Here is a 143,567-nt window from a genome sequence, read left to right on the forward strand (position 1 = left end):
GAAGTTTGAAAATAAGACAAATAACCAACCTTTTACGATCCAATCAGGTAAAACACGTTATCAAAATTTTTTATGAATTTTTCTTTACATCTCCTATTTTTCTGGAGTCTAAATATAAACTAACACAAGTCATTTAACAATTCTCTGATTGGCATGTGTCATTTACAGTTTCTAAAAAAAATAACCTTTTGTTTTCACAATAATTAATTAAATACATTCAGAATTTTCAGCAATTGGGTAAACCTAAAAAACAAATAAAACAACCTCAAAATCCCTTGCATACTTTTTGAAACTGCAAAATCTAAATCCCTGAATTTTCCACGTCCAAAAGTGAAGATATCATCATAACTTCTATATCATGGCACGTTTCGAACTGTTTATTCTTATGTATATATAACTTTCAGTCAACTAATTTGTTTCTATTCGCTCTTTTTTTTCAACAGTTTCATCTTCCTCCTCGAATTGTTTTTTTCTTTTGGGTTTTGAATGTAGCAAAAGAAAACAGATACATGTTTATATTTTTCCTAAAAAAAATCCAGATTTAATGTTATCTTCTTTTTTTTTTTGGTAATCGATTCAATGTTATCTTCTTCTTAACTTAATGCTCTCTTCTTCTTTTTTGCATGATTCACAATAAAGATACCAATGGAGTTTTCTCCTGATTCAGAGCTTAGTTCTTCCAGAAAAATGGGAAATCAAAATCATTGTCAAGGTAATAGTAAGTATATATGACTATATTATATAATGTATATTGGATGTAGATTACTTCTTTCTCTTTCTTTGACAAAAAGGATTTGACTATTTACAAATATGTGTTTCTATTTCATTGGTTTATGCTTAAGAAGACCAAGGGGCAACAGATTTAGATGTGTATACAGAGATTCCAAACACCAGACCTTAACTCGATTTGAAATACTAACGTGAGTATTTGACAATTTTTTCAGCTTACCAGAATTTGTTTTGGTGTTTTAATGCTTCCTCTCGAAAAAATTAGGTTTATAATGGTTATAGAGAAAAAGAAAACCTGGACCATAATACCACTGAGGAACGTGAAAATAGTTTTTGGGGCTGCGGTGGGAACTACCTAACATGATTAAGGTCAATTGTTCAAGTAAGTTTATGGATAATGAAAGTTGTTATATTTTCCTTGGTACATATAATTTATGGCTTTTAGTAGAAGAAGTAAGTTTATAAAAGTGTGGATGATAAAGCTAATTAGTTCTGTAACATGTACATAGAAAACAAAAACGGAACAAATGTCATGTGATTTAAATTTGCATATCACCAAGTTCTGAAATTAATCCCTTTTATTTTATTTTGACAAACAAATTTATTATATCCTTTATAAATACAAAGAAATTGCATATTTTATGTTTTATAGTTTGTCACTATCTAAATAAAAATTTCACTATCTTTTATGGATTTGTTATGATATATTAATAAGAAGTTAAATTTCTTTTTTTCAAAAAAAAAAAGAGTTAAATTTCTTTTTGATAACCTATGGAAAGCTAAAACATAAATATATCTAAACTTATTTTCATTCAGAACTATTTATATTTATCTTCAGATTTAATACTCTAACTTAAATTTGACTCAAAATAGTGTTTTCGAATTTAGAATGTAATACTAGTAAACATTATATGAAGACGAAGAAACAACAAGGTCGCACAAATAGAGTTAAGAAATGAATGTGTAGAAATACTAAAGTAATTGTTTTACCACTTTTATTTCGGTTGTTTCATTGTTATTGTTTTTTCATATATTTATAGTCATGTGGCAAAAGAAAGACAGTTTATGTTTCCGTTAAGAAACGTGAAGATGATATATCGGTGGTGGTGCTGGGACGCAATTGAGGTAATTGTTATAATTTTCTCGATATATTATCCATAATTTATGTTTTATGCAAATATAAATTAACACTCTTCGGTATCTCTTGACACCCAATAAAAGTGGTATGACAATATACGTGGAGTTAATATCTTTTTAACCCAAAGTGTATTGTCAATACACGTTCAAAATATATGTTGAATTTATAAAAAAAAATAAGATTGTTTCCCGTACGTAGTACGGGATCAACACACTAGTATATATATATTTCACTTATAATATTTTTGTTCTCCGTAAAAAACCAGTATACGAGCATGAGCGTGTAATCTCAACTATATTAAGCTACAAAACTGTTATCTTGCGGTTGAAACTCTAACTCTAATATCTCCATTGATAAAAAAAACGTGAAAGGATTAGTTGACTAACCTGAAGAATATTTTCTGAGCTTTATGTGTTCCTCCATGGTTGTTCCGCTGAAACTGACTTGGTTGTTCTTTTATATATTTTTAATACAAAAAATGGTCTAAATAGAAATAGGTGTTATAAAATTTGCACTTACATACACATACATATGCATATTTACATTTACATTTACATTTACGTAAGCACCTATAACTAAGGGCCTGACTGGTTTCCCAGCTACAATCCGCAAACACAGCTTTTGCGGTTGCTAGCGGTTGACAGCGTTTCAAAACAATCATACAAACCGCTACAAATCGCTTCAAACCGCTTCGAACCTCTTAAAATCAAAAGCTGGTTCCACCTAGCGTTTGCGGTTGCGGGAGGATAAAAAATTTTTCTTTTTTTTTCCAAAAACCATATAAATACAAAAATATAAATATTCAATAAAAAATTTAAATTAGAATTATAAAAATACTAAAATATATCTATTGTATTTTAATTAATATTATTAAATTTTAAAATAAAAATATTTTCTATAATATTAAAAATTTAAAACTATAACTTTCTAAATATAATTTTCATATTTATTATAATATTATGATTTTTGATATTTTTTATAATTATATAAAATGTAAATATTGTTAATTTATTATTTAACCGCTGCTGTATTTGGTAGTTAACCAGTCATAAGTATCCCGCAAACGCACCAATTTCTAACTGCAAAACCAGTCGTACAAATCTCTTAAAACCGTTAGAAACCGCAACCACCCGCATCTGCAAACTCCCGCAACCGCAACCGCTGTGTTTGAACCAGTCAGGCCCTAAGTATTCACCGCAAAAAAAAAGTATTAAAGTTGATAATACTGAACGGATGTTATTTTTAAGAATCCGAGGTATATGGATATGGTTTGGTATCTAGACCGAGCAAACCGAATACACAGAATAAACCGATTAACTAATATATAGTTGCATATTTATATGTCAATTATATAGCATAATTAATATTATATATGTAGTTTATTTTTATTGATATGATTTTCATACTTAAAATGTTGATTTTAGTAATTTAATATTTTTGTTTTAAGTTTAAATTTGTTTTTTTCATATTCATCAAATTAAACAAAACATAACTTTATTTTTTCGTTGACAAATACATGTACAATAGATTGTCAACAGGTGACTGTATGAGAACTTGGGAACAGGTGCAAGGATGTCTGTTTTGTGGAGAGCCAAACGAGACAAGGGACCATATGTTCTTTGCCTGTCCATATACCTACACTCTATGGACTGAAGTTGTGGGCACGCTACTGGGAAGACCTCCTGATCCTGATTGGGTAAGCACGCTTGAACACTTAACAACACATAGTTTCAGCTATCTTGGCTACATTCTATTCAGGTTAGTGTTTCAAGGTACAATATATATGATATGGAGAGAAAGGAATGATAGAAGACATCTCAAGAAACCTAGACAACACCACCAATTGGCGAAGATTATTGATAAAACTGTACGCAATCGGCTTTTAGCTACCAGATATCGAGAGAAGCAACACATGAGGGAGCTTATGCAAGAGTGGTACAGAACACATACATAGATCATAGAGTTCTTGTTCACTTTCAGCCTTTAGTCCTTTGAACATAACTATTTTTTTCATTGATGATCAATAAATTTAAAATTTCATCAAAAAAAAAAAATACATGTACTAATAATTTTTGTTATTTAATAATATTATGGATTCCTAATTCATCTTATTTTTATTTTATTAAAATTATTATTATTATTATTAATTTAATATATTTACTAATTATTTTAAATAGTAAAAAATGGTCTATTTAAAAACTGAAATTTCATAATGTTTTATTAAAACCGATATCTAATTGTATATATATTATTTGTTGTTAGGTTAACGTCGTTGATAATTACCATAAACTAGTAAATTAATACGAAAACCAATTATTATAAAAAAAATTTAACTCCCCCAAAATATATTATCAATTCTTGGCTTGGTTTCAAAGTTTTTCCATCTTAAATATAAATTTTCTATATTTACCTCATACCGAATTGTGTATCAAGCCAATTATATTTGATATTTAAGCATAAGAGTATTAAGTTAATAACATATAATTGGGGTGTGCAAAAAAGAAATAACATTTAATTGTTTGATCTAATAAGGAAAACACGTAACTAAATTACTTTTCTTCGAAGTGTGTATACTGGTTTGCGAAGATTAATATGTTATACCGACCAAAATTTTCTTTGAATGTTGTTTGGTTCAATTAAAAGATAACTTCCACAGAAAACCAACATCAACAATACAAAATTGGATACCTTCTTCTATTTTCCAACACTAAATATACAGAACATTAATCCCCTATATGATTATATAGGATTATCAAAGACTTAAAAACTCACAGATTATATCACCGTTTATATATGATTATATAGGATTATCAAATATTCCATATTTACATCATCGTTTATATATGATTCCATAATGGAAAAGCGTGATTATATATGTTAGGCTACCGAGGTTTTATGTTGAAACTTTAGTATACTATTTTGTATTTGTATTGGACGACGTATGAATATACTTAAACACGTTTTGTGTCTTTCATCATAAATGAATGACATTTTTTTTTTTTTTTAATTTTATGCTAGAGTTTGGTTTACCACTTTGCTTAGCTTATCGTATACCATAAATCATATGCCTAAAATACACGCTTGTTATAATATAAGGTTTCCTTGTTTTTTCTAACACTTGGTATTCAATCAAAAGTATCCTTACAATCCTGGACCAAACATGCCAGTAACAAAAACTCAAAGTAAAAGACACCAGTATGCATCTATAGACTAATAATCCCATACACATGTGGGTGGAAAGTAAATTCAAAAACCCAAAAAAGTCATGAGATTGTGAGAGTGAAAGAGATGGAGTCCAACTCACAAAGCACGAACATAGATGCTTGTAACCACTCCAACACAAAGAACCCATGGCTTCCCAAACCAGAAAGTTAAAGACCTATTGATCTTCATAAAACTTCCGAATGCGGCGAAGTCGGATAACACATGACCCAACCAATAAACGCCAGCGAACTACAACGAGTTACAAAAGCAAAGCAATCTTAAGAATGAGCACCATGCTTACAAACAAGAACTCAAACCAACTACCAACAACAAGGTCTGAACATTGGTGAATGGAAACAAAGAACCTAAGCCGCCACACATGAAAAGGCCATAATGATTCCGTTGCCAAAGAACTAAGTCAGTAAGGTCAGAGACGTAGCTCCACCAACACCACCAAAACCATCCCGTAAGGAGATTCTAAGGGAGACCCGTGGATTTCCATTTTCACTATCTCAACACTGAAGGTCAAACTTCAAAGATCCAAGAGAACCACGGTCCACAGAGACCACCACCAACTGGACACTGCAGAGGAATACAAAACTCAAAACTAGATCTGGAAACAACCAGAGACTTCTCTTTATAGACTCCAAGTACACTCCACAGATCTGGCCGGACAATCACCAGCGAGAATGGAGCAAACTGAAGACTTAACCGAAAAAGGAGCCAAACACACCTTCCTTGCTCTAGCCTCCACAAAGAACACCGGAAACTGAATCACCGAAACTGTCAACGCCACAAACAGAGGACACTGCAAAGAGAGAAGAGGTGAAAAAGACGTCGCTAAAGAGGAGAGAACAAGACACCACATGACACGGAAGGGAAAGAGGAGAAAGAGCATCCCCCGTCGGTGGCGGAAGCCAAACCACCGGGGAGGCAGTGGCAGATCTGAAAATGAGGGTCTTAGCGGCGGAGAACTCTTCGAGAGAGAAAATTAGGGTATCAACCTCGATATAAGGTTTCCTAGCAATTGGATTTTGGACTTACAAATTATTCAATTGATTTTATGGACATCCTAATTAAGTGACACGTCATCATGTCACTTTTTTAATTAGTACAAAATATAGGTTACAACTTTTTTAAATGATATTCAATTAATATATAGGAGATTGTGATTTATTTTTAATTAAAGATAATCAAAAAAAAATTTTGAAATAGCCTTCATATTAAAAAAGAAAGTACAAAAATACACAAGAAAGAGAAACAAACAATACAACTTTTAAAAGACAAGAGATGGAAGGATAAAGCACACTGAATCATCTTCAATGGAGTGATTGCAGAAGCAAAAGAGTGGAGTTAGACCACAGACCAGAAAGGAAGAAGCTCACTTCCCAAATTCCTTCCTGAATTCTTCAGAGCAATATCCTTGGACCTTGCTATACAAATAGCAACTTCAGAGATTTTTAATGGTGGGGTTGTTGTTCCCCGATGGAAATGTGAATTCCGCTCCTTCCAAATTTCATACAAGCAAGCTTGCCATATATGTAGAATAACCAGTTTGTGTAGTCTATCCCTGGGAAAGACAGACTACCAGTCAATAACATTTTGTGCGTTGGAAACGCCTAAGTGAACCAAACATTTTCTCCAAACCTCTGCAGAGTAAACACATTCGAAAAACAAATGATCTCTTGATTCTTGATGTAAACCACAGAGCAGGCAAATACCTTCAACGTCTAAATTATAACAAATGATAAATATGTTTTTTCTTTGTTTATAAGTTTTAAGTTATTTTGTAATTTATATGTATAATGAAAATATATTATGTATCATTATGTTCTCATCTTAAAGATATGTGATTTCACATATAATAATTTGTATATTTCAAATATTTACTTTTAGTATGTTGAATTACATCTATTATTTTAAATTAAATAGCAATTCTTTTATTATGTTAAGATTGGAATATCCTTTTATATTTGTAAATATATTTGTATAAATTGGTATATATTTTTTAGAAAAAAGTAGGAAACCGAAATATTGAATCAGAATGGCATTGTGGCTGGTCTAAAGAGTCTCTACCATGTCTAGTTTATTTAATCAGAAGTTATGTTATTTGTTTTATTTTGTTTTTTTGTCAACAGTTTTATCATTAATTGAGTTAAAACACAAAATTTACAAGCAGTTACAATCCATCCCATACATACTTTAAACCCAGTCGAAGTCCAAATAAACAAAGATAAGGATACAATAAAACACATGTTTCTTGGTAATAAACTTTGACGAATAAACGACACGTGTACCCTTATGTGGAAGTTGAGGATACAAAGAGAGTGCTGTTGGTTTCGCCGGAAAGTCTACCGGACCGAGAACAATCGATATTTTTCTTCGCCTAATTGAACCGCTTGACCGCTCCTCCTTTCCGTGTTCGCTGACAGTTGTGTAAGATTCCACATTTTCACGTTAGAGATGAAGTCTGGTAAGAAGCTTCAAGGAGATAGACACAAAACTTCGCTAGAATGCTTTCAACAAAAAAACTCCGGCTAATCTGAGTCTGCACCAACTCTCCTCCACTTAACCAATCATCTCGATCTCATATCCTCAAGGATTTCCGCCTTAATATCCTGAAGCAAAGATTGATATCTTTTCCGAGTAAGAAACTCAACTTAACTATCGAGAAGACGAGAACCTCCATAAACTGATCGGAATAGTGATTTGTCAAAGAAAAAAAAAGATATCGGATTTAAGATTAACACTCAGGAAAAAAATGAAAAATAGTCATTGATCATTAAACTAGTACAGTAAAATATTACTTTTGCAACACATATATTCAACTTCGAAATGTAAAGAATCCTCAAAATCGGAAGACATTCGGTGAAAGTACATTCACACACGTTCTTAGTAACTAGCTACCTTTAAACTTTAGAATTATGCATATAGATTAATAAAATATTTGTTTTAAATATTTTTAAAAATATTATTAATTATTAATGTAAACATAATTCAACCAATAGTAAAATAGACTACATAATACAAGTGACTCTATAACATAAAAAATAATAACTTTTACACTAAAACTGAAAATATTATTTAATTTTAAATATTTTTATCTCTAAAATATCATGTATTAAAAATTCTAGAGAGTATGTTATTTTTTTTACACATAATTAGAAGAAGAGAATTTCCCTGTCCACTTTAGATGTCAGTTTCCTTCCTGCCCATAGATGGTTAGAGTCAATAATGTTTTTTATAATTGATTTATCATAAGCAAAAAGAGACCAATAATAAAGAGAGAAAGACAATTATATTCCCTTAATTATTAGGTTTGCTAAATTTACGACTGTAACGGTATATATAGATGTCGAATTAAGACAGTACTTTTTGTAATTTAGACAGTATCTAAAAACAAAAAAAAAAAAAAACAATTTAGACCAGAAAATAATCTCTAGTAATCTTTTATTATGTTTTCCGTATAAATCTACCGCTAATAAAAACTAAAATAGTTATGTTTTTTATAAGTGCGTTTTTAAATAGATGTTGAATTTAGTCAGTACTTTTGTCAGCATTTAGACATCATCTAAAACAAAACAAAAAGTTATTTAGACAATAAAATATACAGTAGTAATCTTTCCTTAGTTTTCCGTAAAAAATATACCACTAATAAAAAATTAATTTTTTTTAAACAAACTTTTAAAAAAGAAAAGAGAGAATTGCAAATTTTAAGTCTAAAAAACTAAACCAAACTGTTGTTTATCAAAAAATGAAAAATAAAAAATGTACAAAAATGCAAACTTTCCTATTGAAAAAAACATATTTGTTTAACAAATATCTTAATTTTTTCTACAACAAATATATTACCCAAAGTAAGCTTAGTTACAATATTTGTTTTTAAAAGTAATAAAGAAGAAAATTATTTCTTATCATTAGATGTTTTTTTAACAACAAATGTTTATATTAAACTAAGGTCGGCCCGGGCTACGCCCGAGTTTTTTGTTTAAACTATAATTTTGATTATATATTTAGTATGTTTATTTTAATTTATAAATTTTATAATCTATTATAAAAATATAAGAAGCTATAGACAAATATAATCTAATTTTAAATTATTAAACGTTTTTTTTTACGCGATTCAAAAATTTTTGTATCCATTTTTTTGTTATTGAAAATTATATATAAGATGAAGAGCATAATGAATAAAAATTAATTAAATTTTTTAATTGGTTGAATTGTTTACATGTTTTGGTTCACTTAAAACTATTTATAACGTTTGTTTCCAATTAGTCTCTAAGTAATTCAATGGACTCTTTCCTTTAAATTTAATGTGCGGAATATAACTTACGTATGATTATATAACAATATTATTGTGTATTTTTTGTGTGTGTTTATGTTAGCATCTGCAAGAAAAATGTATAAAAACTTTATAGTTGTTAAGAATCTTTAGGCGTAGAGGGATTATGTAGATTAAATTTATTACATTTTACTTTAATGTTTGTACATATTAAGAAGTTGCTGTGTATGTTAGCTTTACGTGGTCTTCTGATTGTATTTTTCATAATATTGAATCTATAAGTGGTTGGTTTAATGTATTTTGCTATATTTTAGACTCTTAAGAATGAATATGTGGTTTTAGTGATTATCATTTGTCTGAATGGATTGCCCTCTGGATGATTGCATTTTGTAACGGTTTATATTAGACAAATATGACATTGAAGAAGAGAATAAATAATAAAATATAACGTAAAATAGGTAAATGCTATTGAAACTAACCAAGAATTCTGATAGATGTGTAACTTCATCAAAGTTGTTTGCGTTATATGAAAGTTTTATATGAGTATTGTTGCAGTGTGACTAAAACATATGTAACTAACCCAGAATTCTGATAGATGTGTAACTTCATCAAAGTTGTTTGCGTTATATGAAAGTTTTATATGAGTATGTTGCAGTGTGACTAAAACATATTTATAATAATTTTCTGTTTATGTATGAATATATAAGACTATAGAATTTATTCACTTACAATAATTAAGTAACTGATTTAAATTACTTAAGTAATTAATTACAGAAGATCCTAACATAGTTTCTAATATATTTGGGTTATATGCTATTAAATTATTTTATCAGTTATTTAAATTTATTAATATTATGAATAGTTTTGCATAACATTAAAAAAATAAATCGTACAACGACTTAAAAATAAATAGAGGGACACAACTTTGAAGTTTTCCTTGACTCTGAAACAAACCAAAGAAAAAACTTGAAGCAAAGAAGATGATGCAGAATCCTCCTCCTTCCACCAACGCATGTCATGGCGAAAAGAATTATTACCTGATAACTTCGTCAAAGTCGTTAGCGGTCTTCCTAAGTGACAAACGTTAGATTCTTGACTTCATTGGCCTACCTCCATCAGTTACAAATTAAAATCATTCAGAAGTGTGCCAAAAGAAGGAAGGTGTCAGCCATCCAAATTAACTTATTACCAAAATCTATCAAGTCATATACGTTCATGATCATACTTCAACTCACATCTTTTAACTGCCTGGTTTGGAGAAAACATATGATCATGAGACTCAAACACAAATACTTAAATGAAATATGATGAGAATAAACATAAAAACAGAGGACCTTAGAGCTCCGCGCTGCTGATGGACCGGCGCCACCCAGTGGCTGTGGGTCAAAGCCTTACATGTGAACCTGTGCGTGCAGTAGTGGAGTATGTGCTTTAGCACAAAAGAAAAGAAAATTTATTAAAGAACAAAACTTTGAGATCAGGTTTAGAGGAAAAATTGCAAAGATCCAGTTGCAATATTTATTCCAAACTACTCAAGAGTAAGAAATGAAACCTTGATTGTTTCTTTAATGAACATACATGTCTCTTTGAGTCCTGTGCATGACCTCCTTTGCAGAAGACTGCTTATTCCATTCAGTCAATTGACACCCAGACAAAGCCATCTGAATGAGAAACATCAATTTCTGGAAACGAAGATACCAAAGATATAAACAGGATATGAAGTTTGAAGACCTAATACTTTAAGCAAATGAAAGTTTCCATCTCAGTCTAAGTTGGCGTATGGCATAAAAACGATGTCGTGAAATCGTAGTTTAATCGCGATCGCGAGGTAGCAACCAGCATCACAACTTCAAGTGCAGAGTAAAACGAATGCTACAACAAAACAATATCTACAAAATTTGTGTGGTTGATTTGTTTGATCTGATTAAAGTCTCCATTCTAGAATGAAAAATGTGTAAAGAAAATATGAAGAACAGATGGCTGAAATCACAATAACCAAAAAAAATCTATGCTTCAAAGTTTTACTTATACTGCTTAGAGAGCAAAGTAACATGTCCCACAAAGAGAGATAAAATCCCAGACGCATATTATTCATGAAGTTTAGACTAACCTGTGATCCAATTCTTTCTTCTAGAAAGCTTGACTTCAAACTTATCAATTTCTCCTCCAGAATCTTCTTCCCCTTCCGCAAACACGTAATATTTTTTAAAGACCCTTCATATCCAGCGCTCAAACTCCCTTATTTACAGTTTTACTGATAAAATTAAGAGACAAATTAATCGCTGCAAATAAATACAAGTGGTAGTCGTAAGTCTGAAATCCATAAGCGAGATTGATATCAATTCCTTAAAAACTTGAAGCCGTAGGAAAGACTCTGCTATTGTAATACAACATGATATGATAAATTACACAACTAACACTCACATAACCAAAAAAAAGAGATCAGGCAAGAAGAATTGAAAACAAAAAACTGGAATCGTTGAATGCTCCATTATTAGGATTGTGAGAATGATGTTCACATGATGAAAGCTAACCTTTTTATAGCTGTAGATTCACCTCCTTGTACAAAGGAAAGATGCAATGAATGAGGAAACGTGCTTGGAGTGGCCGAATGAGTTAAGACGGTCATTAATGAAGATGAATCAAAGCATCCCGTAACGGTTTGTAGGAAAGAATGTCTAGCTGATTGAAGAGACACACGGAGATCCTCCATTGTTGGTGTGGTGAGCGCATATGAACATCGTCGTTGTTGGAGATCGAAGAAGATTGCGAACCCTAAAATTTGGTTTGGAGACGATAGCCTAACTTGCTATCGGGATCGAAGACTTGATAAAACATGAAGCCCAACGAAGCCCATAAAATGACCAAACCAAATATACGCTTAACGATATATAAGCCCATCCGATTTCCAAGTAAAGTAAATGAAACAATGAGCTTCATACTTCTCGGACACGTGTCAGCGCGAGGGAGCTCGACTTTCTGACCTGGAATCTGATGTGGAGCCCTCAGGAGTGAGTAAACTTATCTTTATGAAATAAATTTACAATTCATTTATTTTTTCAGTGAAGAAAATATGTTCAAAAAATATGAAATTGAAAAATATGTTTGAAAGAAAATGAGATTTTTTCGATCCATTTGATAGTGATTAGCTACTGTAGTGTATTGCTTTGTTTCGAAGTTGCTTAGTGCACAGTGGAATAGCATAAATGGTTGTGACTAATCGATTCAATAAAAGTAGAATAAAAAGAAGATAGTCGTAACAAAGTTATTATAGTTTGAATTCAAACATAAAGTAAAGTTGATGTTTTATTTAAAAAACATACTTATACTGTTAAGTACCATGTGGACAGTATATAGAAGGAACGACATTTAAAATTTTATTTTAGAGAGTAATCTGAATTTAAACGTGTGTAACTTCTTATTTGATTTTTGGTATGAAACTAATTCTGGTAATGGAAAATATATATTGGGAAATGTGGTAAAACATTTATATTTTTTGTTTGAAAATTAAAACGAAAAATAAAAAACAGTATATAAATGAAACTGAAAATTGGAACATAAGAAACTCCTTTATAAATTGTAATAACGCTGAATCATAGTGACTTTCCCTACATATGGGATAACTTATGTTTGTACGAAGCTATTGATCAATGCAACGGAAATGTAAACTATGGCCGCAAGTAAAAAGCATAGATAGGTTCCATTTGTGTAATTTTCAAAGCATACCGTGCTGTATCGTTTTCTTCTTCTATAGTTGGAGGCCTGTTAATTCCCTGAAGATCGGTGATGATAAGGTTAACGTCAAATCTTGCAGTCGTATTTTGGTTGTAGTCTGTGATGGTAAGAGTCAAGTCTTACAGTCGTATTTTGGTTGTAGTCTGTGATGGTAAGAGTAACCTGAAGATCATCAGTTATGTTATTGTCTTCGGCTGTTAGTAATTTGATCACATATTGGGTTGTCTTTGAATAAGCAGGATTAAGTCGGGGTGTTCTATTTCATGGTATGTTAACATGAATTACATGCCCTCACTTGTTGAGATTAAAATTACTTTGATGGTCGGTGATAGATGGTAGCTGAAAATCAATGATAGATTGTTGTATGTTGGGCCTGTGAACGTTGATATGGAATGTGCGCCGGGGAGTTTCTTCTAAACGTCTTGTTTGGTGTGAGAACTCATAATAGAAAAGTGGTTTGTTATTCGAGTTCAACGATGTAAGCAGCGTAAACTGATATAGCTAGAGGTGAGTTCAACGTAGCGCGGGAAGCTGTCCATTATTAGTAAATTCATAGTAAACTAATTTTATTGTACATAAAATTTCAGGGGGTATTTTTTCCTTTACAAAGATTTGATTTTGTTAAATAAAGATTTATCGTTAAGAAAGTTCTTTTGTTTGACAAATTTTGACAAAGGCAAATTTTACCATATGAGGAAAAACAATAAAATATATTGTTTTCATGTTTTGACCGATGCTCATCATTGTTTATATATTATGCTATTTTAAAGATTTCGGAGAAATTATTAAAGTCCAAAGAATGTATGGTCAGCGACCACCAGTCGTCCTGGGATGTTCAGCATGAAGGAAAGAGCCAAGTGGGACGCTTGGAAGGCCGTTGAAGGGAAATCAACGGACAAAGCCATGAGTGACCACATCACTAAGGTGAAGCAACTCCTTGAAGCAGAGGCTTCCTCCGCTTCAGCTTGATAGTGATTTATTAAGTGCACGTCTGCAGTAATTCTATCTAAGCTTCAAATAACTTTTAGCATAAGACTTGTTCTTTGCTTCTTTTGTGTTTTCTATCTTATGAATCTATTTATGTCCTATTGACCTTGGTCCTGATTTAAAATCCTGATGCTTGATATTTGTCTAAATGAAATATCTTGATGCAAAAACAGAAAAGAATGTATGGTCACCACTCACCGATGTATTTTTTTTCTTTATCAAAAGTATTTAATATATAGGTGTGACATTTCATTGGTACCTGTTTCAGAAAAATATATAACTTGGAAAGCACGTAAGTTCATAAAAGTGCAAATGTGTTAAAATAAAAACAAAGCCTTGTTATAATAAAACTTGCAGAAATAGTTCAAACAGCCACAACGACATTAATGTAAAAATAAAATAGTGTTTTTCTTAGTAAGTATAGTAAGTGGGGATATTGCTTCGACAACTGTAGCTATGCCATGCAAGACTTCTTTTTTCGATTCTTGTATGGGTCAGTATGGGAATGGTAGATGCAGAGCAAACTAATCCTGCAACAACAGATGAGGATGGCTGATGGTTCGCACTTGTAGGTTCACCACCTTCTGCTCCCACACCACTTGCTACCACTACCAAAGTGTTAACAGAACCAACAGAAGCCATTAGATACTACCGGTTTCTCCACAGGCACATCATCATTAGGGTCCTGTCCATCTCCCTGGTGATATCAAAGTGATTAACATGATATATAATTCAAAGAGATGTAGAAAAAAACTCAGTATTAGGTACCAACATGTATAAAAAAGTCTGGGAGTGGTGGACGCTGCTTCTCAGTGATGATACGGGGTATGGTGAAGGTCTGGTGCTTAGATGTGAAATTGAACTTGCCTAACTTGAGCTGGAATATGTAATTTTTTTCCCACAGTATCAGAGAAACTGGGGGATCTCGTTGTATACATGATAATTCACACTTGTACCCTGAACTCAGTGATAAGTGAAAACATAATTTAATCATTGATATAATATAAATATTAAGGTGGGTTTCATTGCTATACACAGAAGTAAGAGAATTAGTTAAAATTAAATGCTTGAAAGAAGGAACCTATACCAAAATCTGCGCAGCTTCAGATGCTCGAATGCTTGTAAACGTTACAATTTCCATATCAAAGGCCACAAAAACAGCATCATCCTTCAGATCTGATACAGACAGCTCCACGCGGTACCTGTAGTGAGTAACAGACATATAGTGAATTGTAGAGTGAGGAAATATTTGGAAGGGAGCTATAATATCATGGATAGCAGAGCTTAAGTATTTGCAGATATTTTGACAAAAGCTTTGTTACATGAGGGCAGCCGCCACAGCGTTGGTTTTATCACAGAAAAGACATGTGAAAGAAGAAATCTCTCGCTGTAGTTTTGTTGAACATTTCGAGCATCCAATATAACACCATCCTTTATCTGTCTGAGTACCAAAAACTCAATAATCTTTTATAAGTCAGAGACAGTTACAATTAGAAGTGACAAATGCGAGAGTAACATGAGAGTGTTGTAAATTTGACCTGAGGCTCAGATGTGATAACATATTGGTTTAGCTTAGATATGGTGAGTGGTTCTATTTTCTGGGCGTGAGGTAACTTTGATGAAGAGGGTGTCTGGTCTGAGCCATCCCCAATCAATCTAAAGAGGTTTAATGTGGTAGCTTAGTAAACGTGAGGAAAAATCATATGGTAAGATATTTAATGAACCACCCACTATGTAATCTGTTATTAAAATTAGAGATACTTACTTTTCATAGTTTTCTATTCCGGTAGCTGCTCAGTGTCAAAGTAGAGATGGGTTCCAGATGTCCCGTTGACGAATAACCGGCCTTCATAATAGGGTGTTTGATTATTTAAAAAAAGGTTAATATGAGAACACAATATATACAATGCAGCCGAGAATATTGTAGAGATTAATGCATGAAAGATTATAAATATTCAGATTTCTCACCTCCTACAAGCTGAGGGTTTATGCTAGTAAACACCAAAACTTTTGGCTCAGAGCCGTAGCTGTCCAATTTGCTATGAAATGCGAAAGCTAAGCCATCAAACAGACTAACACACACATTCACTGGAGTTGTAAGAGATGAAGTCACTGGAGTTGACTGTTTACCAATGGAATATGGAAAAATTAAACTATCTAAATGGAAATATTAGTAATAATCGTGAACTAAAGACACGGTGGTGGTTCGGCGTTGTTACCTTCTCGTCAACCAGGAGGAAATCGGCGCCCATGAGTTGGCCACCTTTCTTCACATTCTTAGCCTCCCAAAACTTGAGAAAACGGACCTCGGCGGTTTTTGAATAGCGGGGTAAACGAATTCGCCATAGATGTGGTTGATGCTTGACAGAGAGTGAACTTTGCGATTTTGTGGTTGTGGGACTGTACATCGAAGGCGGCGAACCCATTTATAGGAGGAGCTCAAGTAGGTTACAGTAGAGGATGGTAGTGACGATTGAATGTCAGAGAGTGGGAGGAGTTGAGAAAAAAGACATAAACGCTTTGATTAATCTGGCCTAAAGGCGATGATCTAAGACGTTATCCAGAGGAAACTGGGAATATCCAAAAACCTCACTGATTTTTCTCTGAAGTTTCAACAGATGTGATGACCGAAACGGCTAAACCCTAATACCAAATGGGCCGAGTAGACAAATGTTCAGAAAGCCCATAATATTTCAGACTAAAACAATCTATTACAAAAAGAACCACTCACGGAGAAAACATCTTAAGTTGGTTTCTGAATGGACACGTGTCCGAAAATGCTCAACCCTCCTTGCTGACGTGAGCACCCGTGGAGAGAGGTAAGTCTGTAATAGATTATTATCATTCAATGTATTGTATACTACCTGATCTTTTTGGCAATTTTCCACTACCTTATTTGGGCTAAATTGTCAATTTTCTAACGGATAAAATAATTTCTTATTTAAAAAAGAATAAAAATAAGATTAATTATTGTTTAATTTTTTTTTGGGCAAAATTAATTATTGTTTAATATTTTTGGCCTTTTGTTGCCAAATAGCAAATACGTCTCCTTAAAACAAACAAGCCATTCTTTTCTTCCGTCTTTCATTATCCGCCTCTCATTCATCGGTTCCTAAACCCATTTCGCTTTCTTAGATTATTTTTTCTCAGATCTCTTCTCTCTCCCAAACCATCCTCTATTTCTTTTCTCTGGGGGTGTTTCTCTGGAGGAAGAAATATTTTCTTCTAGCGATCTCGTCGATCTTTTTTCTGGGTATATTTTTTGTCTTTGCATGGCTTAGTGGATGATTGGTAACGTCTGATTTCTTAAATTTATTGACTTTTCTGGGTTTCATGATATTGTAGAAAATGTTGGGTCATTTATCAAGACATTCTCAAGTATTGGTTTGGTAGCAGAGTTTAACTTTTGGTGCAAACATATGAGATCATTTATTCTTGTTGCATTTGATGTATCAATTGGTTTTTGATGAATATAATTTTATATTTCATTAAAAAAATATTGGGTCAATGATATAGTGTAGGACGAGTCGGCTTTTCAGGGTTTTACTTTTTTAATTGTCTTTGTTGAATTATTGGCCTTTTCCATTTTAAATTCAGTTTCCTCGTTTTTTATTTTAACTCAATTTCAACGCTATTGTTGCAGAGGATTTCAGCTTGTGGAATTTGTTATTTATGAAAAAGTAAAAGATTTTTTTAATTAAAAAATAGATGATTAAAATTTGCATGTCAGAAGAACTGTGAACTCGAGGTTGGTGTAATAGTTTTTCTCACAAAATTAAATTCAGCTTCTCTGCACAATAGTATTGTTTTACCTCTTTTCTTTTGAACTTTGCTATTGCTTACTTTCATGTATCCTTTGTTAAAACATAAACTACCTAATTTGATGATGATGAAAACTTTGTTTAGTTTTGAAAAGTATATGTCAGAGAATCTGATCGAACTTAGCTTTTACTTTCAGTTGTTTGTGTCTGAGATTGTTATAAAAGAAAGAAAATGGAAACACCAAACGAGATAAAAGCTTCACCGGGAAACAACCTCAGAAACAGAGGAGCTGTTGGGAACGACAGCAAGAAAGACATGATTTTCCGAGCTGACAGGATCGATCTGAAGAATTTGGACATTCAGCTGGAGAAACATCTGAGTAGGGTTTGGTCAAGAAACATCGAGAAGAATCCAAAGCCTAAGGAAGAGTGGGAAATCGAATTGGCCAAACTGGAGATGAGTAATGTTATTGCTCGTGGTGCTTATGGTATTGTCTACAAAGGCATCTATGATGGTCAAGACGTTGCAGGTCTAACAACATGTGACCAAAATATACTGTTTCATTTTGAATATATAGTCTATGCTTCTGTTTAACTGTTTAGTGTTTTGGTTCAGTGAAAGTGCTTGATTGGGGAGAAGATGGTTACGCGACAACGGCTGAGACTTCAGCTCTTCGTGCTTCGTTCCGACAAGAAGTTGGGGTTTGGCACAAACTTAACCATCCAAATGTCACCAAGGTAATGATAATCTCTTTACCCTGTTATTAATGTTTTTCTTTTCCAAATGAATGATTAGGACTCTGGACGGTAGGGGACAATGTTAAATTAATTCTCCTTATTAATGATCTCTCTTTTGTGTGTATGTATGAATGTTTGGATTTAAAAAAAAAAACAGTTTGTTGGAGCATCAATGGGGACAACAAATCTGAAGATACCTTCATCAGCTGAGATGGAGAACTCGTTGCCTCAGAGAGCTTGTTGTGTGGTTGTGGAGTATCTTCCTGGAGGAACTCTTAAGCAATATTTGTTCCGTAACAGGCGAAGGAAACTCGCTATTAGAGTTGTGGTTCAACTCGCTCTCGATCTCTCCCGAGGGTAAGCTATACCATTATTTATGTCTTCAAGAATGAAAGAAATAAATTTTTTTTTGTGATATACAATGATGACTTGCAGGCTAAGTTATTTGCATTCAGAGAGAATCGTTCATCGCGATGTGAAAACAGAGAACATGCTATTGGATTATCAGAGGAATCTAAAGATTGCTGATTTTGGAGTGGCTAGAGTTGAAGCTCAGAATCCAAAGGACATGACTGGAGAAACTGGTACTCTTGGATACATGGCTCCAGAGGTAGCAAAATATAACTTTTACGCTCAAGATTGCTTATTATTATGGTTTCTAAGTATGATTTATTGTGCAATAATGAAACATGTGTGGTTAGGTTCTTGATGGTAAGCCATACAACAGAAGATGCGATGTTTACAGCTTCGGGATATGCTTGTGGGAGATTTATTGTTGTGCTATGCCTTATCCTGATCTCAGCTTTGCTGATGTTTCTTCTGCTGTTGTTCGTCAGGTTAGTCAAACTTACTAAACCCATTTGTAAATGTTGATTTGTGTTGGGGTTTTGGCATTGGAGTTGGATTTCAGTCGGTTTAGTTAGAAAATAGCGTTAAAATCACATGAATAAATACAAAATAGTTTAGTTAACATTATATTCATGTATTATGATTATTAGATTCAGTTTAGAGTAGTTGTAATTGTAGTACTATAGTATCAGTTTGGGTGTTTTAGATTTTAAAAATGAGAAATCCAATTGGTTGAAAAACAAATATCGGTTTGTTTTTTGCTAGCTTTGTTTATGCCAATACGTCAATGGGAATCGAGACTATTTGTTTTGTTTTTTTTCTGTTCAACCATTTGTTTTTTTTTTTATTAACGGTTTAATACAGAATCTGAGACCAGACATACCGAGATGTTGTCCGACATCATTATCGAACATAATGAAGAGATGTTGGGATGCGAATCCGGTGAAACGGCCAGAGATGGAGGAAGTCGTGAAGATGCTTGAAGGAGTCGACACTTCCAAAGGTGGCGGAATGATCCCGGAAGATCAGAGACCTGGCTGTTTCTGCTTTGTCTCCGGTCGTGGTCCTTGAATTTTCATTTTTTTTACCCCTCTTTGGCCATCTTATTATTATTATTATTCTTACATTTCTACATTGCATTGTGGAGCATTATATTTCTTTGTTTTATTTTTCTCTCTAATCTGTTCAGATAAAAAGTTTTCGCTATAAGAGAAGAATATATATTATATAATTTATGAATATTGACGTTTGCTTTCAGTATACAGCTGAAATTAGGCCCGAGACGGATTGGGTATCCGGACAATTTTAAGGTATCCGGATCCGGATCCTTATCCGGCGGATCCATAATTTTACTATCTTTATCCGGATCCGGGGTTCTCAGATATCCGGGTGTCGGATATCTTTCTAAAAATTGTAATATCCGGCGGATATCCGGATCCGAATTTGGATCCTTAAAATAAATAAAAAATAATATTAATATATATATAAAATATTAACAATAATTTAAAAATAAAAAAATATATAATGTCATTAATTATTTCTATGTATAATATTACAAAATTTACATAAAATTTATATATACTATTATAAAAATGAAAATATATTAAATAAAATTAATTTTTATATATAGATATTACTATTTTTGAAATATTTATTAATAAAACTTACGGATTCAGATATCCGGACTTAAAAATTAAGATATTCGGATCCAACATTTTACTATCCGGATCCGGATTCGGCCCCTCCGGATATCCGAATTTTTGGATCGGATCCGGGTCGAATCTCGGATCGAATCCGGATCTCGGATAAAAGTCCGAGGCCTAGCTGAAATGTCAAAAACTAACTTTTTTTTTTATAAAACAGGTGATAACTTTTCCTTTGCTGTAATGTGCATATATACATTAGATTAATAAAAGAGGAATATAAGATTAAAAAGTCGATGCTTAATTATTTGCTTTATTTAGTGAAGAATTATTTAGCTACGTACTTTAAATTTGAACAAAACTTAAGCTAACCCCCTATGATTAAATTCACCTCTCTTTCTACGACTAATCAAAGTGCCACGTAAATAATTAATTAAAAATATTAAATTTATTTAAAAATAACTAAAAAAAGAATAATTTTAATGACGATGACGCCGTTACCTAAACCGTAAACCCTAAATCCAAACTTTATAGCGTCTAGGGTTTGGGTTTAGAGTTTACGGTTTGGGTTTTAAGTCTAAGATTTGGATTTAGGGTATACAATTTGGGTTTAGGGTGTAGGATTTGGTTTAGGGTATAAGGTTTCGATTTAAGGTTTACAGTTTGGGTTTAGGGTCTAGAATTTGGGTTTAGAGTATACGGTTTGAGTTTAGGGTCTAGGATTTGGGTTTAGGGTATAGGGTTTGGGTTTAAGATTTACGGTTTAGGGTTGAGAATTTAAGATTTCAGGTTTACGGTTTAGCTGGCGGCGTCAGCGTTGTTACAATTAGCATTATTCTTTTTTTAGTTATTTTTAAACAAATTTAATATTTTTAATTAATTATCTGCGTGACACTTTAATTGTTGTTGGAAAAAGAGATGAATTTAAAAATTCACCGTAAGGGGTGAACCTAAGTTTTATTTTTTAAATCTATCTATATTATATAATAATGCAGTTTCGAGACTCCTAAAGCTATCCACGCAGGCAAGTGTGTGGGACCCACTGGAAAAATGTTTTACGTTTAGAACTCAGCGTATATTGATTTATGACATGTTGTGTTTTGCTTTTTGGGTATTGATTTATGGAGTGGGCTGGGTTATTAACTTTTATGTTTGTTTACGTACAAAACCTGTGGCCCAACAAGATTAAGAATAGATATTTACAACCAAGGCCTCTTCTCTTCGTTATCTTTCTGTTCTATGGAGCAGTGAATCTTCTGCTACCTCTTCATCTCCCATTCTTAATTCTGTGGATCATTAATGCTTCTAATCCTAACACTTCAGTTATTCCTTTCTATACATAACCTCATCATAAGAACGGAAACATTTCATCTCAAATCCAGTAATCACCGTCAGAGATTTAGAGCAAGCTTCTCTCTCTCTCTCTCAGAAGAAGATGCCGATTAATTAATTTGTGTGATCTTCTTCATCCTGAAAAGACGAACTTCTTAGTCGATTAGACAGGGACGGCTATTTCCACTTCGATTGGCGGAATAGCATACCTGACTCGAGCCAAAAAGTTCTGGAGGCGGATCATCGGAATCATCACCTCTTGATTCAGAAGCAAGCCCACATGCAAATCTGAAAACCCATTATCCAGGTTCCTCATTGGCTTCTCTTTTTCCATCACCTCCGTCTCTACTATATAAATATACATCTTAATATCGGGGTTTCCTTCATTTGTGTTTCATCTGATTGTTTGGAACTCAAACATATCAAAATACTCACTTTAAGAGTTACAAAAAATACTGACTTTTTAATTTTTTTTTCTTCAACAGAGAACTTAGGAGAGGCTGGTGTCAACTTTTACGCTCTGTGAGTCACAGACTGTGACGTTGGTAATAGCCCTGTTCGTTTGTCAGTCGCTAGCGGCAGCGGCTATTCTCTTGTTCGTTTACCTATCGCTGTACGAGCGATCAAACGCTGCGGCTAATCGCTAGCGGCAGCGACAAAAAATTTCAGTCGCTATTTTTTCCAGGGTTTGTTTTATTTTTTTAATAATGAACCCATTAAATGACAATGTTACCCTTGGTTTTTAAATGAAACTACTAATGAACCTAAACCTAAACGTAATATTTTTTATAATTCTCTTGTCGCCGTCAAGCTGTAACGATTCTCAATCCTCCACTTTGATTCTCTCTCGTGGCCAAGCTTGTTGGGTTTCTCAGTACTCCACTCGATTCTCTCTCGCGGCCAAGGAGCTTCGAGCCGCGGCCAAGCTTGTCGGTTTTCTCTCTTACGGTAGCTCTTTCGTTTTGCTCTTTTTGGTGCTTATGGATCTGTTGTATTCTTGGCTATTTGTGATTTCAATTTGGTTGGTGGTCATGGGTCTGTTTCAAGTTTAGTTTACCTCATACTTGTTGTGTCTGTTTGTGATATTATGGTTCTGAATTCATATATGAGTATGTTTGTGCTAGTGTTGAGTTTCTGTGAATGAATACATAACGCATTGTTTTTGATGTTTATTGTTGCTCCTTCTTGTATCCTTTCCAGGTTTTAGGAGGAATCACTCTTAAACAAGGATGTCAAAGTTGACTAATGACGTAAGTCTTTTTTTTGTTAATTATTCTTTGGCTGAATTTGTGCTGCTTGGTTTGGTTGGTTTTTTATTTCATGGCTGAATTTGTCTTGATAGGTTTGGTTGGTCTTATGATTTCATGGCTGATTTATTAAATTAGAACTGGACCGATGAGGAATGTCGTTTCTTTTTTCAACTGTTCTTGGAAGAGAAAAAAAAGGGAAACAAAACGGTGATAATGTTGACGGTGATACCTCTCATGGTGATGGTGATGATGATGAAGATGAATCACCTGATGATAGTAGTGATGATGATGATCATGCTCATGGTGGATATACTCCTTATGAACCAACAGGTGATAGAGCTATGGAAGGTGTACGTGACTACATTACAAATGAGATGGGTAGAGCAGGTCGTTTGCCATACTAGAAAATCTTTTGTAATGCTTTATTTAAGTTTTATATTTACTTTAGACTTTGTCTTTATGAAACTATAATATTTCATTTGAGGTTGCATTTATATTTTTATGTCATTTATAAGTTTAAAGTAATTTTATTTAACGTTCAGTCATAGAGATAGCATAACAAACAACTTAGCAGCAGATCAGTCGCTAGCGGCAGCGATTACTAACCGAACAATCGAGCGACTATCGCAGCGACTATCGCTATGTCAGCGATACTAAAACGAACAACAACAGCGATATTTAATCACTGCAGCTAGTCGCTGCCGCTGATCGCTGCCGCTAGCGACTGACAAACGAACAGGGCCAATGTTTCTCAGCTATCTACTCCTTATGGTTCTGAACACAAGAAAGTTATCTAATTTACGGATCAAAGGTGTTTTTTTTTTTGTTATTTTGTGATTGTTTTGTTAAGACTACAAGATGTACCATTTTTTTTAACTTATTGGTAGTAGGTCAGATAAAATGAGCAAATGGATGACGTGTTAGCTACACCAGCGTTGAAGATCTGAAGAAAGTTTCCATGGCCGCCACCGCTTCTATCATATATGACTCAGTGAACTTCTCCATCTTACCTGTTACACTTGGAAAACCTTCTACCTTATTGCTTCGTCTCCTTGAAGATCGTTTCATCATCGTAGTTGCTTACTGAACGCAACAGCGACAACTTCCGTAATTTAATTTCCAGTGGCAAGAAAGTGACATAGAGGTTTGAGAAGGAGACATTACAAGAGCACGAAGGAGAGAAGAGGATATTCCCAAAGGCAAGAAAATGATTCTAAAAAAGAAGAGAAAGTCTGTTCTTCAGTCGTCTACATGATGATTTTTGCCTTTAGCTGCGAGCAAATAATAAAGGTATGATTATGTACTCAATAGTCAAAAGGTTGGACTTATCCACTCTTCTTACATGCGCTTTTAAATTGCATCTGAATATGATTTGTTGTTTTAGCTACATCTGAATATGGTTTGATTGCTTTGTATTTTCTTTTTTCCGTTTCTAATTAATAATTTTGGGTTATCTGTATCATTCTTGAATCATACTGATTTGCATATTAGTTATATCCGATTTCTTTTTTTTTTTCCTTCTATTTCTATCCTTTTTATTTCTATCCTCATATTGATTTGCTTTGTTAGGTGGGGCACTAGGTTTGCGTGTGAGAAGATCAAAAAAAGCAACTCCAGAGTTTGAGAAGATAAAAAATAAGGTCACCGCATTATTTTCCCAATATAAATTTTACTTTTTAACTTAGTCTAGGAAACACTTTTGCTTCTGCAGGAAACCTATATCTGAACTCCACACCAGCAACAAATTTTACTTTGACACTGCCATCAAAAAGTTCACAAGCAGGTAACATCTCAAACTGTCTTGGCTTGAACTTAAATTTAAATATCTGTTAATATTTGGCAAAGATATGTTTTTGTGCAGTGCAGCAGGAGAGGTTTTCACGCATGTTGATACCATGAAAGGGATAAAAAAAAGAACTTGTGTCAGTTAGAGAACTCAACACGTTCATCTCCAGCTCTAATGAGCAGGTAACACTCACGCTTTGAACACATTTTGTTAGTCCTATGTGGCTGTAAAATAGCAACAGCAAATGGTAAGTACTGTATGTTGTTTCTGTTTAGACACATGAAGCTGATTTTATTTGTATAGCTCGGATAGTTGGGGTCCTCCAACAAAATGGATAGTGATGCAGCAGGAAGTTGGACAAATCCGACGCTTACCTTCGGTGCAACAGATGTGTTTCTCCCAATGTGACTGGGGTTATCAGGTTCGAAGTGTATATCCTTACAAGTATCTAAAAGTAAAGCCAAATTTACATATATGCTCACATTTATCGCCCTCTTTATCCAGGTTCCATGTTGATCTACCGGTTATGACGGCAACGATAGTGCCATGTTTGTGGTCTTTGATAGGGAGATGATTAAACTCACCAAGAAAGATGTGTCTGCAATGGCTACCAAGATGCCTTGAAGAGCTAGCTGGCAAAGGATACGTTTTCCAAATTCTTTTCACTCCATAAAATTTCACCCCCAACCAGTAACTTCACCATCTCTACAATCAGCGATGATAGCTTCTTTAGCACTCATGCGAAGGTGGAGTAATATAAGTTTTGCAACAGTTTCTCTTCTTGCTAATTTAAAATAAAACATGTTCAACTACATCTGAGAGTAGTAGCAGCAACCAAGCTACAGTCTGGTGAAGGTTGACAAGCAACATCATCTTCTAGAAATACGGTTGTAGCGGCGAAGATAGCAACATGAGTTGACGCACCAAATCCACCAGGCTTTGAAGACAGAGAAAAACGAAAAACGCCCCCGTGAGTGATAGTTTCAAGTCTATCAAACCGTCAGCGCTCACTTAGCTTTCGTGTCTTTTATTATTGCTAATTTCCCTTTTTTTTCATTTTGAACTTTGGTAGCGTCTCGCATTTTCTGCAAACTCTCTCTCCCCCGAGACAAGTAACTTTATTTGTAAATAATAATGGCAGTCTTGACGAATCCAAGCATATTGAAAATAATAATATGGTCATGTCACTCCTACCATTACAATATAATACTCTGCAATAAATATCAGATATTACACTTTTCAGACCTATTACGGTCCATCAAAACTTTAAACTACCCGTATCATCGTTGGAACTTGGGAGTATGCAAAGTTACCGTATCATTGTTGGGACTTGGGGGTATGCAAAGTTATCCCAAATAAGTATCAGCAAAAAAACAATCCATTTCAATCGCTCTTTCCAACACCAAACTTCCAACAACAACACAATAAAACTCGCAGTTCAAAACACCTCATAAAACTTCATTTTCTTCAAATCTCAGTAAAACAACTTCACAAACATCGGTTTCCCTTGCAGAGTTAGAGACAACACAACAACGTACACATCGTGCCCCTAGTTTGTATTCAAGATTTAGAAAAGAAATCAGAATATATCAAGTGCTTGAGAAAAAACTCAATATATAGCATCCATATAGAAAGCTATGATCGGTAGTTGTTTCGTATTCTTGTAGATTTTACTTGCTTGGTTCAAACGTCGAATCATCTCACGTTCCACTTAACCATTCGTACATGTCTTTTGTAAAATTTTCTGTGTCAGCGTTTTGTGAAGCTTCGGTTTCACTCGCTAGCTTTACTTTAATATAACTGTTTAGATTTGGTTTAGAATGATCCATACTTCGAGGACTTAGGCCAGTTCATCACCAAACTCTGGGTTCAATTCTCATAATGAAAAAGAATGTATTTGTTGGCTCACAGAAAGCTCCTTATAAAAGTTATATTTACGAAACAAGAAACGCAATAATAAAATTACCAATGATTTTTACAGAGAAATGCGTTTATCTAATTTACATTTACGCAAAATACATAGAGTCAGACTGGGAGAAATTAATTATTACATAAATTAATTATAGGCATAAGTAGTAACGTGGGTGGCTCAGAAAAAGACGTACAACGTGGTCCATGGGTTGGGTGGGTGATTTCCCACACGGCAGGCAAACGAGTCTGCTGGCTGTCTGATCATACAGTTTTGTTCATAAATATCCACTTTCTTTTTTTGTTAACACAACTATCCACTTTTAGTTAATACTGTACTACTTAACCTCTATTCATAGTTATTTCGCTCGTTTTCCTCATTACAAAACTCATAAGTCGGTCCTCAACAATATACCAACACTACTTAAAAGGGTGTATATGTCATTTTAAAGTTCCCATAACTCGGGCCGCCTATAAAAGGCTCATGCATCTCATCTCAGGATCAAACATCAAATCTCATCTTCATATCTAGTTCGTCTTGATCTGGTTCATTTAACCTAAATAGAGCTATATGGGATCATTAGTGAAAGAGGGAACGTCATCTTCGTCGATGACCGAGTTCTTAGAGAAGTGCGGCGGTTATGCGGTGGTGGATGGAGGGTTTGCGACAGAGCTAGAACGGCACGGAGCTGACATAAAGGATCCACTTTGGAGTGCCAAGTGCCTCATTACTTCTCCTCACCTCGTCACAAAGGTTATACATTTACTATCTTAGTGGAAGTTTACTAACTCGTAATTGAAAGATGTTTTAGTAGTTGAAATTATATTTATAACTTCTGGTTTTAAATTGAATATTTCTGATTCCGTATCTCTTATAATATTAACTAGGGAAAGTCTATAGACACTAGATAACATTAGCTATATTTCTCATGAATTGAGTAAATGACCTTGGCTTTTTATCAAGAGTCAAATGAGTTGATTTGATAAAAAAGAATTAAATCATCAACTTATTTCTCCAAATATATTTGTCATGTTTATTCTTGATTTTAACTTTATAAACATGTCTCTCAATTCGTCTGCAAACGAGTCTTTTAAGGCAAAAGTAACAATGGTAGACACTATATTGGATTTGAATCCAAAAACAATATAAATCTGACACCATTAAGCGTTATTAGAATACATTTCTTATACAAGATCATAACCTCTACATTTTAAATGAGCCGCACAGAAAAAAAATTAAGCTAATTAAAAAAAAAGTAATCATCTAATTCATTCTAGTGAAAGTGTAGATAACAAGTAAACAGTAAACCGCCATGTAAGGCCGTGCTGCTACGTGCCTTTTTCATCGCATTCCATTCCAACTATTGTCTCCCTCACCCCACGCCGTTTACTAGACTGGGATTCCATAGTCTCTGATCAGTTCTCTATACTTATTTGTATTACAGCTCAAGATAAAACGCCACAAAAATATTGTGTAGTGTCGTATATAATATTAATTTAGTTATATAATATTAGTTTCGTGTAATAGGTGCACTTGGATTACCTAGAGTCTGGAGCAAACATCATCATAACCGCATCATACCAGGTAATTAACGGGTCCTATATTTTCAAGAAACATGGAAGAAAACTTGATAATGTTCATTTAGCTGTACGTGATTTAAGTATGTGTGATAACTTTCAAACTCTTATGTTTATTACAAATCAATTTATATATACAGGCGACTATCCAAGGATTTGTAGCTAAGGGTTTATCGGTGGGAGAAGCGGAGAGTTTGCTGCGGAGGAGCGGAGAACTCTCGTGTGAGGCACGTGAGATTTTCTACAACAGATGCAACAAGGGTTCTTGGGATTTTGACCACGCCGGAAAAGCTTCCCGGCGACCGGTTCTTGTAGCAGCTTCCGTAGGTAGCTATGGAGCTTATCTCGCCGATGGCTCTGAATACAGGTTATATTTTTTTTTAAGGTAAAAGTATTGGTTCCTTTGTAAATATAATATAAACTTTTTCATCCTTCATAATGCCTTTGCAGCGGAGTATATGGAGATTCTGTGAGCAAGGAGTCATTGAAGGACTTCCATAGAAGAAGAGTCCAAATCCTAGCAAAATCGGGAGCCGATCTAATTGCGTTTGAGACCATTCCAAATAAGCTCGAAGCTGAGGTAGATAAAGTTCTGTTAAATTTTGACTATTTTTTGGGGGTTACGAACCATTATACGAGTCTTCCTAGTGGTGGGCCATTCTTCACATAGCTTACATATTAGTTAAGCGTTAGTAGTGGCTGTTTTGGCCGTTGTGATTATATTCTATAAGTATAGTTGTTACACGATTTGGTTTAGATTTCTACATACTGTATATAAATATATTATTTTCAATGAAACATAGGCTTACGTGGATCTTCTTGAAGAGGAAGGCATAGACATTCCAGCATGGTTCGCGTTCACTTCCAAGGATGGAGTCACTGTGCCAAGTGGAGAGTCTATTAAAGAATGCGCGGAAGTGGCAGATTCTTGCAAGAAAGTGGTGGCCATTGGAATCAATTGTACTGCACCAAGATACATTAGTGATTTGATTATCTCCTTACGCCAGGTAATTAACATATATAGTACATAGACGCAATCAAGGGATTAGGGTTTTCCCACTGTTTTATGCCTTGCGGCTGAAGCAACTATCTTTTTATTCCAGGTGACTCACAAACCGATCATTGTCTACCCAAATAGTGGAGAAGTCTATGACGGTCTGAACAAGAAATGGATTGTGAGAGTTTCTATAAAGAAACCTAGTAATTATAAAACAAAGTTACAAATCTGACTTTTGGGGGATTTATTTTATGGCAGAAGTCAGAGGAAGAATCTGAGGAGGATTTTGTGTCGTACGTAAGTAGATGGAGAGAAGAAGGAGCATCTCTGTTTGGAGGGTGTTGTCGGACTACTCCAAACACCATCAAAGCCATTGCTAAAGTTCTCTCCTGCGAGTCTTCGGTACCATCCAAACTCAAATTCTGGTAGAAGACTTGTCAAAGATGGAGTTTCTGCGCCTGTGGTGTCAGGTAGGAGTATGGAATATACATATAGGCGCATATGATCTTATGGACTAATACGTTTCTTTCTTTGTTACTAGATAATTTATATATATCCTTGTCTTTTGTCGCAGCTAAAAAAGAATGTCAACTATGTTCGTAGGTTATAATGCCGGATATGATAATAAGAGTATTGTCTCATCGCGGGGTATAAGTGATGGTTTAATGTTGATGTAAAAGAAGCATATTTCTATATGTGCTGTAAAACGGGATGTAATGGAATAAACTTCTACTTGTCTTCTGTGTATATTTCATTCCTCAATAAATCTATAAAAGAGGGATTCAGAACAATGCTTAATGTGGGTGAACCCGAGATTTGCGTTTAGAATAAATTTGTGAGGAACTTAAATTCTTCGTAAATTTTCAAAAAGTTTAATTCCTACGTTTTCTTACGAGAATATTTGGGATTTTTTGTTCGTGAATAAACGATTTGCGAAGAAATAATTTTCTTTACAAATCATGATGTTTCTTATAGTGTATAATATATATTTTATTTTTTTGGTCAAAATAGTGTATAATATTAATATACTTTTATTATATAATTAAAATTTAAAGTTAAAAGTTCAGACCATTTATATAATCTCTCTCACATTTTTTGTTAGGTTCCTCATACGAGATCTCACTTTATATGTTCTTTCAGATACTTCTTAATTTTTAGTTAGACTGTTTATTGGTGTGTTACAAAAAAAATTTTAGACTGTTTATTGAAAGATTTTGAGCTCACCGCTAGAAATATGTTTAAATATCAAGTTTTTTCTCATTGTTGATGAAAAAGAGTTGATACACGTTCATCATTTTTTTGTTGGAAAATTGCATTGTATAGCGTAAAAAAAATTATAATTCATTCTATAACTAATTACCTTTAACTTATCGATATATCATGTGACTTTTATATAATATTGTCATTTTGTCCTTCTATCCTACCGGCAAAATCTGCAAACAAAAAGTAATTTGTGGTTCTCCAACATTCACACACCTTTTGCAAATTATTTTTTATTTGGTAAATCCATAATAGCTTTGTGAAGGAAAAGACCGTTTGCAAAGGCTTTGACGGTGATGGACGGGAAGCATCGGAGATTCGAAAATCTACATATGCGATGAGTCATTCTAGGTGCGGCGCCGATATGACTGAACTCTTGCCGATTCTACTTCACATGTACGTTTTGCGGAAGATACTTTTAAATACTATAAGTCACGGTTGCAATACTGTTTCATTCCATCTGACGATTTTATTATGTTTCATTCCATTTGACAATACTATTTTAGTATGTTCCATTCCACTTGACGATTACTAAAGAGTATTCTGTTTTGATTAGAAATATAGTTTGTAATTTTCTTAAGTTGATATTTGGGTCTAGGGTTTATATGTGGGTTTAGGGTTTAGTGGTAAGAGTTTAGGGTTTAGTATTTAGAAGGTGAGAGGGTATAGTTGGGGTCAACATTAACTTATTCCATAGAATCATAGACATTTCATAATTTCATTAATACATACTATGCTATTTATTTTGTTCTATTCTATTTGGGTTTAGGGTTTATTTATGGGTTTATGGTTTATATTTGGATTTATGATTTATATCTGGGTTTATGGTTTATATTTGGATTTATGATTTATTGATTAGGGTTTAGGGTTTAGGGTTTAGTATTTAGGGGTTGGGGTGAGGTTGAGATAAAGTTTAGTATATAGGGGTTAGATTCATATACTACTTGAGTGATATAAAATAGATTTTTTATTTAAAAAGTTTCTATTTATACGAGGTAAAGAAGTGTTTGACGTAACTAATTTACGTGAACTGAAAATAATAGTGCTTCACTCCTTTCCATAATGACGACGTCATGCACTCTCTCTTTCTTTCACCGGAGACTTGCTAATTACTTAATAACTTCAAAATCAATGCTATTTTCTTAATTTCCATTCAAAATTTGGCTACCGGACAAATTCTCTCTTTGTTGTTTCGTCCGCGCAGCACCCACTTAATAAAAAAACTGAATTTGTTTTAAGTTTAGGTATACTCTATCGCAACCTAAAATTTTGAGGAATGTAATTAACCAAAAAATAACTTGGAAAAATCTTCTCTCAAGAACAGTTCCTTTAACGATCATGGTGGCTCTTGCCGCCGGTTACCGTGCTTTTCTTTTGTCTTCTGGCTGTAAATACCTTCGTCTTTTTTTGTCGATTGTATTATTAAGCTTTCTAGGCAAAGAATTCTAAACAATAAGAACTAGCAACAGAAATATAGAAAATGGATACACCAATAGGGATCCAAAGTAAACTAACACACATCTATCTTGCGTATGAATGATTAAAAAATTTTCATATAAAAGCTCAATATTTGCTTCTGTAATAATTGAATCACAAGGGAGATAATCGTCGTATTAATCCAAAAACATCATGCTTCAAACTGAATTAAGAACGATTGCCACTCTCTTTTCAATACTCCAGTAGGAGTCACCGAGACAAGACAACACTTTATATTGCTCTATTCAACTCTATAGTTGAATCTTAAGGGAGATAATCTTTCGATCTATATTGATTTTGTTTCACTACGGCGATTTTCCTTTCGTGTTGCTGATTTTGTAGTGATAATTTCAACCAATTTCAGAGCTGATTATCAATCCTATATTTCTCTGATTTGGTTGAACATAAATAAAGTCCAAGAAAGTTTAGCCTTTCGCAGTTGTTCATTTTAATCCCGTCAATTATTTGTTCGGAAGCTTTGCTCACCGTTTCAAAACCTTTGTCTAAGAGAATCATACTTTACTGTTCTTGTAGCCCTAGTGTTGGCGTTCAAAGTAAAGCTTCTCTGATGATAGGAGGTCAAGTTTTGATGGGAGTTCTTGGTCTTTTTGAAGTAGATTCAATAGAGTTAGCGTTTTCCACAATGGTCCAGCAAAGAGTCTTCCTTCGATCTGACCCAAGCTTCCTATGTTCTTACCAACGGTGAATCAAGGTATATCCGGTCAAGTAGTTTCGGTTAGAGCGGAAGATTTCAAAATCAGTGAGTACAAGATTAGTTAATGAATGCATTGCGGTGGTTTCCGATGAGACAGTTTCACCGGCGGTTTCATCTCGATGGAGTCAAAGCGATGGAGCCAAGAACGATGATACTAAGGGTCCGATTGGTGTTAGGGTTCTGAAGGCTTCGAGAGATTAGAAAGTCTCTAAAACTTCTTTTTTACCAATGAAACTTTTTTGAAAATCATTCTAAAGTTTCTCAAGTCACTATAAGTTTCTCTCTCCTCTTTTGTGTTGTTTTTTCTAAAGCCAACAATACGTGATTTTTGCAATTTCTTTTTCTTTTTTTTTTTATTTTTTCACTAAAAATATTTTCTTTTCTTTTTGCCTTTGTAATTAAATCACTTATCTGAGTTTGTAACAATTTTGTTAAAATTTAAGATTAATAAATTAATCATTGAATATTTTTTCTTGTTCATTTGAGATCCATATTGTACTACTTTTACAATCATATATATTTAAAATTTTAATAGTAGTATAATTTTAATTTTTAAATAAAATATTTTATATATTATTCCAAACTTCTATAATTTTAACTACCAATTTTATTTTAATAAACTAAGAGGTTGATTGTTTCTAGTTTTTCAACTAGTTTTTGTTTTCTGTTTTTCCAAAAACTACTTTTTAGCCAATCAAGATTTTTGAGAAATTGATTTCCTATAAGTTAGGGAAACTAGTTTTTAAACTAACTACCCTATTCTAAATAAAAACCAAAATCTAAGTTTTTCTAGCTTTTCAAAATAAAAGAACTGGTAGTTGATTCACGTTTGATTGTTTTTCATATTACTACCAATATTTTATTTAATAATAATGAACCTTCTAGTTTTCTAGTATTGTGACAATGTCTACTATTCACAGAATGTCTAGGTAAAATATATTTGAAATTTAGTTAATTTAAAATAAAATAGATATATGTTTATATAAATTTCAAACTAAGATTAAATTTACAAAAGCTAGTACAGTATGTGAATCATAATTTACCTAACAATAAATGGATCTTTATAATTATTTTTGCTTTACTATAGTGAACTACAAAATAACTCATAAGAGTTTATTTTTATATATAAAAAAATTATTATTTAAAAATTAACTATTAAATAATATGTATATATTGATGTTGATAAATTTTGGTATTAGTTAGGAAATTTTTTTTCATGACTATAAACTACAAGACCGAACCACAATACCTTTTTAACTATTTTTAAATAATGATTTTATTATTAATATTTTTATTAGTTAAAAAACAAAATATAAAATAACCATCCAATCAATTTTTTTAAAAATGATTTCGTTAAAAAAATATAGGCAATAATGTTAAGTAAAAATAATGTTTTACATATATAATATGAAAATATTATGTAAGAACATTTTTAAAAAAATTTGTCAGTTAAATAAAATTAATTATTTAAAATTATTTTATGTAAATTTTACATATTTGTTAAGAGATCTATTGGTATTATTTATTAAAAAATATATTTATTTTAGTAATTTTATGTTTGTTTTAAAATAAATTAACTTATAAGTGAAGTTCTTAAAAATAATAAAATTAAATAAATTATTTATCAAACTTTATAGAATCCAAAATATTCAAAAAATTTAAAAAAATTTAAAAATCAAAAACCAAAAACCAAAAGACATAATCTAGAATCACCAATCAAGTTTTTTGAAAAACTAAAATCTACAGCAAAATCAAAAACCAAAATCTAAAATCTAAAAACTAAAATCCAAAAACCAAAATCCAAAAACCAAAAATTAGAATCTAAAAACCATGCAAACAATCATCACCTAAAACTAACAGCCAAATTGTCTACAACCAGAATTCTAAAGCGCAAACCTAAAGCGAAAGTCTTTACCAATCAGACCCTAAGACACATATTTCATCATGCGTACTAGGAAGAAGCCACGTTGCAGCAGTTTGGGCTTACACATGCTTTGTTTGGGCTTTATATTTTCTTAGTGTTATTCCGCATTGTCAAAACAATTATATTTAAAAAGATTATTTAATAATAATTTGTAATTATAATTGTTAATCAATATAAATTATTATTTTAATTAAAGATTATATAAATATAGATATGAATGGCCTATGAGGTGGTTGCATTCAAACTAAAAAGTTGGAAATATTTCTTGATCTTTTTTAAGTAGATATATAGATATAAATATTTCTTGATTTTTTTCTATATTTGATTCATTAATTCGTTTTCTTTGATTTGTCTTCTAAATAAATCTTCCATATAAATTTGTATTTTGGATTTTAAACAATAAAATGATTATAAACTATGAAAAAATGGTATTAAAAGAAGCTATAAACCCAATAGAAAATGATTTTATGAAAAAAGAATATCCGTATTTTGTTTTACGAAAAAACACATTTGAGATTTTTCTTCACATTTTTTTCAAACACGTTCATCATCTTCTAAACTTCAAAACCCTTATATATTTTTGATGACTATATCTTTTTTCTTGGGAAAATTGGAAAGAAGAGACACTTTCAACTTTTATTTGTTCCAATAGGACTTTTGATATTTTTGGTCATTTTGGACAGATTTTTTTACCCTTATGTGATGGGAAAAATAGTAAATTAAAATTTAAAAATATTAAAAAATAAGAAAAACATCGGAAACATAAGTATGACTATTTATATGTTTAAAATTCTTTTAAAAAATAGTGGAATCATATTTTATTTTGTGTCCTACCTAAGGATAGAATACTCATTCTTGTCATCTACTTAGTCTAAAAATTGGATATTAAGTATTATACTTAGATCTATCATGGGTATATAACACAAACAAAACTTTCTTGTATATTTTATCTTAGCTAGAATTCGTTAGGTTATATTCTAGCAAGATTTCTTTAGTCTACCTATAACTTTATTACAACTTATAGCCACAATTCTATGAATTACATTTTCTTGTTTATGTGTCATAAACTGTTCTTCTTTTTACCTTATATTACGCCTAGGGAAGAATAACTCCTCACCCTCTCTACAATGTTCTGCACAACGTGGAATACATATTATAGCCAAATAACAAAAATATGGAAACTTCCATATTTCGGTTAATATCTTTTCTTAAATCTACACTAAATATACAGTAAAATTTCGCACAATGTCTTCTCTCCCACGGTTTTTTCTCCCACAATCTTTGAATAAATTAAATTTCGAGCAAAGGTAAAAAAAACGTAGATTTGTCGTTCGAACACACCACCCGTAACAACTTCACAAGGTATATAACAACTAGGACACAAAGACTCTTGGTACCACTCACACGCTAGACTTAAAATAATAATAGGCAAAGGTTTGTCATAAAGTATCAAGAAGGATAAGCGTCAAGGTTGATCCATCATCCTTACCTCAATAGTTTGATTCCTGAAGGATAAAGAAAGGACCACGATTCAAGCGCTTCTCATGTATGTATAAACAAAAAATTATTTACCAAAGACAATTAGGTTTCAAGTGTGATATAAGCATAACACATGAGCATACAATTAGGAGATGCTCATGTGTTCTTGCTACTCGTTTTTGTCTCTCTCTTGTTATTACAACAAGTCTTTTACGCCTCTCCCAATACTATGTACTTTCAAGTGTCTTATGAGCTTCTTTTGGGGACAAATTTGATAAATACATAGGATTATGATTACATGTTAGACTTAAGATATGATAACTTACAACAATGTTACTCCTGTATACTTTTAACACATTATGCTCTGGTTCAAAAAATCATTACACTTAGCACATCAACGTTTTTTTGCAAGCTAAGTAATATGTAGGTGAGCTACTCTCGTTCTGGAATGTTCATTTATCTCTCATCTTCAAGAGTAAATCCGGCTGGTCTATCTCAGTATCCATATCCTGCAATAAGACAAAGAGATGAAGAAACATGAGTTCTACTGTTATTGTCCAAGCTTCCATCAATGGGATCAGAGTATTAGGATTAACCTGAATTGTCCATTGGGTTACCAGCAGGAATCAGTTTTGGCTCCTTAGTCTCAACAACCACACAGTCAAACATCCAGAACGTTTTTGCAACAGAGGCCGCATGTTCCAAGCAACATCTCTAATCTTTGCAACTGGTATGACTGAGAGATGACGAATCTCTAGACTTATGAACTACGCAGGTTACTCAAAGATGAATTCAGTGATAACGAACCTCTAAACAAGGCAACATCACATATAGAAATCAACAACTCAGAAACTAACTATGCTTAATGAAATAGAGACTAATCGTGCATATAAACTTCAGCATAGAACAAGCAATAAAATTAAACCTGGAACTAACGTGAATATAAACACCGCTAAAGAATCTAAGAAAACCTATGAATCCGATGTAGAAACTGACGAGCATGGTCACTCACACGTTCTTCAATCAATGAAGCTCCGAATCGAATTTGTTTCCTGTGTGGGAAGAAATTAGGGTTCAGGAAGATATTAGGGTTCATGAGTATCATAAACCCGTAGAGGAAGAACAAATCTCAAATTCGTTGATTCGTGTCATACCGATGATTTTTTATAAAAATCAATTACGAAATATTAAGATTTTTTTTGTCAAACCGATGATTTTTTATGGAAATTAATCAGAATCTGGTACAAGAGAACCAAGTCTCTGTTTAGCTAAACCATCCTCAAAAGAAACAGAGTTGCGATTGCAAGACCTAAAAGATACAAACTCCATGGATCTTGCCAAAAGGGTGATATCAGCTACAATTCCATGAATCTCCGAGTAGCAGAATCCTTCTGCAATAGCTGCCACCAGGAGTTCGATTCGAAGTTCACACTGTTGTAACCCAGAGACAAAGCGTGTTGCATTATATTGCCTCCCTCATCGCTAGACCCTCAGCCACGAGGGACGAATTCACGAATGAGATTGATTTGCTGTGAGATGTGATCATCTCTCCATCGGGGTTATACAATCCCCAAGCAAGCCCCGCTGCCAAGATTCCCGGCTTCCAAGCAGCATTCGATTTGCAAGTGATTCCATTGAATGAAATATTAAGATTAATTTGGTTACTTGAAGGGTATAATGGTATTAAAGGAAATATAAATTCTACTTAACTAAATAATCTTCTACAAGTCCTATTGGGACAAATCCAAATCGAGAGTGTCTCCTTTTTTCAATTTTCTCTTTTATCTTTCATTTCTGTTTTGTTTCTTATTAATGGCTAAAATATTTTGTTTTAAAAATGTTTTCTCCATCTGTAACTATTAGTGAAATAGGTAACAAAGTTTTCCTAAAGATAAGTCATAAAACAGATATGCAAACATTTTATAGAGAAAAGAAGTTGAGAAATACTTTGTTACCTTATTTGTTGAATTTTTTGTTTCCAATTATTTCATAACTTTAGACACCAGAGTATACTTGGTATTTAGGCTCTCGTAGGCCTAGTATGGTGAAGTGAAACAGTGAGAATAAGAAGAAATGCATTAAAAATATATTTGAAACTTTGTATAGAGAAAAATGAAGAATAATATGGTGGAGCTTGATGATGATTGCGGATTATGGATCCGATTGGTAAGGGTTTTCGTTTAGGCTTTGACTACAGAAATACGGTTGTAGAGAATTTGGCTTTAAAAGTTGTGGCTGTTTTTAAAAAAACTTGATTGACATCAAAAGCTTTAGAAGATGTAACTGTTATAAATATATATTTCACATTCATTTCCAAAATGTATTACTTTTTTTTTCTATCTACTTTTTATTTATCAATAGCAACAAATATATTTAATTTATTTATTCTAACGATTTTTCTTTATTAATTTAAATAAGATTACAATTTATTAAAAAAATTATTAAAATCTAACGAATCCTAACCCATATGTTGTTTGCAATCTCATCTCGAACACCTTCCATGTATTGTCTTGAATCGTATTTGGAAGTTCTTCCTCATGTGTTTGATGAAATGAGTTTTCTTCTTGTATTTATACTGAAAAAATATTCTTAAAATAGTATTTAATTTTTTTTTTTTTTTTTTTGGTTTTGAATCAATTGTAAGTGTTTTCAATTACCTTTATAATAATATCTATGTTTTAATAAACTAATGTCTAATAATAGTAGGTTATAACTTTTTCTTGATGTTAAAAACCTAAATAATTAATAATAATTAATTAACTAATTATTATACTTATTGTTTTCTTTATTTTGGTCAAAAATGAACAAAATACAAAAAAAAATAGTCATCCATATTTTTTACAAAAAAATGAAGAAAAAATGGCTTTAAAGCCTTAAAAAGGGGCTGTTGAAAACAGTGAACAAAAAACAGTTTTCTAAAACCTAAAAAACTGATTGGCAATTTTTTGCCTTTCAAAGCTTTACACAACCACAAAGCCCCAATAGTCCAAACAACAAAAAGCAGTTTAATAATGGAAAAGTTGATCAAAACGTGGGATCTAAATTCTGAAAAAAAAATAGGAATAGATAGTTTGAATTGCAAAAAATAGGGGATGAATAAAATTTTCGAACAATTATATTTTTTAGTTTTTGTAAATCAAATCTATGTATGAGAATTTTATTTGCTAGATGACCTGTGATTTAGTACATAAGCGATGTTGTACTTATCTTTGTGTTGGGCTGGTTACTCTATAACTATCTTTGTACTCATGTTTCAAAACCCTGAAAGGCTTAATGTAATGAAAGTCGACAAATAAAAAAACAAAGACGATATGTTTCTAAGTTGAGAAACTAATCAACCATTTTTCCATAAAACGTCTACTATTACGTTCATTTTATGATAATTTATCTATTTTATGTTGTGAACGTGTACGATGATAATCTATATTATTAAAAGAGAAGTAACCATTTGAAAATGTTCTTACTTCATTAATTAAACTCATTTTTTTTTTTGCTTGTCTTTTTCAGTTGCATTTATGAAATATCCTAAAACAAATAAAACTGCCTAATTTATTACTTGTATTTTCAGTTACATTAATGAAATATGCTTAAATGAATTTAAACTTCTTATTTTATTGTTTGTCTTTTTCAGTTACATTAATGAAATATCCTTAAATAAATTTGGACATAATGTCATTTAATCAACCAAAAAAACTCATGAGTTATCCTTACGTGCATAATTTTAATAATGGAGATTTTTAAAAACGTGCATCATTAAAATGTTACCTAAAACATGCAGCACTAATATATAACATGCATCAATAAAACCAGAATTTGACTCACACAATTGTACGGATATTATTTTCAGTTGATTAAATTTAAAAATAATTATTTATTCAAAAAATATTTAAGAATGGCTATGTTTTTAAAAATTATATGGTATTATTTGCTCATAACTCATTTGTCATTTGATAAATTGTTAGAAAGAAAATTTTAGCATAATATAACTCAGTTGTCATTTACTAAATTTATGGTTTTTATTTATATTTTTTATTATTTAATTATAATATTTTCATTTTATATTTGAAAGATAAATGAATTTTCTTTCAAACAATATTTTTGTAAATGTATTTTTGAAAAAAATAATCAATTAAAATTGTTATTATCATTGAATATCATTATTTTTGACATAATTTGAGTTTTCGTTTACATCAAAACTTATCATATTTTAGGATAATTTTAATTTAAATTGTAATTTTCATATTTTTAAAACAAATTCTAAAAATATTTTTTAAATATTTTGTTATAATTGTTAAAAAAATATTGAGTTGCATTTCAAATAAAAAGGTAAAGATATTAAAAATATTCTAATTAAAATGTGTAAAATTTAGTTTAAGGGAAATGGTCAAAATAAAAAAAATTACACATAAAATAATCATGATTTTTGTTAACTACGCGGATCATTATTTATATGATATCACACACGAAAAAAAAATTTATGTTTTTAAAATTATCTAATTAACTCTATACTCATTTTTTTATATGATATCACACATTCGTAAAAAAATAGATAGTTTAAGATGCAAAAAAAAAATATTTACTTAATGAATATAATATGAACGTATATTACAAATACATCATTTAATAAAATAAATAATTAAAAACTGAAAATTCATATCCGCGCGCGGATCAGGGTCTAGTTTTATTTTATTCCATGTTACCGGTCTTGAAAGCATCCCATACGAAACATTCGAGTAGACCGACTTTGTGGGTTTCCAGTTCTCAAAAATACATTTACTCATATACATAGATATTTAAATAATTTTTTTTAATATTTATTTTTACTAGATTACTTCTCCGCGCTACGCGTAGATAGTATCTTATAAATTTTAATTTTTTTTTAATATTTAAAGTTTAATTTACATTATTTTATACCAAAAATCACAAATATGGCTAAAAATTGGTTGATTTTATTTGTGATTTTTTTTGACAATATTAAATTGATTGATTTATTGCTCATAGTTAACATATTTGTTTGATTGGTTTTCAGTTCATAGTAATGTATAGTATTATATTTGATAAGTGTATATATGTTGTGTTGTTCCTGTTGTGTTGTTCCAATATTTGAGTTTTCATGTTAAAACAATACTATTCAAATTCATGACTTTTAACGATTAAATGTATGTTTTGTTGTTTTCTCTTGTATACGTACAAATTTTATTATTTTTTACTGAAAGTTTTGTTTATTGATCATAGGCATATTAATATAAATTTTTTTATCTCTAAATTTTACAGCATTTGTTTTTGTATGCTGACATTTTTTCATATTTTCAGTACCTAGTTATACAAATAATACGTACGTGTGTTTTTTAGAAGAAGTTTTGATCCCGCAAACTTGAGCAAAACTCTTCATCATGTCAGCTCATCCATGTTTTCCTATAACCTTAGATTCATTAGAAGCCGCGTTAGAACCCTTTACATATCCACAGATGGTTTTTCCTATTAATTATATAAAAAAGATTACATTGGACTGAAAATGGTGACTGATAATAAACCAGCTAACATATATGTTTATTTGTGTACATGCAAATCTTACCTAAAAAGTAAGGTGCAATTTTATTGGTTGTATACAAAATATGTCTTGAAATCGTAACAGTACTATCTTATCTATTAAAATCAAAACAAAAGAGTAACGCTTCAATTCTTCAATACACACAACCTAATTACATATCTGATTGATGCCTTGAGCTGGACTCATACGAAGAAACACCATGTCATAAATCTGCGTAGAAGCTTGATTTGCTTTGACGGGGATTTGTCAGTGAACATAAGTCCAAGTGTAATTACTTGCTTAATTTTCCCCAACGTTCTCTCTTCAATCTTCATATTCTCATCAACCACTCTCTCTCTCTAAGTTATCCGACCATAAACTCTTATTTACTCAACATACCTCCTTTCTGGATCTTCTTGTTCCTCACCAGGTTTTAGATTTGTAATCATTTCCAAGATAAACAATCCAAAGTTAAATATATCTGTAGATGATAACACAAACAAAAACACACGTAACTTGAAATTTTTGTATTTTATATTTTCGAAGAAAGAGCCAAGTAGGTTTCAACTCCAATCTTGAATTGAGAAATGAATGGTTCTTGATCATCATCGATAACAAAACACTACTTGCATTCAGATCAAATATAATCTCAGGCCATTGTTCGAATAGATAAGATAAAACATACCTTCTACAACTCCTATAACCACTCCTAATCTTCTTCTCCATGACGAAGCCAATGAAGAATTGAGCGTAAGTCTCTAATATTTTCTCCACCGGTCGATTCTGTAACCAAAGCGATCAAGTTACTGCTAAAAATCTTACCAAATTCTTGTGTCTTAGCTTAAAAACACACGACTTTTCTCTTTCGAAACCATCTTTATATAAACCTAACATGTCCCGTTTCTTAACATTCCTCTGTAGTCTGTAGATATCCGCTCCATTGCTCTTCCTCACAATTTTCTGTTCCCAGAACTCATTTGACACTGCATCGAGCACAAGCGGATGTTAATTTGAGGCTTCTCCGGCATGTTCATGGTAAGCAACCATTTCTTTTTGAGAGATAACCATCCTAAGCAACAGCAAAACGTAGATGTCATAAGAAGATTAGAAACTTTCGAACCTTTGATTCCTATCAGTTTTAGAGACTCCATCTATCTTTAAATCAAGCTTAAGTAGGTGTCTTTATCTATTTAAGAAATGAGAATCTGAACGTAGAGTTAATCATGGTTTAAATGAAGGAAAAAAATAAGTGAGTACCTACTACACGTTTCACTGAATTTTCGGTAGAACTCGCCAGCAGGGAACTCTAAGAATGTAGTGGGAAAAGGGAACATGAGAGAGCCGATGTGGATGATGATCATTAAACAAATCGACTGCCACGTACTTGGTTCTGATAAGGATGTCTCCTTTGGAATTATTGCAAGCTTCCCAGAAATGGATTAGCCTAAACATCAACTTGGAATCTCCTGGTCCTGCTGAAACAAAAGTGGAGAATGGCTTGTATTGCACGGTGGCGACTGCCGTTTGATTTGCCATAGTGCTGGGATGTGTTTGCTGAGGAAGAGATTGTTGGGTTGGGATATATATAGTCTCAATAGGGAAAGGAGAGAGATGGGATGCGTTTCATTTAAGTGATTAATTAAGGGATCTTCAAGAGGCATTGATATCATTGAGTAAGAGGAGGGATGTGGAGAGTTACACGCCGATTTGTCTAGAGGATAGCTTTGATTCATCATTGTTGCCGTCGCGGGCGTTATACAAAGGAGATGGGAAGACGATGAGTTTTGGAGGGTTTGTAGATGCCGTGACAACTTAGGTTAGAGGAAGAGGAAAGTAAAACAAACTGGTCATTAAAATTAATGGGCCTATTACGTAGGACAGATTCGTGGCCCAATAGCTTAACATCTTTGATGACATGGACAAATGATGGGTTATGAATATTTTTTCCTATGTGGCACACCTAGAATTGCTTCAATTTAGTTCCTTTTATATAGTATAGATTTATCATCCCTAAATCGAGCATTCAATTTCGATTACAAGCTCATTTTCACCAAAATGGTTTAAGTCAAAATACACCGACTAGCTTCGCTCAACCACCACACCGGCGCGTTCCGCTAGCCGGTTTCTTAATTCCTAAACTATCCAACCCCGTTCTCAACCATCGATGTAATCCGCAAGAGGGTGGCGTTCACCTCGTTTCCTCGGTTACTGGAACTCCTACGACACCTCCGGAGTAGCTGGAGTTAGACGGTTTCTTCGAGCTTGAGCTCTCCATTGATCGTTAAGCACAAACCGGATAGATATAGGGAAGAAGAAGCATACCCAATACAAGAACTGCATCCACGAAGATCTATCCGTAGGATTGAACAACGCGAAGGGAGTAACCACCTAACGTCGAACAACCCAACCCGAGAAAAGCAGGCTGCGGCGAAGCATCATCAAGAACCAAATCTCCATGTCCTGCAAAAGAATCGAAACATCAATCTGCTCAAAAGACCAAATGGCCGACTGAGCACTGAGATGGCTAATATCCCACTAGGTCTCCTCGCCGGGAGAGTCTTAACTGACCAAATTGAAGCCCTGAACCGACGCCCTAGCCCAAGCAAGAGAACCCAACCTGGTCTTCTTAGCGCTGAGCCGCTACGCCGCGTTGGAGAGACGAGACAAAGACGGCTGAGCAAACACGGAAATATCGAGGCACCGCGACTGACTCGACCACTTTGACCTTGCGAAAGAGAGAAGCCAGACAAACAGAGAAAAGCCTCCGAAAACCTGGCTGAAACTGCCATAGACGACAGAACAGCCGACGACTCATAAGCTCCATACGCCGAGACCTCAGACGAACCGCAGCCACACGACCACCAGGCTGACTGAGCACGCACCAACAGACCAAACTGCTGCCTCCATTTAAGCCGGCTAAACCGAAGGACGAGACAAGACACCAAGGATCGCCCAATGGAGATCCGACAAACCACTCCACAACACAACAACATACGCAATAGTACATGAAGAACATAGGAGAGAGTCCAACAAGAGCCCTCACGTGCCACAAACCGCCGAGACATTAGCCAGATCTACAAAGAGAAAATGAGATCTAGCCAAGCCTCACCTTAAAAGCCGACTCCTTTTGCAACCCACCCCTCGCCGCCTCGTCGAGACACCAGAGACCAACCCCTCCTGCCAGATCTATCACTCCCTGGGAAGCTTTAGGATTCCAGAAGCGAGGCAGAAATCAGGGCCTGCAACAAGCCGACGGACGAAGAGATGAGAGGAAGAGAAGAAAAACGAAAACTGAGACAAAGGGGAAAGAGAGCCTCCGACGCCGGAGCTAACGCGAACCCAGACCGGAGTCAGGACCTCCGGACGCCGGAGCAGTGACGAAAATTAGGGTTACGGCAGCTAGAGATGGAAGAGAGGAAAAGATAGGAGAGATAAGGATTGTAAACATAGATATTTATATAATTATATAAAATGTAAGAGATAAAACAAAAAAACAAGAAGATAAAAGGTTATTATGTATAAATTTTATATAAACAGATTTTGTGTTATTATGATGAATAAATATAATAAGAAAATAAAAAATATTAAGTTCACAATGTATTGAAAAATAAATATGTATTTATTTATTTTTTAAAAAAGTTAATTAATAATTTAACTGAGATTTTTGTTAAAATAAAATATATAATTTTTGAATAGTGCCCCTGATCCTGTGCTTAGTGTCTGAAGAGCTTTGATTATAAAAGTGGATAAAATTTTGAATTTTGACCCACGCTGAATCTACTAGAGCCAACAATGGCGATACTGGGTACTGTTCTCCATCTCTCTCCTATGGTCTTCGCCACTTCAACTTCAAGACCATTTCTCCCAAACCAGACCCACCGCAACAAACCCACCACGAATAGCCTCTCATCACCAATCATCTCGTTGAAGAACTGCAAAACCATCGACGAACTCAAGCTCTTCCACCACTCCCTCGCGAAGCAAGGCCTTGACAACGACGTCTCCGCCATAACCAAGCTCGTAGCTCGAAGCTGCGAATTGGGCACTCGCGAAAGCCTAACCTTTGCGAGAAAGCTGTTTGATGTCTCCTACGGGTCTCGTTACATGTACAACTCTTTGATCCGTGGGTACGCGTCCTCTGGGCTATGTGAAGAAGCGTTACTGCTCTTTCTCCGAATGATGATCGACGGAATCTCTCCGGACAAGTACACGTTCCCCTTTGGATTGAGCGCGTGTGCGAAAAGTAGAACGATTCGTGACGGGGCTCAGATTCATGGGTTGGTCGTTAGGATGGATTATGCTAAGGATCTGTTCGTGCAGAACTCGTTGGTTCATTTCTACGCGGAGTGTGGAGATCTTGTTTGTGCGCGGAATGTGTTCGATGAAATGCCTCAGAGAAACGTAGTTTCTTGGACGAGTATGATTTGCGGTTACGCGAGGCGTGGTTTTGCTAAAGAAGCTGTTGATTTGTTTTTCGAGATGATGAGAAGTGAAGATGTGAGGCCTAACTCGGTCACGATGGTGTGTGTGATCTCCGCTTGTGCTAAGCTTGAGGATCTTGAAACATGTGAAAAGGTTCATGCTTTTATCAGCAGTTCTGGCGTTGAAGTGAATGATGTTATGGTTAGTGCTCTGGTCGATATGTATATGAAATGTAATGATAATGATACAGCAAAACAGCTTTTTGAGCAATACGGTGCGAGGAATTTGGATTTGTCCAACGCCATGGCCTCGAATTACGTACGCCAGGGGTTAACGAAGGAGGCTTTAGATGTCTTGAGTCTAATGATGGACTCTGGTGTTAGACCTGATAGGATTTCAATGTTGAGTGCTATTTCATCTTGTTCACAACTGAAGAACATTCTGCTGGGAAAGAGTTGTCATGGATATGTTATGAGGAATGGGTTTGAAAGTTGGGATAACATATGTAACGCCCTGATTGATATGTACATGAAGTGTCGGAAGCAAGATACTGCGGTTAAGATGTTTGATCGGATGTTGAACAAGACAGTGGTCACGTGGAACTCAATAATCGCTGGATATATTGAGAATGGTGATGTGGATGCAGCTTGGGAAACATTCAACACCATGCCTGAGAAGAACATTGTTTCTTGGAACACGATCATTGGCGGTTTGGTTCAAGAAGGCATGTTCGAGGAAGCGATTGAAGTTTTCCGGTCTATGCAAGGCCAAGAGGGTGTTGATGCGGATGGAGTGACAATGATGAGCATTGCATCTGCTTGTGGGCACTTGGGAGCTCTTGATCTTGCAAAGTGGATATATTACTACATTGAGAAGAACGGGACTCAGCTTGATGTCAGACTTAGTACCAGTTTAGTGGATATGTTTTCCAGGTGTGGGGATCCGGAAACAGCAATGTCAATATTCAATGGTTTAGCTAACAGAGATGTCTCGGCTTGGACAGTTGCTATAAGAGCAATGGCTATGTCGGGAAACGCTGAGCGGGCCATAGAGCTTTTCGATGAGATGATTGAACAAGGTTTGAAACCAGATGGGGTAGTGTTTGTTGGAGCATTGACAGCATGTAGCCATGGTGGATTGGTCCAACAAGGTAAGGAGATCTTCGAGTCAATGAAGAAACTTCACGGAGTTTCTCCAGAAGACGTGCACTATGGATGCATGGTTGATCTGCTTAGTCGAGCAGGATTGTTAGAGGAAGCTATGCAACTCATAAAGTCCATGCCTTTGGAGCCAAACGATGTGATTTGGAACTCTCTTTTAGCCGCTTGTCGTGTTCACGGCAATGTGGAGATGGCTGCTTATGCAGCTGCAAAGATACAAGTCTTGGCTCCAGAGAGAACTGGGAGTTATGTGCTTTTGTCAAATGTTTACGCATCAGCTGGAAGATGGAACGATGTGGCAAAAGTGAGGCTGAGTATGAAGGAGAAAGGGTTACGCAAACCACCAGGAACTAGTCTAATAGAGATTCGAGGCAAGACTCATGAGTTCACATCAGGGGATGAGTCACACCCGGAGATGCGGAAAATAGAAGCAATGCTCGATGAAGTTAGCCGTGAGCTAGGCCATGTACCTGATCTCAGCAGTGTTCTGATGGATGTAGATGAGCAAGAGAAGAGATTCATGCTTAGCCGACACAGCGAGAAACTTGCAATGGCCTTTGGTCTCATTAGCTCAAACAAAGGCACAAGAATAAGAATAGTCAAAAACCTGAGAGTATGTTCTGATTGTCACTCATTCGCAAAGTTAGCATCCAAAGCGTATGACAGAGAAATCGTTCTAAGAGACAATAACAGGTTTCATTTCATAAGTCAAGGCAAGTGTTCTTGTAATGACTTCTGGTGATTACAGAGATGAAAGAAAAAAGCATTCACATTACATTGTCTAAAATTAAAATAGAGAATGACTTAGATACAAAAAAGGTGTTTATGATTGTGATAACTTGGGAATGATTGGATCAATCAACATGTGATACGTAGGATCAGAACCCCAAAGCTCAGCAATCTGAGGATGAGAAGAAGTGAGCCGATGAATCTCCTCGACGAGCCAGATGGTAGCTTCAGCTTTAGAAGGATGAATGATCAAATCCAAGCTCTGATCTTCAGAATCACTACCCAGTCTCGCTTGATCCCAACGCTGTAACAAAGCGTTCGTGAGGTAATGCAAAGGCTGACCATAAAGCTCCTTGATCGACATGGCTAACCCGACCCAGCTCGTGAACGGGATCAAAGAACCGCGGCTAGTCGGAAGAGGAAGCTCCTTCATGTAGCCTTGATACGTCTCTGCTCTTATCAGCAGCGAAACTGATGCAAAAGATTGAAACTTTTTGGGTCAGGAACGGTGGAAAAGGAGAGAGACAATGAATCACATTACCTTCGTCTTCGGCGACCGTATGAGGTCTATCGGTCGGCAAAAAGCCATCGCCGTCGCTGATCTCAGCTTCGACATCAGAGGAGCTAGAGTCGTCTGATGCTCGTGGATTCATAGTCACGTCACTCTGCATGGTCCCAAACGAGCAGTGAGATTATCTGAGAACGTACGACGGCACCACGAGGCCCCTTAACGCTAGGGCTTTTAAGGGAAGAAGACGAAGAGGGATAACTTGTACACGTGTCAGTTAAAACGTCACTTGTTGTTGTCAGTTGTGTTGTGTGAGGTAACCAAAAATCCAAAATTGAAATTGAATTAAAGTAAACCGATAAACCGGATTTAACCCGGCGTAAACCAGCAAGCTTTAATCGTATTTGATACAAGCTTAACCCTTTTCAACTTGTTTCTTCTTCTTCTTCCTCTCGCGCCGTCGTTCATTCTCTCTAAAACACTTCTCAAGCAAAGTTGTTCAATCTTCTTCGTTTCGTTGTTAACTGTAAGCTTTCTTCTTCTCCTTGAATGGTTTATTTCAATCTCAGAGCATTATCGTCTTAGTAATAGACTGTAATAGACGTAACCTAGGTTAATAAAGCTATAATATTTCGTCCTTAGATTGTGATATTGAAGGTCACAGAACCAGTTAGATACAAACCCTAATTCAAAGATTGGTCCTTTATTGAGTTTTCAGCTTCTACCAGTTGGTTAAGAGTCTGAATGTCAAAACCCTAGTTCAAAGATTGAACCTTTATTGATTAAGAGTCTGAATATGTGGAGTAGCTTGACTTTGATTGATTTATTGTTGTTGTTATGTTCCTGTCTTGATTCTGAACCTGATTGTTTTTAATCAAATTTGGAGCAGATGTCGTTTGAAGATGATTTTGTGGAAGACGATGAGATGAACATGATTGATGAAGACGTAGCATCTGACTCCGAAGCAGAGTCTTTGTCAGATTCCGATTCAGAAAACGCGATCACTGAGAAGCTACCTGAGCCGACAAAGACTGCTGTCTACAACAGAGATGGGCTTCTTGATAAGCTTCAAGACATAAGCTGGCCAGAAGATGCTGATTGGACTCATAAGCTCACCGTCGAGATTGAGCAAGGACAAGCCGTTGATGTAAACGACGACCTCGCTAGAGAGATGGCCTTCTACACTCAAGCACTCGAAGGGACGAGGCAGGCTTTCGAGAAGCTCCAGGAGATGGGACTGCCTTTCCTAAGGCCGGCGGATTACTACGCGGAGATGGTGAAATCAGATACGCACATGGAGAAGGTGAAGTCTAAGCTTCTGTACGAGAAGAAACAGATGGAGGAGTCTGAGGAGAGGAGGAAAGCGAGGGATAACAAGAAGATGGCTAAGGAAGTACAGTCTCAGAAGATGAAGGAGCGCGCTAAGCAGAAGAAGGATGAGATTGAGTCTGTCAAGAAGTGGAGGAAACAGAGGCAGCAGAGCGGGTTTAGTGAGAAAGGAGCAGGAGAGCTTGATCTTGAGTTTGGAAATGGGAAGAGTTTCCAGAGAGGAGGTGGGAAGAAGAGGCCGGGTGTGTCTCCTGGTGATCGATCGGGAGGTAAAGGGAAGCCTACTTCGAGGATGAACAATAAGAAGAGGGAGTTTAGGGACTCCAAGTTTGGTCATGGTGGAAGGAAAGGGTTGAGCAAGCAGAACACTGCAGAGACGACGAATGATTTCAAAGGAGGGTTTCGTGGAGGCAAAGCTGGTGGAAACAAGAGACAGAAGAGATAAACAAGGTTTGGTTATCTAAACTCATCTACAGTTTCATCACTACAAACTATTTTGTCATCTTGGATTATGTTTTGAGAGAATGTTTCTTTGAATTTTTGTAAGGGTCTTCGGACCAATATATTTTAGTTAAGAGTGTTGTACTAAATGATTACTTGAATCAACAAAGCTCAACGTGTTTTCAAAGAAGCTAGAGGTGGCAAGTTGTTTCTTCTTCCAAAATTCATCATTGAAGAAATATGATTTTAACTAATTAAAAGATGATGATTATTGAAGTTTTAGGCCGTGGATTTAAAGTCAAACTCGAGCCCTCTCTCTCTTTTTTTTAGAAGAATCCACCAATATAGATTCTGTTTTTGCTTTTCCTTCGCCTCCTGTGCGGCCCGACTCCCTCTTCCTCTTGCTTACTATTTGTATGAATCTTGGGAAGTTTTATGCCTCCTGTGCACTTTTTCAAGATGATGTGAAAAATGAAAAATCAGTTTTCATATAGTTTTATGGACCAAGCTGGTGTATTGTTATCATTTTGGTTGAGTTTAGAGTTTATTTAGTGAGGATTGATCTCCATGGAATTCATAATAACGTTGCTTAATCTATAAAGGTAACAAATCAATTCAGTCCCCTATCTAATTCGTCAGAACAAGTCCATATATACAGTTTGTCAGTTTCACTACAATGGCTTATTACTATATGTTGTATAGCACCAAAGATAATAAATTTGTGATCTGGAGTCCTGTTGTTCAGGTGAAATAAGGTAAGATTAAGCATAGAAAAGGGTACAAAATTCGATTTCTCATGCAACCAGTACAAAATCTTGAGTGTGGCCACATGCTTTTTTTTTCATGTTAAAAAAAGTATAGTAATATATTTGTGGGCTAAGGCCGGAAATAAAGAGATTGATGGGCCAAATAATGAAAGCCTATAGAGGAATTTAGTAAATCACTTCACCCTTCTTCGAGACGCCGGAGAAAAGCAAAATAGGAATCGAACCTGAGCTAAACAGATCTTTAAGCATAGAAGAAGATGGAGTGCGTATTCGGTCTGGTTGGGAAAGGATTCGCCATCGTGGCGGCGGATACATCGGCGGTGCACAGTATCCTTCTCCACAAAAACAACGAGGACAAGATCATGGTCCTTGACTCCCACAAGCTCGTCGCTGCCAGCGGCGAGCCTGGTGATCGGTAAAATCCCTTTTCCCTCTCTCTCTCTCTCTCGATTTAGAACTTATTAGTATAATGATTTCGGAAATTGGGAGGTTGATATGATAGGGTTCAGTTCACGGAGTACGTTCAGAAGAACGTGTCGCTGTACAAGTTCCGCAACGGGATCCCTTTGACTACCGCCGCCGCTGCCAACTTCACTCGCGGAGAGCTCGCCACCGCCTTGAGGAAGGTCAGCTATTTACATCGAATACTTCTTTGGATCCTTTGCCGTGATGTGCTTGTGTTAATGTTAAGGTTGATGATTAGCCAATGTATCTTTGTTTCTTAAGCTCAACTGTCTGTCTCTCTTGCCTCTTGGATTTTGATTCCCTTGTTCTGTGTGTCGAGTTTTGTTGTTTGATTCAACTGATTATAAGATTACTGTAAGTTTGAGGAAGGTGAGTTCTGCTATTTGAATATTATGTTAGTCTTAGTTTGATTCAATTTTTGAGTGAAGAGTTCTTTGGATCCTCTGCAATGCTTTGCTTATAATAATAATAATAATAATAATAATAATAATGTTAAGGTTGCTTATAGCCAATCTGTCTTCGTTTCTTGAGCTTAATCGTCTCTCTCTCGGGTGTTTTCGATTCCTTGTTCTATATGGTAGTGTTGTGTTTTTGTTGTGATTCAACTGGTTCTGAAGTCACTCTAAGTTTGAACTGTTTTAGTTAGGTTTGATTCATTATTAGATGTTTCTGCTGTTTGAAACTTTTTACCCTGTTCTCGCCTATTGCCAATTTATTACTACAAGACTCTTAGTAAAACACAGCTTTCATACGACTAAAGTCATCTTTAGCCAAAGGTGATTTAGATGCACGCGGTTCTCTTGTAGTGATCAGTTGGTAATAGGCCACCATCTACCTTGCTTTTTATGATATCCAAGAGTTGCAGAAGCTTATTCCTTGTATTGTTAACAAGTTTAAGAGACAGACCCATATGGCCTTTTGTTCTGTATTTCCTTGTTTTATTTTGATTTGGCCTCTAATCATTGATCTTAACAAGTTTAAGATAACTCATTTGTTTGTGTTATTGTTTTGCTCAGAACCCGTATTCTGTGAATATCCTGATGGCTGGCTACGACGAAGAGAGCGGTGCATCCCTTTACTACATCGACTACATTGCAACCCTTCACAAAGTTGACAAGGGAGCGTTTGGTTATGGATCTTACTTCTCCCTCTCCACCATGGACAGGCATTACCGCGAGGATATGTCTGTCGAAGAAGCCATTGAACTGGTGGACAAGTGCATACTTGAGATCCGGTCAAGACTGGTCGTTGCGCCACCAAACTTTGTGATCAAGATTGTTGACAAAGATGGAGCTCGTGATTACGCTTGGCGTCAGTCCGTACAGGACGTCACAACTGCGGCTGTCTGAGTTGTTGTGTTTGGTTCCAGAATTTTAAGTTTCTTCAGCTGTGACATTTGCTTTTGTTGGGATATTTGTGTTTTTGACATTTTTTATTTAGTTTGAGAATCAACATTAATCATCAAGCAAACGAGAACAAATATAAACTTATAATTCTACAACGCATTAATCAAATCACATAGAAAAAGCAAAATCAATAGAATTTGAGAACTACGAGGCTGATGCCAAAGAAGAGAAGCGATGGTGAGAGGGCGTAGGCGGATGAAGAAGTGAGAGAAGGTCGACTGGTGCTTCCTCCGTCGCCAGCCGTAGGACCCGCAGTGTCCACGGTTGGTGTAAAAGGCTGAGTTGCATCGGACTGTGGTGTCTGAGCTGCTGGGGTCGGTTCTGGGACAATTGGAGTTGTTGCTGGACCTGGAGACATCGCCGGTCCAAATGTACCAGCAGGTCCTGTCCCAAACAATACAGACTCTCATAATTAGTTGTTACAAACTGATTTTATGTGATTAGCTGAGATAAGGATATAATTAATTGCTTAATTACCAGGAGCAGCAGCTGGAGCAATATTGGCTGTTCAAAAAGAAGACCAAACATAAAATTAGATACTGACTGATTCAATCAGGCACATAAAAATGTAAAGTAGGGAGGGGAATTATAGTATTCATTTGCCTTTGCATTGAAGAGGGACTCTAGGCATGTTACAAGCACGGGGAAGAGAGACGGCGGTTGTACGGTTAATAGGAATATTAAAAGGAACACTTCCGGTTACAATAAGACAGAGACATCCCATTCCTCCGGTTGTTAAAGACCTCAGCGAGTTACAACAATCAGACGACGGTGAAGTTCCGTTGCTGGTGCTGTTGGTTAAGAAGCTCATACAAGGACCAACTGTAGTCACCATAGACGGAGTACATTGGCTAAGCGGCGGTTGTTGGCTGCTAACCGGAAAAGCTAGCACTGCGAGTAAAGCCAGGGCGATTATAACCTTAATTTTCGACATTGTTGATCGATCAAGCTTTGCTTCTATTGTTTTAAAGTAAGAAAGTGTGTGGGTTCTTTTGTTTAAATTGTCTTGTATTTTGTGGTAAGCAAGTGCGTTTTATAGGTAGACAAAAGTGGAGGGAACGAAGGAAGTGTGTATAGGTTAACTACTAATAAGTAGTTATGTTATTTTCCGTTAATATAGGGTCGTTGGTGGTTAATGAAATTGGCCAATGGGATGCGTTCACTTGTACAAACTACAGAGGAGCGTGGTACATAGCTCGTCTTGGATTGTATTAGTTGAACTACTCTTCGATGGTTGTTCTGTTTTGGTAACTAAGCAAGAAATTCCATCTTAGCTTCATCCCATTAATAAAACGACTTACGCAAGTAACACAATTTCACATGTTGTCAACAATGAAAAAGGTTTGGGATGCGTTAGATAAATCATAAAATGATAGTAGCCTAAGTAACGTCTTGTAGGAGACAATACAATTTTATAGATATTCAACAAACAAAAAAATACTTCATAATGAATAAAACAAAATCAACGTAGGATTATATGTTACCATCCATTCCTATATGACCACAACATGTCATCGTAGGATTAGATGTTATATTATCCATCCCGGTATAGACAAACACCATGTCACTAACGCAGGGACGGTGATTCGCGGCTACTAATTTTCTTAGTTTCTTGTATGTGTATATATTGTCATTTTTAACGGTAGATAGTTTGAGCTTTCCTTTAGTGTTTCAAAAAAAAAAAAAAAAAGTGTTTCAAAAAAAAAAAAAAAAAAAGTTTGAGCTTTCCTTTAGTTTAAAAACACGGCAACCATGTGATTAACATGGCTCACCATTGGATGTAAAGCAAGCTTTGAAACATATTTTCAGTCTAGAACGTCACAGGACTTGTGATGAAAAACGATATCCTAACTGATATTATTCGACGCCTGTTGGTTCAAACAAAAGGGTGAATCCAAAGAAAAAAAATAACAAACAATAACCAATAAGTAGTTCAACAACCCACTAGTCACTAATGACTAAACCGTCACAAAACAAACAAATGTAAACAGTTCTGTTCACAAGACAACAACAACACTCTGTGTCCAAAACGCCCAAAAGACGCAAATACTTCACAGAAACTGTTAGAGAAGTAGGAGAAAGTTGGTCACCGGTATTAAGCCACCTTTTGTCACTTTTCTACTCCCTCAATTCCTTATTTATATCCTTCATTTAATCTCCAAAGACTTCACAAATCAAACAAACAAACACAAAACAAAACTCAAAAAGGATTCTAAACACATCTCAAGAAAGCATGAAAATGGGAATGGGTTTAGTGTTTCTTACTGTTTTTATGGCTGTGATGTCTTCTACAAGAGTCCTTGCTCAGTCGACTTGCACATCCGCTTTGATCAGCATGTCGCCGTGTCTCAACTACATAACCGGAAACACTACCTCTCCTTCTCAGCAATGCTGCAGTCAGCTGGGTAACGTAGTCCGGTCTTCTCCTGATTGTTTGTGTCAAGTCCTCAACGGTGGTGGCTCTCAGCTCGGGATCAACGTTAACCAAACACAGGCTCTTGCTTTGCCAAGAGCTTGTAATGTTCAGACTCCTCCTGTCAGTCGCTGTAACAACGGTAAGAGCTTTCAAGATTAAGCACTTTATTAAGAGAGTACCAAAAACCATGTAAATCTTATGCATATATTGTTCAATTTTTGCAGGTGGTGGTTCTACTGCTGACTCTCCTGCAGATTCTCCAAACTCTTCAGGTAAAATGACATTAAGCAGATGAACGTAACATACACCAATCTCAATATATATATGCTCAGTTATCTAATGCATCCATGTTTGGTTTTTTCTTTGGTTAGGACCAGGAAATGGATCGAAAACTGTACCGGTAGGAGAAGGAGAAGGGGAAGGACCATCGTCAGACGGAAGCTCTATCAAGTTCTCATATCCTCTTCTTGCCTTCCTTTCCGCGGCTTCCTACATGGCAATCTTCTTGAAATATTGAGTTTCCCCATCCACAGTTCTCCTGAAACCTATGAAGCTTTTATACCACTCAGATTGCATTCTTTATTTTTCCCTACTTGTTCACATTTCCTTGTGACTTCGTGTGATGTATTTATTCTGTGCTCCGTGAGTCCCTACTCTCCGGGTGATATTGGATCTCTTTACCTTTTTATAATAAACACTACTTTTCAGAACACAGTTTGAAGAACAGACCATTAGCTTCATGACATACTGGTAGCAATCTAAATGTTCTAAATTCAAACTCAAGGTCCAGAAATGGCATATACAAAAATAGATATCCTAAACGGAACAAAAACTGTGTCAGGTTCACATGAAAGAGAACATCCTATAGAAAACGACAGACTTTAATAAACAGCAGAAGATAATAAGTATCTAGATAGGAGACCTGTCTGTATACATACCGTTACATATCACTGGAGTAGATTGTCTTCACAGCTCAAGCTAGCAGAAGGTAGAAACTTCCTCACCCATTCAATGGCTAATCTTCTTGAAACATAGAACTTCAACCTGTAACAAACAAGATGAGGATGAGGGCTTGCGTTACCCCCACATTTATTAACAAGAAAGTTTCAAGTCTCTAAATCTTGTGAATGTTATAAAATCCTTTTGCATTGCAGGCTCTAGAAATATGATATAATAATACATCAAAATGTATTAATGGATATCAACCTTTAGAAGAGACCTAGACACTTTAAACAAAGCTGATGAACAATTTAACTCACCATTAATAGAAAACAATCACAACATGTTCACTGTGTTTATTTTGCTAATGTTACAGAAAGTAATAAAGATAATCAGTAACAAGAATGAAAGATGATACATAAAGTGACTTTCTACAGCTGCTAGATGCTAAGAATGTGACCGAGACCGAACAAACTCCTCAAGTTTTTCCCAGACTTCTAATGCTGCAGCCCGGTCTTGATGCCTCTTATTCTTACTAATCTGAAAACACACGGAAGAAGTTCCTCGATTCAGTAATCCGATCTCAATACCAGTATCAACATAACAGCAGATAAAAGAAGGTGTTTTAAATTACTCACCGAGATAATCTTCACATTCCACTGCTTCACCGTCTTGGCTGATTCAATACTATCATCTTCAAACCGCAAGAAGAACCCAATTACTGCAAACAAAAGAAACAATTATCAAAACATCAACTCATTCAAATGTCAATCCCAAGAAAACCAAAAAAAGAATTGAACTTTAGCATTCATCTTCACTTACTCTTATTGAAAATCTCAACATGGTCCTTGAAAGGCCAATCCTTGAACTGCCAATCCTTGCCCAACACGAAAACCGCAACAACACGGTCCCAGTCATCAGGCTTCAAAGCAGAAGGCTTATCCCTAACCTCATAAGCAGTCACAACCCTCTCCCTATCTCTACTAAACTTCTTCTGAACCGTAATACAATCAGGCTTCACCCCTTTCATCTCCTTAGCCTTAACATCATTCGGTATATAAACTCCATCCTCAAGAAACTCCTTCACATTGTATATAGTAATCAGCGTCTGAAACGCACTCGGGACAAGAATGATCGGCACACCTTCCCCAATCTTCCTAAGCTTAGACTTAGGGTTAGCATCATAACCAGAATCATCACCTCCGCCGCCGGTGAAGCCTACAATGCCTCTCTCTTCAGCACCCATCAACCTACTCTTGGCGACCAAGCCGTCTTTCCTCTGGTGAGACTCGATCCTCTGCCTCTCCTCTTCCCTTTTGGTCGAATTCACCAACACGCTGTGGAAATCTCTGTTCTTGCACTCGAGGATCGCGTCTCGGCTCTTCAACGGCCTCTCGTTGGACCGAATCAGCATAATGTAATCAACGTCCTCTCCGCCGTAACCGTCAACCTCTTCGACGGCGTTTTCTCGGGAGACGAAAGCAGAGTTGTCTTGATCGGGTCTGTACTCTTCGTTCTGCTTCTGGCTCTGGGCGTTCTGCTGCTGGAGCAGGAGGTAGTCGATCGAATCGGAGGAGGCTACTCTCCCGGTGAGGTAATCGAGGAGAGGTTTCCGATCCGGTAGCGTAACGGCGGGGACGGAGTTTTTGACGGTGGATTGCATGTACTCTCCGAGCTTGAGGTGGTGGTTCTTCACGTAGTGGACTAAGGCTTCTAGAGTGTAGAGGCTTCCGCCTTTGGATCTGTACGCCGTCTCTGTCGCGCAGGGGAAGGAGTATCCGGATCCGAATCGGTAATTGGCTCCGACCCGTTCGATTTTATCCAGGTCTCCGCGCGTCGTGAAGTCCTTCAGCACCGATAACGGATCCATTGCTAGAGAGAGAGAGAGATTCTGATTTCGATCTTAGTAGGGTTAATCTTCGTGAGGAGTAAATTAGTAATTTTGAGAGGTGGATCCGGGAATATAGGATATATATATATAGAGAGAGAGAGAGAGAGAGAGGCTGAGTTCGATCTTAGGGTTTATGCTAAGAAGAAACTCGCAGAGATTCGTGAGGAAAAAAGGGAAAAGATAGAAGAGGAACACGGTCAACTAGTGATTTTGGAGTTATAGGCCCATAATATAATGGGCTTTTACGCTCATTAGAGAAAAGTGTAAGGAAGTAAATTAGTTGGCCCACAGTAAGCCCGATAACATTCTTTTCGGGTTTATGCTACGAACTCCGAAGCTTCCTGAGAAAAATCTATACTATATAAAAGTTGAGGCTATAAGCCATCGAGAGCGTCCACGTAGAATGTTAAACGACCAATCTTAGTATGACAAATCATTATTTCAGTTTACTATTTTTAAAAATGTTAATATTACAAAAAAACAATCATTTATTTCAAACTAAAATATAAATCAATATCGAATAAGGTAAATTTATAAAAATATAAATACTATATTAAGTTAACAAAATGTTTAATTATTTTTCGAAAATTAAAAAAATAAATAACCAAAAGAATAATTAATAAGTTTGCTATTTTCGAAAATGCCAATATTTCCTAAAATCGTTTATGACAAATCATTTTTAAAAATATGTTAATGTTTCCAAAAAAATAAGGTAAATTTATAAAAATATAAATACTATATTAAGTTAACAAAATGTTTAATTATTTTTCGAAAATTAAAAAAATAAATAACCAAAAGAATAATTAATAAGTTTGCTATTTTCGAAAATGCCAATATTTCCTAAAATCGTTTATGACAAATCATTTTTAAAAATATGTTAATGTTTCCAAAAAAATATTTTATTAAAAAAAATAAATATTATCTAATAAAGTAGGCTAATAAAATATATGATTTCCAAATTTATGATTTTTTTGTCAGCTTTTGTTTGGCCAGCTTTCCAAATTTATGTATATTGACATAAAATAGAAGTTTTAATATTTAAAGTCGAAATATAATTATTAGATTTACAAATAAAAAATTTTAAAAGTCAAAATATATCCTTAAATACTATATTACCTTTATATATTTTAAAAATGTCATGATTTCAAAATTTATGAATTTTTTTGGTCAGCTTTTTTTTGGGACAACTTTCAAATTTATGTATATTTTACATAAATAGACATTTAAATATTAAATGACGATATATAATTATTAGATTTAAAAATCAAAATTTAAAAAGTCAAAACATATCGTTAAATAACATATTACCTTTACATATTTTAAAAATGTGATGATTTCCAAATTTATGTATTTTTAATCAGCTTTTTTTTGTCAGTTTCCAAAATTATGTATATTAACATAAAATATAAGTTTTAATAAAAGGGAAGTTCACTTAATACATAAAATAAGAAAGTTTCTAATATATGAAGTATTGGGTGACTATAAATAATCATCTAAAGTTCTAAAAGTTTTCAAGATTTTACTTTGAGAAAGAGAGAGATATTGAAAAGAGAATAGAGATATGGTCGCTTCAGCTACTTCTTTGGTTTTCGATGATCTTAAAAAAGGTTTTAATAAGAATGAAGTTCTTGCTAGAGTGGTTCACTTTTGGGAAGCGCGTAGCATCAACAAGGGTGGTTTGCTTATGGGCTTCGAATTATTTCTTATTGACCAAAAGGTATAAAATAAATTATTTACACATTCTCAATTCAAAATTTAATAAGCATGATATTGTTTGATTGGCACAATTTTTTTCCAGGGAACAACAATTCATGCCTTCATACCAGCTAATCGAATAGCATGCTATGAAGAGGATTTAAAGGCTGGTGTAATCTATAAGATTAAGAAGTTCTTGGTCATCGACAACAAAACAAGTTACAAAGTGACATCTCACAAGTTCTTAATTCAATTCACTCAACAAACAGTTCTTGCACCCACAGATCATGCTGGCCATGATATTGAGAGGCAAAACTTTAGGATTCGTTCTTATGCTGAGTTCAATGAAGCGGTCAACAAGAACGAAGATCTATATGGTAAAAACTTTACTACTATCTATATAAAAATATATATGATTTTATAATCAAGTTCTTATGACATAACAATTTTATATATATAGATGCCCTTGGAAAGCCGGTTCTCATCAACGATGAGAACTTCAACAATGGTGTGACTAATAAGAGAATAGACATTCACATGCAATTAAAAGAGTGCGCATGTTTTTCCATGAGTTCATATTCTTCTAATCTCAAATACAATGTTTACTCACCATCTTTTTTGTGTTTTCTACTCAGTGGGCCTATTGTTCGTGTAACACTTTGGGGTAACGTTGCTGACAATTTTCAAAAGAAACTGATGGAAAGTGTTGACAAACCTATGGTGCTTCTCGCTACAACAATGAACCCAAAAACATTTAGAGGTTTGTAATCTCACACATAATTATTGTTGCTTATTTGACCTTTAAAGTAATATAATTTATTAACCATATCACCTTTTAAATTGCATTGTGTAGACGTATTTTGTTTGTCCTCCACTTCTTCCACAAGGATTTTTTTCGACAATGATATTGAACCAACTACTAACTACTTGACATGGTAAGTACGCTCACATGAATATACTTCGCCATATTTAGTTGTGTTATTTATGTTACATATGTTTGATTTCAAAGGCTGAGAGAAAACGGGAAAGACTCCGAAGTTACAACATCAGAGGTCACAAAGCCAGAAACTGTTACACTTTCTGAGCTTCATCAATTCCTCCAAAATGACACTCCACCGGTATTAAAAACGATTCTTTTTCCTTTAAATCAGTTACAGAAATATGTTTCTTACAGTAATATTATTGTTACAGACAGGCACCTTTTGTTGTTTTGCTACTATCGTGGACATTTTGCCTCAATATGGCTGGTACTTCATTGCATGCACTAGGTGTAAATGTAAACTAAGGCAAGCAGACACATCCTTAGTTTGCAACACATGCAATCACACAAATACAGTTGGTCTTATCAAGTACGTTATTGTTTCATACTAATATTTTATTAGATAAAACAATTAAGCATTATAGATACCACTTAACATATATCATTAATTTTTCTAAAACAGGTATCGTGTTGAGCTAACTGTTTGTGACAAAGAAAATGTCGCCACTTTTGTAATCTTTGACAAGGACACTGCTAAACTAGCTGGTAGGAAAGCTGCAGAAATTTTGGAAGATGCACAGGTACAGTCTCTGTCCAACAAATTATGAAATATATAAGATTTTGCACTTAGTAATAATTGTTTGCTTGACAGGATGGTGAGAATGGTGTTATTGACATTCATAATTCAATACCAGGATGTTTGGAAGAAATTGTAGGCCGTACTTACAAATTTGAACTCAAATTTACACCATTTAATTTTACTACTCCTACCCGTCAGACATTTACTGTTACACAAATCCTGGAAGAAGAAAACAATGAAGTGGATAACGAAACAGATCCTCTAGATGATGTCGAAGGATGCAAAGAAGACCATGACGAAGACGACAGTGAAGCTCTTGACATCCAACATAAAGACAAACGTCTTCGCCATGAATGAGTTGGATACACATAAGAGGATTCATCAAATTATCATATTTATAATTTTCGTTTTAGCAATACATTATTAGTTATAATTCTGTTATTTTAGTTTCCAAGATTCTTGCTTCTGAGATTTTATATAATTATTATTATTTAGCTTTTTATAATTTAATAATAATAATAGAATTTTAAGTTTCTTAGTGATCGTTTCTTTTTTTTGGTAAACCTCAATGTTCAAATAATTACTCTGTTTCTAGATAGTAATTGTATTCGTACGGAAGAAAAGTTGAGCCTCAAAGTTAACACGTGGATGTGAAACTATATAAACATTGATAATGGTTATTACTATGTTTTATATAAAATTCCACAAAGCCAATTAGATCAGTCTGTATTTTTGGCTTCTCTTCGCATAACTGGTATATTTTATCAAATAAAGTGACATAAAAAGAATATTAACACGTTATTTCGTTGTTGGGTATTTCGTTTACAAAAAACAACGATGAAGATCAATAAAGTGAAAAAATAAGTTGATCATCTAATAAATAAGCTATATTTTAAATCAGAGGAAGAAGTGTCGAAGTAAGTCGAAGTGTATATAATAGGGGACTCCTGAAGCGTGGCATACTTGCATCAAATTAATTAATTTTATGTATTTCTCAATAAAAAAACTCAATTTTATTTATAAATAAAATTCTAAGTTGGCTGTATTTTCTTGAAACTGACAATACATGATTCTCTTGGACACATACAAAACAAATAAATTCTATGTTTAGCTATATTCCATAAAATGCGTATGACAGAATTATGATTAGTTTATTTAAGGGAAATGTCAATATTAAAAATCAAATGTGAATTTAATAAAAAGGTAAATACTAAAAAAATTATATCTTAAGATATGTTACATTTTTGATATGGAATCAAATGTGAATTTAACATAATTTAACTAACAAAAAGGTTTAGAAAATAAAAGAAACTAACAAAAAGGTAAATACTTAAAAAAATATATCTTAAGATAAGTTACGTTTTGATATGGTAGGGTAAAGGCACTTTTTCCTTAATGAAATTTCCTTTTTAAAAAAAGAAATTAACGTAAAATATTAATATTAAAATAGTAAACATCCAAAAATGGTATAATCCTTTAAAAGGAAAATAGCCAACATTGTCACATAATTTTTTTTAATATAAGGCGATTCAAGCTATTCCCAATTTCTCATTACAACTTAAGTAATAAAAAAGTTGTCAAGTCTTTCATTGAAAAAACTTAAGAAAACCCAGAAAATTTTAAATAACTCAATACCATAATCTGTGCGATGGTTTCTCAACGTGGAAAGAAGAAAAACACTACTAGTGTTGTTTGGGACAAAATCATCTATTACAATTGTAAGTTTTCAACACCATAATTTTATGCTAAAATTGTCCTTCACTATTACAAACTGCATACACTAAACAACTCTTCTCATTCCATGTGACATAGGTGGATGTGGTATCTGTTTCAAACATGGTAAAAAATCAGAATACTAAATTGTCAACTCAATTTTAGACACTATATGTTAAATCTAATTTTTTAATACACAGTTGAACAGAAAAAGGCACGTGGAATGCGCATAGCCATTATATTATCTAAAAGAGAATCTGCAAAAAACATTGGTATGTTCGTACAAATTCATATTCAGTGATTAACTTCACAAATAATTTAAAAAACAAAAGTCTCACGTACTAATTTATCTTCTAAACAGGAAATCAACATGCATCGGTGCCAACGTCACACCCTAAAAGAACAAGAAGAAGTAAGAAAATTAACAAAGACTTACTTATGTTTAAACCTTATTTTCAGTCATTACATAATTCTGATAGGATCTGACACTTTTATATGCAAAACAATTTCGATGGAATCGCAGAGCCCGAGGATATTCTCCACTGTCCTTACTGCGATGCTTTAGTCTGGCACTCGGAAAATTGCGGTAGAGATCCACAAACTGGGAATCCATTGTACACAATCTGCTGTCAACAGGGCCGTGTAAAATTACCGCCAGTAAGACAACCACCACCAGTTCTAGAGAAACTTCAAGATGAGAGTTCTTTTCGGAATAACATACGAGTATACAACTCTATTTTGGCATTCACGTCAATTGGAGCAAAAATAGATCACACTGTCACATCCGGATCGGGGCCTCCTACCTTTAGGATACAAGGTCAAAATTATCATCGCATTGGTTCTCTCATTCCTACTTCAGGCAATCCACCAAAATTTCTTCAATTATACATTGTCGACACATCAAATGAAGTCTCAAACCGTATCCAGTCTTTACAGCGAACTCCGTCATCAGGGCCTCTTCAAGAAGGCATTGTCAAGCAGTTGATTGATATGTTAGATTCAAGTAACCATCTTTGCCAAATATTTCGTAAAGCTCGAGATCAATACGAGACAGCTGGTGCCAAAGAGTTTACTATAAGACTGGTAGCAAATCAAGGGAAAGGTAGACAATATGATATGCCTAACACCAATGAGGTTGCTGGTTTGATAGTCGGTGATTTGTCAACTACTACTGGTTACAAAGATGTCATATTACAATATCAGTCAAACCATTTGCAAGAAATACGAGATGATCATCCTTTGTATATGTCTTTACAGTATCCACTGCTATTTCCTTACGGCGAATATGGATTCCACACTGAAATACCTTATGTGGTAGCTGAAGGTAGACAAAGAAAAAAATCATTCATAAGCATAAGAGAGTATTATGCTTATCAGATACAAACTCGGCAGAAAGAAGGGAAGACAATGATAAAATCAGGACGTTTATTACATCAATATGTAGTTGATGCATACACAGCTATCGAAGCGGAAAGACTAAGGTGGAACAAAAACAATCAAGAGCAGCTAAGAGCGGATTTGTACAACAATGTGTGTGATGCAGTTTGTAAAGGTGATACTGATGCAAGAGTACATGGGAAAAGAGTGATCCTACCTTCAAGTTTTACTGAAAACCCTAGATACATGATCGAAAAGTATCATGACGCAATGGCAATATGTCGAACATACGGAAATCCAGATTTGTTCATTACTATGACAGCCAATCCAAACTGGAAAGAGATAAATGACCATCTGGAAGCATGTGGTGGTGGATCCGGAAATGATAGACCTGATATTGAGTGTCGAGTTTTCAAAATGAAACTAGAACAAATGCTTGAAGATTTTAAGAAGGGAACATTCTTCAAGCCATATATAGCAGATATGAAAAAAATTATTTAATATAATATTTATTAGTGCTAAGAAAAATATTAGGTTTAGGATATGTGAATTTAATATCGCCAAAATATAAACACGTAGACATGACAATCATAATAGCATATACACGTTAGTTGCATTACACCGTCATTACATGCAATATTTGCATGGTGTTTTGGGTGTAACGGGTAAAGAAAACTAAATGATATAATTGAGCAGAAAAACTAACCCAATGAGTTAAGTCTATATATTATGATCACGAAAGTTGCTTATACATTATTTTAATTATAATTGAACTCCTTACATGTTTTTTTTTACAGTGCTGCACACCATCGAATTTCAAAAACGTGGATTGCCACATGCACATATGCTCATTTGGTTGGATGGTGCATCAAGAATTCCAACAACAAATGAAGTTGACGCAATAATCTCTGCCGAACTACCGCATAAAGAGAATGACCAACAAGGGTTTGAGCTTGTGGAGAAACACATGATGCACGGTCCATGTGGATTGGATCGACCAAAATCTCCTTGCATGAGAAATAAAGAATGTTCAAAAAGATACCCAAGGCAATATACTGATCAAACCTCAATCGACAAATCTGGCTATATAATTTACCGGCGACGGCAAGATGAAGGTAACTTTGTGATCAAAGGAAAAACAAAGTTGGATAATCGCTATGTTGTTCCACACAATTTAGCTATTTTAAAAAAATATCAAGCTCATATAAACGTGGAGTGGTGCAACAGAACAAATGCTGTCAAGTATCTTTTCAAATACATTACAAAAGGAGTCGACAAAGCTACCATTGTGATAGAAAAAGGTCCCGAGGCTTCAAAACACACACAAGATAGTGTATCAACGAAAAGACCAAGAGATGAGATACAAGAGTACCTTGAATGCCGATATGTATCTGCTTGTGAAGCCACGTGGAGGACTTTTTCCTTCCACATTCATCAACGTAAGCCTGCAGTTCAAAAACTTATAATCCATCTTCCTGGACAACACCACATAAGATACAGAGCTAAAGATGATCTCAGAAAAGTTCTATCAAAAGAAGATATTGAGAGAACAATGTTTACAGCATGGATGGAGAAAAATATAGAATCTGAAGAGGCTCGCCAACTAACTTATTTGGAATTTCCAACAAAATTTACATGGAACAGCGAGAGTAAAATCTGGAGTGAGAGACAACAAGGAGGAATGATAGGAAGAATAATCAACATTCATCCATCTTCAGGACAATTATATTATTTAAGGATACTCATCAACAAATTAAGAGGACCACGAAGTTTTGAGGAAATCCTAACATTTGAGGGAAAAATATATCCAGATTACAAATCAGCATGCTATGCTAGAGGTCTATTAGATTCTGACATTGAATGGCATGATGCTATGAATGAAGCTATTCGATGGGGTACACCTTATCAGCTACGGCAACTATTTGTTTTACTGCTGATATATTGTGAAGTAGGCAGTCCTCTTAGTTTATGGAATCGATGTTGGAAATCACTAGGTGAAGACATGCTTAACAGAAAACGCAAAACTTTTGGCTTTCCAAAACTACAGCTAAATGAATATGAGATCAAGCAATATACTTTGATGGAGATAGAGAAGGTGATGCACCAGCATGAAAGGTCACTAGATGAGTTCAAAGATATGCCAAAACCTGATCAAACAGTTCTGAAAGAACTAGGTAACACGCTGCTAACCCAAGAGTTACAATACAATGTACATCAGGAAAAAGAGGAACATAGCAAGCGATTCAGCAGTCTAAATGTGCAGCAAAGAAAAGTTTATGATGCAGTTATGGAGTCAGTTGAAAATGGTTTGGGTAAACTATTTTTTCTATACGGTCCTGGTGGAACAGGGAAGACATACCTTTACAACACCATTATTTCTAAGTTGCGATCAGAAAAAAAAATGTGCTCCCAGTTGCTTCCTCTGGCATCGCAGCATTGCTTTTACCTGCAGGAAGGACAGCACATTCCCGCTTTAAGATACCCATGAATCTCAATGAAGATTCAGTATGTCATATATTTCCAGGAACAATGCTTTCTGAACTAATTGAAAAGACTGATCTAATTATATGGGACGAGGCACCTATGACAAATCGGCATGCATTTGAAGCCCTTGACAGAACACTGCGAGATTTGATGTCCATTAAAGATCCAAAAGTTAAAGACCAACCTTTTGGAGGCAAAACTGTACTATTAGGTGGAGACTTCAGGCAAACGCTACCGATAATTCCACAAGGTTCTAGAGCTGATGCAGTTTTAGCATCAATAAAACAGTCACACTTGTGGGACTTCTGCAACGTCTTCGATCTCAAACAGAACATGAGACTTGATGAATCACAAGAAAGCTTTGCGGAATGGCTGCTAAGTGTAGGAGATGGAGCTGAACCTACAAACGAAGAAAGAGCAGCCAACGAAGACGATGGTCAAATGGTCGAGTTTAATCCCAAATTCTTAATGCAATCATCTGGAAATCATTTGCAGGATATATTCGAAGCCACCAGCAGAGAAAATATTCTATCAGCAAGTACAAAAGCAAGTATTACCGAGAGAGCTATTCTAACTCCACGAAATGAGACGGTTGATGAGATTAACTTATACATGTTGGAAAAAAAGCAAGGAATATCAAAAGAATATTTGAGCTCAGACAGCATAGGCAAGGCTGACACAATACCTACAAATCACGAGTCTCTATATACGGTTGAATACTTAAACTCTTTGGAGTTTTCAGGACTACCAAAACATATATTGTCTTTGAAAGTAGGAGTTCCAATAATGCTGCTTCGCAACATTAATCAAAAGGAAGGTCTGTGCAATGGTACAAGATTTATTATAACTCGACTGGGAAATAGATTGATAGAGGCCGAAATAGTAACAGGCACACATGCTGGGAAAAAAGTTATTCTACCAAGGATAATTTTATCACCACTTGATTCAAAGCATCCTTTCACACTAAGAAGACGTCAATTTCCAATAAGAGTATGCTATGCAATGACAATCAATAAAAGCCAGGGACAGAGTTTAAAATCGGTGATGCTCTATCTACCTCAACCAGTTTTTAGCCACGGTCAACTGTATGTAGCGCTTTCACGTGTAACATCTCCGGAAGGTCTTACTATACTAAAACCCGACAACGATGCAGACATGACAGTCAAAAATATTGTCTACAAGGAAATATACAATGGATTACCGACATAGTAAGGTCATATCTTAATCTAGACCAAAAAAAAAAAAAATATATATATATATATATATATACAGAGAAAATATCCAGAAATCTAATATGCTTACTTGATTTTCCTTGCAGACAATTGATAATTTCAAAAGCAAACAGAGTTACTGCATCACAGAAGAAACAAACAGGATAGAAGACTACATGTATTTAGCTCATTGTAAGCCTATACTTTTCAAAACCAACTGTTTATGAATCACTTTAAGAATACGCACAGAATAAACAAACAAACAATATTTACTTTATCGTAAATCAATTATTGAGCTCATGTTCTTAAACGCAAGGAAAAAAACAATACCTTATATTAGCAGTGTTCAAGGATTGATCAATCATACCAAACCGAAACATCAAAGACAAGCTTTCCCTGTAGAACAATTACAAAACTATGATTTGATTAAGCAATAGGGATAACAAGCAAACTAAAAATCAACGGGCTGAATTGTAGAACCTGGAAAATTACTCAGGCCTAGACAATCAGAAGCAATGCAAGGTGACAAAGAGTGGAAAGATCGTCGCAAGACTTCCGCTATGCAACATTAACTCAATCCGATGTAGTTGTCTGTTGGATAGGTTTATTTTCGGTTTCCCCATCAAAATCGTTTGTCCTCTCAAGCCAGATAGATAGAAACAGAAATCTCAGATGAAACCCGATCTCGAAATCATCAGGACTCGAATCTAATAACCCAACCACGGCCGAGAGGATCAAAGTGGATCTGTTATGAAAAGAACGATAAAATGAGAGGATTAGGTTTCCTATTTTCTGTGATTTTCTCACCTTACTTTGAAGTGATTAGGTTTATCTTTAGATTATGTTTCTGTCGTAAACAAAATAAGTTTCTAAACCAAAACTATACCATTCCACAAACCAAGAGTAAACCACATATGAGAAAATCAGGTTTAAAATAGTTTTGATACGAGTCAAAAAATTAATATTTTTGATAAATCAGGTATAACAATTTATATAGTTGAAATATTTAAATTAGTAAATTTCATACAGCAAACATCAAACTCATAGAAAAATATTTTATACAATATATATAATTATATCCATTAAACCAATTTAGAAACTTTCATATCTTTTTTGCATCACTTTTGATATCTACTTATAAGATTTATATTCTTTAAATTAGCTATTAGAAAACACACAATCATAATCGAAATATATATTATATAAAATAAATAATTATAAATTAAAAAAATATTTACTGCTCTGATTATTTATAAGACTGAGAAAAAAAATAATCTGTATAACCTAACCACACTCAATCTGAAAAGCAATATCAAATCTGAATCGAATCTATTAAAATATGAATGAGACCAAAACTTTTATATGTAGAGAATCAAAATTAAGCCTGACTCGGACAAAAATATTTCAAATATGCGAAATATCCAAATTAGATTTATTTGTATATATATTAGTTATCTGTAGATTTAATATCAACAAATCTAAATATATAATATATTTTGAAATTTCCCAAAACACATGAAAATATGTACAAATAATCAAAAGTATATAGCAAAAGTAGGTAAACAACACTCAAAATTCCAAAATATTTGAAATATCTTAATTTTCCATCCAATAATCAACTCAAACCAATTTTATGTTAAGTTTAAGTATTTTGGCATACATTATTCAAATTTATATGTTATATATTGTTTTCATTTTTGGATTTTGATAAATTAAATGTACATTTATGAATTTAAATTATTTTTAATATAATTTAAACGGGTTGTAATCTGAATTAAACAACAAAAATTCGAACCAAATTCAAACTAAAATTTACAAATACTCGAATAAAGCTTAAATATTTAATCTCAAAAACTGTAAAACCGAATAGACCTGTGAACCGAATTAGAACATCAACCCCTAATTTTAACGAAAGAACTTAGAATTAAAAATTATTTTAAAAATAAGTGTAAATGGTAAAAAATATGCTTATATATACAGAAATAAAAATAAACGGGGAAATTACCACAAATACCACATTCATAATATCACTTTTCATATTTACAATAATCATATATACACTTTTAATGAAGGGTAAAAGACGCTTATATCCCTATGATCAATTATCTAGACTTAGAGTTTATAGTTGAGGGATGGAATATGGTTTTTAGAATAAAAAAATTAGGATTCTAATAAATATATCAATAAATACTTAAAAATATAAAACAAAATTGAAAAAATAATTTCAAACATAATTTCAAATTTTCAAAAAGAAATTTTGGGGAAAAAATTATAAAAATAAAAAATAAAAATTTTGAAAACATAAAAAAAATGTTTTTTGTTATTTATTTATTTAAATAATTATTTAATATATATATATATAGGAAACAAGTGTATAAGAATATTTTGCCACTTAATAAACAATGTATTTTTGAAAATATTTATTTAGTTGTGGTGAAGATGAATAATGGTACCATGAAAGTGGTAAACATTAAATTCTTTCAAATAAAAACAACAAATTCTTTTGATATATTTTCATAAAGATAAAAAATTTGTAAATCAACTGTATTTTGATATTTAAAAAGGAATAAAGATGTTATTAATACAAACAAGCGCGTAGCGCGAGTGAAAAATCTAGTCTATATTATAATAGATCAGTTTTTGCTCACTCCTCAGCGCGCCACGTCATCGTTTTGTGGGTCCCACTTTTAAAAAGTGTAAAAAAGTGTCAAGTCCATGGCTCGAACCCGAGTTATTAAGATATAAACACCAACATTTATACCACTAAGCTAACTGATACCTTTGTACATTGATGGCCGAACCTAATATATATTTATGAAGGTCGGAAGCCCTTGCTTCTTCAGCTTCCTCTGAGGGTCGGACTTACAAGTGTGTTATGGGTTCCATTTTTAAATGGGATTCATCACGTTATATGAAAAAAGCTTAAGGTTGCAACAATTATGGTTTTCCTATATTGTAAACTGTTGTAGTTTAATATGGGTTATTTTCATCATTGTCTCAAACAAGTCTGAGTTACAGAGTTGCGCCGTGTGTATGTTCGTAATCTATTTTTTCACCGGTGAACTCTTCATGTCCCCATCTTAAATCGCTTGATCATATATGTTCCTGATTTGTAGCCCCTCTGTAAACCATATATATATGATTGATGAACCCAATCTGCATCTCCACAAAACTCATTGATTCCTCTTAGCTTTAACCATCTTCTAGAAAATGTTTCTCTCTGCCTCCCCAGTTCGTCAAACCGGCGTCCCGGCGTCCGTCACTCAACCTTCGAGTCTCTCCGTCTTGGTCTTAGTAGTCAGAGCATAGCCTCTGGCTTCCTCCGCTTCTGGGATTCCCTGAACTTCAAGAAAGACAGGGAGTTTGTGGGAATCACGGTTTTCTTCCTCGATGAAAAGGTAAGTTAATCTTTGATCTATCACCCTTATTTAACATAATTGTTTTAATTTATTTCCTGATTCTTTGTTGGATAATACTATTTGCAGATTCCGTGATTCATGGGTTTACTCCCGTCGGACGTGCTAATCATTACATGCCATCTTTGAAAGCAGATTCCATTGTGAAAGTCGATCGTTTTGAGGTTGCTAGGTGCTCCAAGTGATTGCAAACACAAACCTAGAAATTGGTAAACATAGCATATTTGGCAGCTCCAAGCAAGATTACAATCAGGCAAATTCAAGTGGAATGACATACCAACAACTGAAACTGATAATTAGTCAACAACTTATCCCATATTTTCCTTATCTGAAAAAATCTATTGTGTTTCTGTTCTATTTTTTCATCTACGTAACTTTAGCCTCTGTCATGGATAGCTCTCTCCCAAGAATTGCATTGACTATGGTTTCTGGGAAGAAACAGATCTTGCTCCTGAAAAAAGACTGTGACAACCCTGTTGTAAAATTTTAGTTTGTGCAGAACAAAAAACCTTGATTTATTTTCTATTTAGTATAGTGATAGTTGTTGACAATCATTAGTTATTTGCCAATATGTTTTTTATGCGGCATTTCAGAACTCTCTATTCCAAGCGGAACAGCAGATGGAAGCTAATTTTTCTGGAAGCTCCTCGACTTCAAGACAGAATCAGAAGATAGATGTTGGTGGGAGGTTAATCAAGGGAATACTTCAGAGAAGTGAGACGGCCTAGCCAGACTTCATCTTTTGTACAGTCTGAGCAAAGAGTGGAACCCACAAAACAAGAGAGAAGAAAAAACAAAACACGAAATTAACATATTCAGATCTTCTCTCTTGCATGTCTAACATCTGGCGCCGACGAAACTCAACACCCATGGCAGACGAAGCTGATGCAAGTAAACCTCTCATCAATCATGCTTAAAATCAATCTACGCTTTTCAATCTCACAAACTAAGAAACAATTTTACCTACATGAATCGGGAAATTAGTGCCCACATTCCCGACATAGAGAAAAAAAAGAGTTGAAGTCCTAACAGTTTTTTCAGTATTAGACTAAACCACAGATTCAAGGCCCAGTTATTTTGAAACCCTAACATTTTAAATCCAAATTTATTATCTTTTTCCATGCACTATTTGATTTATATACAAACAACTACCTAAGTAAACACTAACAAGTTCCATCACCCTCAACTTTGAACATATAAGATATAAAAATATCAACATATGACTTCGTCGTCCATTCTTATATCAAACTCATCAACCTATGTAATATCCAAAGTCCCATCAATCACATTATAGACAAAAAAAACAATAAAATCCCGTAAACAAAACTATATAATACACCTATAATGTAGTCGACCCCGCGCTTGCGCGGGGACTATGCACCTAGTAATAAGAATGTTACAGATTGTGGATGGGCTCATACCTCTATGTTATGAATAAAGATAGACTTTTCCATTACTTTTATAACACGTTATCAGTACGATTGATCTCTAAAACCCTAAGCTAAAACCAAATCGAAAAACCCTAAAAACCCTAATCCTAGCCGGCAATCCGACGAACCCTAAACCCCGATCGCGTCTCTTGTTCCCGCATCTGTTCCAGCTCACGTCCCCGATCAACTTCAGCCCAAGGCGTTCCTGATCCTAGCTCAGACGTTCGCAACTCGAGAGCAGCAGCTCCAGCACACGACTTCTTCCTCGTTCGCGACAGCATCAGACAGCTCGCATCCGACGATCAAGGCGTTCCCAATCAAGCAACAAAGGACGTCTGCGACTCGATCCATTCCAGCTCGTGTCCCATTCGTGTCCAGCTCGCGGCTCAACTCCTTTGGTGGTCCGATTCAACAATCATCTAAGGTTAAAAGGTAATTCAAAACCTAAGAACCCATAATCGAACATGAATTGATTGATAAAGAATGAAACCCTAAAACCCTAATCTTTATGAATCAAAACCATAGGGTAATAGATCAAAAATCCTAATTGAGTAAATCGAAGCTCTAAAAGTTCGATACCCCAAACCCTAAATCATGTTCCTACATGATTAAAACCCCGAATCGGTTTTTACAAGTTAAAATCCGATAAACTCTAACCCTATATCTATAAACCCTAAATAATATAAGTATCAGAATTAATTATACTATAATTATAAAATCACCTATTAAAACCCTAATCGAATATTTTGAAATAAAAACTGTTTTCGGTTTTGATCATTGAGGTTTTAAATCTGATTGAATCTGATGCTATGTTGCTAGAATTGTTTGACCGTTAAATTGATAGATTTATTTTCTCATCCTGCTTGGTTAATTGTTCATCTGATTTAAAATTGTTTAAACCGATCAGCCTGTTAAAACATTGATTGAATCCGATAGGTTGCTAGCTTGCTTTGCTTATATAATCCGATAGGTTGATAGATTGATTGAGGTTTACTTGTTTAAAATCCGAATGATCTGATTGCATGATTCTTGAGGTTTAATATCATCTGCTAGGATTGATAGTTTTGTAATCTGATCTGTTTTAAATAGAAACCCTAAATAATCCGTATGATAGGTTATATTGATACGATTTGGATGTCTTTGAGAATTGAGAATCCGTATGCTAGGTTGATAGATTCATGATAAATAATGTCTTGAGGTTTAAGATTGTATGCTAAGTTCGATTAAATTGATTGATCTGATTATATGTTTTTTAAGTTTAATAAATTCAGATACTAGATAAATTATTTACACATGGTTTATGCTAAATACCAATTAGCCTTGAAACTGATTCATTGAAATTCATGCTTGAAATCTATATTCTAGTATTGCTAAAATCAGCCTTGAAACTGATTCATTGAAATTCATACTTGAAATCTATATTCTAGTATTGCTAAAATCAGCCTTGAAACTGATTGAGTTATTAATACATCTTTTTACTAGTCTTGCTAAAATCCATTGATTGTTAAACCCTAATTGCATGATTAATTGAATCCGTTTTTGCTAGTCTTGATAAACCATAATATTATGAGCACATAGAAATAGTATTGCTGAGACTTGCTAGAAATTGACTGATTGATTAAATGCCTTTAAGATTGATAGTCTCATTGTCCTCACAAGATTGAAATCCGAATTGATTGTTTTTAAGAGTAAGACGACATGAAAATTATACCTAAATATTGAGTGATATATGATTTGAGATGTCGAAAATCAACCTGGATTTTGCTGCCCTAAATCTCTCTGGAGATAATTATTTACGGTGGGCATTGGATACAAAGATTATCCTAAAGTCAAAAAGACTTGGTGAATGTATCATAGAAGGCAATAATGCCAATGAGAAAGATTGATACATGGCAATATTAATTATTAGCCATCATCTTATTAAGAGTCTCAAAGATCAGTATCTGACTATAGAGAATCCTCTAGACCTTTGGACAGAGTTAAAAATCGAGATATGATCACCAAAGAACGGTGTTATTACCAAAGGCCCTATTTGATTGGAGGAATCCCAGAATCCAGAACTATAAGTCTGTGGATGAGTCTATTGCTAGCTGGACAAAATAATGGATTACTGATGAGAAACAGTGAATTGAGACCTCCTGGATTAACCCCATTACCTGATACCAATAAGGCCGCAGAAGAAAAAAAAAAGGTAACCACGTCCAGAATGATAGACCACACGGTCATGGCCGTGGAGGGTGGAAAGGACGTGGCCATGGCCACTATAACACATTTGGCCGTGGGAATCACTATGGCAGAGGCCGTGGGTATCAACCCAATTTGAGCCATGGTCAAGGCAGTGGCCGTGGTATATCCTTTAAACCACAAAGCTCGACCAAATCAGTGTGCCATAGATGTGGAATGGGGAACCATTGGGCTAAGATATGAAGGACTCCCAAACATTTTTGTGACCTCTATCAAAGAGAGTCTGAAAGGGAAGAATCCTGAAACCCACTTGGTCTATAAAGATGGTGAAAATAATTTCGAACATGATCAAGATGATCTTATGGAATATGAGACTTATGATTGCCTAAAAGAATCAAGTTGATAATCTGATTTCGACATCAAACTTGTGTGATTGCTTTGCTTTTATGCTTTCTCTAATTTTTATCTCCTTGAATTTATTTCTATTACATTGTCTGCTTAGATTAAATGAATGAATGATTTTTCTATATGAGTACACTGAAAAACGCCAATATAAGTACTAAAGCAGGTATCGCCAGTCTGAAAGAAGACTATGGCTAGGCTAATATATTATTGCCTAAGGGTATGCATCTAGAAATCAGTGATACCTATTCACTCAGCTCTAAGAGCAAGAGCATCCTATTGAGTTTTCAAAATATAAGAATGAATGGTTTCCATATTGAAACAATGGGCGAAGGAAACAAAGAGTTCCTTCAGATATATGTATAAAATCGCCCAAGGCCATAATAAGTCCTAAATACTATACATGCATTCTCTATCGGCCTAGACTATGCATAGATCAGTATGATAGAGGCTAAAAGCCTGCGAAAATATACACTTTATGGCACGACCGGATTGGCCATCCTGGTCCAAACATGATGCAAAAATTGATATTCAAAAGGCACACATTAAAAGATAAGAAGAGTTATTCCAAAGAATCTCACGTGTGTAGCATGTACACAAGGGAAACTCATTAGGCCATCACCAGTAAAACGGCTACGAGCCCCTTTTTCATAAATAAAGACTATATGTCTAGATAATACTGGTGAATACATGTCCCAAGCGTTTAAATGATTATGGTATGTCCATGGGGGTAAGTGTGGACAATTCTGTGATACATGTCCATACCAAGAACGGCTTGGCCGAAATCTTTTAAAACGCAAATAGCTGATTGATAGACCATAACTTATGAGGTCAAAACTCCCATTCACAGCTTGGGCCACACGAAATTTACATGCACATAAGTTAATACGCATCAGGCCATTTAGTGAGCATAGATATCCCCTATCACAATTATTAACGGGTCAAGAGCCATACATACCCCATCATAAGACATTTGGATGTGCTGTCTATGTACTAATTGCTCCACCACAGAGAACTAAGATGGGACCTCAAAAGGAGGATGGGGATATATGTTGGATATGATTCTCCCACAATAATAAAGTACTTTGAGCCAACTATGGGTGATTATATTTGAGGCCAGGTACACGGATTATTTTAAGACCATGAAGAGAAAAAAATAATAAAGCTGGTAAAAAATGGTAAAAGAAAAAGAATGGAATCAACCATCAATGTCTTGGCAAGATCCTCGGACTAAAGAATGTGAAATAGACGTCCAAAGATTATACATTTACAAAGCTAGCTAATCAAATGCCAGACACATTTGCTGACCCGAAAAAGAATGACTAAGTCATATATAAACCAGCTTGTAAAGCACCAACGAATTTGATGTCCAAGAAGAGACACAGTCAAGTTGCTACAGAGTCTAGACAACGTATGAAACATGGTAGACCAAATAGGTTCCAGAAGATAAGAATCCTCGGAAACAAAAGAAAGGTGCAGAGAATGATAATCAAAATCCAAATCCGAGGTTACTAAGGAAACCATCCCAGACATGGAGATAAGGCCGGCCGGCTCTAAGGTACAGGTACCAAACAATGTAGCTTGGGACGCCAAGCTGCAAAGTATTAAAGGTCCTGATAATAATGAATCTCAATCGATTATATCATGTCTGGAACATAATGGAACCAATAAGGAATGTCGACATAAGATGATTTATTTGCATACAAGGTAGCACTTGAATTTATGAATATAAGCGAGGATCATGAACCCACGTCAATATAAGAGTGCGCACTCGTAGAACAGATTGGATTGAATGGAAACGTGGGGTTAAATAGTTTAAGGAAGAAAGGCGTATTTGGCCATATGATTAAGACGCCATATGATGTTAAAACCAGTGGATATAAATGGGTCTTGTGAGGAATAGAAATCGTGAGATATAAAGCTGATGTTGCACAAGGATTCTCACAAAGACCAGTAATAGATTATGAGGAGACATACTCCCATGTGGTGGATGCAACTACTTTTAGATTTCTCATAAGTCTGGCTATATAAGAGAGAAAATTAGACTTGCAGCAAGTTGATGTAGTGACTGCATATTTATATGGTCCACTGGATAATGAAAGTACTAGAGGGTATTGAGCTGAAAGTACAACAAGTTCTCGAGAACAATATTGATAATCATCAAAGTATATGATCTGAATATCCTAGGAACCTCTGGATACAATTTCCCAAACAGTTGAATATCTCAAGAAAGAGTTTGAGATGAAAGATCTTGGAAAACAAAGTTTTGTTTGGGATTACAGCTTGAGTACATTAACAATGAAATCCTTGTGCATCAAATAGTATATACAGAAAAGGGTACTCAAGAGATTTAATATGGACCAGTCTCACCCATTATCTAGTACATGGGCGTGAGATCACTTGTTTTGGACACTGATCCATTCAGTCCAAAGGTGGACGATAAAGAAGTCCATTTAGTCCTGAGATGGACGATGCAGAAGTCTTGTTTTAGACACTGATCTGATTGGTCCATAAGAAGGACGATGAAGAAGCCTTTGATTTTGGTTTATTTTATACTAACCAGCCCAAAGAGGGGTTATTTGGTTTTGTTGATTTGTTTTTCAGACATGTTATGTTTTACACATGGTGGTACACGCATATCACAGTAACATCATCCAAGATTTCGTGTGTGTGTATTTGAGGTCGATGACTCAATATGTTCGATCAGATTGTGGCATGGCCGATGGTAAAGAAGAACCTACTATCATGTTCGAGGATGAAGCATATTCTGCCCAAGATCTTCATCACCCACGGATTGCAGAAAATTGGAGAGGTCCAAGGGACCTTCAGTAATGTCCAAATCATGGGGAGTAATGTGTGTTGTACTCTTTTTCTTTCACCATGGTTTTGTCTCAATTGGATTTTCCTGGTAAGGTTTTAATGAGGCAACATTAAAGCACATTATAAGCTCTAAATGGTTATGACATCCAAAGGGGAGTGTTATGAACTAGATTTTGGATGACTCATAACCAAGAGATTATGATTTGTAATCTTTCCATTTATCTATGACGGTGTAATCTCATATATAAGGAACCTCTATGTTATGAATAAAGATAGATTTTTCAATTACTTTTATAAGAAAGAACTAGAGCTTGACCTGCGCCCGCGCAGGTATTAGTTTTTACGTATTTATACATTGATATTTTCTTTTATGATTAGTGCTATTTATTTTAGATATGTCTCCATATAACTAATTGTATTCAAAAGATCCGGATCGAACCGGATAATATGATTATTTTTGGTTCAAATATCCAAATCATTTTTAAATACATTCGTTATTTGAATATTTTTAGTTTTCTGTACATCAGAACCAAATTCATACAGACCCGGGAGATCCAACTTGAAATTCACACATAAATTTATATCCAAACACTGCCTAATTTCAAAACCTAAAAAATCTATACCCGAAAAAAAGACCCGTACCTAAATGGGTACCCGAATGTCTATGCCTAACAGATTCCGTAAACAAATAAATAAATAAATATATATTTATTTATTTATTTGTTTGGCTAAATTAAGTGAAATAGAAAAAAAATTATTTAGTAATATTTTTACAATATTAATAATGATCAATATATGAATATCAATTTGTTTAGATAAGTTTTGGAATTGTAATTAATTAATTTAAATTGATTTTAAATGCCGTGGTAGAATCTGTAAATAAAAATAAATACAAAAAGGAAGTACCTAAAAGGAAATTTCAATACCCAAAAAATCTATACCCGAAAGAAACAACCCGTACTTAAATGGGTACCTGAATGTCTATGCCTAACTGATTCCGTAAACAAAAAAAAATTATTTTAATGTGTTTGGCTAAATTAAATGAAACAGAAATTTTTTTATTTAGTAATATTTGTACAATATTAATAATGATCTATATATGAATATCAATTTGTTTAGATAATTTTTGGAATTGTAATTAATTAATTTAATTTGATTTTAAATGTAGTGGTAGAATCTGTAAATAAAAATAAATACAAAAAGAAATACCTAATTTATTATAAATGCAATGACTAAATGTGTAAATAAAAGAAAATACATATACCGCTATCCAAGTTTCCAAACAATTCTCATTTAATATTTTTATCCATGTTTCCAAACAAACCTCCTTTTTAAACTGCAATTTATGTTTCCAAACAAACCTAATTTGTACTTCAATTTTAATAATATAGATTGATTTTAAATGTAGTGGTAGAATCTGTAAATAGAAAAAAATACGAAAAGAAGTACCTAATTTATTATAAATGCAATGACTAAATGTGTAAATAAAAGAAAATACATATACTAGTATCCAAGTTTCCAAATAATTCTCATTTAATATTATCATCCATGTTTCCAAACAAACCTCTTTTTTAAACTGCAATTCATGTTTCCAAACAAACCTAATTTGTACTTCAGTTTTAATAATATATTAATTAATTTAATTTGATTTTAAATGTAGTAGTAGAATCTGTAAATAAAAATAAATACAAAAAAAAATACCTAATTTATTATAAATGCAATGACTAAATGTGTAAATAAAAGAAAATACATATACCGCTATCCAAGTTTCCAAACATTTCTCATTTAATATTTTTATCCATGTTTCCAAACAAACCTCTTTTTTAAACTGCAATTTATGTTTCCAAACAAACCTAATTTGTACTTCAATTTTAATAATATAGATTGATTTTAAATGTAGTGGTAGAATCTGTAAATAGAAAAAAAATACAAAAAGAAGTACCTAATTTATTATAAATGCAATGACTAAATGTATAAATAAAAGAAAATACATATACTGGTATCCAAGTTTCCAAATAATTCTCACTTAATATTGTCATCCATGTTTCCAAACAAACCTCTTTTTTAAACTGCAATTTATGTTTCCAAACAAACCTAATTTGTACTTGAGTTTTAATAATATATATAGATGTAAATTAGTAATTTCGATGGTAAATATGAAAATATAGGCCCAAACTGTTAATGGGCATTTAAACCCAATATAATTATTTCTGTAGATTTTCTGGTAGAGATCGTTGTAGAGTATTTAATTGCAATACAAGTTACACAGCTTTTATAACCTTAACCATGGAAACGCCACCAAGTATCTTCCTCCGTCCGTTTGATCTCTCAGACGCCGAAGACGTTCTTAAATGGGCCGGTGATGATGACGTCACACGTTACCTTCGATGGACCTCCGTTAAAACCGTGGAAGAAGCCCGACAACACATCCTTCAAACGGCCATACCACACCCGTGGCGCCGTTCCATTTGTCTTCTCAAAGACGGTCGTTCGATAGGTTGCGTCTCCGTCAGGCCTCATACTGGCGATGGTAGGTGCCGAGCTGACCTTGGATACGCCGTCTCTAGACAGTTTTGGGGACGGGGGATAGCCACGGCAGCGGTGAGGATGGCCGTGGAACAAGCTTTTGAGATTTTTCCGGAGGTGGTGAGGCTACAAGCGGTGGTTGAGGTGGAGAATAAAGAAAGTTTTGGAGAAAGCTGGGTTTGAAAAGGAGGGTTTGCTTAAAAAGTATGGTTTTTGCAAAGGAGGTATTAGAGATATGTTTTTGTATAGTTTTGTTAAGGGTCCATAAGGAGGAAATGGGAGAAATAGGGAAGTAATGTTATAATATCAGTCTCTTGCCGAAATGGTAGAGAAGAAACAAATGTTTTGAAAAAATGTTTACGGTAACGAGTGATGGTGGTCTCCATCTTCTTAAGTTTTTTTTTTTTGTAAAGTGGTGCCATATGAATTATGGATCTATCAAGTACTGTTATCTCTGCTAAAAAGTTACTATAAATAGTTTAGAGATTATAAGACTTGGTGATGTTTATAATACAACTAATATTACATATTATATTGTGATTTTCGTGCTTCTTCGGTCGAAGATCCTAGATATCGCGATATGTCCTCGGAATAACGGTATTCCGAGGACATACCGACGAGAATGTCGTCGGAAATTTCTCGTCGGAAAGTAAAATTTTCTCGGAATTTTCTGAGAAAATTCCGAGGGAATACCGAGAATTAAAGATTCCGAGGACATTCCGAAGAAACATTTCCTAGTACTGTTCGTCGGTATCTCCTCGGATATTTCCAATGGAACGGTCCTCGGAAACATTCCGAGAGAAAAGAGGTATCGGAATATTCCGACGAACCTCGGCCGTCGGAATATTCCGAGAAACCTTTGCCGTCGGAATATTCCGAGGAAGTGTATCCGTCGGGATATTCCGAGGAGTTATGCCCTCGGAATATTCCGAGGAAGTTGTCGTCGGAATATCCCGAGGGATACACTTCTTCGGAATATTCCAAAAAATAATTTTTTAAAAAAAAATTAAATTTTTTTTTAATTGAAATTCGAAAATATAAAATTAAAATTGAAATAGAAAACATATTAGATAATATTCAAAGTTGTACATACCAAAATAAAACATTCAGAGTTTTTTAAAAAAAAAAAAAAGAAACTACGGGAACTGCTCGTTCGGGTACATCCTCTTCATCATCTCCATCATTTGCTCGTTCTGCTTCCTCGTTGCCTCCCATCCCGCCTCCTGATCCGCCATCTTTTGCTCCAACGCAGCTATGCGGTCATCTTTGTCCTTCAACTGGTCTAGCACTTCTGGATCAACATAGGGCTGTGGTGCAGAAGGAGGAACCGACCGGGCTCGACGACCCAAACCAACCAAACGTCCCTTCTTCCTTGGAACCGACTGAAATAGAAAATAAACAAATTTAAATAATAGAAAAGATGATAAAATGAAAATAAAGAAATAAATGAATTGAACTTTTTTATAAAGAACATACCGATTCAACGATTTCGTTGATTCGAATCCGGGACAAGTTGGTCGAAGCCGTCGAAGTGGCGTCCAGGTCGGTTTGAAGCTGAGATAGACGGGTCTCTTCGTCTTCCTTCTGAGTTTCGATCAGGCTGAGCACATCCCTCACAACACCATCATCAATCTCCCCGGTGTGCTTGTTGGTATGCGCCGTCTTCATTAGGACGAAATCATCAACCGGCTCGCCATCATTTTCATCTGCCTTGAAAAAAACAAAAGTTAAACAAACATTAGAAATTAGAAGAAATGCATAAAAATAAAATAAAATACTTAAATAATTATAAAAAAAGATTGAACTTACCAAGCGATCCCCCAGAGTGGCAATAGTCTGGGCACCCAAATTGTGCTTGTACATGCCCTTCCTGCCACGATCGCTCTTGCGGTTGGCGGAGTTGGTCACAGAGGTAGCTTTCGTCTCGTCCTTATCCCAATGCACACACAACTCCTCCCAGACCGTGCTGTTGATCGACTTCGGGACCTTTTAATAAAAAAAATATAAAATAGTTTAATAAATCCAAAAATAGTTTAGTAAATTCAAAAAATTGTTTAATAAATTGAAAAAAACCTGGTTGATGAGCCACTTATGCTTCCACTCGTAGATCTGCTTCCCATAGTTGTCCATAACTTTATGGACGAAGGCGTCACAGATAAAGTTCGTGTGATCGGGATTCCAGGTGAACTCTTGCTGAAAAAAAAACACAATTTGTAGAAATTTTATATTAAAGATTAAAAATATAAGTTAAAAAATTAGAATACTTATCGCAAACTGACGAAACCACATCTCCTGGTCCTCAGGAGGGAAGTGAGTGGAAGTCGGATATCCCTTGCTCAGGTTCGAGTACATCATATTGTTGATCCATGCGCTGATCCCGTTCCCGGATCGGTTAAACCTAATATAAGAAACAAATTATTAATAATGAATCAAATTTTAATGAAAGGAAAAAAAAAGACTTTTAATTACCATGTTTGACGTCGTCCCTTTGGACACGAAGTGAGATAGGGAAGATGCTCACGACCGGAGCGGGAAATGAAGAATCCCGACAGTGGCTGCTCGACCCCCGAGAGTGGCTGGACGAACCCTGAGAGTGGCTCCCCGTACCACTACGACCTCGTGGTGAGGCACGACGAGATCGAGACTGGGTCTGATCACCAGTAGACCTGTAAATTAATAAAAACATAAATTTAAAATAGTTTTAATAAATATTAATTGAAAAATATTTAAAATTAGTTATAATAAATATATAAATTAAAAAAAAACATATTTAAAAATAGTTTTAATAAATATTAATTGAAAAACATATTTAAAAATAGTTTTTATGAATAAAAAAAATAATAAAATTGTGTTTATAAATCAAAAAAAAATGTTTTATAAATACAAAATTAGTTTTAATAAATATAAATATTTTTATAAATATGAAATCATCTTTTATAAATCCAAAAATCGAATTTATATACAAAAAACGTTTTGTAAAATACAAAAATCGAATTTATATACAAAAATCGATTTTATAAATACCAAAATAATAAAAAAATTATAAAAAAAATTCTAAATCAATTCAACACAACAAATTATCCAACCAAATCACAATTCTAAACCTATTACACAACCAAATCACAATCCTAACCAATCACCCTAACAAAAATCTATCAAAAAACTTCTAAAATCATCAAATCTACACAAAAACCTAACAAAAAGAACCTAAGAGAGTGGGATAGGGTCCTTACATGATTTGTGTAGGTTTAGAGAGGATTCGCCGGAGAGATCGTCGCGAGAGAAGGGGGAGATCGCCGGAGAGAAGAGAAGCAAGCCGGAGAGGAAGAAGAGAGAAATGGGGAAGAAGAAGTGTTTCGTCTTTATAAAACCTAGGGTCCGACGGAAACTATCCGTCGGAATTTCTTCGGTATTTTCAATTTCAATTTTCGCGAAATATTTGGCGGCTGGTTTACCCGGTTAAATGAAAATATTCCGAAGAAATTCCGACGGACACTTAAATATCCGTCGGAATTTCCTCAGATATTTCATTAATTCGAGGAAAAAGAATATCTTATGCATCTATTTCTACTGGTTTATATTGTTCCTCAGAATTTCCTCGGAATATTCCGAGAAAATTCCGAGGAACACATGTTTGGGGTTTCAAAACATCAAATTTTTTTGCCCTATACCATTTCTTATACAAATGCAATGCATACCATTGAGGAATCTTTGTATAGATGATCATAAACTATGAAATAACAAAATTTCAAAACGAATTGTAAGTATTCTTTTTACCGTTCATTAATGTGTATAAGTGTTTCTCTTATGTTGTGGGGATTTCGTTCATACAATCGGAAAAGTGTTTATTATAGGGTAAGGAACAAATTTTTGACTTCATAATCAGTCTAAGACACTTAATAAGGGTTGTATAAGTGTTATTCAAACCGGAAAACGTTATTTTCGGTTTAAAAACCCTACTTCCTCGGAAAAGCCTCGGAATATTCCGAGGAAATTCCGAGGAACACTTGGATTTCCTCGGAATATTCCGAGGCTTTTCCGAGGAAACAAAAACCCTAAAAAAAAAGCCCTAAATCGTCGGAACAGTCTCGGACAATTCCGAGGAAATTCCGACGAAATCCCTAAATCCTATTATCCCTCGGAATTTCCTCGGTATTCTTATATTAAAAAAAAAAGGCGATGCTACTCTGTTTCCGAGTCATCATCACCAGATGAATCTGAATCTGGATCTTGGTGAAACTCTCCAATCTCTGGTTCATCCTCTACGTGAACGACGGCTTCCTCTCCAAAGTCGGTTAAATCGACTACAAGGCCAACTGCAGCTAAATCTTCTGCTGCACTTAAGTTACCGAATGTGCTTGGTTGTAGTGGGTCTTCCAGCTCAGAACTTCCCTGAACTCGGCCTCTCGGGTTGAGTGATGTAACAGTGACCCATGGATCATCTATGTTCCTAACCCGGGGGTACTTGATATAACAAACATGTAACATTTAAAAAAATATTTAATTTGTAAATAAGTGTTATTAAAACACATGATGATGAATCATTATGAATAATTGATATATGTATATTTAATTACCTGATCGGCCTGAGAAGCAAGAATGAAAGGATCATAATATTGCAACTTTCGCCTTGAATGTACTGATGTAACACCAAATGCATCTGTTCTCACACCTCAATCTGGAGTGTTGTCGTACCAATCACAATAGAAAACAGTACATCGCAATCCAACCATGCCCAGATACTTGATTTCCATAATCTCCCGTATGTTTCCGTAGTATACATCATCTACAGATGCAGAACAAACGCCAGCATCATAAGTCGTACTCGAACGTCTCGTCTTTTGATTTGTGAATGCATATCCTCGAGTACAAAATCTCGGATATGACTTCACAACATACTCTGCTCCACGCACCATCTCGCGTATCCAATCGTCAAATGTTTCACCTCTAGTCATACCAGCAGACACCTATTAATAGCACATATATATGTTATATCAATATATGTGAATTAGTATAAATATGTGATAAATAATATTTTAATTTGTTTAAAGCACTCACATAAGTAAGCATCCATCCAGAAAATTCTCTCTGCTTCAGTTCTTCAAGTTCCTCCTCTGTGGCGTATCTATATTCGAACCGCTTTTCTGCCATGAAAATCCTGTACATATGTTGACAATAATATAATAAATTAAGATTTAAATTTCAACTTGTTAACATAAAAATTTGTAAGCTAATTTATTTACCTCTCATATTAAAGAACATCTTCGCAGTTGGTGAGCAAATATATTTGCAAATGACTGCGCTCCTGCTCAGTAAGTCGACGGTCCTTTGGTTTTCCGCTAAGTCGTCCAACATCTGTGAAGATGTCTGGAACCGTAACATGATATGTTGCCCGTTCGCCTCTATCATCATGCCGAGCAGGTCTTCTTTTTTTGGTCTGCACTTCTGCTGGAAAGTAGAACTCGACAAAGTTTGAAGTTTCTGAATTTATCATCTGTGCGATTATAGAACCTTCCACCCTACTATAATTTTCACCATCTTCTTCAAATGGTACATATACCGCTCATACAAATACATCCATCTACACTGCACATGACCACCAAGTTCCAGTTCTCTTGCCAGGTGAATAACAAGATGCTCCATAACATCAAAAAATGATGGAGGAAATATCTTCTCAAGGTTGCACTGAATCACGGCTATGTTAGTCTTCAAATTTTCAATACCTTCAAGAGTCACTGATCTCGTGCATAAATCGCGGAAGAAAGCACTAATCCCTGCAATTGCTTCATGAACATTTCGTGGTAATAGTTCCTTGAAGGCAAATGGAAGGAGGCGCTGCATCATTACATGGCAATCGTGACTCTTCAAGCCGATAAACTTTCCTTCCTTTCTGTCGACACAGTTACGCAAATTAGATGCGTAACCGTCTGAAAATTCCACATCGTTTGAAATCCAATCAAAGAACGCATCTTTTCCCTCTGCATCAAGTCGGTATATGGGAAAAGGAGCTCTACCATTCTCATCAACATGAAGTTCTGAACGAGCACATATATCGACTAAATCCAGTCTTGACTTCAAATTATCCTTTGTTTTACCTTGAACGTTAAGGATTGTGTTCATGAGATTTTCAAAAACGTTCTTCTCAATATGCATGACATCTAAATTATGCCTCAGCAGATGATCCTTCCAGTATGGCAGATCCCAGAAAATACTCTTTTTGTGTCAGTTATGTAGCTCTCCAACCGCACTGACTCGAAAGTTTTCATGTCCACCTACATCTGGCGTCCTTTCTGCATCAAAATACCTAAACTGCTTCAACAAATCTTTCCCACTAACTTCCTCAGGTGGACCATCAAACACCTGCTTGTTCTTCATGAACGAAGTCTTACTCCTGCGGTATGGATGATCAGGTGGTAGAAATCGTCTGTGACAGTCAAACCAACACGTTTTCCTTCCGTTCTTTAGTTGGAAAGCATATGTGTCATCTTGAAAATATGGACATGATAGCCTTCCATGCGTTGTCCATCCGGATAACATACCATATGCTGGAAAATCACTTATTGTCCACATAAATATTGCCCGCATTTGAAAGTTTTCTTTATATGAAACATCGTATGTTTCAGCACCTTGAGCCCATAGTTGTTGCAACTCATATATTAGTGGCTGAATAAACACATCAAGTGATCTGTTAGGATGCTCTGGTCCGGGAACGTGAATGGAGAGAAACAAAAACTCTCTTCGCAAGCACAAGTTTGGCGGTAGGTTGTATGGTGTAAGAATGACTGGCCATAGAGAATACTGTCTTCCACTCTTGCCAAACGGGCTGAAACCATCAGTACATAATCCAAGGTAGACATTTCTTCTCTCATACGTAAAGTCAGGATATTTTGATTGGAAATGCTTCCACGCTTTTGCATCTGAAGGATGTCTAATCTCACCATTTGTTGAATGCTCCACATGCCATCTCATTGGTTGCGCTGTACGTTCAGACTGATACAACCTCTGCAACCTTTCCGTCAAAGGCAAATACCACATCCTTTTAAATGGCACTGGAACTCTTCCACTCGTATCTTTATAACGAGCCTTTCCACAAAATTTGCATGTAACCCGCTGTTCATCCGCCCTCCAATAAATCATGCAGTTATAGCTGCATACATCTATTACCTGATACGATAAACCAAGACCAGCTACCAGTTTCTGAACCTCGTAGTATGAACCAGGGGCTACATTATCCTCAGGTAGAATACCTTTTACAAAATCAGCAATCGCATCCACACAGTCTTCAGCCAAATTATAATCTGTTTTAATGCCCATCAGTCTTGTTGCAGATGATAAAGCTGAATGACCATCTCTGCAACCTTCGTACAAGGGTTTCTTTCCAGCATCCAACATATCATAAAATCTCATAGCTTCTGCATTGGGTAAATCTTCCCCTCTAAAATGATCATTTACCATCTGCTCAGTACCTACACCATAATCTACATCCATTCTAATTGGTTCTTCTAACCTAACCGCAGGCTGAGGTTCGCTAGTACTACCATATTCATAATCAGTTTCTCCATGATGATACCAAATTTTGTAACTTCGTGTAAACCCATTCAAATATAGATGAGTCCAAACATCCCACTCTTTAATAATCTTTCTATTTTTACAATTAGAGCAAGGACATCTTAACATACCCGTTTCTGCTTCCGGTTGTCGTTGAACTAACCCCATGAATTCAGTTATACCTCGTTGGTATTCTTCCGTAAGCAATCTCGTGTTCGGAACCAAATGAGGTCGATCGATCCAAGAACGATAATAATTTGAAGAAGACATGCTTTTTTCAATCAAATTCGTGTGTAAATATAGTATGTGAGAGGATGAAGAAATGAAGTGAATGAAGAGGTTGGGGGTGCAGGTATTTATAGATGAAATGCTGCCGACAGTACCGAAGAAATTCCGACGGAATACCGACGGCAACGGCTCTTTCCTCGGAATTTCCTCGGAATTTTTAAAATCCCCGACGGCTCTCCAACGGCTATAATATATCCTCGGATATTCGTCGGTGTTTTCCGAGGAATATGCCTTCCTCGGTATTTCATCGGTATATTCCGAGGAAATTCCGAGGAAACCCAAATTTTGGGTTTTCTCGGAATTTCCTCGGAAATTCGTCGGAATATTCCGAGGATCTCATTTTCCGTCAGAATGTCCGTCAGAAATACGATGTTTTCTTGTAGTTAGCAAAGAAAAAAGATCCTAGATATCCAAGAAAAAAATGAATTAAGGATCTGTTGTTGGTGACTTTTTGTTTCTTCCTCATTGTCTTTCTTGTTCAATTGCCTCCACGAAAAGACTGAAAGAACAATAGTAGTTTCAACGTCATTAGAAGTATTATCCGAAAACATTATAGTTCATACAATAGATAGTCACTAACTTATAACACCATATAAGTTTGTGTCACTATTATTTTTAGAGAGAAAAAGATAGCCGTAGAAAAAATGAAAGCCCTAAAAGACAGAAATCGAACGAATGTTGATACAAAAGATCCAACTAAACTCAATGTAATGCTAAATGCAGTAAAAAGTTACAAAAACAATAATTTAGATGCAGCCTTATAGAACACAAATTAAAAAAAAAAGGATATTGCATCCTTACGGAAACGGTTGCGATAATGTTCAAAATAAAGCTTATAACAATAAAAATAAGCGAACTTGACAGAAATAATCTGGTATATACTTTTAAATTCGAAATATTTACTAGGTTTTTTTTTTGGGTAAAATGTTAAGATTTATACCATTTACTGATTTTAAATGTTGTGACAACTTATTAAGAAAGAAAAGACAACCCAACTCAAGAACATAAGAGAGAACAAGAGAGAAACAAGAGAGAAACTTAGGGGAGAGCTCTTCAAGGTGGCCGGTAGATGGAGAAGTAGAATTCCAAGTCTGAAACTGCGGGTGGAGGCCTTGAGGGGGAGTGAGAGTAGGCGATCGCAGATCAGTCTGTCGAGTGCTAGATGAATGGTATGCGATGGAGATGAGATGTTGGTGAAGATACGTGCATTCCTCTCCTTCCATAGAAGGTAGATTGATGATTGGAAAATAAGCTTGATTAAAGCATTAGCGTTAGCATTGGAAGGGCTCCGTTGCTGCACAATCCATGCTGCCACTGAATGCAAATCAAGAGGCGGCTGTTCCCATATTTGAGAGGCGAAACTATTTCATATTGAGTGAGAGTATTCATATTCAAAGTAGAGGTGATGATGAGACTCTAACCCATTGGAACAGAGCACACATGCAGCAGGTACATTCATGCCCCATCGCCGAAGTCTGTCTCTGGTGGGAAGTCTCCGCAGAAGGGCTAACCAAGCCATAAAGGAGTTTCGTGGGATGGGTTCCTTAAACCAAATGACCTTGTGCCAGAAAACAGTGGGTGATGGGTCTCGTAGAGATTCCCATTTAGCCTTGGAAGAGAAAGAAGATCCAAACGATCCATATGCTCTACACCATTGGAACACATCTCTCTCATCTAAAGGAAGTGGTGGCCGGAAGTTTGTAATCTCCACCTGAACTGCATGGAGCGCATCAGATCGCACCGGGGGCAAGAACCAAGAGCCTTGTCTCGTAGCATCTCTCACTTTGGCTCCCTTGTTTAGACGCATTGCTCTAGGACCACCTTGCCCTGCAACATCAATCAAAGGGCCAATACTGGTCAAAGAATCAAATCAGAAGGTAACAGTCTCTCCATTACCGACAACACAATGCATAAAATATTTTAAAATGGGTCGGAGTTCCAGCATACTGCAAATTGTCGCAGAGAAATGAGTTGAGTCCTTAGTTAACCAAAACCCAAGGCGTCTGAAATGATGATTCTTCAGCCATGCCACCCACAGAGACTCTGAGACAGTGAAGAAATTCCAGATTGTTTTGAGCTTGAAAACCGCTTCAAAGTCTTCAAGTAATCTGATTCCCAGGCCCCTTTCACTCTTGGGCTTACAAATGTCTGACCAAGCAACTCGAGAACCTCTTGCCGGCGTAGTGTCATTCTTCCAAAGAAACCCAACGCATATAGAATCAATTTTTGCGTAGAAAGCTTTAGGCAACACAAATACATCACTCAAAAAATTTACCATGCCGTATATCACCGATGATATCAGTGTGATCTTACCCACAAAAGATAAATACTTAACAGTCAACGAGTGCAATTTACTTGTTATTTTGTCGATCAGCAGTTGGAGAGAAGCCAAAGAGAGGTGTTTACCAGGTTTAAGCGGTAAGCCAAGGTATCTAGTGGGAAAGGTCCCGAGCTTGAAACCTGAGATGTCACTGAGCACAGCCGCCTCAATTTCCTCATAGCCGCCGAAGAAGATTTCAGATTTAGTTGGATTCATTTCCAGCCCACAAACATCTTTGAATTATGTCATTACCGAAGAGATACCAGAGAGTGAATGACGAGAACCATCTGAGAAGATTAGCAAATCATCTGCAAATAGTAGATGGGTTATTTGAGGGTCTTCACACTGCGGATGCAACCTGACCTTTCCTTCCCCCACAACATTTTTCAGGAATTTTGAGAGAGCTTCCATCACCATAATGAACAAATAGGGGGATATACAGTCTCCATGTCGTAGCCACTTTTCTCCCTTGAAGAATCCAGTGAGTTCTCCATTTATAGACATAGAGTATCTTGGTGAAGTAATGCATTCCTTTAGCCATGTTCTAAACAGTGGGGGAAAAATCATGTGCCTCAAGCATCTTCAGCACGAAGTCCCAACAAACTGTGTCAAAAGCCTTCCTGATGTCGACCTTTAGCATCGAGCTCTTCAAGCAAGAAGCTTTGGTGTAATCCCTTATCAGTTCAGAAGAGAGAAGAACGTTTTCCCCAAGGGAACGACCCTTTAAGAAAGCTGCTTGATTGTGCTAACACAGAGCTGAAGGATAGGCTTAAGGCGATTAGCAATGATTTTCCCAATGACCTTATAGATGATGTTGCAGCAACTGATGGGACAAAACTCTCCAAGGTGGCAGGCCTAAGAATTTTTTGGAATAAGAGCAATAGCTGTATTGTTGAGGTCCTTTAAGAGCCTACCATTCCTGAAAAATTCCTGCAATCCAGCAATAATATCCTTCCCAATAACAGACCAAGAAGACCTCAAGAATTCAACTAAGTATCCGTCAGGTCCTGGACATTTGCTAAGAGGGAGGGCGAAGACTGTTTTAGTTATCTCCTCCGGAGAGACATCCTTCTGTAGCTCATGCCCTTACGTTTCAGAGCAGCGAAAAAGCATTAATTTTTTCAGTTGCTCCACCGAGATTGGAGAAATCTGTAATTCAGTGCTCCCCAAAATATCAGTGAAATAATCAACCACATGAGCCTTAATCCCATCAGCAGTTCCAATCATCTGATTTGTGGCATCTCTAAGAAAGTGTATGTGATTCTTTGGTGCTCTCTGAACCACATACATGTGGTAAAAGATGGTGTCTCTATCACCAAGCTTATACCATTGTACCCGAGATTTTTGACGGTAGAACTTTGTCTCTGCTTTAAACAGCATTTGCCATTTCCCTCTTTCAAAATGTTCAAGAGCAGCAGTATCAGCATCATGATTAGTGAGAAGTTGACGTTGAAGAGAAGCCGCAGTAGCCGCTTGGTCCTTGACCCTGAGAGAAATACCACTGTAATGCCTAGTATTTAACCTCCTGATAGACCCCTTAAGCAATTTCAGAGATCTTGCAAACTTGAATTGCAGTGATCCTTGGATATTATCGCAATTCCATCCTGCTCGAACTGTCTCCAAGTACTCCGGGTGATCCATTGTATGATGAAAGAACTTGAACGGTTTGGTCACCCTTCTCTGCAGTGACGGCATATTGAACAAGCAGGGTGCATGATCCGACTGTTCCGGCTCCAAGAACTCACAAAAAGCATCTGGAAATTGTTTTGCCCAATGATGATTAATCAGCACATGATCAATCTTCTTCGAGACAGGACTAGCATCTTGATTATTCCACCATGAGTAGGTTAAGCCATTTGCTTGAGCCTCAAATAATTCAGCATCCTGGATTGCCAGATTGAAGTCCTCCATACTGGTTACATCCACCTCAGTTTGCAGATGATTCGAGTGCTGATCAACCCGCAAAATTTGATTGAAATTTCCTAGGACATCCCACGGACATCTTGAAACCGGCGTTGTAGCATTGAGCAGGGACAGCTCCTCCCATAATGCTTGTCTCTCTTCCGGTTGATTGAAACCATACACAAAGCTGACGGTGAAGTTTATGTTTTCAGCCTGAATAAAGATCCCACAAGTAACAGCCTGAGGGGATGTCTTGTATATGGTAACTATAACACTCGGGTGCCATACCACGATGATTCTAGCCGAGTGATTATGTTCCGAGTTCGCAAAAAACTTTCAGTCTACTGGAAGAGCTCCCAAAATCCTTCTTGAGTTATTGTCTGTATCCGAGTTTCTAGATAAGCTCCAAAAAGAGGTATATGTACATTTATCCACTCTTTTACTAGTTGTAAGGTTTATGCTACGATTAGTGCAAATGCACAGTATCTTTCTTTGTCTGGAATATTTTTTTTTTAAATAAAGATTCTAGTAGAGAGAATTTTTATTTGAGTGTCAATAACTTATCTAAGACAGGCTCACAAACAAAGAAAAAAGAGAGAAAGAGTAAGAGAGTGTACGAGAGCTATAGAAGAGACAAAAATTCCGGAAGTGGCAATAACATAAACAGGAAATTTTATAGATTGCAAGGACGTGGATCCAACAAGATCAGCCAAAATAACTAATGGGCCTTCTAAGCTTATTTTGAGGATTTTTCTTGCGGTGGTGGAATGAAGATACAAAACAACTCAAAAGGTTTTGGAGAAAGCATGATTTGAACGAGAGAGTTTCTTTATGCATAGGAGGGCTTAAAATATATATGTTTTGTATAGTTTTGTTAAGGATGATTGTTTATCTGATAATCTATATTATAATGATTGAGTTTTTGCTCTCTTCTTATCCACATCAGCATTTCATTTATTTTTGTGGATCTCATCTTTATGCTTTTGTTTTAATATATTATCTATTCGTAAAAACTTACAATAAATATCACTTAGTGCAGTAGTTTACACATCTTTAAAAAGGCAAACAACCCAGGTTCGAATAGAAACCATGGGTGTTTTGCATATTTTTATGATTAAGTTTAATTAAAAGCAATTATGACTTTTACAATCTTTCTCTTTCGACTTAGGTTTTCTACAATATTGATTCCGACGGCTCATAATTTTTCACGAGCTATACATCAATTTCTTCGTTTTTTTGTCATTTTCATGAAACATCATGAATCTTTATATATACTACTCGATTATAGGATAAAACGAGTAAAAACTCATTTTTTAAGAATCCTGATTTTCAGACCGAATCAGTCTAAATCATCACCGTTGGTGTCTGAGTTACGTTTTTCGGCGATTTTACGGCCCTCGGCGGTGAGTTTTCGAACAAGGCTGTGTAATGAATTAATGGTTGTTAAGTCATTTTAATTAACTCGCGGCCTATCGCACCCTGTTTCTACATAAGCCTTAAAAGGTAAAAGGCTGATGCGTCAGACAGACCCAAAGAAGCCTCCTAATCGTCTATTCTTTTTCACCGTCTCTAAGCTAGGGCCTAGGATTCTCCCACTTCATCGCTTAACTCTCACCTCCAGTGATAAACCATTACACTCTAAACCGCTCTATTCAGTGTCGCGTATCATTGAAACTCTTTAAATTGATATAATTTCATAGTCCTATTGAAAACTTGATTAATGTAACTTTTCTTTGTTGTTTGGTCTACTTCCCGAAGTTGTCCACTAAGGCATGTACGCCATGGAGGGATTCACTAATTTCCCAGACTTTAAATCCGAATTAGAGCACATTGGTAGTTTCAAGGAGGAGGTGAACAAAATCGTTTACACAACCGACAACTACATGAACAACCAATGAAAAAGAAACACATCTTCTTGGACGGAGAGTTCGCATATACCTGAGAGGAGCTCATGGAGATTCATTTTTTATTTCTGTTAAAAGATCTCGCCTTGACCATATTTATAGGGTTATGTATATTCTCTTCCTTTACGTCTAATAAAAGGTTTCACTATTGTTTGGGGTTTCTAAACTGTGGTAGATAATTATTTTCTTATACTTGCACAGCTTGCGGATTTACTGGATAGCTAATGAGGATGACAATTAGTCAGCGTATCAGATGTTGAATATCAGCGGATATGTGGGTCTCTGTCCGACATATTCATGGAAAAAATGTTGGTAGATGTCGAATTCATGAAGATAAATCAGAAACTCTTTTAGACGTCTACAGATAAGATATGAAATATCAACACATAAAAAATCACCGGTATTCTCATATCAACCTAATCAATCTATTATAATATAGATTATATACAACACGGAAAAACAAAAGTTAAAAAAAAAAAAAACAAAATCTCATACATAAGACTACACAATGCATCAATAATGTACTCGGCTCCGCGCTTGCGCGGGCTATGCCACTAGTTAATAGAATAATATAGAAGTATCTTGAAAGCCAGTTGAAAAACAAAAAAAAGGAAGTATCTTAATAAGGTTTAATTGTTCCGGAAAAACTTAATACGATATGCTCTTTGGTTTGCAAAGAAAAAGATGTTTACGGCAACGAGTGATGGCCCCCTTTTGTCTCCATGTTATCATAATGTCATAAGGTGTTCACATCGTGCCATATGAATTATGATCTATTGCGACTTTCTCTTAGTCTTAGTGTTTTCTTGTTCGTTTGCATGAAAAGGATGAAGTAACTATATAAATGAAGTTATGATCTTAGCGTCATTAATTCAGGAAAAAGTTTTGCCTATGGGTTTGCTATAATCCACTATGTGCGGTTCAATTTTGGTGGTAAATTTAATAGACCAATCAAAACCAATGTGCTTACACAGAAAAGTTCTATTTCTGCCGAGCAAGAACACATGTTATAAACCAAATGATGATCGACCATTGACCAGTCCGTACTGCAGACCCAATCCGGGACATGATAAAGACAACCAGAGACTATGTGTTTATCTAGTATATATTCCATGTATATCTGTAACATAGTGTTTATCCTTATCCTTATCTTGTTAGGATAAACATGACCTTATGACGGTCTAATACCTTGTATATATATATGGACCTTCTGGTCGACAGTAAGAATAACAGAAGTATTTCCCCAACACTTCATTTACAACACGTTATCAGCACGACGCTGCTCTCATAAACCCTAACCCTAAAAACCAGAAATAAATCCGAGCAGTAAAATACTTTATTCCCGACAAACTTCAAACAGCTCTATCCCTCAACTCCGGTGGATCCAGGCAACGAGCCAGATACCAAATTAAAGCTCTTGACGAGACGAAGCCAACGCCGCTAACCCCGCATCAATCGGAGTTCGGACGCGCCCTCACGCTCAACTACAATACAGACGGAAAATTTGTTCCAGAAACCAAAATCTCTCTCAACCATATACCAGTCTTCTATTCCAACAAGCAGCAACAAAAACAATAATTCCGAGCAATCCATCAGCTAACCAGGAAGATCTCTAACTGATAGACCGATCAACCCATCAAAAGTTTTCAGGTATCATCGAAAACTCATCTAAAACCCATAAAAGTATTAAATACCCCCATCCGCAGCCATGTAGCTATATTTAGCAACATGTCTCTGCAAATAAAATAAAACCATAAACCATAAACTCTTTAAAATCTCGAACCTGAACTTGTTTTGAACCTGTTCTTAATCTGAAACTGATTTTAAAATTGTTTAAAATTTTTCCTGATGATAGTTTCACATTAGAACTGTTTAGGATTGAAAGTTAAACAATTTTTTTTAAATCTGACTGCTATATGTTGAAAGAAACCGACTGTTACTTGCTTAAACTTATCATTATTGTTCTGCTTAATGTTCTTATCTGATCTGAATCAACTAGAACTGTTAAGGACTGCATGTTACATAATTTTTTTTGAAAATCTGATCATGGTTTCATAAATTAATCCGAGGTTTTACCTCCTATTCTTGTCTGAGAAATTTGTTTTCCTGATGATTGATAACGACTAGAACTTGATTAGGATTGAAAAAAATATTTTTTTTTAATATTTAAAATCGAAATATCAGAGATATATCTGAGAAAATATATTTATTTTTAAATCGAAAAGTATATAATAAATTGCTTGAATAAATCAAATCTTCCTGATTTATTTTCACAATAATTTATGATTTGATTATTTTCCGAAAAAAAAAAATATATATATATATATATATATATGGTATATTTTTCGAAAACCCTAACCTGATTTCATGATTGAATTGGTTTGCTTGATTGCATATTGTTTGCATACTAATATTGCATACTGAACATGAAATCTCGACTGTTAGGGATATAGATCATTCATAGTTTTCAAGAAATCTGATCTGAACTGAAAAAAAAATCATTATACTAAATGATCCGATCCAATGGGATGAAGAAAATATGGAACATTTTCCTAATCATCTAAGATAGAATCCCTAAAGGCCTTGAAACCTTGTGTTTGAAATAAGAAGACCTTAAATCTGAAAAATACATTGATCCACACCTTAAACCGTATGGTTTTAAGAAAATGCATCATTTAGAAAAAAATTTTCTTTTGGTCCGTGTGTGGCATTGATATGAAGCATGAAAAATTTCAAAAAGATTACTTGATTAAGACCTGTTTTGAATAATGATTTCAGATGTCGAGTTTCATACCCTCAGATTACAAAGCCCTTGATCTCTCTGGAGATAATTATCTTGATTGGGCTATAAACACTTCAGCCGTCTTGAAGTCTAGAGGACTTGGGAAGTGCATCAAGTATGGCAATGACACCCTTGCGTGTGAAAGACACAGAGCCATAATGATTATGCGACACCATCTCTGTGAGGACCTAAGAGACGAGTTTGGATATGTTAATGATCCTCATAATCTCTGGTCATTTTTGAATTCTAGATTCTGTGAGCCATTGTTGCACGAATCCAAGAAAAAATGGGAAGCTCTAAGGTTCCAGGATTATGAATCCGTGGACAATTATCACTCTGATCTTATGAGAATCACCTATAGTCTTAGACTATGTGGTGAATTGGTAACAAACGAGGATTTGTTAAACAAAACTCGTGACACATTCCATTCAGAGGAAGTGTTGTTATCACATCAGGCCAAAGGTTTCACCACCTATTATGACCTGTTCTCATATTTATTAGACATTGAGCAAAAGAAGCAGAAAAGGATGGATAACATCAGACGGTTTAATGACATCATGGAGATATATTATGAAGTACTAGACAGTGAGATGAAAATCCCTGAAGCTAATAAAGCCACATTTGATAAGAAGAGATCTGAGGAGGATTCCGAGTGGACACTCATGGACCATGAGGTCGGATTATACATTGAATAATTTTCCGACATTCTGATTTTATGTTTTCATATCTGATTTGATTTATTTGTTATTCATTTATGTTATTGAAATAATAAAAACGATTTTTTTTTTATATATATTATCTTGCTTGGTCTTGCTTGATGATTCTTGATTAAATAACAAATAAAACCTTAATAAAAGGATAATCAGTCCACTGATAGTTGATTTCATGCATGGTTTAACTTTACCTTGATTGTATAGGTTTAACTTTACCTTCCTGCAATCACATAAAATCAATTGTTGGGTGTAGACTAATGAGTCAGTTCACTGATAGATTGATTTCTCGCATAGATTTAACTTCATCTTGATTGTATAGGTTCAACTTTACCTTCCTACAATCACTTGAAATCAATTAATTGGTACTGACAATGGCAAAAGACACGACATTATTCAGACCCATTGAGTTATAAAGAAAAAAAATTTCAATGTTTTCTACATTGAACCAGTGAGCAAAGAAAATACGATTCCTTTCAGATTTTTGAAAAATCGCCTAAAAGCATTATGAATGCCTATACCCATATTTTCTACTGATTTATTCTATGCTAAGGATCAGTATGAAAGAGGCATAAAGCCATGGTAACCAGTATGGTTCACCACGAAATAAACACTTATGGCATGACCAGATTAGCCATCTTGATCCAAAACATGATGAAAAATTAATTAAGGCACAAAAGTGATCCCATAAAATCTCACAATGTGTTATAAGTACACAAAAGGAAAAATCACTAAAATAATTAAGGCTCCACTGTCCTAAGCACTACGAAATTATGAGTATGTTCATGAGGGGGAGAGAGGACTAAAACCCACAGTCCATGATCATATCATAAATTCGGATTCCATGGTTTACAACCATAATATACACGGCTGGAAAGCTTTAAAGCTCTCACTAATGGTACATCACCCACGTCCAGCCTAAAGCTTAAGGACATTATGTATATAAATATTGATTTACATCAGGCCATACATGTAAGCATAGACATTCCCACCTCTGAATGATTAAGGGTCATAAACCAGACATATACACAAACCATCTTAAGAAAATACGAATATTCCACCACATATATGTGTGCCATTTAAGATGGAACCTCAGATGAGGATTGGGAATATATATTAGATAAATAAGACTTCCTCCACGAAACTATAATGTATCTTGTGCCAAACATGGATGATTTAATCAAGTGGCCAAGAACACAGATTACAAAAGATAGTAATCTGATTATCCAACTTTGAAAGGAGAAAGTTATCAGGCTGATAAAGAGTAAAGAGTAAAAGAGAAATATAATGGTATCAACCATAGTTGTCTTGGCAAGATCCTCAGACCAAAGATTATGATCTAGACGTTCTAAAAGAATATGATCAAAAGATATAAAAGCTAGCAGAAATATATGCCAGACACACTGACCCGAAAAGAAAAAATGACTATGTCATACCAGCTTAAGCACCACGAATTTGATGTCTAAGAGACACAATCAAGTTGCTACAATGTCTATTAGAGATAGACAAATAAGTTCCAAATAATAAGGAACCTCGGAAAGTAATGAAAGGTGCTCAGAATCGTACAAATCCGAGTTCATAAGAGAAACCAGTTCAGACAGAGAAATAAGGTTGCGCAACCACACATCTAAGGTACCAGACCATGTAGTTTGGGACGCCAAACTGCAAGGTATAAAGGTCTTGGATAATAAGATCTCAAAATCTAATTAGATCATGTCTGGAACAGTATGAAACTAAAGATAAAGAGTGTTAACACCAAAGATGTATTTACATACATAAGAGCTCATAAAAGATTGTAGTACTTGGGATTTGAAGGATATAACCTGAGGATCATGAACCCACATAGAGTACTCATAAAACCTATATAGGGACGTGGGGTGTTCAAAGAATTCAAAGTAATTATAAGACAGATGGGCGTAGTAACCATGTACATACAGAAAAGCCATCTAAGAAAGAAACCAGTGAATGGATCTTGTGAGATAAGAAATTTCGTGAGATTAAAGGACATGACCACATGGTATAGTGTGTCCATGTTCCTTCTAAATAACGTTCAAGTATAGCTTGATTACACAAGGATACTCACAAGGACCAAGAAACAATTTATAAAGAGATATGCTCCTATATGGTGGATGCTACTACAGAAAATCAAGTTTAATCTTGTCTGGATATTTACTAAAGAAATAATGGTGTAGTAAGCAGCAAATGGATCACTGGATAAAGGTATCAACGTACCATAGAAATATGAGAAAGAAATTCTCATAGAACAAGCTTTGTTCCTAAGTTGTTTATGGATTGTAATACACAGCAGCTGTAAGTAATATGAAAGACTAAGTATTTACTTAGTACAGTCAGTCCATACAGAAAATATTATAATTCCTTGTGATCATAATAAAGACCAACTGAGAGAAAAAAGTTTAATGGTTCAAAGGTTCAATGATACAAGTTATCGATTGATTAAACAAGCTATGTTTTACATATGGAAAATCTGTAGAAAAATCATAGTCGTGTGTGTGTGTGTCAGCACGCCTAAGTGAGAACCATAAACCAGGATAGTGACCAGAAGGATGTCTGGTTGTGGCTTAATGTTTATAAGCATTGCTAAAGCAAGAAAAGATCGATAACCATGTACAAAGGACATGAGTGTATGACTGCGAATTCATTGTGTGATGAGTTTCATTGCAGCAAATAATTATTGATGGTATGACCTTAGACACTCATGATTATGAACGAATATAGACAAGGTCTATAGCTCAACATGGATCGACAAAAGAAAATAAAGAATGATTGGTTACAATGGATAAAGCCATTGGCACATACGAAGAGATATAAGTCCGAATGAACGAAAGATATGAAGTAAAGTTGTTCGTATGTGTTCTGGCTCTATGACTCAATATATATTGAATGTCCACGTTTTGGGAAAGCCATATAACCAAAGAGAATCCGTGGGACATGAAAAAGGAGCTGCAAGTAAAGTTTTATTGCAGATTATAAAGTCCATCCGAGCACCGTTTGAAGCACCATCAGTTCATCTAAGACTTACAAGTTCATTCAAGGAGAATCCAGCTGATCATCTTCACCAAGTCAAAGGCAACTTCAGCGTTCAAGAAGACTCGGATACCAGATGGGAATGCGTCTACTACAGTGATGCATTCATTTGGGGAGTTCATGTGTTGTACTCTTTTTCATGTCCTTGGTTTCCCATTTTGCCACATTGGTTTTAGGGTTTTTCAGGAGAGGTTTTAATGAGGCAACATTAAGCATGCAACGAACATGTACCGGATGTGTCGATCAAGGGGGAGTGTTATAAACCAAATGATGATCGACCATGGACCAGCCCGTACTGCAGGCCCAATCCGGGACATGATAAAGACAACCAGAGACTATGTGTTTATCTAGTATATATTCCATGTATATCTGTAACATAGTGTTTATCCTTATCCTTATCTTGTTAGGATAAACATGACCTTATGACGGTCTAATACCTTGTATATATATATGGACCTTCTGGTCGACAGTAAGAATAACAGAAGTATTTCCCCAACAACATAAGAATTATTCATTTTTACGATATATGTTGTTCCTACTTCTTAGGGCATGATTATAGGGGGGCTTTAGTGGGGTTTTAGTGGGTTTTTAAGGGGGGAGGGGTCCACAGGGAGGGAAAAACCGATGCCAGAAAGTCCAGAATAAGGATCCCTGTTAGCTGGATTTTTCAACTGTTCGCGGACCCCACTGACACGTGGCGACCCGCGATTGATTGGTTTTTAATTTTTTTTTTATTCAGACAAAAAAAAAATTAAAATTAAAAACCCATTTCCGGTTCAGCGTTAATCGTGGTCTTATTGCTTTTCAACCGATTAATATTTCTTAATAGTGTAAATGACCAAAAAATATATTTTTAATTTTAATCGTTTCCTTCTCTGGATTTACACACAAATATTAATACGTCACTAACATGGCAGCATCTAAACACCATAAATAGTGAAATTTGTATTAAATATTAAATATTTGGCATTATACATTTATGATGGATCATATATTGAAAATTATAATATTTGAAACGTCATAGTTGGTTACATATATTTAAATCTTCATGAAAATTTGCAAGAAAAAAAGATAGTGAAAAGTCTTTGAGAAGTATCATCAAGGTAGGTCTGGGACGGATCGGGTATCCGGGTAATTTTAAGGTATCCGGATCCGAATCCTTATCCGGCGGATACATAATTTTACTATCATTATCCGGATCCGGGGTTCTCGGATATCCGGGTGGCGAATATCCTTCTAAAAATTGTAATATCCGGCGGATATCCGGATCCGGATTTGGATCCTTAAAATAAATAAATAAATAATATAAAAATATATAAAAATATTAAAAATAATTTAAAAATAAAAAATATATAATGTTTTTAATGATTTCAACGTATAATATTACAAAATTTACATAAAAATTTACTTATACTATTATAAAAATGAAAATATATTAAAAAGTTAGTTTTTATATATAAATATTACTATTTCTAAAATAGTTATTAATAAAACTTACGGATTCGGATATCCGGACTAAAAAATCAAGATATCCGGATCCGGCTTTGACGGATCCAACATTTTACTATCCGGATCCGGATTCGGCCCCTCCGGATATCCGGATTTTCGGATCGGATCCGGATCGAATCTCGGATCGAATCCGGATCTCGGATAAAAGTTCCAGGCCTACATCAAGGCGCACGCATGCATCTTGAACAGAAGTCATGCATGGTGTCGTCAATATGATGTTTTACATTTCTTCTCCTATCAATATTTAATATTGTGTCAAAATCATATTCAGATACTTACATTTATACTTATTTTATACAGATTCCATCTGTATATTATATATATATCCTTAAACTATGCATAAATTATAATTGTCTACAAAAAATGTATGCGTTTGCTAAAATTTGTTGACACGAGACTTGTATTAAGCCATCTACTATATTTTACTAATGATTCAGGTTGAATGAGAAATGAAAGTAGAAGCTGTAACTTAACGACACCAGAGTTCTTTATTCCTCCAACCAAGTTTGACTATAAAAACACCAACTTGCAAGTAATATATACATAATACATGATCCCTGCGTTTATATAACCGCATGATATAACCACGGTTGTGGCAGCCCAGTTGGTTTAAGCGCAGGCGTTGGTGTTGTTGCGCTTCTGGGTTCGATCCACCGTGGGAGGAGTGTCCAGGACCTTAACCGGTACAGACGCAGACTGGCTCCGGACCTAGGGGGAGGGAGTAGGGCCGAAGGCCCGAACCCACCACCTGGTTAAACAAAAAAAAAAAAAAGATGTAAAGGATACAAGAACTTCACTGGAAATGACATGTCATTATATATATTGGTCACCACGTTTTGTTTATTATTTAAAAAAAAATCCATCTATTTTACTTGATTTTGTGTTTGTCATTTCAAAACAGACTCCAATGTTCATTATTATCAACCAGAAGACTGATACTGAATTGATGATAGACATTTTTTAACTCCAAATAAAGAAGAAATAACCGGTGATAGTCACACAAACACATCATATTGGGCCTATAAATTGGCGTAATTCTATACATCCAAATAATTAACCGAGTAAGTTCAAAATCTTAATTGCAAATTGTGTTTGTCGTGTGGTTACGCTTCTTCCATAACAGAAGTAGGGCTAGACGCGTCGGAGGAACCCCTTCTGCTCGAGCTCGCCTTAGAATGGATTCCTCGTCAAGTCTGTTTGGGGGGGGGGGGGGGGGTGGTGGTGTGGACACACTTAACTATTCGTATTTGGTTCATTCCATCGGTATGCTTCCAGGTACCTGTAATTGTAATCTGTTTGCCAAAACCAAGGGGTCTTTCTTTGGAAATCTTCACGAACAATCGTCGTTTTTTTATGGTTTTTCCGCTTCTCACAAAAATCGGAACAAACCAATTACCAAATTCATCTATCATCGCCGGCATATCCATAAAAAAATCATTAAAAAGCATGAGCTATTATTAAAACATTATAAAGTGAGACTAGATTTCCTTAAAAATAAAAACTTGCTTCACTCCCTTCGCACTCGTTTGTTTACCGCTTGCTCTTCTTATTCATGATTATACTGTTCGCAGGCATTCCTGGTCAAACTGGCTGGTTTGGGGCCTGGGAGATCATTGAGCCGGTCACCGGTGGCTTCCTCACTTGTGATGTGAAGCTGCTTTTCATTTCTCGTTTTTGAGGATATTGAGATTCTTTCGGCAAATACAGTTCTTTTGATAATTTCTTCGCATGTACCCGCAGTAGCATTCAAATAATGCCCTTTGATTTCACATGTTTCAGTCTGTGATTTATAAAATATTACCTCTTTTATTTTTCCAATTTACTTTCTGTGTAGCAAGATAGATGATGCGACATGAAGCAGTGAATGTTGATGTAAGCTCACGTGGCCCCCATTTAATCTAAGTAGAACCGACGCTTAGTGCTTTAATAGGGTTATTATTGGGACTCATCTGTGATTCTTAAAAGAGTGGGCTCCTTTTTCTGACAGTAACAAAGAGAATAGATTCTGCTCTCACGGACAGATGGATTGTGTTGATGAGCCATGACACGACTCGTGATGCTTCGTTAGAGAACCTCCAATGGGGTTCAACCCATTGGAGTTCTAAACTTGTCATATATGTATATGTATATATTGTATATGTATATGTATATATTGTATATATGCAAGTTTAGAACTTCAATGGGTAGAACCCCCATTGGAGGTGTTCGAGTTCTAAACTTGTCATATATGTATATGTATATATTGTATATGTATATGTATATATTGTATATATGCAAGTTTAGAACTTCAATGGGTAGAACCCCCATTGGAGGTGCTCTTAGGCCATCATTATCCCTGGAACACTTTTTGGGTTTCTTAATTTTAATTTTTGTTTTTTCTGCTGATTTAAAAAAAAAAAAAAAAAATTAAAAAAGAAACCAATTGCGGGCCGCCACGTTTCAGCGGGGCCCGCAAACAGTTTAAGGAACACACCAAGATCGGTCACTAATCCATTACTCTTGTGACCGGTTTTTTGTTTTTTTGTGGGGTCCACATTATATTTTATTTTTATTTTTGTTAAGGACTCTTGTTATACTCCCCCGATAATTGTGGTCTTAGTTCTCTACTGTGCATTCACACTATTATAGTTAAATTGATGATTATCAAGCTTTGCAAAGAAACACTTAAAGCCATTCATGATTTCTTGTCCCTAATCTATGATTGGTAATTCAATTAGATTGTTAATTGGTTACATCAAATTATCTAGTGGAAAACACTGTAACTAAATCCATACAAATAGTATAGAGTTTTAGGTGGATGTGCAGTGTATATATTTTACACGGTTAAGTCCCCTCTATAGTGGTTTCAAAAAGTTGATGGAGTCAATGTGTTTTTAATTCACCATTTCTCAATCTCATTCCAACACAAATCGGAATTCAAAATATATATATTCAAACGGATCAAAAATGTAGGTTATTATACATTATAACTCTCATATTCCAAGAGTGAGACATATGGAATTACAAAGGCCAATAATCGTCACTCAATATGGGACATATTACCTTTGGAGTCATAATGCTAGAGCTTCTCTCTGGCAAGGAGATGTTGATGAAATACAATTGCGAAAAAATCATCAGAAATTTCAAATGTTTTCAAACGTTGTTGGTGATAAAAACGCCAAAGCGGTTAAGGAGTTAGATGCACTGGAGATTAGAGGATCGTTTATAGTCACTGTGATGGAAATTAATTCGGCTGGTGTTGGAATGCATGTAGAAATATCTGGTGGAATTATAAAAAACCAAGGGAATATGAAAATAATAAAAGAGATAAAATGAACGATGAAAATAAAATGAAAATTAGCTATTCAGAAAAGTTAAGTAACCAAAACCGAAAATGTAATTCTGGTTGGAATAGTTGTCAGGTAATTGACTTAGTTTTTCAATCTTTTATCACCACAAATTAGTATTACTTTTTTATTGTTAACTTTTTTAGTTTTCCTTTCAGGGATACCATTTGGTGGTCTAGATTGTGAGCAGCAATTTAAGAGAGATGAAGCAAAGAGACTGAAATCCACACGTACGTTGGTTGAGAAACATGTAAAAGGATAGTTACAGAAATTTATTAGACGGAGGATTCCGGTCGCCGGTATTGATAGGCGCAAAATATTGTGGTTATAACAATAGTGATCGTCGGTTACACATGTACAAATACTGTCAACCCAACACAACTTTTTCCACCAAACAAAAGAAACAGTTAAAATATGTTTCTCGTAGATGAGATCACAGTACTAAAAGCAGCATATACTCAATAGCGAGGCTGCCACGTCCTCAAATTAATTCGTCCAATAAGAATGCTCTATTTTTCCATGTCATACCTGCTTTAGTCGAGGCATGATTTTCCCGAGACTATTCATTCTGAGCTTCTATAATTCGTAGTAGTCCCAAGCCCAACTCCCATCTTCCACTTTACCATCGTCGTTACCGATTCTGCAAATAGCCGTTTCTTTGAGTTATTACTCTCAATCATTCAATCCAATTCTTTACTTCTGAGCCACGCTATCATTTCACCTCCTTTCGTTATTCCTCTTATATAAATCCTTTATGTTCTTTAATCCTCATAAAATTTTGGTTCTTTCTGTACCCATAGAAGCCGGATCAAAATCAGTTGTCGTCTTGAATCAGTGCGCACCATAACTTCTCTCTTCCACTACCTCCATACATAGTCGGCTGACATACGTCGCTGAGCAACGTCACCAGTGAAGCTATGCATGGCCGGGTCCAGTTTTGATCCGCGACGCTTATGATTTTATATCACTTTTCAATTGTGGGATTTCAAAGATTTTATATGGTTAAAAGATGAAGCTTGATTTAATTGGTTTCGAGACATCCATGCCTACGATTGGCTTTGGGTCTAGAAACAATATGCTTGATGGTTTTTCTGTTGTGCCCTCCTCTGATCTTCCCCAAACAACATATGTGGGTTTTATTCTTTGATGAGATCTTTTGTGTTTATCCGCTAAGCATTAATTTTTGCTTGACAACCCTATATTTGATTTTGCTAAGAATCCTAATTTGTTTCATTTTATGATTCCAGTCGCTGCGTTTCTTCTTGCGTAATGGGTTCGTTTCGTACTTATTACGTTTTGCTTTCAATTATATTGGAGTAGATAAACATAAATCTCCATAAATCTCGTATGTAGTTCGAGATATATATAAAGTTTGCAGATATACATGTATCTAAGATAGATAGATTCAAGTCGGTTAACTCTCTTGTATAAATATGTTTCGTATGTTAATAAACAAGACACGTTGTTTCTATAGTTTCACATGGTATCAGAGCTGAGATCATAAACCTAATTTTTTTTTTCTGCTTCTGAGTCTTACAAAATTAAATAACGTGTGCTGCAAGGTGTTGCAAGCATGAGTGGAGACAGTCAAGTTTCGAAGGATCTGGTGGTAAAGCAAGGTGAGAAGATGGAGGCCTCGCCGTACTCGTTGTTTTCATCTGACAACCCTGGTGCTTTGATCACCTCCGTACAACTAAAGGGAGATAACTATAATGAATGGGCCATGGAGATGGCGAATGCGCTTCGTGCGAAGAAGAAGTATGGTTTCATTGATGGGTCGTTAGTGAAACCAAAAGAGGATAGTTCATATTTGGAGTCCTGGCTGAGTGTCAACTCCATGATAGTGGGGTGGATTCGGTCATCCATAGAGCCAAGAGTTCGGTCTACCGTAACGTTTATTACGGATGCCCACAAGTTGTGGGAGAACCTGCAGAAACGTTTTGCAGTTGGGAATAAAGTTCGAGTTCATCAGTTGATGGAACAGTTATCGGTATGTCGACAGCATGGACAGGCTGTTATTGAATATTACGGAAAGTTGGCTGTGATGTGGGAAGAGCTACAAACATACAGGCCTCCTCCAGCATGCACATGTTCAGCAGCAGCTACATATGAAAAGGAGCGTGAGGATGAACGTGTGCATCAGTTCATCATGGGTTTAGATGAGGCCAGATTTGGTAATGTCGTTACCGCTATTATTGAGGCTGATGAACTAGCGGATCTTGGCAAAGTTTATGCCAAAGTGATTAGAGAAGAAGCTCGTCTCAATGCATCTAAAGCGCGAGAAGTACAACAACGAGATGCTATTGGGTTTGTTACTCGTCGAGAAGTGTCGCAAGATGATCCACAACGAGATGCCAAACCTGACGCAACTACTGGTGCTAAAGGAAGAGATCGTGTCTGTTCTAATTGTGGGAGAACGGGTCACGACAAGAACACTTGCTGGCAATTGATCGGGTATCCTGAATGGATGATGGAAAGAAAAGGAAGAGGAGATGGTCGCGGTTCGTTCAGAGGAAGTCGAGGCCCTAGCAGAGGGGGAGGAGGTCGTGGATCACCTCATATGGCTCATGCTACTAGTTCGCATGGTGCAGCGAATGCAGACCTGACTCCTGAGCAGTGGAAGGCGATCACTCAGATCATTCGAGAAAGCAAGTCCAGTGGTTCGTCTGAGAAACTGTCTGGTAAGCTGTTTGGTGACATTATTATTGATACGGGGGCGTCTCATCATATGACAGGGGACTACTCTGTTCTTGTCAATGTACGAGAGACTGCACCGTGTGTTGTTGGCTTTGCAGATGGAGGAACGACAATGTCGTCAAGTATGGGTGATTTGGTCTTAACAGACCGTATATCACTCAAGGATGTTTTATATGTACCAGATCTTAAGTGTTCTTTGATCTCGGTTTCCAAATTATTGAAGCATACTAATTGTTTGGCATTGTTTACCGATGCAATATGTGTATTGCAGGACCGTTCTTCGAAGACTCTGATTGGAGCCGGTGAGGAGCGTGATGGGGTTTACTATTTCAAGGATGTGGAAGTCGCTAGGGTAAATAGAGCTGATGGTTATGTCAGTCAACTTCTGTGGCACCGAAGACTTGGACATCCGGCGTTTTCTGTGTTTTCTTCTTTACCGCAGTTTTCTGGTGTTGGTGTTCCAAATAAAACTTGTCCTAGTCCGTGTGACGTGTGTTATAGGGCAAAGCAAACAAGAGATGTATTCTTTGATAGTAATAATAAAATGAGCAGATGTTTTGAGTTGATTCATGTAGATGTATGGGGGTCATATCGTGTTCCTTCCTCTTGTGGAGCTGTGTATTTTCTCACTGTTGTGGATGACTACTCACGTTCAGTGTGGACCTATTTGATGTTAGAGAAATCAGAGGTTCGCAACTTGTTGAAACGATTCTGCACCTATGCAGAGAAGCAATTTGGTGAATCAGTTAAGATGGTCAGAAGTGATAACGGCACAGAATTTATGTGTTTGAGCTCGTTCTTCAGTGAGAATGGGATAGTTCATCAAACATCATGTGTGGCAACGCCTCAGCAAAATGGGCGTGTGGAGAGGAAGCATCGTCACATTCTCAACGTTGCCCGTGCGTTGCTGTTCCAGGCACAGCTTCCTGTTAAGTTCTGGGGGGAGGCTATCTTGACGGCAACGCATGTAATTAATATGACTCCAACGCCTGTTTTACAAAGAAAGTCACCGTATGAAGTTTTATTTGGCAAAAAGCCTCCGTATGGAACGCTACGTGTATTTGGCTCACTGTGTTACGTGCATCAAAAGGATCGCAGTCGAGACAAGTTTGTGCCAAGAAGCAAGAAGTGTGTTTTTGTTGGTTATCCATTTGGAAAGAAGGGCTGGCGTGTGTATGACTTGGAGGAACATGTGTTTCTTGTGTCCAGAGATGTGGCGTTTCAGGAGGACGTGTTCCCCTATGCGGATCAACTTGAGACGGTTGATGACATGTTTACTACTGGAGGATTTGACGATGACTGGATATATGTTCCTGCATCTGAAGTGGAGACATCAGTTATAGAAAACAGGGGGAGTTCAGTGCAGGACACACAGGTTTCTACTACGGTGGCAGAGAATACACGAGTCACTGAGCCTACACAAGCCTCTGATACGGTGCCAGAGAATACGCAAGTCCCTGCACTCGGTGATGTGTCAGTATCGTCTGTGCCTGTATCTATGGAGCAAGAGGATCTTGAGAAAGTAAAGGAACCAGAAATAGACATTCAGAAAGTTACTGAGACTACAAAGGAATTGGGCAGAGGTCATAGAGAAAAGATACCTTCAGTAAAGCTTAAAGATTATGTGAACTACAATGCAACCTGTTTGCAAGAACCCCATCACACTCACGCTCTCACTGCTCCGGTCACCGAGTCTTCGTCGATCTCTGTAAGTAACACACCATACCCTCTTGTGAACTTTGTTTCTGATGCTCGTTTTTCACCTGCCCACAAACTATTTCTTACGGCAATTATTGAGGACTTTGAACCGAAAAACTATAAAGAAGCAGTTCAGCATGAGAGTTGGAGAAAGTTTATGAAAGATGAGATGGTGGCATTTGAGATCAACAAAACGTTTAGTGTGGTGGATTTGCCTCCTGGAAAACATGCTATAGGCAGTATGTGGCTGTATAAGAACAAGTATGGTGCTAATGGCAAAATAGAGAGGAAAAAGTCTCGTCTTGTAGCATTGGGAAATCGTCAAGTAGAAGGAGAGGACTATTCAGAGACTTTTGCACCAGTTGCAAAGATGACTACAATTCGAAGTTTGCTACGTATCATTGCAGGAAAGGGGTGGATTGTTCATCAAATGGATGTTCATAATGCATTTTTGCACGGTGACTTGGAAGAGGAGGTTTATATGAAACTTCCACAAGGTTTTACACACCCTGACCCTAAGAAAGTTTGCCGTTTACATAAGGCATTGTATGGCCTTAAACAGGCACCTCGGTGTTGGTTTGAGAAGCTCACAACAGCACTCACGAAATTTGGGTTTCAACATTCGTACGAGGACTACTCTCTGTTCATGTTGACTAAAGGCTCGATTGAACTTCGCGTTCTTATATATGTTGATGATCTACTAGTGTGTGGAAATGACATGGAAGCATTGACTAAATTTAAAGACTATCTTGGAAGATGTTTTCATATGAAGGATTTGGGTAAGCTGAGATATTTTCTTGGTATAGAGGTTGGTCGAGGAGAAGATGGCTTTGTTATTTCGCAGCGCAAGTATACGTTGGATTTGATTACTGATACGGGTTTACTTGGTTCAAAGCCTGCGACTACACCTATGGAACAACGTCATCAGCTTGCCTCAGACTCGAGCCGTTTCATGCAGGAAGCAGGAAAATATAGAAGATTGGTTGGACGACTTATATACTTGTCTATTACGCGTCCGGATATAGCGTACTCTGTGCATACATTGTCTCAATTTATGCAGACCCCTCGTGAAGGGCAATGGGATGCAGCTTTAAGAGTTGTGAGGTATCTGAAGGGATCAGTTGGGCAAGGAATTCTATTAAGTTCACATCCGGATCTGCGTCTGTCGGTTTACTGCGATGCAGACTGGTCTACGTGTCCAACATCTCGGCGTTCCTTGAGTGCTTATGTAGCTATGGTAGGTGATTCACCTATCTCTTGGAGGACTCAAAAGCAAGATGTGGTGTCACATTCGTCTGCAGAGGCAGAATACAGGTCCATGGCGGAAGCTTCAAGAGAGATCAAATGGTTGCGCAGATTGTTAGCAGACTTGGGAGCGCCACCAAAGGAACCAGTCAGGCTGTTTTGTGACAGTAAGTCAGCAATCTATATAGCTGCAAACCCAGTATTCCATGAAAGGACGAAACATATAGAGAGGGACTGTCATCAAGTAAGAGATGCTATTAAGGCCGGTCTCATTTCGACAGTACATGTACGTACTCATGAGCAAATCGCTGACGTACTCACTAAGGCACTTGGGCGTGTCCAGTTCGAGAATCTGTTGTTCAAGTTGGGAGTACGCAATTTGCATTTCCCAACTTGAGGGGGAGTATTGGAGTAGATAAACATAAATCTCCATAAATCTCGTATGTAGTTCGAGATATATATAAAGTTTGCAGATATACATGTATCTAAGATAGATAGATTCAAGTCGGTTAACTCTCTTGTATAAATATGTTTCGTATGTTAATAAACAAGACACGTTGTTTCTATAGTTTCACAACTCTGCTTTATTCTCAGTGAATTGGTATCTTTACCCTTCTTTAAAGATCTCAAAGTGTAAGCTTTTTATGTTTCCACAATGGCTTCACATTCAATAGGTTCTTTTCCTTCCCAAATTGTTATGTTGAAGCAACGTTAGTACTGCATGCATACCTTTTTGACTCAAGTCTTTTAAGGAAGCAAACCGTTAACCATTTTATCTGTATGTATGGGATTTGGCTCAGTTTATTCGTATTTGAGTCTTGATAACTTCCATCACATTGGTGCTTCTGCCTGTTTATCTGACCCGGCCCTGAGGAGAAGATCTTCTGCGCAGGTCCTTTTGCATCTTTTATTCTCCATGGTAATTCTCTTTCTTTGTGTATGTATTTTCTGCTTAAAAATAAAATTGTTCTTTCTTTGAAACATGGACTTCATTGTATGTACAATTTTCTCTTTTGTTAATAACTCATTGTTATTTGATATGCATTTTACTCGCACCTGTTCCATATTGCAGTGCTTCAGTGTCAATGGTCTTTAACACAAAGCTATGATTATGCAAACAAATACACTCGATGACTTTTCTAACACTTCGGGTACTGAAGATTTTCAACAACAAAAGGTACCTCCTTCACAGATTTTCAACAACAAAAGGTACCTTCCATCACGTTGTATGATTACTCACTTTCTCCCAAAATGCATATTATGAATTGGTTCTGTTGTTTTCCTCTTTGCGTTGTGTTAGCAACTGGCTAATTCATCTCTTATACAATGTGACAGACAAATGGGACACATTAGAGCAAACGTAATCGTTTTGGCCACTTCCGAAAAGCTTCTTAGCGTTTCCATCTTCTACATTGCTAATGCTGTATTTGTTCGTGCAATGTTGAGATGATTTAATATTCCCTTATATATCGCCATTAAGAGACTCACTCCTCATATTGGTTTATTGTTTTCATAGCAGGTTATATGTTATATGTTTGGTAAACGGAAACCAACAGCTCATGTAGTATATAATATGTTCTAAAATTAGGACTCCTCTACCTCCCTATAAACTTTATCATGTTTCAAGCGCTGAGTCTCTTGATCAAATGCACGTCGTTTAGTTTCATACTTAGGGAAAGCATATGCTATTTGACTTTTTTTTTCTTTTTTGTCCCACGACATATATATTAGCGAACAAATATCTATATAATAATATTTTAACCAGTAGAACATATATGATACTAATAATATTGATATCCAAAAACACTTCTCAATAACTCCACCACATATATGATACAAATATATAAAAAAATTATCGTATAACATATTTTAAAAAATTCTGTATATCACATTATACTCGCAAATTAGTTTAAAAAATTTACGATATATACTTATTTCTAATAATTGAAAGAAAAATATGGACTCATATCTATAAACAATATTTGCTTCCATAATTCTCTCCAATTAAATTTACTACCTATATACATCTTCTTCTATTAATTCCGCAACCAATGTTTTTAAACCCGATCCGGACACTGAACCGGACGCCTTACCGGGTTGATGGATCACTGCTCTACCACGGATGAACCGCAGGTTAATAAATGAATTAATTTTATTATATAATAATATATCAGCTATGTAAATAAAAATATAGAAACTAAAGTTTAATATTTTCTAAATGCTTTTTAAAACATAAAATAATAGTTTGGATATGTATACATTTTATGTTTAAAAACATTTAGAAAATACTTAACTTTAGTTTTTATATTTTTATTTTCATTTCACATACAAAATATCAAAAAATAGTTTACAATTTAAATTTTTTTCTCACAAGGTAATAGTTATGAAATGTAAAAAAAATCAAAACATAAAATTTACAAATATTTAAATGTCTAATGTGAATAATAAATTAAACTTCAAATACTAAATAAACCAAAAGTAAAAGATCATTGTAATAAATTGTCAATAACAGAAATAAACTAATATCAAATCACATCAACTAATTTTGATTCTCTCTACCATTGTTCACTTCATTTCCTTCAAATGACATAGTGAAATCTTCATCAAAATCTAAGAAAACACAAAATCAAACTGAAAAGAGAAAACTTAACTTTTTTTTTATCAGCACCTAATTTCTTAATTGGAAATTTAGAATATAAACCATAATTAAAAACTTTAAAAAAGTAAAAGTTATTTATTGGTTCAACCGGTATCTGATTTCGGGGTTTACTGGGTTTTTGCGGGTTTTTAAATATTGAGTTTTTCACAAAACCAAAACTGGATTTTTTTCTGGGCCATCGGGTTTACTGGTTCAACCGTGGGTCCGGGTCGGGTTTCAAAACACTGTCTGCAACTATATTTTGGTTAAGATATACTATCATAACTACGTGTTCTTTCCTCACATGCCAAAATATTTTAAAGACGAATATTTATTAATTTATGTCTTATTAATTCAAAAATCAGCATGATAGGTTATTATTTATGTTGTCAAAAAGTTTGAATCAAACATTAAATTGTTTATATATGACAAAAAAATTCATAAAATTTATATACTTATTATTGTATTGAAATTTTAAATACACTCACATATTAGAAATATTATAGAAAATATCTTTATAAAAATGTTTTTACTTAGTTAATATTTAATTATATATTATTTTATATTTTAATTTAAACATTTATAATAGAAAAATATTATTTTCAGATAACAACACAATATATATATATATATAAGAACTCTTCTTTTATAATTTTTTATTTTGAAGACTTTGTTATATTTATTTACAAGTCATTATCTACTATAACATATACATATAATATTATTAATCTAAAATCGTTTTTATTTATATAATATATTATATATATAATGAACAAGTAAGTAATTATAACTATTTGAAATTACATTTGTCAAAAATAAGCACAATCAATCAAGGCCCAAGATTAAAATCTTTTTTTTTTGTCATCAACTTTACAGACTCATACAGACACTGTAAACCAAACCGGGAGATATTGATCCATGTGAACGACGAAAGACGGCTGAATCCTGACACTGCGTGCTAGACTATCCGTCCAAGATTAAAATCTATCTCGATAGAATTTACAAACATATACATTGTACACATATATACATATAGTAGATACCTCTTATTTGAAAACACATAATATTATAATTCACAAATCTTTACTTCTTTTAAATTGGAATTTAATATAATAAAAATTGTGCTTTTAGAATATGACTAAATCAGTTATTTATCAAATACAAGACAAATTGTACAAAAAGAATTAAGTTTTGGCATATAAATTGAGAACGAAAACCGAACTGAAATAACATTAAAAAAAAAACAAAACTAAATCAGTGTTAACAAATACCTTAACAGCTCATATATCGCTGAAACAGAAAATCCTAAACCAAATTGAATCTAAACTGAAAACTGAATGGATATCTGAATATCTTAAATACAGTTTATACACCTTAAAAATATTAATTAGCTATATTTCTAAAATTATCAAATATTCTAACACTAATACTTATAACCGAACAACCCAAAAATGGATTACTCTATTACTTTTTATTCGAGATATTTAAAATTTTCGTAATTTCCCGGGAAAAAAATATTCGAAATATTTAAATTTATCCGAGTTATTCGATATTGTATAAAACAAAATCCAAAATGTGATTTTATCTGAATTATTCAAAATTATCCAAAAATAGGAACCGAAAGCCGAAATGAACTCAAATTTTATCAGGTTCCTAACATTATTATTCAAATCAAACCAAAAACCAAAATAATCAAACCGAATTTACATCCTAAAATATATACTAAATATAAATAATGATGTTAAAACAAAAACAATCTTTCGAAATATTTCATCCTAATTTTTCAAATATTATATAAAAATAAAAATTTATATAATATAACAAAAAGTAAAATTAATTATTTATATATTGATATTTTTTATTATATTTAACATTAAAAATTTATAGACAAATAATATTATATTTAATATTATATTTAACATTTCCAGTGTATTTAACACATATATATTTTTTTAAGTTGTCTTATTTAAAGCAATGAGTATTTAAATTAGCTTTACTTTAAAATTGTAAAAAGAGATTAGAATCATTAAAAAATATAACAAAATATTAAATAAGATATAAATAACATATAAATATGAAATAAATAATATATATAACAAAGAAATATGTGATGTGGAGATTAATAATATATTTACTTAATAACCTAAATATGTAAGAAAAGATACTTTGGATAATAACTACAGAGTAACAAATTCTTTATTAATTTTGCATTTGTTTACCATCCCATACATATTCATTTCTAATTCAATTTCTATGACGAAAAAATAATTCAATTTCTATTTATATTCTTATAACATAGAAGTAATATAGATATTAAATACAACATTATTTGAATAAACCCGGGCGTAGCCCGGGCAAAGTATCTAGTATTAATAATTAAACAAAACTTAGGTTCACTGGTCAACCTTTAAATTCACTTTCCCTCTTATTACTAATCAAAATGTTATATAAATTAATAATAAAATATATTATTTTTTATTTTAAAAAATTTAAAATAATTGAAAAAAAATAATGACGCTCATTTTAATGACGCTAACGCCACTAACTAAACCCTAAACCTTAAACCTTAAATCTAAACCCTAAACCCTAAATTCTAAACCCAAACTCTAAATCCTAAACCCAAACCATATATCTTAAACTCAAATCCTAAACCCTAAACCTAAACCGTAAACTCTAAACCCAAACCCTAGACCTTAAACTCAAACCCTAGATCATAAACCTAAACATAGACTCTAAACCCAAATCTTAAACCCTAAAGAAACAACATCAACATTAACCCAAACATTTAGGATATAGGATTTGGGTTCAGAGTTTACGATTTGAGTTTAGGGTGTAGGGATTAGGTTTAGATATATGGTTTGAGTTTAGAGTTTATGATTTGGGTTTAGGATATAGGGTTTGGGTTTAGGGTTTACGGTTTGGATTTAGGGTTTAGGATTTGGGTTTAGGATATAGAGTTTGGGTTTCGGGTTTACGGTTTGGGTTTCGGGTTTAGGGTTTAGGGTATAGATTTAAAGTTTAGGGTTTAGTTAGTGGCATTAGCATCATTAAAATTGGCGTTATTATTTTTTTTCAATTATTTCAGATTTTTTAAATAAAATTAATCTTTTTTATTATTAATCTAGGTGGTATTTTGATCGGTAATAATTTCATGCAGTATGAAAATGAAAAGGGTTTTCTCTAGAATAACGTCAAAAGTTTTCGTTTTATACGTAGCAAGTGTGTTATATAAAACTATTAAGTTATTTATCAGTGTGTGACAATATCCCACAAAAGAGACGAGCCAGCGATGAAAGCAAAAGGAATCAGTTAAGATTGTGAAATATATTCAGTACGTATGATCGTATCTCATTCCATTCCGATGCTGATCAGTGACCAAGTCCACCCACACCCATGCTAACAAAACCACCATCATCACCGAAAAGGTACAATAAATCATTACATAAAGAAAAATTTCGATCATAGATAATTTGATTTACAAAATGAACTAAAAGTTCTAGTGATCATCGTCTCGATTTGTTCCCCGTTGACAAAACTACATGCGTCTTTCTTCGAGTTAGTTAGGCGTGTTCATTTTCTTATCCAGATGTTTCGTCTAGACGTTGTTAGTTTCTTCATTTCGTCTATGCATCCAAATGAATCATCTGAATACAACTATTTTCGTTTGCTTTTTATTTGTTAACTTGCATCTGCATCTAGGTGGACTTGTTAATAAAATGACTAAAATATATTTTTTACATTTCGGCAGAAAAATATCATTTTTACGGTTTTGAAAAAAATATTTTTGCGGTTTTTGAGAAAAATGTTTTTTTGACGAAAAAATGCATTTTTGTGGTTTTGACGGAAAAATACGTTTTTGCAGATTTGGCGGGAAAATGCATTTTTGCGGTTTTTCGGAAAATGTGCATTTTTCTGTGTTTTGACGGGAAAAGTGCATTTTGCGTTTTTGGCGAAAAATATTTTTTTGCGGTTTTTGCCAAAAAATGTGTTTTGACAAAAAGTGTGTTTTGCAGTTTTGGCAGGAAATGCGTTTTTGCGGTTTGGCGGGAAACTTATTTTCCGGTTTTGGCGGGAAAATGCGTTTTTGCGGTTTTGGCGGAAAAATGCGTTTTTGCGGTTTTGGCGGAAAAATATGTTTTTGCGGTTTTGGCGGTAACCTTATTTTCCGGTTTTGGCAGGAAAATGTGTTTTTGCGGTTTTGGCAGGAAACTGATTTTCTGGTTTTAGCGGAAAAATGCGTTTTTGTGGTTTTGGCGGGAAACTGCTTTTCTGGTTTTGGCAGGAACATGCGATTTTGCTGTTTTGGCGGGAAAATGAATTTTCCGGTTTTAGCGGGAAAATGAATTTTCCGGTTTTAGCGGGAAAATGCATTTTCCGGTTTTAGCGGGAAAATGCATTTTCCGGTTTTGGCGGGAAAATTAGTTTTTGCGATTTTGGCCGAAAAATGCGTTTTTCCTGTTTTGGCGGGAAAATGAGTTTTCCGGTTTTGGTGGGAAAATGCATTTTTGCGTTTTTGGCGGGAAAATGCGTTTTTACGGAAAAGTGCATTTTACCGTTTTGGCCGAAAAGTGCAGTTTTACTGGTTTGGTCGAAAAGTGCAGTTTTACTGGTTTGGTCGAAAAGTGCATTTTTATGAAAATGTGCGTTTTTACGTTTTTTGCGGAAAACCGCATTTTTCGGTTTTGGTGGGAAAGTTTGTTTTTCAGTTTTGGCGGGAAAATACATTTTTCGGTTATGGCGGGAAAATATATATGCAAAAAATAGAATTTTTGGTTTGAAAATAATATTTTGATTTTAAAATTTCATTTTTTTTTCATTTATCATTTTGGACTGAACTAGATGCACATGCATCGAGATGCACCATCAAAATTTACTTTCGTTTGAGTAAAAATTTGAGATGAGTTTTTAAAAATTCATCTGGGGGATGGGTGTTATTACAAATTCCGTAAATCTACTAACGTTATGAAACTTATATTTTGTATCAATGAAATAAATATCGAAACATATTGTAATGTGACGGTGAGAACAAACTGTATACCCATTTCTAGTCATGAACATTAATATGCAGCTTTAAATAAAAATTAACATGTACGTAGCTAGTTAGATAGTATGATGCCATCTCAAATCAAAAGCCTTGTAAACTTGAATTGGATTTTGGTAAAGAAGAAGCATTTAATTTCTACATTTTAAATTATTGTTTTTGTAGGAAAATATAATGGGTACAAAAATCAGAGAAGATTATATATAAATTAGTTTAGATTTTATTTATCAACATTTTATTGGAAATTCACCGGAAGACAAGTAATCTATATTATTAAAATAGAAGTACCCATTTGAAAATGTTCTTATTTCATCAATTAAACTCCCTATTTTTTTACTTGTCTTTTTCAGTTGCATTTATGAAATATCCTAAAACGAATAAAACTGTCTAATTTATTACTTGTCTTTTCAATTACATTAATGAAATATGCTTAAATGAATTTAAACTTCATATTTTATTGTTTGTCTTTTTCGGTTACCTTAATAAAATATCCTTAAATAAATTTGGACATAATGTCATTTAATCAACCAAAAAAACTCATGAGTTATCCTTATGTGCATAATTTTAATAATAGAGATTTTAAAAAACGTGCATCATTAAAATGTTACCTAAAACATGTAGCACTAATATATAACATGCATCAATAAAACAAGAATTTGACTCACACAATTGTACGGATATTATTTTCAGTTGATTAAATTTAAAAATAATTATTTATTCAAAAAATATTTAAGAATGGCTATGTTTTTAAAAATTATATGGTATTATTTGCTCATAACTCATTTGTCATTTGCTAAATTGTTAGAAAGAAAATTTTAGCATAATATAACTCAGTGGTCATTTGCTAAATTTATGGTTTTTATTTATATTTTTTATTATTTAATTATAATATTTTCATTTTATATTCGAAAGATAAATGAATTTTTTTTCAAACAATACTTTTGAAATTTGTATTTTTTTAAAAAATAATCTATTTAAATTGTTATTATACACTCAAGCTAAAAAAAAAAAAAAAAGAAACCCATACACCTTTCTGGTCTTAGTGCGTTTGAATTTGATTTCCACTAAGAACAAAGTCCCTTTGTTAGGGCTATTTGGAGTTTTAATCTTAAGCAAGCCCAAACACTAACCTCGTGAACGGTTTGCGCAAAACTGTTTGCCTTTGAAGCTTGACGACCGGATTATAGAGATAAAACAACTTTGGAAAATTCTGATTTTAAAGGTTGTAACTTGTAATTACTTTTCTTTTAAAGGTTTACTTGTATACTTCATATCTTTTTTTTTTGTTAATCATATGTATATTATTATGTTATCGCTAGGAACTAAAGGTTTATGATATTCCAATTGATGAATTAGTTGTAACTAGTACAATATGCAATTGCAAGTATAGGAAGAATGCAACACGAGAATTTCCAAACGTCTTTTTTAATTAAATTACTAAAGTTTCCTTTTTATATAAGTAAACAGAAAAGAATATGGAAAGAAAACTAAAAGAAAAATTCAAAAAAATAATAAAATCCAAAAGGGCCAGTAGAAAACGACGTGAGTGGTTCCTTGGCACACCAGAAAGCAAGAAAAAATCTTAAATTAATAAAGAATAAAAGCCAAAAATAATAATGCAGTTATTTTTTTTAAAGAAATAATGAAACGAATTTGAGAAGTTCCACTGATGGAGTTAAAGCTTTGAGTGGTTTTCTTCACCCACTGATTTCCACAGTACTGGACATCTCTTTCTCTATATATATATACATAATATTCCTTTACACATACTTATACTATTAATTAAATACAGATATATTATTATCAGTTTCATACAGGCGTTAGTGTCTTTTTACTCTTTAGTGCTCTGTTTCTGCAATGCAACTTCATGACGATTTTTGAGGATATGGAAGAGAATCAATGGGGTTGGTTTGTTTTTGTTTTTGTTTTTGTTCTCTCATAGGTCATTGAAACTATAACCCACTAAGTCCCAACAAATTAAAAAATATCTCTTTGTTATTTTTATTTTTGTTTGTTTCTTCTTCTTACTTCAATCTCAAGCAGAACGTTTTGTGTTACATTAAAAGTGCTAGAAAGTCGGGAGTAAATAAAGCTCTCGCTTCTTTTCAGTTACTTTCATTTATTTTTCTTATTTGTTTTGTTTTTTCTCTTCAAACTTTAATTTATTTTCTCAATCACTTTTATATTCTCTGAAAGTTTCCACAAAGTCTGAAACTTTTCTGATATTTGAGGTTAGTTTCTTGTGTTCTTTCTCGTGTTGTCTCAGTTTTGCAAATAACGAAGAGACTGTAGCTTTAATGTTTTCATTTTCTTTTGCGTGATTGAGCAGTGAGTTATGCTGAAGAAGAGATCAAGAAGCAAGCAAGCTTCGTTAATGGCGGATACCAACCAGAAACAGAGTAAACCAACGCCGTTTCCACGGCTCTTCACAGCTTTCAGCAGCTTTAAAAGCTTCACTGAAAACGACGCCGTGGCGAGTCCCACCTCCATCCTCGACACAAAACCTTTCACCGTTTTGAAAAACCCTTTTGGATCCGATAACCCGAAACCCTACGAACCCGAGACCCGGCTCAAGCTCGAACCCAAAAGAATCGGACTCGCTATTGTCGATTCTCTCGTCCAAGAAGAAAACCAAGAACCCGGGTTCTCTCGACCAAGATCCGGGACAATTATATTCGGGTCTCAGCTCCGGATCCGGGTTCCGGACCCTCCACGTTCTTCGTCGGATTTTGGGATCAAAACGAAGAATCCTCCGGTCTCCCCTTCGCCGGAAGAGATGAAGAAAACGGTTTCCGGGTCGGGTCTTGCGTCGCCCCGTATCTTCACCGGCTATTTCTCGACCAGCGAAATGGAATTATCGGAAGATTACACGTGCGTTACGTGTCACGGGCCTAACCCGAGAACGATCCATATATTCGATAACTGTATCATTGAGAGCCAACCCGGTGTCGTTTTGTTCAGGAGCTCCGACCCGGTTAACGAATCGGATTGTTTACCATCCGACAGCTTTCTCAGTACCTGTTGTAACTGTAAGAAGGATCTTGGACCTCGTGATGACATTTTCATGTACAGGTAAAGTTCATATTTTTTTTACACTTTAACAATATAAGTAGAACTTCCGTAGATTAATAATGTTGCCATTTTTAAATTTTATTAATTTATAAAAATATTAATATATAAAAAAATTCTTATTTAGATTTTTAAAAAAATATATCTATTCTAAAATAAGAAAAATATTTAATTCTAGTGCACAGACATTAATTGTTATTTTTTTAAATTTGACATTTATATTAATTTTATTATTATATTATTTGGTGTATATAATATATATTACATAAAACTTAAATGTGATTTTAGATATAATATTATTAAATCTCATCAGAAATATATAAAATATATATACATATAAATTATTAATTTATAATTTTAATGGAATTATATATTTACATAGATTTTTTCAAAAAATCATTATCTTATTATTTTATTGATTTGTGTTAAATTTTGAACCAGCCTAAATTGGGATCGACAAAATTTATTAATTTATACATATTATTAATTTATTAAGTATTAATTTATAGAGTTTCTACCGCACAAGAAATTAATTTAAACTATATGATACTTTATGTAATTGAGTTTTGAATAGCTAATTAACAAATCTGTGGTGATTTAATTTTGCAGGGGAGATAGAGCCTTCTGTAGCAGCGAATGCAGGTCACTGGAGATGATGTCGGAGGAAAATGACATTTAATGAAATAAGCGTATTGAGATAATATAAAAATGTTATGATGGTGACTAAAATAAAAACGTTCTAGTATTAAGAAAATGAAAATGTTAGGTATAAATTTTGTTTAATTGCTTTTTGTTTGCTCGGGGCAGAGATGGTGTCTATATCTATGTGTAGTATGTGTCTACATGGCATAATCATATACATATTTTGCTTTAATAGTTTCTTTAAATCTGTAACAATAGTAGAGAGCATAACCATAATAATGATAGTTAATGCAACAATTCCATTTGCGATGTTCAAGACAGAAATGTAAATATCTCTCTCCTCTCCTGTTAAAAAGAGATATACATTTTAATGGTTTGAACCCTATGTACATAGTTTAGCAAAAAAAAAAAAAAAAAACCCTATGTACATCTTTTGAAGCTCAACAGAAAACATCTGATAATAGTTGTGGCAACTGGCAAATATATAGATCATGAAATTCCAAAATATATTAGACTCAGGTTTAGTTGTACGTATGAGTTTTTACTTTTCTTGTTGACAAAACATCTGCCAAAACATATGTTTTACTTTAATTAGCTATATTTTGTTAGGTTGACAATATTCACAGAAATCAAAATGCAGTATGTAAATCTATGTTACATTGAGTGAGTATAGTTAAAGTGTTGTTGTAGAAAAACACACAATATATTACAATGTGGTGTTTTACTTTCTCTATTTTCTTTCTCTCATTCTAGAGAAAATGTGATATAACTTAAAAGTATTTCAAAGAGCCTAATCACTATTTATGAACCCTCCATTTCTTTTGATACATCAAAATCCTAATAATATAAGGTTATAAAGGGTTTACTAGTTTACTGACTATCTAAAATAATATATTGAATATTCCTTTGCGATATTAATTGTCCAAGTTAACGAGTTACTGTTATTTCCAAGGTTTTCAAAACCGGACCCCGTCAAACCAGTACGACAGTGACTCTCTTAGTAAGAGCATCTCTGACCCCCAAACCTTCAGATTTTGAAGTTTTTTGTTTTTCAAAAAACCATCAAACCCTCAAATTTTGAGGGCGTGAACAGTGAAACCTCAGATTTGAGGTTCCACTATTCAAACCCTCAAAACACTATTTACTTTTTCATTTAAGTCTTTCTATTTTTATAACTTACATATAATTGTACTAATATTAATTTTCTATTACTTTAATCCTTATAACTATATTTCACTTAAGTATTCAAATATTTTATTTATCAATATGTTTTATTAATACATAAAATACATAAATATGTTAAAATAAAATAAAAACTAATATAAACTAATGAGTACTTTGTCTGAGAACACTATAGAAATAATAATAGTGAGTAGTTTATACTTTCAATTTTTATGAATTAATGTATGTTTTATATTATTATTTATGTATTTTGTGTTCTAATAAATTGTATTTATAAATATTGTGTTTAGTAATTTCAATGTGTACAAGTTATTTATCTGTATAAAGTTTAGTGATTATAAGTAGTTTATATTAAAGTTAAGGACTAATGAAAATTACATAAAATTTTAAAGATAATTTTGAGGTTCCTTCTTGGAGCAACTCACCCTCAAATCCTCATTTTGAAGATTCTTCACCCTCAAAATGAGGTTTCTTCTTGGAAATGCTCTAATCCGAATCCGGTTTGATCTAAAATACTGATTTAATAAAAACCAAAACCCAGCTCGAAATCGGAAAAACCAGTGATCAGGTCAACATTAAAATCCGATTTTACAAAATAATCACATATTAGGTGATTTTTTTTTTATTTTGTTAAGTTGACAATATCCACAGAAATCAATTCAGTATGTAAATCTATGTTACATTGAGTGAGTCTAGTTAACGGCTATTACGTGGAAGTGCTATTGTAGAGAAACACGCAATATATTAGAATGTGGTGTTTTACTTTCTCTATTTTCTCTCTCTCATTCTGAGAGAAAATGTGATATATAACTTAAAAGAATTTCTAAGAGCCTAATCACTATTTATGAACCCTCCATTTCTTTTGATACATCAAAATCCTAATAATACAAGGCTATAAAGGGTTCACTAGTTGACTACTTTTTTTTTTTTGAACTGATTTTCAACTAGTTGACTACTTGACTATCTAAAATAAATATAGTGAATTTCATTTGCGATATTAATTGTCCAACTTAATGAGTTAACTCTTATTTTCAAGGTTTTCAAAACTGGACCGACTGGTCAAACCAGTACGACAGTCAGAGGCGGCCTTGGACAGAAGCGGGAGAAGCTGGTGCTTCGGGCTGCCACCAAATTATTAATAATACCGGCCACAAAATACATAAATAATTCAATAGCTCAACTGGTAAAGCATAATTTTAGTGTAGAGGAGGTGAGGAGTTCGACGTAACCTATTGACATTCTTATAAAAGTAAATATAAATAAGCCATATTTTTAGATTTGCTTCCAGCCCAATAATTACTAGGACCGGTTCTGGCGACGGTGACTCCCTTAGTAAGCCGAATCCGGTTTGATCTAAAATACAAATTTAATAAAAACAAAAACCCAGCTCAAAACCGGAAAAATCAGTGATCAGGTCAACATTAAAACCAGATTTTACAAAAATAATCACATATTTGGTGTTTTTTTCTAATTTTGATTAGGGTTTTACTAAGTTAGCATTAGTATTGGTCGTTTGTTTCAATATTTTCTCTAAAGAGTGAAACTCAGAAGTCTTCTGTTTGTCTCTCGTACACCACTTTCAGCTTCTGACTTCTTCATTGCTATATGATTTGAGTTTTCATTTGTACGAAAAAAGAAGTAAGTATTAACGATTGGGACAACTATGAATCCATTGATCACAGTTTTTAATATTAAATTTTAAGTTTGTAAATTGTATCTCCCATTTGTTATAATTATATTAATGGTTATCCAAACAAAAAGAAAAATATTGTTATTTATAAAGATAAAAAGTGACAAAATATATATAATTTGGTGTTTCCTTTTTATTATATGTTTTTGAAACCAAATAAAATAGATTAATTTATATTAAAATATATAAATTATTTATTATTATATGACTTTTTGAAATCACGTTTATATATATATATTTGAATTTTTTTTTGGGGATACTTGTCTTTTTATATCTGATTTGGAAAAATATTGTAACAAAAAAGGAAATATATATTTAAAATTTATATTAAAACAATATTAAAGAGAATGAGAAATTGAAAACAGAAAAGTTCAATAATAACATTATGTATCATATCTTTGATTCATTAACGAAATCATTATATTTAATCATTCTAATAATTAATTTGAGAGCAACACATATGAAACTGAATTTTAAAATAATATTATAAAGATAAGTTGATGAAAAAAATATATTTATATCATTTTAATTTTTATTAATTTGATATATATATATAATTATTTTAGTGATGATATATGAGTTATTAGTTAATACCATATTTCAAAATTCTTGTCAAAACATAATATTTGTATAGAAAATTTACTTTAATAGTGATATAGAAGTTTTTAGTCATTATGTATATACAAAATCTCGCCTAAAATAATTTTATAAAGGATATATTATATGTCACATTTTTCTAAATATATATGTCATTTTTTGGTTGAAAATGAATATGGTGATGACCCATAAACAAATATCTACGCAAATAAGACTTTTTCTTGGGTTCACCTCCTAGAGTGAACCTTTTAGGTTCACCAACCAATAGAAAGTTGTCATTTTAGATCTAGTATCTTTTAATTAAGGAAACAAAATAACTTGCCAAATTATATTATGCTTTTAAAATAAAAAATAAAAAATTAAATAAATAAAAATAACAATAGTTCTAAAAAAAGATTATTTAAAAAAAATATTTATTTTTAAGATTTAGAGTTTAGTGTTTAAGATTTATAATTTAGAATTTATCCAAATGTTTAGTGTTTTTCCAAGGGTTTAGGGTTTACCTAAGGGTTTAGGGTTTACCCAAGGGTTTAGGGTTTACCCAAGGGTTTAAGGTTTTCCCAAGGGTTTAGGGTTTAGGATTAGAGTTTAGGGTTTAGTGTTTTGTTGACAACATGTTTAGTGTTTTTCCAAGGGTTTAGGAGTTTACCCAAGGATTTAGGGTTTACCCAAAGATTTAGGGTTTATGATTTGAGTTTAGGGTTTAGTATTAGAGCTTAGGGTTTAGTGTTTTGTTGACAACATTTTTTTTTTTTGAATTCGTTTTTATATATTATTTTTATTTATTTTTAAATTTTATTTTGAAAAAATAATATAATTTACAAGTTATTTGGTTTCCTTAATTAAAAGATACTAGATTTAAAATGACAATTTTCTATTGGTTGGTGGTGAACCCTAGAATAACTCCGCAAATAATATCACGAGATTAATCTAATTTTGTTTTTAATATTCGTGTAGCCGTATTTATAAAGCCTAAGCCCGGTCGAGATCAGGCCATTGCCATCGTGGATCATGAACTAATTGTGCTTGGTCCTTAAATGGTTAAAACTAAAGCCCAAGACTGTTTCTATTCATTATTGTTTCAAAAACTTCAATGGCAGTAGAACTATTTATTAAGATAAAACTAAAGCCCAAGACTGTTTCTATTCATTATTGTTTCAAAAACTTCAATGGCAGTAGAACTATTTATTAAGAAAAGGGCCCAAGATTAAACGGTTCGGTTTAAACCACAATCAAACCGTGCCCAATCGAATACGACCGATCAAATGGGCTACGTACGTCTTTCGCTGACAAGTTTTAATGCATCACATTTGAGTATTTGACAATTGACATACATTACGTTAATATGTTACTTTCGTAGATACGACTCTGCCACTCATAAAGCGGGACCCTTTTGGTCTCGCAAAATCCCACTTGATATGTCAATCTAAGAGTGGCGCCTGATTGGTTAATTCACATGGTGGACCAGAGACTATTTATTTTAATGTGGAGATTAAATTATTTTGGCGATCGGGGGTTTGCGGCACTTACCCATACGTGCAGAGACAAACCGTTTACACATCGCATACATGCAAAGACAAGCCCACATGCATAGTTCACGTGAATTTTATTTTTGGTTATCCATTTATACTAAAATCACCAGAGCGCAAGTCGTCTGACCAATAGTTAACTTGTGGCAAACTATTGTAAAAAAAACACAACATAGACTAGACAAAAAAAATATTTCGTTACATGTCATTTTAAATATTTATTGAAAATTTTCTTCAGTTCACTTCGCCGGATAGTTTTTCTTTTCACACCTCCATGATTTTAGCAAGCTTTGAATAACTACATCAATTCTACCATTTATATTTGTGTGAGGTTATTTTTAATGAGAAAACACATTTTCTCGTTCCTAATCCAGAAGCCCAAAGTGAGCACGCAGCGCTTCTTCTCCGATATAAATTGTTAATTATATATTTTTTTTTTTTTGAACTTATAAATTGTTAATTATATTACGACTTTTATTTATGAAGCTTCTCCCACATGCAAGACATTCTTCGATAAACTCAAGATTATAATTCTCTTCCAAATCCATATACCTGAGACAAAATGTATATAAGTTTTTTCCCTGTTTCTTATGCTTTTCTTTTGAACTGTTCTCTTTCTTGCTATTTTTCAAAATATCTATTTAGTTTTGTAAGCTTTGCATGCTTGAAGAAATCATATACTATGACTACTAAATAATGTGACTGATGCAGATTTCAAAAGATGTGGAAAACTACAAATCTTATACGCTAACGAAAAGACTATAAACACAAATGAATTTACAGGTATAAATATCTTGTTTTACTAAAAATATTTATCGTATAAAGAAGCTATTACTATCGATTTTGCATGGTGTACTTCGAAGATGCAAGTGGAGCTTGTAGATGTCAATAGTCTTCCATGACTAACAAGGCGACAAAGTCACTGATACTGGATGCATTAGTCGTTACTACATAAGGCATGTGGCACTACAAGAAATATGAGAATCAATAGCAGTTCGCGATAGCACGATTTCACAAACTGCTACCAAAAGTGTTAAAATCGGATCACAACTCTATTGTAGCATTAAAATCGCGCTAGTAAAAAATTTCATTAAGCGGGAACATGAAAACCAATACTTTAGCTGAAAAGTGATTTTAGAGTAAAACACTTGGCCAATTTTCAGCTCTTTTTTTTTGTTCTCACTCACGACACAATTTTTTTTTTTTTTACTTGAATCGATCTACCTACTTCTTCCATCTGCTTCAGTTGTAAACCTCAGACTAGTTTTTGTAAAAGATGAACGAACTGGGTTCTTCTCTAATCGAAAACACCATCGTCACCTTGTTCAAAATCGAAACTTAGGAACCCTAGTCCGCCATCTGTAATTACTCCTCCGCCTTCCTCTGTCGCTCTTCACCACCATCTTCTCTAGATTCACACTCTCATTCTCCCTCCTCCACTGGCTACGACAATTCGAGCTCGACGATTGTTCTCAAGAAAAGAAAGGAGATGAATTTGTGTTATCATATCCACTCCTCTGTCCTCAAGCTTCCCCATTTCTTCACTCCAAAGGTCTCTTTTTTCTCTATCCCTCTCTTTCGAGCAACCCCTTTACCCTCTGCGCGTGATTGGTCACCGATAAACAATCAAGTTTAACACTTTCGAGTTTTTTTCCATGTCTCAGAGCTTTATGGCGTCTCATCGGCGAGAATTGAGAGTGTTCACAGTGGCAACAACCACATAAGAGGCGTCTGGTAACATATAAGACAGCTCCAATATCTCTACCTGAAGGCTCATGGAAACATGTAGAGAGATCTTCTTGATTCTGTTAAAAGTTTGAAAGATTGAATCTTTCTTGTTTGTTTAGGAAGCTGGTGGGGTTACAGCTGCTGGTATGTATGCTGGATTTCGGGCGTCAGGGAAGAAGCCTAATCTTGCTCTTGTAACCTGTGATGTCGGTGCTGTAGCTGCAGGTCCAAATGCTAGCTATCTTTGTGGTGCTTAATATTTATTCAGTGGCAAATACGTTTCTGATTTTATTTTATTTTTTCTGTCAGGGGTGTTTACAATGAATGTGGTTGCTGCTCCTGTAGTTTACTGCAAGAAGGTTCTTGGTTCCTCTGAGGTAAGACTCTTTTCTTTTGGCTCAGCTTGATTGGAGAGAGTCAAGATTAAAACAATTGAGTGTTAACCCTCAAAGCATGAACACAGTCTATGGCTTATTTTTTCCATACACTAACAACTAAAGATGTGGGCCAAGAGTTTGTAGTGCTTGTACTAATCAGCACAGTCTGCTACTTCTTATTCCTTGAACATTTACTGGTAATGCTTGTTTTATTCTCCTGAGGTGTCCCAAAACACGGGCTCTAAATGTCATTGCAAAGATTACATGACATGACAAGGGTTCTTTATATGTTATGTATGTTCGTGACTTGAAATCATAAGCTATCTTATCGCCATTTTCATTCACCTTAGGACGAAGCAGAGGTTTCGGGTTCGTGACTATGTCTTCTGTCTGAAGTTGAGGCAGCTGCTCCGCAGTTTAATGGCTATGTAGGAATATACATATACTCTTAACAACACTTATTTCTCAGGCTCTAGAGAGTGTAGATAAAGCTCTTGTGTCTCGACTAGTAGTAAGAGTATGTGTAGCAGCTGGAGCAATGGAGAAAAGACTGTGCCTCGACAATATCTTGGGATCGGTTGTTGTGTGAGCAAAAGGGCCAAGAGAACGTTTTCAGACCACATCCTCTCACTGCAGAGCTTGGCCTATATACCAAATCGTATCATCACCAGCGGTAAGAGCAGGAGCTCTTACATTTTCACTCAACAAAAACGTAGGGGTATCAACCAGGGCGCCATGATTGTGTGGGAAGTGAGTTCTTCCTTCTCTCGCTCTCTCTCTCTTTTGTATTTCTAGCTGTATAAAGAGTGGCGTTGTGCTTGCGTTTGTTGGATTTTATGTCTGAGGATATGACCTTTTGTGGTGTATTCGATGGTTGGTCCTCTCTGTCATCTTGTTGCTTGAGTGATAGATACATTGCCTGTGAAGTTGCAGTCTTTCTTTCATGTCTGAGATACATTGAACATTAACAAGATGCTTGTGTCTGGAAGTGAAGATGATAAGTGTAAGACTTGAAAAGATTCTATGTAAAATATATGTTTTATAAGTTTATTGAATATAATTTTGAGCTCAGTTCATGGACTTGGATCAAACCAAGGTTAAAAGTGATGAACTTTTGTTTTAAGGCAAGCGTAAAATGAAGAAGTAAACAAAATGTTTAAACCAAATATAATTTTGTAAACCAATTTTGGAACCGGTTAAAATTTTGTAAGCACATTCAGATTTATTAAAAAAAAAAAAAATTGTTTTTTGTGGTTTTTGAAAAAAAAAAGCAAAACCCTAAACCCTAAACATGTTTTTAAACCCTAAATATAAGCTTTAAACTTCAGTCTTTTCATAATATAACTCTAATCTTAAACTCAAAATTTAATTATTTTAAAAAATCTTATGTCAAATTTAAAATCTAAATCTTAAAACCGCAATCTAAATACAATACTCTAAACCCCAAATTCCAACGGTATATACAAAGTCATGAATATAATCTCTACAGATAATATTATTAGGTTATTACTAAACTAAACCATATTCCTTATATAAACTATAACTTTATTTGTTTTATTTTCAAATATCTATCTTAACCACTATTATATTATCACAAACCTTAAACCACATACTTTAAACTTAACTACAACTATATAAACTAATAGTCAATAATGGTAGTATTAATTAGAAGATTTTAAAATTTAAGTCGTAATTTAGTCTTTTTAATTTTAATCTATAAATTCCAAAACATAAATCTTAAACTAAATTAGAAATAACAAAACATAATTTTTTAAAAAATTATAAACTTTAAATCCTAAACTATAAGCAGAAACCTTTAATCTAAAATATATACTTTAAATGTAAACTATAAACCTTAAACCCCAAAACTTAATCCCAAACCTTATTCTCCAAACTCTAAATATACTTCAAACTTAAAACTTTAGATATAAACTTTAAACTTTATATCATAAATCTAAACTTTGAATCTAAACTATATTTTTGGAAACTTAACTATGAACTTTAGTATTAAACCCCAAATCCTATCCCCTGACCCCCAAACTCTACTCCCAAAACCCAAACCATATTCCCAAAAATTCAACAAACATCAAATCTAAATCTTAATAACAAACCTTTATATACAACTCTAACCCTTATACTTTCAAAACTCTAAATCCCTAAATCATAAAGAATTATAATAGAAAGTTTAAATTTAAATTCAAGTATATATATATATATATATTTTTTTTTTTTTTTGTCACAGATTCAAGTATATTCTAAGACTCAAATTATATACTTATTCAGAATATAACCATCAAAAACTTGTAATTATTCAACATGTCTAAGCTTTTATTTAGAATCTCGAAATTTAAATTGCAATTTTTATTACTTTCTATAGATTATGCACTTTAATAATAAAACTAAACAACATGATAATCAAAACACAAAAGAAACACTAAAAGTAAATGTCAATCCGTAAACTTCTTTCTCATTGGTCGAGAAGGGCAAGGATTACCGGTTATTATATCACAGCCGTCTATCTCACCTCCTTTTACGTTATTCTTCTTCTTTTTAATAGCAATCCTAGTGATTCTTTTCTATTGGCTTATACAAGAAAGTGGGGATAACTTCTTTTTGTAATCTTAACCGTTGATGAATTTAATCTAAGAGACATAAACATTTGCTTCTTTTTTTTAATGGGTTTTCTCTCTCTCGATCTCTGCTCCTCTCATCTTCTACCGTAAACCTGAAAGAAAAATCTCTACTCTAATCAAGAAACCACCTCTGAATCGTCGAGTTTGAGTCTTACACCGTTTGAATTCGAACCTTTCTTTGTAAAGTTCTGAGCTTTACTCATGGCAGCTTATGCTCGTACCTTCGCCTCGTTGACCCATCTCCAGCAAACCTTCTCGCCGCCGATACCTCTTCTCCGACGACATCACAGCGCCAAACCCACTTCCCGAATCACCTACAATAAATTCGTAGCTCCATCTTTTCTCCTACTCTGGAATAAACCCTCCATATTTTACGAAGGACTCCACTTCTCACCTCGTTGGTTCATGTCTCGAGCCCAAGAGAATCTCCAATCAAAACAGAATCTGACATCGACTAAGCCATCGAGTAAGTTCCTCATCGGGGCTCCAATTAGGGTTTAGATTTGTAATCTCTAGTCCGTCCTTTTGATCGATTTGGTCCTTTTGATTCATTTTTTAGAGGTAGTGAATGATGATGAAGTGGTTCTCGTAATATCTCTCTCTCTCTCTCTTGATTCTGATTTCGGCTCTTTTTTTGGTAAATGAAGTTGATTAAAAGAATTTTCCATGAAAGTTTGAATCTTTTTCTGTTTATGTTTTGAAAACTGGGTTTCAGGGATAAGCAGAAGATGAAGAAGATGAAGAACATCAGCAGACAGAGAGAAGAGGCGGAAGCAGAAGAATAAGCAACGACGGAGGAGTTTCATAGATGGAGGTTGTGGCGGCGGAGGAGGCAGAGCGGGGGAGACGTGCGGAGGAGGCGGTGCAAAGGAGTTATAGGGATATTTTTGGTTTTTTTGGTTAGATTTAGATTTTAAACCCGGTTTAGTTTTTGGTACATTATAGTGCTTTTTGCATATTTCTAGTCTGGTTACAATTACTAAAAATTCTATTTTTTAATTTTCTTTTTTTACAATATTTTCCAATTCTATATCCCATTAAAAAAACAAAATTAGTAAATCAAACCGAAAAATGTGTCAATATAGAAAATATTAGCTATTCAGTATTACCTAGAGTATAAACGTCATAGCACAAGTAAAACGCTGTATTATAATATTCAATGGCAAAAAAAAATTGCTATTAAATGTTCAAAAATCCAAAAAAAACTGAGTTACAAAAAAGTATTCTATGACAAAAAACAAATGTCATAACAAAATATTTTATGGCACACGAAAAGTGCCACATAAAATATTTAAATAGCGAAAAGAAATCGCTATAAATAGGTATAATATAACACAGGACCAACGCTATAATATCTGTATATTGTTACAGCACGCGAAAAACGCTACGCTAGGGGGGGGGGGTCTATTATAGCTGCGGCTGTCACGGCGTTCTTCGAAACGCTATGAAAACGATATGATAGCGTTTATCGGGTGCTATTAATACCGATATTTCTTATAGTGTGGAGTAGTGGATTACCATGTGGATGCAATATATGCTGAGATGGAGAAGGATAAACTGAGGGTTTATGTCTTGACGTAGTCGTTGAAGTAGTTGCTGAGGCAGTGTGTGTCAGAGAGTGAACCAGGAGGCATGCGGAGTGGTAAAGACCATGTGGAGCTGGCGTGGGATAAACTTGAGGAGCAAGTTTATACCGTAGAAAAAAGGCAAGAGATAAACTTGGAGAGCAAGTTTATGCCTTGAGAAATAAGTGCATTTCAAGAAAAGGAAAGTGTACTTATTGATATGGAAGTTGTCCATATCCATGTTCCTTGGAGGCTAGGGTTTCAGGAACGTGGAGATCACTATAAAAGAGTTATGGAGTCGTGTGTATTCCATAAGACACTGACTATTATTATAGAGGAAGGGTGAAAATCCCTTAGGGGTGTTCTTGGGTCGTGCTGAAGCAGTTGCTGAAGTACTAACGACAGAGAGACAAGTTTGGGTAGATTAGAAATCTTTCAGTAGCAGCTGTTAGGGTGTTAACATGCTGTGTAAAGCTGATAAAAAAGTCTTGTAATAGAATGTTTAGTCGATTTCTAATAAAACATAGTTGGTTGCTTGTAGTTGTTTTGTCTCTTTGGTTTATCTTCTGCATTACCTTATTGTAGTGTCATCTTTGCACTAACATACTTTGGATTCAGATTGATATCTATTTTTTATGTTCTGGCAACAAATAAAATAAAAGTCGTGATGATAGCACCTATAATATCATTCTTTTTCTGTTGGAAGACTACTTGAATAACAAGTGTATATTTTTTGTTTATTTACCAAATCAACATGTGTTAAAATTATGTACAAGTAGAGAAATAAGAGTCAGATTCCTTAACAAACCAAAATTCATTGTTGATATTTTACAATTAATATGCTCCAATGAAATTGAAATTTTGCAAAATATTTGCAGCACAAACTAGGAAAAATCTTTGGAGTTGGATCTCAAATGGATTTTCCATACTATAGTGAATTTCTGGCACAATAACCAAAAGGTATATACCATTAGGATAATATGTTCCTGTGTAGACGATTTTTTTTTTTTGGAACACTTAGTAGGGGTTATTGGTTGTTGTATTTTAATGGATTTGAAAATCCGAACTAAATCTAGTGTTATTGGTTCTATGATTTTCAAATCTGTATTAAAATCATGTGTTATTGGTTTAATGATTCATAAATTCTGTATCAAATCAAGTGTTATTCAATCGTACGGATTTACTAATATATTTGATTTTATAATGGATTTGAATGGATTTGTTTGGATTTTTTACTTAAAAATACAAAGAGTCAAATCCGAGGGAAAACCTCCGGATTTGCATATTTTACTTGGATTTATAAATACTACGTGGATTTCTAAATCAATCAAAATATATAAACCAATAACACCTCCTTAGTCTGTGTAGACGATTTTATGTTTAAAAACAAGTAGATAACAATACATCGAGTATTCCAGCTATAAAATTTGCTACAAATCTTACTATTTTAGCGTAATTAATTAATTATTTCTATTCCCATACACATTATGGGTAGAATACTAGTTATATTCTATTTCACAGGGAACAAACTAAAGTCTTTTTTTTTTTACACATTATGGGTAGAATACTAGTTATATTCTATTTCACAGGGAACAAACTAAAGTCTTTTTTTTAAAAAAAAATATGTGAATTTTATTTGAATGTGCAGCTGAAATAGTTAATACAAACCCAATCAAAGATTACCATAGACAATAGTAACAAAAAAACCCAAAAAGCTAAAAGGACTCTTTGCACAAGAGTCAAGTTTTTTGCAATTCCATGCGACACAAAGAAGAAGTTAAACTAAGATTATATAAAGCATAATGGTAATGGACTCCAGTAATTCAGCCTTTAACGCTGGTAAAACCTGCAAATCGATTAGCTAATGGACAAAAATCAAAAGAGACAAACCCAAAGGAGGCTCCAACTAGAAACAAGTGGATGTTTAGCTCCCAACTCCCGTTCTTTCAGTAGAGTCTACTCCTAACAATCCTTATCTTGAAACCCATCAGAGGGACTTTTGGAAACCACCAAAAAAAAACCATTGCTACCAACTAAGAACATGAGGATCTCAGGGACAACGTAGGCGGAGGTTTATCTCCTGATTCCAGTCATGATCCGCTGAAGTAGTTTGAGAGATATGAAGCAAGAAAACCAAAGGGTAGCAGAAACCTCTGAACATGAGAAAGCAAAGGCATAGCTTAAACATCTTCAAACACCTATGCAGCCACAAAATCTACTAGTATAAGTAAAGAGAGTTGTGCTTTTTATTATGCACCGGTTAAGAAAAAAGATCAAATCATAAGAGTTTTGGTGTTTAATGTGTTTGAACACAAAACATAAGGGCTAGGAATCATGAGGGGTTTCTTGGGTTAAGTATAGATCCTTGAATATGTTAGGCTAGTATCTCTGTTTGAGTGTGACATGTAAGTCAACTTGAAAACAAGTTTTAGTAATACAAATTTTCTTTGCAAGAGAAACTCTCATTGTTTTTCTACTATAGTACTTTGTGAAATAAATAAAGCATAGAAATTGTATGTGTTTTTTAAGCCGTTTTTTTGTCTAATGGAATCTTAAAAGTATCCCTTTTCGATTAGGAGGAAGTCCTACATTCTCTACAACTGGTAGCCCAACTCAACGGGAGAAACTAAAAGATCCGATAATGCTTTGTATTACACTTAATGACTTTACAAAGATGACTCGTATGTGCCTTTTATACAAGTAAGGCGATCATAACTTACATGATACTTGATAATCACAAAATATATTCTCAACTAACTATAGGATATTAACCGACATATTCCCTTAACAAAAATATTCACTAATCTATCCCAATACCCCTCTTCAAGTTGGAGCACGAAGATTTCGAATGCCCAACTTGAATAGAAACAAATTCATTGGTCCTCTATGCTCAATACCTATTGTGTAGAGCACGTTTTTGATCCACTTGAGCTCACACAAGGCTTCAACCATCGCGCGATATTCTGCTTCAGCATAGGAGTGAGAGACCACATCTTGCTTCTTAGACTTCCATGAAATAGCTGAATCTCCCAACTGAATTAGCCATCCACTAAGTTATCGTCTTGTTAGTGAACATCCTACCCAGTCAGAGTCGTACCAAGCCGTGAGCTGAAAGTCACAATCTGATTTCAGCAAAATACCTTGTCCAGGCGACCCTTTCAGATACTTAACAACATGAAGGCTAGCATCACAATGATCCTGATTGGACGCTGCATAAATTGAGAAAGCGTGTGCACTGCGTACACGAGGTCAGGCCGTGTCGCCGATATGTAGGTTAATCTGCCTACAAGACATCTATAGCTCTGCGGATTAATCATGACTGGTGCCTTGGACATCGCTAGCTGATGATTTTGCTCAATGGGAAATTCAACTGGATGCCCACCTAGAAATCCAACATTAGCTAAGATGTCTAGAGCATATTTTCTCTGCGACAAGAATATCCCCTCCTGGCTGCGTGCCACTTCTATAATCAAGAAGTACTTGAGTTTTCCAAGATCTTTCATGTGGAAACAAGAACTCACATAACTCTTAAATTCCTGAACCACTTCATGTGAACTCCCTGTCAATACTAGATCATCAACGTAAATCAAAATATGAAGTTCCTTCTTCGCTGTTATCAGAGAGAAAAGAGAATGATCTGCTCCACACAGAACAAACCCATAATCGAACAAAGCCTTTGCAAACTTAGCAAACCAGCAGCGTGGAGATTGCTTCAATCCGTACAGAGACTTGTACAATCTACACACCATACCTTTTTCTGAAGCATGAAACCCATGAGGCAATCTCATGTAAACTACTTCATTTAAATCGCCATGTAAAGATGCTTTATGCACGTCCATTTGGTGCAAATCCCATCTTCGACCACATGCGATTTTAAAAACATACGTACTGTTAGTCATTTTCACCACGGGAGCAAAGGTTTCGAAATAATCAAGACCCTCCACCTGCTTGTTTCCAAGTGCTACATGGCGTGCTTTAAACCTCTCGATAGTACCATCGGTGTTGAACTTAATTTTAAATAACCATTTTCAGCCTATAACATGCTTCCTTGGAGGCAAATGCACAACAGTCCACGTTCCATTTTTTTTCTAGAGCTACGATCTCAAAAGTAGATGCATCCCTCCATCTTTCATCGCTTTAACAAATGATTTTGGCTCAAATCCACCAGTAACTGCAGCCAGAAATGCTGTATGAGCAGCTGAGAAACAATCACACGATAGGAGTTGTTCTATTCCGTAAAGTGAGTCGAATCCAAACTCATATTAAACATCAGCATACTCATGTTTTTGAATAGTGTTCATCACATAGTCCTGCAAGCGTGTCGAAGACTTCTTCTCGCGTAAACCTCTTCCCAACTCTGGTACAAGTGCATTTTCAACCGCTGTTTCATCACTTGTATTCTCAGCGACCGCAACCTCCTCTGTTTATGCTTGACAAATGTTAACCACTTCTTCCTCGTGTGTCTTTGTTGCTTCTACACTCGATTCTTCTCTGACTTCTGCATGATTATCATGAACAATCGACTCTTCTTTAGCTTCTGTGAAACTCTCTGCAACCCCAATCTCAGTACCATGTTCCTCCATCAACTCGATAGCACACTCCTCTGTTTCGCTGACTCTATCGTCGTCGTCATAAAACAAGACATCATCATAATCTATAAGTTGATTTCCATCGTAGACTGCATCTTTAGCTGAGGGAGGTAAAGGTGATTCTGGAAACACTTTTTCAAAAAATGTAACGCCCGAAACACAAAAATCTCATCTGTATCGAGATCAAATAGTATCCAACCCTTTTTAGCGTATGGATATCCCAGAAAGACGCAGCGACGACTACGAGTGGCAAACTTGTCCCCATTCCTTCTCTGGTTATGTGCGTAAGCAAGACATTACACGACTTTAATCTCATCATACCATGGCATAGAACCAAAATTGATTCCTTTCGGTGATTTTCCTTTATGAATCACACAAGGTATCATGTTAATGATATGAGCAGCAGCCAGTACATACTATCCCTAGAATTAGGTATGTAGCTTTCCTTGAAACATAAGGGCTCTTGCAACATTAAGAATATGGCGGTGCTTCCTCTCCACTCTACCATTCTGTTGTGGTGTCCCAACGCATGAGGTTTGATGAATGTTCCCATCTGCAAAAAAGAAACTCTTCATTGATGTGAATTCTGTACCATTATCTCTGCGAACTATTTTCACATCTTTACTGAACTGGCGTGAGACTAGTGCAAGGAATTTTTTATGTGTTTATTGTACTTGTGTCTTGTCTGTCAAGAGAAAACCCCAAACTCCTCTTGAGAAATAATCTACTACAGTGAGGAAATAATAACTCCCACACAAGCTCTGTGTTCGGTAAGGTCCCCATAAATCAACATGAATAAGCTCGAAAATGTCTTTGATTTTATTATTACTCAAAGGAAACTCACTTTGACACTGTTTTGCACAAAAACAAATATCACAAACTGAAAATTCAACACCACTACTATCAACTACTGGCAATTGCCTTATTCTCTTTTCTGAAGCATGTCCTAGTCGCTTGTGCCAAAGCTCCAACGACCCCACTTCGCCTACTTTCTTCACTCTTCTCACCATCTCAACGCCTTGAAGAAAGTAGACACCATCCTTTTTTGTACCCATTCCAATCAGAGTGATCAACATGAGGTTTTGCAACAGGCAACACGTCTTTGCGAACATGACATTACAATTCAATTCATCAATCAGCTGTGAAACCGAAATCAAGTTGCACTTCAACTCTTTCACATAAAGAACACCGTGTAACGCCATGTTCTCAGTCAAAGCAATGCTTCCTTCCTGATCAGCCATCACTAACTTTCCATTTGGTAGACCAACCAAACATGGGGGGACTATGTGTATATAAAATAAAAAATTTACAAGACCTGTCATATGATGAAAAGCCCCACTGTCTACAATCAAATCATTTCTACAAGTCTTACCATTGAGTCGAGTCTCCTCCGGTTTTTCTCCAAGCATTCTCACCAATTTTTCCCACTGTTCTTTGGACAAACCGTTTTTGCATTAGCCTCCACTGGCTGTGTTGTATGAGACACTGCATTGACGCTAGCTCCTCTCCCATAGCTTGCTTTGTTTTTATATGGCTGTTGAAAAGGCGTGTTTCTTCTTCCTTTTCCATAATTCTCGAGCCACCATTCATGATAACCATGTAACTGGTAGCATGTTCCAGCATCGTGTCCTGATTTGTTGCAATGAGTACATAAGCTTCCTCTATTGTTGTTCCGAGAATCTCCACGCAACTGAGTTCGTCTTGTATTAACTGTGAAACCCATTGCCTCTCTCCTTGATTCCTTCACACGATCACGGTCATAGACCACATCTGTTCTTCTGTAGCAACCATTGAATAAGCATGATCAACGCTTGGGAGTGGATCTGTGTTTACAATAGTCGTTTGTATGTTGCCATACAAGGATGCATCCAAACCAAGACAAAACTGATACAATTTTTCTTTCTCTCGTGCAATCTCCAACTGACGCACAAAATCACATGTGCATCCACTTGCACTTTCTACATATAAACACCGGCTTGTACTCATAGTTTGAGAGATCTTCCCAAATCACTTGCAGTTTGCCATAATATGTCTCCAACGACATATCTCTCTGCTTATATTTCATCAACTCTTCTTTCAATTGTTTAACTCTTACTTCACTTTTTGCAATGAATCTCGCCTTAATGATATCCCATAGATCCTTAGCAATCTCACGATGTGTGATGCTTGACCTGAGCCTTGGTTCAATCGTTTTGAATATCCACAATGTCACCATTGCGTTAACTGTCCGCCAGTCATCTTCATTTTCTGAACCTTCTTCTGGTGCCTTCACCGTACCATCAATTGATCCCAGTTTGTTCTTTGCTCAAAGTCCAGTCTTCACCTTTCTCACCCACTCATCATAGTTTATTCCACTGAAGACAACTCGAGTGATCACATTCTCGTGATAGTCTTTTGCAGACAAAAAATATGAAGATGTCACGATCTTGCATACCTCTCCCTCCATATTGCTTTCAATTTGTTTCTCTTCTGGTTTTTTCATAGCCTTGGCTCTAATAGCATAAAAGATCTGATAATGCTTTGTATTTAAAACGTAATGATTTTACAAAGATGACTTGTATGTGCCTTTTTATACAAGTAAGGCGGTCCTAACTTGCAGGATACATGATAATCACAAAATATATTCTCAATATTCCCTTAACAAGAATATTCGCTAATATATCCAAATAGTTACTCTATGTATCATATCCATCTTACACTTTCATAATATATATATATATATATATATATATATATATATATATATATATATATCGTATTTGTATATTGTAATATAGAATAGTCTCTAAAAGAAAGAAACCATAAAATTCATTTTCTTATTAAAATAACTCGTATATTTTAGTATTGTTTAATATGAATAATCCTTCTAACTGCTTGGCATTTTTTAAAGGAAATGTAACAACATATTTTTATTCGCTAGACATCTAAAGTGTTGTTTTTTTTTCTGGCAACAAACAGCTGTTCTATTACTCAAACTTGAGGTAGTCTGGGCAACCAGACCGGGATAGAACAACCAATAAAACAAAGAGGTCTATGAAAAGAACGAGCATTCCTAGCTAGCGAATCAGCAATCTCATTTTGCGCCCTTGGGAATAATCTTGAAATCCGGAAAACACATCTTGAGGATTTGAATGACCTTCAGCTCAGTTGAGAAGCTTGGGCATGCTTGTGGGTCCGCTACCATTGCAATCAGGTCCTTGCAATCCGTCCCAAACCTCTGACATGTCGAGTGCTGAATCATGCTTTCCATTGCCCATCTCAACGCTTCTAATTCAGAGTGTAGAGCTGTCTCTCGCCTCCTTAAGTTCCTTGTCCCCATAAGCTGAATCTTCCCCATGCTATCCTTCCACATCCATCCAATTCCGCTGAAATGATCAGTGGAAGTCCATGATCCATCCACCATACAGATATTCTCCAAGCTTAAGGCTTGAGCTTCTTCAACACTTTGTGCCTGTGGAGATACAGGTATTGCATCCTTTGCATTGTACCAAGCCTGACACTCACCCTCTGCATATCTAACCAATTCCAATGGATCTCTATCTATACCTCTGAAGAGCTTATCATTCCTACCTTTCCAAATGTACCAGATTATCCAAGGATAAGGGTCTCTGTCATCGGCTGGCTGTATAATACTGTTTTTCCGCCAAAATAGATAATCCATATTGGTATAGATACTCGAAGTAGGGAACGTTTGAAAGTTTGACGGTGTTGTTGATAATTTCCATGCTTGTACTGCTGGCGGACATTCAAAGATCGCATGAGTAACAGTTTCTTCTGGCTCTCCACATCTTGGACAATAGTTATCACATCGCATATTACGACGGACTAGATTTCTTGTGACCGCTACCTGCCCTGAAATAAGTTGCCATATAAGATGACAAATCTTTTGTGGTGCATTCACTTTCCAAGCAAAGGCTTGAAGTTTGGTTATACTAGGCTCCATTACTTCTTTTTCCTCGACATCTTTCAGTATATTTGTAGCTACCCAATACCCTGATTTGACTGTATATTGCCCATTTTTGGTGTAGCTCCAACAAAAAGTATCCCGCCGATGAGTATGACTTATGGCCAGACTCTGAATCATCTGTATATCCTCTTGATCAACATACTGTTCTAGCAATCGAGCGTCCCACTTCTTTGTTTCAAAGTCAATAAGACTACTGACATTCATCTTTGGATGTACTACTGGGGCTCTAGATCGGGCCGGTCTTGCCGGAGTAGAT

General features: G+C 34.8%; 13 protein-coding genes, 4 long non-coding RNA genes and 1 pseudogene across 38 annotated transcripts; 10 read left to right on the top strand and 8 right to left on the bottom strand.

The window, feature by feature from the left end:
• Positions 1–4,969: 4,969 nt before the first annotated feature.
• Positions 4,970–12,192, bottom strand: LOC106397490. Of its 8 annotated transcripts, none has more exons than XR_007324072.1 (6): positions 11,888–12,192; positions 11,464–11,607; positions 10,906–11,035; positions 10,688–10,782; positions 10,543–10,601; positions 4,970–10,459 (listed from the first exon to the last, which is right to left on the bottom strand). It is a non-coding gene; the product is annotated as an uncharacterized LOC106397490 (long non-coding RNA). The 8 variants fall into 8 exon arrangements; XR_007324076.1 differs by having other exon boundaries at positions 4,970–10,463; positions 10,906–11,014; positions 11,888–12,190; XR_007324073.1 differs by having other exon boundaries at positions 10,688–10,756; positions 10,906–11,014; positions 11,888–12,188.
• A 2,200-nt stretch (positions 12,193–14,392) lies between these two features.
• On the bottom strand, positions 14,393–16,698 carry LOC106397164. Of its 5 annotated transcripts, none has more exons than XR_001279639.3 (8): positions 16,295–16,698; positions 16,044–16,197; positions 15,841–15,921; positions 15,614–15,731; positions 15,398–15,512; positions 15,163–15,277; positions 14,848–15,032; positions 14,393–14,772 (listed from the first exon to the last, which is right to left on the bottom strand). It is a non-coding gene; the product is annotated as an uncharacterized LOC106397164 (long non-coding RNA). The 5 variants fall into 5 exon arrangements; XR_001279638.3 differs by having other exon boundaries at positions 15,398–15,516; XR_007324077.1 differs by having other exon boundaries at positions 15,398–15,539.
• Positions 16,699–17,134: 436 nt separating this feature from the next.
• LOC106397165 (serine/threonine-protein kinase STY13) lies at positions 17,135–20,161 on the top strand. 3 transcript variants are annotated; one of them, XM_013837734.3, is made up of 7 exons: positions 17,135–17,366; positions 18,034–18,366; positions 18,453–18,574; positions 18,732–18,931; positions 19,010–19,184; positions 19,276–19,410; positions 19,787–20,161. In XM_013837734.3, exons 2-7 carry the CDS (start codon positions 18,069–18,071, stop codon positions 19,991–19,993), a joined length of 1,137 nt encoding a protein of 378 aa, XP_013693188.1. In that variant the 5' UTR covers positions 17,135–17,366; positions 18,034–18,068; the 3' UTR covers positions 19,994–20,161. The 3 variants fall into 3 exon arrangements, with proteins under 3 accessions (XP_013693188.1, XP_013693187.1, XP_013693189.1); XM_013837733.3 differs by having other exon boundaries at positions 17,138–17,328; XM_013837735.3 differs by having other exon boundaries at positions 17,157–17,328; positions 18,021–18,366.
• Positions 20,162–27,336: 7,175 nt separating this feature from the next.
• Positions 27,337–30,268, top strand: LOC106399494 (homocysteine S-methyltransferase 3). 2 transcript variants are annotated; one of them, XM_013839973.3, is made up of 8 exons: positions 27,337–27,595; positions 28,370–28,426; positions 28,560–28,786; positions 28,870–28,999; positions 29,223–29,426; positions 29,523–29,594; positions 29,675–29,886; positions 29,991–30,268. In XM_013839973.3, exons 1-7 carry the CDS (start codon positions 27,413–27,415, stop codon positions 29,843–29,845), a joined length of 1,044 nt encoding a protein of 347 aa, XP_013695427.1. In that variant the 5' UTR covers positions 27,337–27,412; the 3' UTR covers positions 29,846–29,886; positions 29,991–30,268. The 2 variants fall into 2 exon arrangements, with proteins under 2 accessions (XP_013695427.1, XP_013695428.1); XM_013839974.2 differs by having other exon boundaries at positions 30,020–30,207.
• A 6,244-nt stretch (positions 30,269–36,512) lies between these two features.
• LOC111205347 lies at positions 36,513–39,707 on the bottom strand. The gene is made up of 2 exons (XR_002657877.2): positions 36,867–39,707; positions 36,513–36,779 (listed from the first exon to the last, which is right to left on the bottom strand). It is a non-coding gene; the product is annotated as an uncharacterized LOC111205347 (long non-coding RNA).
• A 5,797-nt stretch (positions 39,708–45,504) lies between these two features.
• On the top strand, positions 45,505–48,157 carry LOC106395409 (pentatricopeptide repeat-containing protein At3g22690-like). Its single transcript, XM_013835874.3, has one exon. The coding sequence runs from the start codon at positions 45,593–45,595 to the stop codon at positions 48,122–48,124; it is 2,532 nt and encodes an 843-aa protein (XP_013691328.1). The 5' UTR covers positions 45,505–45,592; the 3' UTR covers positions 48,125–48,157.
• On the bottom strand, positions 48,060–48,892 carry LOC106395418 (protein RDM1-like). Its single transcript, XM_013835883.3, has 2 exons — positions 48,653–48,892; positions 48,060–48,582 (listed from the first exon to the last, which is right to left on the bottom strand). Exons 1-2 carry the CDS (start codon positions 48,780–48,782, stop codon positions 48,206–48,208), a joined length of 507 nt encoding a protein of 168 aa, XP_013691337.1. The 5' UTR covers positions 48,783–48,892; the 3' UTR covers positions 48,060–48,205.
• A 33-nt stretch (positions 48,893–48,925) lies between these two features.
• Positions 48,926–50,579, top strand: LOC106395412 (probable rRNA-processing protein EBP2 homolog). Its single transcript, XM_013835878.3, has 2 exons — positions 48,926–49,145; positions 49,509–50,579. The coding sequence occupies exon 2, from the start codon at positions 49,509–49,511 to the stop codon at positions 50,391–50,393; it is 885 nt and encodes a 294-aa protein (XP_013691332.1). The 5' UTR covers positions 48,926–49,145; the 3' UTR covers positions 50,394–50,579.
• A 714-nt stretch (positions 50,580–51,293) lies between these two features.
• On the top strand, positions 51,294–53,086 carry LOC106395413 (proteasome subunit beta type-2-A). The gene is made up of 3 exons (XM_013835879.3): positions 51,294–51,571; positions 51,659–51,782; positions 52,638–53,086. The coding sequence occupies exons 1-3, from the start codon at positions 51,414–51,416 to the stop codon at positions 52,968–52,970; spliced, it is 615 nt and encodes a 204-aa protein (XP_013691333.1). The 5' UTR covers positions 51,294–51,413; the 3' UTR covers positions 52,971–53,086.
• LOC106389312 (non-specific lipid transfer protein GPI-anchored 20-like) lies at positions 53,062–54,726 on the bottom strand. The gene is made up of 3 exons (XM_013829524.3): positions 53,631–54,726; positions 53,505–53,531; positions 53,062–53,411 (listed from the first exon to the last, which is right to left on the bottom strand). Exons 1-3 carry the CDS (start codon positions 53,959–53,961, stop codon positions 53,155–53,157), a joined length of 615 nt encoding a protein of 204 aa, XP_013684978.1. The 5' UTR covers positions 53,962–54,726; the 3' UTR covers positions 53,062–53,154.
• Positions 54,727–54,790: 64 nt separating this feature from the next.
• Positions 54,791–56,155, top strand: LOC106389305 (non-specific lipid transfer protein GPI-anchored 5). Its single transcript, XM_013829518.3, is given in 4 exon segments — positions 54,791–54,807; positions 55,068–55,582; positions 55,668–55,715; positions 55,815–56,155. Coding segments are annotated over 4 exon segments (726 nt in total). The 3' UTR covers positions 55,961–56,155.
• LOC106395410 (protein CDC73 homolog) lies at positions 54,917–58,461 on the bottom strand. 2 transcript variants are annotated; one of them, XR_001279246.3, is made up of 7 exons: positions 57,205–58,461; positions 57,021–57,103; positions 56,801–56,922; positions 56,382–56,487; positions 55,842–56,124; positions 55,293–55,571; positions 54,917–55,192 (listed from the first exon to the last, which is right to left on the bottom strand). XR_001279246.3 is itself a non-coding variant. In XM_013835875.3 (3 exons), exons 1-3 carry the CDS (start codon positions 58,250–58,252, stop codon positions 56,830–56,832), a joined length of 1,224 nt encoding a protein of 407 aa, XP_013691329.1. In that variant the 5' UTR covers positions 58,253–58,461; the 3' UTR covers positions 56,686–56,829. The 2 variants fall into 2 exon arrangements, 1 of the variants encoding a protein (XP_013691329.1); XM_013835875.3 differs by lacking the exons at positions 54,917–55,192; positions 55,293–55,571; positions 55,842–56,124; positions 56,382–56,487 and having other exon boundaries at positions 56,686–56,922.
• A 1,373-nt stretch (positions 58,462–59,834) lies between these two features.
• Positions 59,835–61,884, top strand: LOC106392566. The gene is made up of 9 exons (XM_013833373.1): positions 59,835–59,990; positions 60,072–60,345; positions 60,429–60,519; positions 60,604–60,728; positions 60,822–60,903; positions 60,978–61,086; positions 61,160–61,215; positions 61,411–61,528; positions 61,600–61,884. Exons 1-9 carry the CDS (start codon positions 59,835–59,837, stop codon positions 61,882–61,884), a joined length of 1,296 nt encoding a protein of 431 aa, XP_013688827.1.
• A 2,447-nt stretch (positions 61,885–64,331) lies between these two features.
• On the bottom strand, positions 64,332–69,155 carry LOC106424777. Of its 6 annotated transcripts, none has more exons than XR_007324082.1 (7): positions 68,793–69,155; positions 68,643–68,708; positions 68,404–68,451; positions 68,159–68,276; positions 67,286–67,501; positions 66,977–67,063; positions 65,328–66,062 (listed from the first exon to the last, which is right to left on the bottom strand). It is a non-coding gene; the product is annotated as an uncharacterized LOC106424777 (long non-coding RNA). The 6 variants fall into 6 exon arrangements; XR_007324080.1 differs by having other exon boundaries at positions 67,199–67,501; XR_007324079.1 differs by lacking the exons at positions 68,159–68,276; positions 68,404–68,451 and adding an exon at positions 64,332–64,558 and having other exon boundaries at positions 64,835–66,062; positions 67,199–67,501; positions 68,793–69,151.
• An 11,317-nt stretch (positions 69,156–80,472) lies between these two features.
• LOC106424716 lies at positions 80,473–81,554 on the top strand (annotated as a pseudogene).
• A 10,778-nt stretch (positions 81,555–92,332) lies between these two features.
• On the bottom strand, positions 92,333–93,157 carry LOC106424654. Its single transcript, XM_013865412.1, has one exon. The coding sequence runs from the start codon at positions 93,155–93,157 to the stop codon at positions 92,333–92,335; it is 825 nt and encodes a 274-aa protein (XP_013720866.1).
• Positions 93,158–97,830: 4,673 nt separating this feature from the next.
• LOC125587243 lies at positions 97,831–98,529 on the top strand. Its single transcript, XM_048757459.1, has one exon. It carries the CDS (start codon positions 97,831–97,833, stop codon positions 98,527–98,529), a length of 699 nt encoding a protein of 232 aa, XP_048613416.1.
• Positions 98,530–121,405: 22,876 nt separating this feature from the next.
• BNAC05G51730D (FCS-Like Zinc finger 8) lies at positions 121,406–123,751 on the top strand. 2 transcript variants are annotated; one of them, XM_013865512.3, is made up of 3 exons: positions 121,406–121,647; positions 122,073–122,815; positions 123,422–123,751. In XM_013865512.3, exons 2-3 carry the CDS (start codon positions 122,079–122,081, stop codon positions 123,489–123,491), a joined length of 807 nt encoding a protein of 268 aa, XP_013720966.1. In that variant the 5' UTR covers positions 121,406–121,647; positions 122,073–122,078; the 3' UTR covers positions 123,492–123,751. The 2 variants fall into 2 exon arrangements, with proteins under 2 accessions (XP_013720966.1, XP_013720965.1); XM_013865511.3 differs by having other exon boundaries at positions 121,478–121,974.
• The last annotated feature ends 19,816 nt before the right edge of the window (positions 123,752–143,567 follow it).

The sequence above is a fragment of the Brassica napus genome, chromosome C5, assembly GCF_020379485.1.
Source record: "Brassica napus cultivar Da-Ae chromosome C5, Da-Ae, whole genome shotgun sequence".
Classification (NCBI taxonomy): domain Eukaryota; kingdom Viridiplantae; phylum Streptophyta; class Magnoliopsida; order Brassicales; family Brassicaceae; genus Brassica; species Brassica napus.

Bases quoted from the DNA above. Each gene is read 5' to 3' on its own strand.
- LOC106397165 (XM_013837734.3), top strand. From the start codon at position 18,069: ATGGAAACACCAAACGAGATAAAAGCTTCACCGGGAAACAACCTCAGA. The intron at 18,575-18,731 runs GTAATGATAATC...AAAAAAAAACAG, and splicing joins ACCATCCAAATGTCACCAAG to TTTGTTGGAGCATCAATGGG. The intron at 19,185-19,275 runs GTAGCAAAATAT...ATGTGTGGTTAG, and splicing joins TTGGATACATGGCTCCAGAG to GTTCTTGATGGTAAGCCATA.
- LOC106399494 (XM_013839973.3), top strand. From the start codon at position 27,413: ATGGGATCATTAGTGAAAGAGGGAACGTCATCTTCGTCGATGACCGAG. The intron at 27,596-28,369 runs GTTATACATTTA...TTCGTGTAATAG, and splicing joins CTCCTCACCTCGTCACAAAG to GTGCACTTGGATTACCTAGA. The intron at 29,000-29,222 runs GTAGATAAAGTT...AATGAAACATAG, and splicing joins CAAATAAGCTCGAAGCTGAG to GCTTACGTGGATCTTCTTGA.
- LOC106395409 (XM_013835874.3), top strand. From the start codon at position 45,593: ATGGCGATACTGGGTACTGTTCTCCATCTCTCTCCTATGGTCTTCGCC.
- LOC106395418 (XM_013835883.3), bottom strand. From the start codon at position 48,782: ATGCAGAGTGACGTGACTATGAATCCACGAGCATCAGACGACTCTAGC. The intron at 48,583-48,652 runs GTAATGTGATTC...CTTTTGCATCAG, and splicing joins TACGGTCGCCGAAGACGAAG to TTTCGCTGCTGATAAGAGCA.
- LOC106395412 (XM_013835878.3), top strand. From the start codon at position 49,509: ATGTCGTTTGAAGATGATTTTGTGGAAGACGATGAGATGAACATGATT.
- LOC106395413 (XM_013835879.3), top strand. From the start codon at position 51,414: ATGGAGTGCGTATTCGGTCTGGTTGGGAAAGGATTCGCCATCGTGGCG. The intron at 51,572-51,658 runs GTAAAATCCCTT...TTGATATGATAG, and splicing joins AGCGGCGAGCCTGGTGATCG to GGTTCAGTTCACGGAGTACG. The intron at 51,783-52,637 runs GTCAGCTATTTA...TGTTTTGCTCAG, and splicing joins TCGCCACCGCCTTGAGGAAG to AACCCGTATTCTGTGAATAT.
- LOC106389312 (XM_013829524.3), bottom strand. From the start codon at position 53,961: ATGTCGAAAATTAAGGTTATAATCGCCCTGGCTTTACTCGCAGTGCTA. The intron at 53,532-53,630 runs GCAAATGAATAC...CTTTTTGAACAG, and splicing joins AGTCCCTCTTCAATGCAAAG to CCAATATTGCTCCAGCTGCT. The intron at 53,412-53,504 runs GTAATTAAGCAA...TGTTTGGGACAG, and splicing joins TGCTCCAGCTGCTGCTCCTG to GACCTGCTGGTACATTTGGA.
- LOC106395410 (XM_013835875.3), bottom strand. From the start codon at position 58,252: ATGGATCCGTTATCGGTGCTGAAGGACTTCACGACGCGCGGAGACCTG. The intron at 57,104-57,204 runs GTAAGTGAAGAT...TTTTGTTTGCAG, and splicing joins TGTTGAGATTTTCAATAAGA to TAATTGGGTTCTTCTTGCGG. The intron at 56,923-57,020 runs GTGAGTAATTTA...GTGTGTTTTCAG, and splicing joins GGAATGTGAAGATTATCTCG to ATTAGTAAGAATAAGAGGCA.
- LOC106392566 (XM_013833373.1), top strand. From the start codon at position 59,835: ATGGTCGCTTCAGCTACTTCTTTGGTTTTCGATGATCTTAAAAAAGGT. The intron at 60,729-60,821 runs GTTTGTAATCTC...TGCATTGTGTAG, and splicing joins GAACCCAAAAACATTTAGAG to ACGTATTTTGTTTGTCCTCC. The intron at 61,529-61,599 runs GTACAGTCTCTG...TTTGCTTGACAG, and splicing joins AAATTTTGGAAGATGCACAG to GATGGTGAGAATGGTGTTAT.
- LOC106424654 (XM_013865412.1), bottom strand. From the start codon at position 93,157: ATGGAGGACTTCAATCTGGCAATCCAGGATGCTGAATTATTTGAGGCT.
- LOC125587243 (XM_048757459.1), top strand. From the start codon at position 97,831: ATGTCGAGTTTCATACCCTCAGATTACAAAGCCCTTGATCTCTCTGGA.
- BNAC05G51730D (XM_013865512.3), top strand. From the start codon at position 122,079: ATGCTGAAGAAGAGATCAAGAAGCAAGCAAGCTTCGTTAATGGCGGAT. The intron at 122,816-123,421 runs GTAAAGTTCATA...TTAATTTTGCAG, and splicing joins GATGACATTTTCATGTACAG to GGGAGATAGAGCCTTCTGTA.